This window comes from Martes martes (assembly GCF_963455335.1).
Source record: "Martes martes genome assembly, chromosome: 1".
Classification (NCBI taxonomy): domain Eukaryota; kingdom Metazoa; phylum Chordata; class Mammalia; order Carnivora; family Mustelidae; genus Martes; species Martes martes.
The window spans coordinates 160,700,021-160,842,915 of NC_137888.1; the positions used below are offsets into that span (position 1 = coordinate 160,700,021).

At 45.7% G+C, this 142,895-nt stretch overlaps 3 protein-coding genes and 1 pseudogene across 14 annotated transcripts in view; 3 read left to right on the top strand and 1 right to left on the bottom strand.

The window, feature by feature from the left end:
• Positions 1–20,472: 20,472 nt before the first annotated feature.
• RAB7A (RAB7A, member RAS oncogene family) lies at positions 20,473–92,975 on the top strand. 4 transcript variants are annotated; one of them, XM_080811439.1, is made up of 8 exons: positions 20,485–20,701; positions 60,940–61,042; positions 67,334–67,419; positions 72,848–72,908; positions 74,580–74,706; positions 85,723–85,941; positions 87,491–87,619; positions 91,506–92,975. In XM_080811439.1, exons 4-8 carry the CDS (start codon positions 72,856–72,858, stop codon positions 91,599–91,601), a joined length of 624 nt encoding a protein of 207 aa, XP_080667565.1. In that variant the 5' UTR covers positions 20,485–20,701; positions 60,940–61,042; positions 67,334–67,419; positions 72,848–72,855; the 3' UTR covers positions 91,602–92,975. The 4 variants fall into 4 exon arrangements, with proteins under 4 accessions (XP_080667564.1, XP_080667565.1, XP_080667567.1 ...); XM_080811441.1 differs by lacking the exon at positions 67,334–67,419 and having other exon boundaries at positions 20,487–20,701; XM_080811440.1 differs by lacking the exon at positions 60,940–61,042 and having other exon boundaries at positions 20,499–20,701.
• LOC308347566 (ribosomal protein uL24-like) lies at positions 44,312–44,780 on the top strand (annotated as a pseudogene). Its single transcript has one exon. The product of its transcript is annotated as a ribosomal protein uL24-like (transcript).
• Positions 92,976–113,015: 20,040 nt separating the features above from the next.
• H1-10 (H1.10 linker histone) lies at positions 113,016–114,500 on the top strand. Its single transcript, XM_080817267.1, has one exon. It carries the CDS (start codon positions 113,362–113,364, stop codon positions 114,001–114,003), a length of 642 nt encoding a protein of 213 aa, XP_080673393.1. The 5' UTR covers positions 113,016–113,361; the 3' UTR covers positions 114,004–114,500.
• A 9,928-nt stretch (positions 114,501–124,428) lies between these two features.
• HMCES (5-hydroxymethylcytosine binding, ES cell specific) overlaps positions 124,429–142,895 on the bottom strand; it is a 21,960-nt gene continuing 3,493 nt past the window's right edge. For 7 of the 8 annotated variants that reach the window (XM_080825521.1, XM_080825519.1, XM_080825524.1 and 4 more), the window contains exons 3-7: positions 134,070–134,213; positions 133,470–133,595; positions 129,889–130,070; positions 126,577–126,769; positions 124,429–125,104 (exon numbers count right to left, since the gene is read on the bottom strand). In XM_080825521.1, the coding sequence (XP_080681647.1) occupies positions 124,868–125,104; positions 126,577–126,769; positions 129,889–130,070; positions 133,470–133,595; positions 134,070–134,213 (882 nt within the window). In that variant the 3' untranslated portion in view covers positions 124,429–124,867. The remainder of the gene's footprint in view (positions 125,105–126,576; positions 126,770–129,888; positions 130,071–133,469; positions 133,596–134,069; positions 134,214–142,895) is intronic. The other variant, XM_080825526.1, reaches the window with a different exon arrangement.

Below are 142,895 nucleotides of genomic sequence, written 5' to 3' on the forward strand. Positions count from 1 at the left end.
GACAGTATTAAATTCCCTCCTTTGATGTAAAAGGGGCCCCCGAAGAGGGTGCAAAGGATATCTCCTTCCCAAGAGCCAGAGTCACTCCCACAGGTAACCAGAAGAAGGACAACCCAGGGAGGCAGAAAGCCAAACCAAGTTCTTAGGACACAAAACTAGGCAAGCAAGAAGGTTATAATTATCCCTGGGGTGAAGGATCAAAAATGAACAGGTCTGGATTTGCAAAGGAAGGGATAACATGAAATTTTATTTTCTGCCACCTTCGGAACATGAATTCTTTGGATGCGATTCTAGAATATGCCTGCAAAGAACATTGGTAGGAAAGTCTGATGCTGTCAGAGCCTGACTGTACAGCCCACCAAACCAAGCCCTATTCCCTGTCCCAGGTGCTTCTGCTAAATTCACTTCCTGATTTTCAGCAGTTACATGAGTAACCAATATATCATGGGCCTGGAGATCAGACCAGAGTGGTCTCTATAAATCTTGTGGGAAAAAGAAAGTTAAAATAGACAGGGCCAGATATATTTTTTTAAGATGTTATTTACTTATTTCACAGACAGATCGATCACAAGTGGGCAGAGAGGCAGGCAGAGAGAGAGGGGGAAGCAGGCTCCCTCCTGAGCAGAGAGCCCGATGCGGGGCTCGATCCTAGGACCCTGAGATCATGACCTGAGCTGAAGGCAGAGGCTTAACCCACTGAGCCACCTAGGCTCAGATTTTAAAAAAAGAAATTCACATTGTGTTTAATTTTTGTTTTAAGTCTAGTTTGTGTTCTTTTATCTTAAGAGAGTTCCTAAGGCTATCCATTATAATTTTTTGTGCCTTCTTTTTGAGAGACATTGCACACAAGCAGGGGCGAGGAGCAGAGAGAGAAGCAGGCTCCCAGCTGAACAGGGAACTTATATGAGGCTCCATCCCAGGACCCTGGGATCATGACCCGAGCTGAATGCCCATTCTCAACCACCTGAGCCATCCAGGCCCCCCCCCCAGTAAGCCTTTTTATGACCTAACCATGAACTCAGGAGGTGTTTCCAAAGAAGAGTACAAAAAAATGCTGCTCTAACAACGTCCAAAAAGTTCACTCCCAAAGTTAGCCTGAAAAATATCTAGCTGCGAATGGGGTACGCTCACATTTCTGTCCAGCCAAATTAGTGACAACAGACATCGAGACAACAAAGGCCTCTTATGGACCAGGACCCCTTATGACAAATTCCCTTGAAAGCTGGTACACAGGACAAAGAGAATTCTGCTTATCAGATCCACAGTGCATGGCTATCCACCAGTATATGCACCCTCCACAAAGAGAATATCCTCACTTTCCATAAAACCAAGCCCTCAAGACACAGAACAAGGCAAAAGGGAAACCTCATTTGGTTTTTCTTAAATGCACATTAACAGCTTTGACTAAGCCTTGGGTCTCAGAGCCAGACTAGGAGGGATGTGCCCCAGGGTTAGGAATTGTGTGGTGGTTTACAGGTTGCCTCATTACGCAGAATTTTTTTTGAGCTTGACAGGTAACCTGTGGTCTGTCTAACCTGTTCTGTGACCAACTTATCCTAACACAGGAGTTTCTGAGTTAGGTGGCAATCACTCTTAATAACTTTAAAGTGCTAGAGCCATGTCCCCCAATTTTGTGGCTTTGGCTGCCAAGATGTCCCTTAGCAACAGCCCGTCCTTTACCTCATGTGCACATTAACCCACAGCAAAGTTTGTCTAAGTGAACGGTGGTCTGGTGACCATGGACTCACTGTGCTGTGAGGCCAGGTCAAACAGCAGGCTTACAAGCCTACGCCTGCTTTCTTCCCTATGGCTTTCTTCCTCGTGACAAATGACACAACCGAGACAGAGGAAATCAGTGACCATCTCTGGGAGAAAAAGGATCAACAAAAATCAAGAGTATTCCTAACAATTCTTTAGCAGAGCCAATAAAGCCAAGGAACCAGTTGCACAAATATTTTATTCCACTTACCTAAATTTAAAAAAGGAAAAAAGAGGGGAGAAAAAGAGTCACCACTCTCACGTCCACCAGTCCCTTCAGGCAGAGATCTGGGAGACTGAAGTGGTAAGAATTCTTACCTTCTGCTGATGCTTATCAGAGATCCCAGGCTCTCTCTACTGCACCAGCCTCCAAGCAAGCAGAGTCCAGCTAGAGGTTCCTCCTGCCAACTGTGCCAACTGTTGGGGAGGAAAAATCTTTCCTCTACCCTTTGCTGGTGAATTAATGTAAGACGGATTAACAAGAGATAAATATTTAATAACATACATATGGAGGCCCCACAAAGACCATTAGATTCCAAAGACAAGTCAGTCAGTTGAGGCTTATGTGCATTCTTAAGCTAAGGAATGGGGTGGGGGCGGGGGGAACCTGGGGCTTCAAAGGGGAGGAAGGTGATTCACAGGACAATGAGAAGAACGTATGTTAGGTAATTAGGTGTTTGCCCTGCTATACAGGTAAATCTTTCAGTAAAAAGTTACCTTTGGTAATAGCTCTCTTTCTAGGCCAGGACCACTATCTAAATTCCTTTAAATAGTTAAGGGAGAGGTAGAAGTTTTTCTTGAATCTGCTGGGTCTCCATTGCGTTCAGCTCAAAATAATCCACATGCCAAAGTGACACATTTTGTGATCATGTATTTTGCTCCCTCTCCTATGATTCCATTTATGTGAGGTTCCTAAAATAGTCAAATTCATAGAGTGAGTGGAACAGTAGTTAGCAAGCTCTGGGAAGGCCGAATGGGAAGTTATTTGTTAATAGGTAAAAAGTTTTAGTACAGAATGATGGAAAAGTTCTGTGGGAGGATGGTGATGGTTGCAGAACGGTATGAATGTACTTAATGCCACTGAATTAAACACTTAGACATGGTCAGGATGGCAAATGTTATGTTACATGTACTTTGCCTCAATAAAAATTTTAAGTTAATTTAAAAAATTCAAATCCACAGACTCAAATTACCATATGGTTATTAAAAAAATGGAAGACCTTTCAGACACTGTTAAGTAGAAATAGTTGATTTTTATTTCCTTTTATCTTTATTTTTTTTCTAAGATTTTATTTATTTACTTATTTGAGACAGAGAGTGCAAGCCAGGGTAGGGTTGGAGGGAGAGAGAGAATCTCAAGTAGACTCCACACTGAGTGCGGAGCCCAGTGTAGGGACTCAATCCCATGACCCTAAGATCATGACCTGAGCTGAAATCAAGTTGGATGCTTAATCAACTGAGCCACACAGGAGCCCCCCTTTATTTTATTTTTTAAGTGAACTCTATACACAAATCTATACATGAGGGGCTTGAACTCATGACCCTGAGATCAAGAGTTGCACGCTCCACTGACTGAGCCAGCCAGGCACCCCTAAAAGTAGTTGAATACAAGCAAAGTCAAAGGCCACCCAAGAAAAGAAATGTAACCATAGTATACCACTTGGTTGTGCAGGTAAAAATGCTTATATAGTCCTAATCATAGCAGTATTTATGGGCTTTTCAACTTTGAAAGCCAACCTACAGAATCAGCAAGGAAGACCATTGTGGTAACAGAACAAAACATAATACTATCCAGTTTAACACTGTGTAATTAAAATCACAGATCACAGAAGTAGGAAGGGAGGAGAATGAGGCAAAGGGAAGAGTAGTGCCAAAATAGCCATATCTGACAAACCTGGAACTTAGATACAGTTTAAGTTTTGACAGTCTACAGTTTTGACAGAACAAAACATGAAAACTAAAGTTACAAGGACGGAAAATAGTGATAAAAACTCTATTGGAAAGAGTGGGGAATGGCAGGGTACAGGTGACTTAAGTCCTCACAGAGAGCAGGATGTTGATAACATCATTCCTATATCCATAAATAGATTATTTAGAACTATAGAGGTAACTGCCAGAAAAGCAGATAGTCAAAAGTGATTGCTCTGTGGAGCATAATCGAGATCAGGAAGTGGTGGGGCATTGGATTTTATTAAAGCCCTTTGAGTACTACTATTTCTTAACCATATATGTGTATTGCTTTAATACATAATATTTAAAACTACTTTAAGATCAAAGACAGTGCTTGTGTCTGGGAGGCCATAAGACTGGGGGAAATTCTTACCTTTCCTTTACTCTCTGTTGTTTGACTTGAGTATGTATTTTTTTTTTTTTTAGTTTTACTTATAAAATAAATAAATAAAGCTTTATTTATGTCTACACCCCATGTGGGGCTTGAACTCACGACCTTGAGATCAAGAGTTGCATGCTCTTCTGACTAGGCCAGCTAGGCACCCCAAGTATCTATTACTTCTATAAGTTTTTTTTTTCCCTTATCATTCCCTCTCTCTCAACTTAAGAGTACATTGAAAACAGCTTTATACTTACCCCTACCTTCAGGGTTTATTTCCTAAGAACAAAAGCATTCTTTTACAAAACCAGAGTACAGTTACCAAAAATCAGAAATTTCACATTGATGTAATACTATAATCTACTTCACAGCCCATATTCATGTTCTTCCATTGTCCTATTTATGTCCTTTATGGCTCTTCCCCGCCCCCCCCAGCCCAAGATCCAGTTCAGAACCAGGCATTGCATTTTGTTTTCATGTCCCTTTAGTTTCTTTTAATCTGGAATAATTTCTTAGCCCTTCTTTGTCTTTTCTGACCTTTTTTAAGAGCATAGGCCAGTTAGTCTGTAGACTGTCCCTTAGTTGGGACCTGCCTGATGCTTCCTTCTTGTTAGATAGATCTAAGCTTTACATTTTTGGCAGAAATGCTGTATGTGAACTGTCTCAATTCATCTTGTCAGGTGGTCCCTAATGTTACTTTATCTCAACATTGCTGATATTAAGTATGATCATTTGGTTAAGGTAGATGTCCACCAGGTTTTTCCACTGGAAAGTCAGTGTTTGTAATTGGTAAATTATCGTGGGGAGGGGCGCCTGGGTGGCTCAGTTGGTTAGGTGACTGCCTGCAGCTCAGGTCATGATCCCAGAATCCTGGGATTGAGCCCCATATCAGACTTTTCCTGCTCTGTGGGGAGCCTGCTTCTCCCTCTCCCTCAGCCTGCTACTCCCCCTGCTTGTGTACTCGCACGCTCTCTCTCTCTCTCTCTCTGTGTCAAATAAATAAATGAAATCTTAAAAAATATGTATATATATATACACATATATAACTTCATATGTATATGTGTGTGTGTGTGTGTGTGTGTGTATACACATACATACATACATATGAAGTTGTCATGGGGGTATACTTTAAGATGAATGTGGGTTTTTTTTTCCTAAGCTAGTTAGGGAAATGACAGGAGGTACTTAAGAAGGTTTGCTGTGGGGCACCTGGGTGGCTCAGTCAGTTGGGTTTCTGCCTTCGGCTCAGTCTTGACCACGTGGTCCTTGGACTGAGCCCTGCATCAGGCTCCCTGCTTGGCTGGGAGTCTGCTTCTCCCTCTCTCTGTCTCTGCCCTTCCCCCTGCTCATGCTCTCTCTCTCAAAAACTAAAATCTTAAAAAGAAGAGAAAGGGGGTTTGGTAAAAGCTGGCTTCTGAGACCCAGTATCCTTTCTGCCCATCTGGTTCTCCAGGCTCCTCTGTCCCCACCTGCCATTGCTCCCTTCCTCTAACTCATCGATTTCTGCCTTGTATGGCTTAGGAATCAGTGGCTGCAAGCATTTCTTTAAACCTGAGGCCTAGAAGATGCTAGGGCAATGGTTCTCAAACTGCTTTTAGAATCTAAGACATAAAACAGAAGTTGTTTGGGTTGGAGCAAGAGCAGTGGGCTTCAGTCATGCCCCAAAAGACCTTCTCCTTCCCTGTTGGTTGGGTCTGAGGGCCTCCCAGCCTGCAACCTAGGACAATGTCGAAACTTCTAGCCCAGGAGGCACACTGATGGCCACTGGATCTTTGGGAAGGCTGGCTTGGATCTTACCCCTCTTCCATTTGATGCCTCAAACAGCTCTGAACTTGAGTCCTGGGGCCACATGAGTCACTGACTTTGGAGAAGGAACTCTCAGCCTGTGCTCAGACAGCATCCCAACCCCCTATGCCATCCCCACTGTCCTTTCTCTTTTATTTTCCTAAAATATAGACTGTAGTCCAGAGACAAGGGCAAGGAGAAGGAGCAGAGGCCCAGACAGCCCGTCCCACCTCCCTGGCCTTGAACCTTCCAGCCTGGCATGTTGGAGGAGGCAGCCAAGTTAGATGGCCTGGCCCCAAACCTGGCAGATCTCCTGAGCATTCTCTGCAACAGACCACCCCCATCAGAGGGGAACTGGGATCTGGTGGATGACCACAGCCACCAGGAGGAAGTGGGCTGGGAGAATTCTCACTTCTCCAAAGTTATCTAGTTATTACTGGTGGCTTTCAGAGTCTGTATATGACAAATAAAGCGGGGGTGGGAGAAGGGTGAAGAGATCATCGGCCAGGAATGAATCTCAACGTTGTCACTGACCGCTGCAGCCGTGTGACCCTGACAGGTCATTTCTGTTTCCCGACCCTCACTCCCCATTCTAAAGTGGGGCCACAAAATAAGCAACTCCTACAGTTGTCAGGAGGATTCACTGTGATCCTGCGTTGGGCTTTCCGAATCGTAGGAAATGCCATGCCACTTGCGTAGTCTGGACCATGTCTTCATGCCAGCTCTACTGTTACTTACCTAATAATTCCCCCTAATTTGTTTGCCTTTTAAACATGTCCTGAAGAGGATGCCTGGGTGGCTCAGTCAGTTAAGCCACTGCCTTCGGCTCAGGTCATGATCCCAGGGTCCTGGGATCGAGTCCTGCATCGGGCTCCTTACTTGGCAGGGAGCCTGCATCTCTCTCTGCCTCTGCCTGCCACTCTGCCTGCTTGTATGCATGCTCTCTCTCTCTGATAAATAAATAAATAAAATCTTTAAAACAAAAACAAAAATAAAATAAATAAACACGTCCTGAAGAAATACTACTCATGAAATTGGCTTTATCTCACGTATTAAATTTTTCTACTCTACCTTAAAAGAAATGAACAATGATTAAACTTGAAAGTATTCATATGAGAATTAAAATAAAAACTTGAAACAGACAGAAAAATCAAAATTACAAAATCAAGTGTTAATGTGTGTACCACAGTGGGGTGGTGGATGCAAGAGCGATCCCTCCCTCCTCTCTGTGTATCCACCACCACCAATACCTCTCCCCTCCCCTCCCCCACAGTCTCTGATATAGTGTCCATGGCTTTGTTTGTAGGGAAATGAAAGAGGCCCCAAATCTCTGTAATAATAAGTGTTTTAACCCATTCAGTATGATTTTGCAGAGACTCAAGTGGCCTGAGTCATGACCAGGATTGTACAACCCCTACTTTTGGGTGTGGAAGGGAGGAACATGAGAACATGCTCTCTTTGGCATATTGATTATTTTGAGCTGAAGGCAATCAAGACCCAGCAGACTCCAAAAAACTTTTACCTCTCCCTTAATTACCTAAAATAATGGGCGGGGAGCCTGGCTAAGAAAGACGGCTCTTACCAGAGATAACTTTTTAGCCGAAAGGCCTATCTGTATAGCAGGGCAAACAGCTAATTACCAGATATCTGCTCTTCTTATTATCCTTTGAATTACCCTCCTCCCCTTTGAAGCCCCAGACCCCCATCCCATTCCTTAGCTCAGGATGGCACATGAGCCTCAATTGCCTGACTTACCTTTGAGTATCCTATGTAGGTATAAAAGTAAATTTGTTTTTCTGCCTGTTAATCTGTCTTATGTCAGTTTGATTATTAGATCAAAGAACCTAGAAGGGAAGAAGGGAAAATTTTCCCACCCCTATAATTGATATTGTCAGAAGCAGGATCTCTGCCAAGAAGGCTGTGTTTATGCTTACCCTAACTCGCCCTCAGAAGTGACCTATTCTCCACTTACAGCAGGCCAGGCCATGGGGGCTTTCTGGTCGGGGGTGATTACATTGCCTCCTGGGCATAACAGCAACAGGCTCTCCAGAACATAAGCCAGAGGCTGAGCTGGGGCCACGTTTTAGGTGGAACGCAGCTGGATAGTCTGTCCCAATTGCATATCCTCTGCATTAATCACAGTTCAGTTATGAGAAGCAGAACCCATTCTAGCAATTTTAATCAGAAGGGGATTTCATGCAAAGTATTAGACACTTATAAAATCACTGGTGAGCCTGGAGGAATGGCTTTGCTGGGCCTCTAAGCCAGCTCCCAGAATGACACAGCAGAACTGGCCAACCACTGGAGCTGCAACCTCTCCCACAGGAAGCAGAGAAGTCAGGAGACTGTTACCTGAACTGTGATCCACCGGATATAAGGAAGCTTTTGCCACTGCTGCAACTTTCAATCTCTTAGCTCCCACAAAGCTGAACTGCTGCTGAAATCCGGTATCTCCCAGGCCATGCCAGCCAGCAATTACAACCAGAGAAGCAAAATGATGGCCTCCACCTCACTCCTAGCTGCATCCATGTGTTTAACTGGTGGAGCCAATCTTACCCAGAATTCTACCTGCAAGGAAGGCAGTGAAACTTTTGGTTTTCTAGCCTATGGAGCGTATGAAGGCACATTAGGAGACTGGAATGGATAATGGAAGTCAGTTTATCATATATACCACAGTCAGACAAACGAAACATCTCCGATACCTGGGCCCAGCAGATCTTCCCAGCCTCATCTCCAGCCCCCATCCAGCCCACCAATCCTGTGTTCAACTGAATTGCTGGGGTACTTCTAACACTCAATGTCTTTGCTCAAGATGAGTCCTTTGTCTGTAACATTCTTACTTTTCCTACCAGATGAATTTAAATTGCCTCTTCTTTTTTTTTTTTTTTTTAAGTAGGTTCTGGGGCGCCTGGGTGGCTCAGTGGGTTAAAGCCTCTGCCTTCAGCTCAGGTCATGATGTCAGGGTCCTAGGATCGAGCCCCGCATCAGGCTCTCTGCTTAGCAGAGAGCCTGCTTCCCCCCCCCCGCCCCCCACCTGCCTCTCTGCCTACTTATGATCTCTGTCTGTCAAATTTAAAAAAAAAAAAGTAGGCTCTATGTCCAATGTGGGGCTTGAACTCACAACTTTGAGATCAAGAGTCACATGCTCTAATGACTGAGCCAGCCAGGAGCCCCTGGATTGCCTCTTCTTAGAAGCTTTCTCTTACCTCCCCGGGAAAAGTCTTGTTCTAGGCTTCTATATGTATACCTTCTCTAATTATTTATTTCCATATCTGTCTACCATTCTAGACCAAGAGGGCAGAGATTAAGTCTCCCCTGTCTGTTTACACAGCTGAGCAAGGTTGGGTCCAATTCTTTTTATCTCCTGGCATATAAGAAACTGGAAGAAGACTGAAACAGGGTAGCAAAATTGCTGGTACAATTTAAAGGTTTAAGTTTACCAACTTAATGCTTTTAACATAAAAATGATGATGCAGTATAACTGGAATATTTTCAAAATGAATATAGAAAAGTTTTAATTTATAAATTTGTAGAACATAAAAAGTATTAATTCATTTCAAAAGGTATTAGAAACTATAGGAGAAAATGTTAATTTTATTCCAAATCAGTTCTCTACTTTTTATGTTATCATGATCCTCGATTTTTAGCTGTATTTTTAAAAAGATTTTATTTATTTATTTGACAGACAGAGATCACAAGTAGGCAGATAGGCAGAGAGAGGCGGGGGTTGGGGGGAAGCAGGCTCTCTGCCGAGCAGAGAGCCCGATGCGGGGCTTGATCCCAGGCCTCTGGGATCATGACCCGAGCCGAAGGCAGAGGCTTTAACCCACTGAGCTATCCAGGCACCCTTTTTAGCTGTATTTATGGTCAACCAGGTCAAATACAACATTTCCCAGACTCCCTTGCAGCTACATGTGGCTATATAATGAAGTCTGGTCTATAGAATGTGGGAGTACGTGATATACACAACTTCAGGGGCTCCAAAAAGAGAAAAGGTATTTTCTTACTTCCAATAGGCAGTAAACCACATTGGACTTAGCAGACTGGGGCATGCCTAGGGATAGTTGACCAATGATATATTTGAAGGCTGGCTCCCTGATACTGCAAAGCAGGACTATTAATAGATGAAGAAACTTCTATCTTTCTAATGTGCAAGTATTTAGGTCCTCTATTAGGACAACTTGAAAGTATACCCTGATTATTCCTGGTTCAGAACCAGAGTCTGGTTCGGAATAGAATTATATCATGAGTACCACTGTTTTGCAGTTAAAATTTCCTTTGGAGACATTGGTAAAATTCTAAATGTAGGACCTGTTTGTAAATGTGAGACTCAGGCCAGTGTTATTCCTGAGTCCTTGTAACAGGTGCTAGACTTTGGCCTAGAAAAGACACTCAGTATATAAAAGAATTAATGATCTAGGAGGTCATTTATGTTTTTTACTCTATCTTAGGTGTTTTTATTTTAAAGATCTTATTTATTTAAGAGACAGCATGAGTGGTGGGAGAAGCAGAGGGAGAAAGACAAGCAGACTCCATGCTGAGTGTGGAGCCTGACATGGGCTCAAAAACATGACCCTGAGATCAGGACCTGAGCCAAAGTCAAGAGTTGGACACTTAGTCAACTGAGCCACCTAGGCACCCTTCAGGTGTTTGTTTGTTTTTTTAATAAGATAACCTGTTCCCAGATTTAAAGGAGTTGTAACAAGATATAAAATGGTCATTACACAAAGATGTCCATCACTGTGAAACATCAGAAATAACCTAATAATAAATCAACATTGGAGGACTTGAAGAAATCATGATTCATTCATTCAAAGGAAAATTGCATTAAAAATAAAAAATTGCATTAAAATAAGGACAATTATGTTTCAATGTGTAATAAGCTTTGAAGTTTTGCTGAATCAAGAAAGATTATACAATAGTACTCAAATTGGAAATCTGACTCTGTTAAGAAGCATGTACACAAAAAGAACAAAAAATCATGAGCACTCACGATGTGCTTGGTCCTCTACTGAGTCTTAAGGATGCACAAATGAATAAAACGTGGTCCTAGTATGGCTTTCTGTTATGGTATCAGTCCCCAGTGATGTGCAATTGAATGTTTAACAGCCACCTGTCAGTTGGGGTGGAGAGAAACATTTTGCCAATTTCTGTGGTGTAAGCATTTCCACCATGGCTGGTTTCAAGCTACCAATGGACACTGTTAAGTGAGAATTGGGAAGAGATGTATGCAAGTGGGTCTTGAGGGACAGTTCACGCTGGCTCCAGCATGTCCCTGGAGATTTCCACCTCCGACATGTCTGACAGTTGGGAGGTGGTTCTTAAAGAAACAATCATTTATTCATGGAGTAGAATGCAATTCAGTCATGAGAACATCATACTTTAGAATAATCAGTCTTATTTGAAAAAGTTCAGGGTTCATTTTCAAGTTTAAAAAACAAGTACGTGTGAGTGAGGTCAGTGAAAATGGCAATAAATTGTCTCCTCCATAAAATCAACCAGAAAAACTGGCAAAAATTATCAGAACCCACTTTTTGAGGAGTGCAGAGATTAGCCAAAGGCTTGGAACAACCTGAAGAACATTTATTCAAGAATAAAGGTGAGTGTCAGTAAGAACAATGAGTTTTATGACATTTTAACTTGCCCTAGACCCATCTCTTGTTCTCCAGGTCAAGAGCCTTCAAAAATAACAACCTGTAGTGTGCCTGGGTGGCTCAGTCTGTTGAGTGTCCAACTCTTGATTTTGGTTCAGGTTGTCATCTCAGGGTTGTCAGATCAAGCCCTGCTTTGGGCTGTGCATTCAGCATGGAGTCTGCTTGAGATCCTGTATCCCTCTCCTTCTGCTCTTCCCCACTGTACTCTCTCTCTCAGAAATCAATAAATTAATCTTTTAAAAAAATAACAATCGGGACACCTGGGTGGCTCAGTGGGTTAAGCCTCTGCCTTCGGCTCGGGTCATGATCTCAGGGTCCTGGGATCGGGTCCCACATCGGGCTCTCTGCTCAGTGGGGAGCCTGCTTCCTTCTCTCTCTCTCTCTCTCTCTCTCTCTGCCTGTCTCTCCGCCTACTTGTGATCTCTCTCTGTCAAATAAATAAATAAAATCTTTTTAAAAAAGATGCATTTCCAAATGATTTTCATTATCTGACTTGGCTATGGTTCCCTAAAAGATTTAAGTGGCAAGACTGTATTTGGCTTCACTTGGAGCTCACCCACTGTGGAAAGTTTTCCTCTTTAGGGGGTTTTATATATTTATTTATTTATTTTAAAGACTTATTTGTTTTAGAGAGAGAGAGAGCAAGGGGGAGAGGGAGAGAGAGAATCTCAGGCATACTCCCCACTGAGCTCAGACCTCACTTTCCACCCCCCCACCCCACCCACGGCTCCATCTCATGACCCTGAGGTCATGAACTTGAGACCATGACCTGAGCCAAAATCAAGAGTGGGACGCTGAACCAACTGAGCTACCCAGGTGTCCCTAGGGGATGTTAAAAAAAAAAAATGTACAGGCCAAGTGTTTTAACTTTGTGACTGGTAGAGGCAATAGATAAGGGCTGGGTCACACAGTAGATGAAAAAAAAGAGGCTGAAAAAGGAAGAGTTAGGGAATAGATGTCCACAGGGGCTTTGAAATCTTTGACATATTCTAGGAAATCTAAAAGTTCATACACACGTATAGGTTTGTGTGCCCAGGGATGCAGGTGCTCAGGAAAGAATAAAAACAAAGCAAAACAAAAAACAAAACAACAAAAACAAAACAAAACAAAAAACCCCGAGCTCTCACTTTTTGGTTGCTTGAATGCTAAGTGGAGTAGTAACTGCTTGCCTGCACATGGAAAGTGTGTCCTAATACACACTCAGAGCCCCCTGGCCAGCTGGGAGATTTGTTGATTCCAGGCATGTCCAATCATTAGCTGATCAGTAAGCTAACTGAATAGATGTCAGTGGCCTAGTAAGACAAAGAATACAGAAATTATAGTTCAGGATAGACACTTAACAGACAACTACCGGAAGAAGCAGTAATGACAAAAGACCTTGAGGAGGGGGAGAATATGATATCTAGAGTTGCACATTCAATTATTTAAAATGTCCAATTTTCAACAAGAAAGTACAGAATACTTCCCAACTCATTCTATGAGGTTCTTGTCCTTATGTCCCTCTACTTTCCCTGTCCAGGGACACAGAGGGGAGGATTAGTACATCTGCTGCCTAATGAGGGGTTCCACTGGGAAATGAGATGCTCATCAATCTTGCTTGTAGCCCCCCACCCCAGCTTGAAGAGATAGTCTCATAGAACCCCTCACCTTGGCAATTGTGGGGGAGGGGAAAACCCCAATACTCCCCAGTGGACCCTGGGCCTACAAGGATTCCCTGTCTCAGCTCTTCCCACACTTTTGCTCATTGTGTGTAGAGGAGGGTGAGTGACTGTGGTCAGGCCAGTCCTGCCACTTCTCCGTATACTCCTGGGGCAGTGCCTGTTCTTGCCCCAGTCTTAGCAGACATCCTTAATCATCCTGAAATTTGAGATCCTCAACTCTGTCCTCAATCTTGTATCTCAATCGTCAACACCAGGAAAAGAGGAAAAGGCCCCCACAACATCTAGATCAAAGGCATTCACAACCTATCATGACCTGCTCTTTCTTCTTTGGTTTCCTTCCTGCTCCTGCTTCCTTCCCTCTAACTCTGTTCTCTAGGAACACTGAACAGTCAGCAGTTTCTGGAATGAGTTATGACATGCTCTCTCTTTTCTCCAAACCTTTGCACAGAGCCGTCCCTCTGTTGGCAGTAACCACCTTCCACCTTTGCCCAGCGGATTCTTTCTTACCCTTCATGAGTCACCTCGGCACCGCCTCCTCTGGGAAGCCCTCCATGACCACTCTGTCTCCCAGGCTACATCAGGTGGCTCTCCGTGGCCACCCTCACTCCTTTGTTTCCTTTTTTTTTAAAATTTTATTTATTTATTTGACAGAGTGAGAGAGATCACAAGTAGGCAGAGCAGCAAGCAGACAGAGAGGGGGAAGCAGGCTCCCTGCCAAGCAGGGAGCCCAATGCGGGGCTCCATTCCAGGACCCTGACATCATGACCTGAGCCGAAGGCAGAGGCTTAACCCACTGAGCGACCCAGGCGCCCCTCCTTTGTTTCCTCCTTTGTTTCCTTTATGTAGTATTTGTCATGCTGTATTTGTAGCAGGGGCAGAAAACTGTTTATTCTCCCACTTCCATAGCAAACAGCTGTTGCTGGAAGACAGCTCCCACTCCTCTTGCATCTAGAGAGATATGGAGGAAATGTTACAATGTCACAAGGTTGGAGGACAAAGAATAACTGGGAAATAACACTAGACAGGGTGATCCAGGAGGGCCTGAGTTGAGACTGAAATGGCAGGAAGGACACAGCCATATCAAGATCTTCAGAATGGGGGAGAGGGGGACCTGTCGAGACAGAAGAACTAAGAAGGACAATGGTGGAACAAGTCTGATGTGTTTGAGAAGTAAGACGGCCAGTGTGGCAGGAGTAGGTTGACTGATCAGGGAGAAAGGAAGACCAGCTGGAGCAGGGTCCTTCGCCTCCCCGCTTCCCTGTTTTGTTTTTCTCCATCACACTTACACCATCTAATAATACACAATATATTTTACTTATTTATATTGTTTATTTTCTGGGGCTGCCACTAGAACCTAAGTTCCACGAGGGCAGGGGTTTTGTCTAATTTGTGCACTGCTCTCTCTCCAGGGCTCAGAACGGTGCCTGCCACACAGTAAGTGCTCAAACCTAGGCTTCTTGCATGAATAAATCCATGAAAAATAGACAAAAATCAAATGATGTAGGGCCTCGAAGACCATGGTAGTAGGGCCATTCCAGGCAAAGAGGACCAGAGACCACCCAGGGATGGGCATGTGTTGGTTAATTTTTTATTCTAATTGCTCTGATTAAATCTTTATTGATACACCAGTTAACCACATTTTTTATTTGCTGAAGTATATTCTTTTTCTACCTTCACTCTTACCCCCTCCAGAAAAGAAACATATGATATATGCAATTCTATATCTTGCTTTGTCACTTAATAATATCTTAGATATATTTCCATATCAATATATAGAGAATTTTCTCATTCTTTTTTATAGTTGCATAGTATTCCATTGACTGGCTGTATTGTGGCTTATTTAACCAGTTCCCCTTTGATGGAAATTTAAATGAAATTTTGTCTGGGGGTGGGGTATTTACTTATGTGTCATTTACTACACAAAGTAGAAAGGATCTTGAGAAGCCTTACTTTTCTCATGTTCTTAGCATGGAACAATGCTTAACACATGAGAGATTCTCAGTAAATAATTTATTGAAAGAATGAAACACTCCTGGACTTCTTTTATGGGCTATCTTATTCACACCCATCACCACTCTCCAATCTCTATTGTCAGACCAGGCAACGCTGAGGGACTCAGATTGCTAACTGCCCCCTCTCTGCCTCAGGCTCACCCACATCTCCACTTACATGTTCCAGAGAGGTCCTCTGAGTCAGTATTTCTGGAACTGAACTCCTCACTCCTAACCTCACTTTAACCTCATTTGAACCTACCAGGCTCCAATCTTCTCTTTCTCTGACCTTGAGAGCTCAATCAAATAGTACCAGTTCCCATCCATGTCCCACTGGTGTGACAAACTTCCTCAAGTGAGTTTTCTGCACAAATCAGTAAGTCACAATCCCTGACATTCCCTGTCCACGCAGCCTCACGTGCAGTCCCAGCTTGGGCTTCCTCCTCTCTTGCTGCCAGCAGGACACCAGTTTAGTGGAACACTCTTAAAATAGCTGTCATCATGTCATTCCCTTAACTAACAACTCTGAGGTCTGTCTCCCCCAACCCAAACCTGTCCTACCAAAGGTCTTTTATATAACTCTTCCCTTCCCCTTCATTTTCTATAGGCCCTATTTTGGTTTCTTATCACTGTGTAACAAAGCAGCCCAAAACATAGCAGCTTAAGATAAGAATTTATTAGCCTCTCTTGGTTCTGTAGGTTGGCTGGGCTCAAATGAGTAGGTCTCACTTGGAGTCTCTTGTACGATGACAGTCAACTTTTCGTTGGGGCTACCGTCATTTGAAGTTTAACATGGCTAGACCTCCCAGATGGTACAGTTACATGGCTGGCAATTAATGTTGACTGCCTGCTGGGGGCCCAGGTGGGGCTGGGGTTTGGGCTTCGCAAAGCATTGAGACTGCTTCCTGAGGAGCAGCTTCTACTGCCTGAGCATTTCAAGACTGCTGGGTGAAAACTGTAAAGCTTCTTATGATCACTTCTGCTATATCCTTTTGGCCAAATAAGTCAGGAAGTTCAGCCCAAATTCGAAAGGAAGGGAAGTAGATGCCACGTCTCAAAGGAGGAGCAAAGAATTTACCACCATCTTTAATCTACCATTGTCCACCTTCTGGACACAAATTATTTACATTCTTTCCACCTGCAAAATATATTCACCTCCTCCCAAGGACCCTTGACGTCTCATCCCAAAACATCACTGGCTCATAATGGATCTTATCTTACAAATCAGGTCCAGGTACAGATTAGGCATGATTCTTCAAGAACAGCCTGTTGAGTACTATTCTTTTTGATCTGAAGACCTGTAAGCTACGGACAGGTTTTCGGCTCTCCAGAAACCTAACAGAGTTAACAGGCTTAAGATAACCAAAGCAGACAATTTTATTTTCCTTTTTAAATTTACTTATTTATTTGAAGTGGGGGAGGGGCAGAGGGAGATGGAGAGAGAGTCCCTAGCTGACTTCGGGCTGAGCACAGAGCCTGACACGGGACTCAGTCTCACAATCCTGAGATCACAATCTGAGCTGAAAACAAGAGTCGGACGCTTAAACAACTGAACCCCCCAGGTGTCCCCAGAGCAGACACTTCTATTCCAAAAACGGGGAAAACAGGAGTCACATACCTACCACTGAGCCATAGCAATTCTGAAATCCAGTTAGACACACATTGCCAGCTCTTTGATTAGGGTACAATTCTGCTCCCTGGGAATATTCTCTGCAGCTCTTGATTCTATCCTCTTGGCTCATGGGTTTCTTCTGAGTCATCCTTCCTTTTCCATAAGAAACAGCCCATTTGGGGAGCCACCCGGGAGGCTCAGTTGTTTAAGCATCTGCCTTTAGGTCAGGTCATGATCCCAAGATCCTGGGATCAAGCCCTGAGTCAAGCTCCCTGCTCAGTGGGGAGTCAGCTTCTCCTTCTGCCCCTCCCCCTGCTTGGTCGGTCTCTCTCTCTCTCAAATAAATAAATAAAATCTTTTTTAAAAATGGCCCACATTTACATCTGAATAGCCTTCTCAGTCAGCGTCTTAGAAGACAGAGGCTTTGCCTTTTCCTGTGTTCTCTAATTGCTTATCTTCAAACCTATCATTTTGTATGGCTGCAGAATGGGGTGGAATTTCCATAATTCTTGGCCTTTGAGATGATTTTCAAGTTTCATTCCCCTGAAGACTTTGCAAATGGTACTCATTGAGCACCTATTGTGCCCCATCACTGTTCTAGGGATCAGGGATATAGCAATGAGTGAAACAAGACAAAAGTGCCTGCCCTTATGGAACTGCCATTCTAGTGGGAGAGATGAGCAATAAGCAAGTAAACAATATAAAGAAACAAAGAAAGTACCTGGGTGGCTCAGTCAGGTAAGTGTCTGACTCTTGGTTTCAGCTCAGGTCATGATCTCATGGTCATGGGATGGATCCCTGCATCCCGCTCCAGGCTCAGCGGGGAGTCTGCTTGAAGATTCGCTCCCTCTGCCCTTCCTCTCACTCTCTTTCTCTCTCTCTCAAATAAATAAATCTTAAAAAAAAAAAAAGCAAGCAGGAAAATAGCAAGTGGTGTTTTGTGTCTAAGTGTTGATAGGAAAAGGAACTTTCATTTTCAATAGGAAAGGCCATTCTCACTGAGAAGATGACATTTAAGTCAAGATCTGAGAAAAGTGAGGGAGTGGCCATACAGGTATTTAGGGGAAGAGCTTTCTAGACAGAAAGAAATGCAACTGTAAAGGCCTGAGTTAAATGTGCGCCTTCTCTCTTCATAAACTAGTATAGTTTGAGCAGGCTGATCTGAGGGGATATTAGAAGGAGAATACCAGAGAGGTATTTGGGGGTCAAAGCTTTTAGTTTTAGTCTGATTTATGGGAAGAGTTTGACCATGAGAATGACGGTTTGACATTTTTATAGAATTACTCTGGCTGCTGTGTTAAGAAATGGTAAGAAGTGATGTGGGAGCTGGGAACCAAGATTTTTTGCAGTACTCTAGGGGAGAAATGATGGAGGTTGAGACCAGGTGTTAGTGGCAGAGATAGTAAGAAGTATCCATGTTCTGAATATCTTTTGAAGGCTGTAGATGAGGGGCACAAGACAGAAGGGAGTTAAATTCATTTTCCAGGACTGCTGTAACACATCACCACAAGCTTGGTGGCTTAAAACAACAGAAATGTATTCTCTCTTAGACCTCAAATAGAAAACTCAAAATCAACCGCCCGCCCCCTTTTTTGGTCCTTTTCAGCTTCTGGGGTCTGTCAGCATTCTTTGGTTTGTGGCTATTCACTCAAATCTCTGACTCCATCTTCACAGGGACTTCTTTTCTCTCTGTGTGTGTACTCTGTGTGTATCTTTTAAGGACACTTGTCGTTGGATGTAGGACCCACCTGAATAATCCAGGATGTTCTCATCTCAAGATCCTTAATCACATTTGCAAATACCCTTTTTCCGAATCAGGTCACATCCACAAGTTCCAGGATTTAGGCTTGTCTTTTTACAGGTCACTATTCAATCTGCTACCGGAGACAAGAATGGTTCCAAAGTTTTCTGGAGTGAGCAACTGAAAGAATAAAGTTTTCATGAACCAGGACAGGAAAAGACTACGAGAAGAGCATGTTGTTGAAGACGGAGATAAAGGTCTGAGTTGATCTTAATGTGTTTGGATGGGGCAGGTCTTTGATAGGGTGTCCCACCCTTTTAAGAGCTCTACAGTGTACAGTTTTTATTGCCTCATCTTTGATTCTAAGCTCAGGGAGTCTTGAGCTCTTGTCACCAGCTGGACTCCAAAGCCTGATCTTTACTGCCTACCTGCTTGTTGTACTCATTGTCCCACATTTTCCCTTAGGCTCTTCTTTCCAGCTTATCTTTTTCTTTTTTTTTTTTCCCCCCAGATTATCTTTTAACTCAGGCAAAAGACCTGAGGGGCATAACATTCCCTGATGGAAACCCAAATACCCCTCAATTGGGGCATCTGGGTGGCTCAGTTAAGCGTTTGCCTTCAGCTCAGGGTCCTGGGATCAAGCCACATCTGGCTCTCCACTCAGCGGGGAGCCTGCTTCTCCCTCTCCCTCTGCCTGCCACTCTGCCTACTTGTGTGTACTCTCTCTCCCTTTGTCAAATAAACACAATCTTTAAAAAACAAACAAACGGTACTCCTCAAGCAGTAATAACTGCCCAGATCACCCAGACCAGTTTGAACTTATCCCCCTACTCACACGTATGCAGATGGACCATGGAGTGGTAAAATGAGGTAAGACTTACCCTTACCTCATTTTAATAGTAAAGTCTCCACCCAAGGAGGAGCACAAGGCTTCATATACATAACATACCATGTATGTATAGGCATGTTTCCTTAAGGCACATGCACCTTCTTTTGCCCGCCTCTACATAAGATGACAAGGCTCCCCTATCTAGTCATCTTAACCATAAATAAAAGGAATCCATTCCCCTTTGCTCTAGGAGCCACGGATTTGTAAGTTATTCCCCAGCGATCTCCTTATTTGCTGCAAATAAGTTTACTTTGTGAGACAACTCCACCTGGTGCATCTGTGACTCGCTAAGGAGGAACCTCATGTTAGTTGGATTACGCTGGTTTTCCATTTACTTAGACCAGACGAAATGTTCTGGTAACGTCTAATTCACCTCCACGTCTCCGTCAGTCTGTTACACAATCGGTACAGTCATTTTTCAGTCGACTAGATCATGCACATTGACATCCAACCTCCTTCACATCTCACCCTACCACTTACTGTGTGAGCGAAGTCAAACCCATTTGTAGCGGGTCTCCGTTCCGTATTTGCAAAATGGTGAAAATAATCTTTCCTTAAGTGATTAAGGACAAACGGGGACCTGGTAGGGGCTCAGCAAATGTAAGTTTGTCAAATAACCACTCTTTTATCTCCCACTGCTTAGAGACCTCCCCCTGAGAAAGTCTGCCTAGAGCATGCGAGCTTCGTTGATTCTGAAGAGCTCAAGGCACACAGTAGGACTACTTAGTTGACTGATCGGTGCCTTCTGCAGAGGGACAGTACTGTAAGAGCCAGTTTGCTCTCGTCCTCTCTTCCCTGGCGCTCATTATTCTGGGGGAACGCAGGAGTGGGAGGGAAAGAGGAGACAGCTGAGACGGCTGAGACAGCCCTGTGCGGATTCAACATGGCGCCGTTCTTCTCATTGTACGAGCCTCAAAGATGGCAACAACCAATTGGGGGCAGACATGTTTGTGCCACGTGATCCAGGCTCAGCCCAGAAGCGGCCGGAACGTGACGCAAGATTGAGGCGGGGCTCCTCCCCCGCACTCTTGGCGTCGAGAGTCTCGTGACAAGTACTTCCGCTCGGGGCGGCGGCGGTGGCGGAAGTGGGAGCGGAGCCGGAGTCTTGGCCATAAAGCCCAAGGCGGCGGCAGCGGCGGCGTTGAAGGCTTGGGGAGTGCTGAGGAGTCCGCTGGAACCGGAACTTGGACTTCTCTTCAGCCCCTGTCCTCTGTTGTACTTCCTCCTCGGCGGGAGCCCTAGCGACGCGCCCGGCCCGGAGCCCCAAGCGGAGCGGCCGCGGTAAGCAGCGGGCCCAGCCTGGCCGGTGGCCTGGCCCCATCCCCCTCCTCAGCTTCTCGGTCGCCCGGGCCTCGCGTCGTCCCTATCTTGGGCAGTTTCTGGGCCCAGCGAGGCCTCGCGGGGAAACCCTGCGTCGCTCAAGGCCCAAGAGCAGGCCCGGACCGCACCCGGCCGTGGGGGAGGTCAGAGGTCGTCGGGTGTGACCTCTGGCCGGGTTGCCGACAGCAGGCTGGCGGTCCCGGACGCCTCGTTTGCTGGTAGCGTCAAGAACCAAGCCCGAGGGTCTTCTGATTTGGGTGGCCTCTGGACACTGGGGGCCTGCGCCGCTGCGGGACGCGCTATTGAGCTGGGTCACTTGGAGCAGCGAGCCGGAGTTTGTCGGAGTCGACCCCGCCCGCTGCCTTGCCTGGGGACGCTAGCCCGGGCGCCCCGGATCGCGCGGGCCTTGCTAACAGGCGCCCAGGGCTGAGCCACGTTCCTATCTGTATCTTCAGTGAACAGCCTGACTCTGTTAGTGAGAGAGGTTCTCTGAAGGCAACTGAGTCAAGGCAGTGAGTCAGGTCACGTGTATTGGGCTCGCCCCGAGCCTCTGGCTCCGGGAGACAGGGAGCTTTTTGTCGTGTGTGTGTTGTGGTAGATCCCGAAGGAAGTTTTCAAACTTACTGGGGGAAAGATGGTGTTTGGTCTCCACCGCGTTGAGGGACCTCTTACTGCCTTAAATCAAAGCTTGATGCCAAGTGTTTCTTTCGTTAAAGTGGAAAATTGAGAATAATAATAGCAAACATTTGAGCGCTGGTTGTGGTCTCGGCAGCGTGGCAAGACCCTTGCAAGGATTTTTACGTTTAAGGCTCAGAACAGCCCTTCGAAGTACTATTATTGTCAAAGAACGGAGAGATTAAGTTGTTTGGCCAAGGTCACACAGATAAATAAGGAGTGAAGGTTCAAGCTGAGGCAGTTAGATTCCGAAGTACTGTACTCGACTAGTCTCTGGGTTGTATTGCTTTCCGATGCTCCTGAAGTTTGTGAGCTATCTTTTGCCACCCGGTGTCTTCCTCTCTGTGCCTCCTTTGTTTCTAGTGATCCCATTTGAAATGCTCTGCTTTTACCTTACAGACACCTTAGTTCTATCTTAAAATCATGAGGTATTCCATTTGCGGTTGTGACTTTTAACACAGGTTTTTTTGTAGTGTAGTGCTAATATTAGATGCTCTACAGTTTAGCGAAGTCTGAATGAGGTCTGAAAAATGTTGTTACGTAAATGTTTTGTCAAACGAATTAAGCCTGGCAATCGTGCCATGTGAACCTTTCTTAAAACCTTACTACATGAGTATCTGGCCAGTTAGTTCTTTCCTGTTGAAAATACTCTGTCTTCTTTTGGATTCCAAAAGAACAGGCTCTTGTCTCTTCCTTGTGACTTAAGCAGCTGATTAGCCGCATGACTTCTCATCTGTGGATTAATAGAGTCTCCTATTAGTGTGTTTCTCTTCAGACTTGGGAGAGTTTGCTCAGATTTGAGTCTAAGAACTGGAAGGTGAGTTGTGAGTACTTCGAAGATACTATCCAAGCTTGAGCTTAGTCCTCCCAACCCTGTTGTATTCTAATTTCTTTTTTTTTTTTAACTGTTATACCTAAACTGATACATTTAAGTGAGTAAGTAGTATGGTAGTCTTAAATGATGTTTGAATTTAGAGAGGAGAGTAATGATGAGTACCTTTTCATTCATTGAGATGTTTTGAGCATCTACCATTTCTTAGGCATTACCACTTATTGAGTCAGGGACATAGGTGTGGTTATTGTCCTAAAGGAATTTAAAAATGGTGTGTGATCACAGCCAGGAATTCTGTTGTGGAATGGCTTGGTGGTAGAACCTGAGGCTTTTGGAAAGAGGAGTTGTTTCTCATCTCAGCAAGTGAATCCATAGTAGACAGTCTGGTAGAACACCAGACTCTTGAAGCCAACTTGAAGGCTTTGTTAACTGTAACAGCATTTGTATGGTTTGCTCTTGAGAGTATGGAAGATAATGTTACAGTTTCAAATTGTTCCTGTCTTTGGAAGAGAAACCTTCCACACTAGTTTTCCCTTTCGCTGTAGTGGCATTTTGTTGTTCACTTGAGGGAATTCATGTCATTGCCATTTGACAATGCAAATGTTTGCTGCTTTTGGGGTGTTGTTTGAGCAAAGGCACATTTGGCATGCTGGATTTTTTTTTTTCCTTCAGCTGATGAAGAAAGTTTAATGTAGTGCCCACCAGCTGTAATGCCAGTATTTTACTAAATAAAGCCCTGTGCCACAGCAACTCATGCAACTGCCCTGGCTCCCCTTTAAAAGGAGATGAGTTTCATGTTCGTGGTAGAAGTGCACGAGTAAACAAATGGAAGGGTGGAATGTAGGAGAAAGCACTCTAAAAATAGTTTTGTAGTCTATCTCTCCAGGTAATTGTTAACAATCAGTTGGGCATTTGCTTGTTTTTTATGTTTTATTTATGCCAACCAGGCCTAAGCCCCCAAATCCCATAATCAAAGAACATTGCTTTATAGTAAAGTATGGCTTTGAATCTGATTCCAGACCCCACCACCAAGTGAAGCAGAAGGTTTTGGTTATTTGATTAGCTTCTAATAAATCTCCAAAGAGAATTGTACTAACATCATTTCTGCCCTTATATTTGGTATTAGTTTTCCTGTGCAAAGGGGTAGCAAACCGAGACCACAATCTTATGATAGTCTTCTTATGCATTGTTCCTTTCTGAAATTTGACGTGTTTGCTGTTGTTACTCTTGTGGTCAAATTGTGTGACTGTGCATCTGTTCAGTTCAACAAATAATGCTGGGTATTTGACTAGATACTGGACTAAGAATTATAGGCAGGGTTTTCTGGGGAAGTAAGGAGGAGGAATCCTCCTGAGTAAGGCTAACCGGTGGTTCCCCTTGGTACTGATGTCATCCTCTGAAGGAGACTGAAGCTCTAGAAATGAGCACCCCACACACACACCGCCTTGCGGCTGCTGGCTTTCTTGCTGACTCTTACCTCCCATGTAAGGTTGCCATTGTATTCTCAGCCATCCATTCCTGGGTTACCAAACATCGATCCGTTAGTGCCATCTAGTAGATCTCTGTGCTTCTGTGTCTGCAGTTTGCTGCAGACACATTTTGCAACGTGTTGATCCCTTCAGTTATTTGTTCTCACATCTTCTTTCTGTTTTCTGCCTTTTCCTAAAAAAAAAAAACACAGAGAAATAGTTTGCATTAATGTTTTAAAACTTCTTAATGGTGATTGTGGTCAGTGTGATTTGTGAATCAAAGGTAAAAATGATGTGTGGTGGGTGAAATCAGAACAGGCTTTTCAGCAGTGCCTCTGACTAGTTTCAATTTTAGTACTCAGGCTGTGATTTCAAAAACAAATTTAAGAATAGCTACTTGCAAAATGTCTCTGTGGGGGAGGAAGAAAGCTTGGGAGTTGGTTCCAGTGGTGACATACCGTGTTGGCCTTGCTCATTTGCCTGAGGATGCAGTACTTAATGCAGGGGACCTCAAGCCTCTCCTGGGCTGTTTTGGTGATGTCATCACTACTGTGGAGATCAGTCTGACTGATTTTGTTGTCCATTTCCTGGTTGACTTGGACTGCTTGCTGTCAGGGCAGAGCAAATCCAAAGAAGCATATTAAGGGAAGCCTGGGGACCTGGGCAGTGTTAGGAATTCTGTAACCTCACTTGGCTCTCAAAATGAACTTGCTTGTGTGACTGCTGCCAGACATGGTGAAGGAGCGTCTCTGTTCTCCCTGACCGTGCAAGTAAAGATGGTTTGTGCTTGCTGCTCTCTTTCTTGGAGTTACCCAGCTCAGTTCAGTAATCCTTCAAAAATTACATTGTGAGCTAAATAGTTATCGTTGGTTTCTAATTTTTGTATGCAGTTTTGATCTAAAGTTTATTTCCATTTGGTGAGCTTTTAATTGGAGTAATTCGAGAATGTATGATAAAGCCAGTACGAATTAAGTTTTTAAAAACTCAGTTGTAGGGGCACCTGGGTGGCTTAGTCATTAAGCATCTGCCTTCGGCTCAGGTCATGATGCCAGGGTTCTGGGATCAAGCCCCACGAGCCCCACATTAGGCTCACTGCTTGGCTGGAAGCCTGCTTTTCCCTCTCCCACTCTCATTGCTTGTCTTCTTTCTCTTGTTGTGTCTCTTTGTCAAGTAAATAAAATCTTAAAAGATAAAAAAAATTAAAACCCAGTTGTAATTGCACAGACTTTTTATAAAGTAGTGCCTCTAACTTATGGTATTTAGTCAGTCTACCAACAGTGCTCTGTGTACTTGCAGATCTGAAATAACTCTGGGTCATCTGGACAGCCCACAAGTTCATAGCCACTCTCAAATCCTGTGACCTCTGCCATTCAGTTGACGGTTATTAAAGACTATTAACATTTTGTAGAAAACCTTCTTACATGATATTTGTCTTTAAATGCTTTTTAGTGTTTGTGTAGTGCTTACCATTCACATAGGATTTCATTTGGTCCACACGGCATCTCTGTATGCTGAGAGGGTAGCCTTTTCTGTTTTTCTGTATGAGATAGTTCTGGGTCCTCAGGTGGTCCAGCTGCTAGAACGTTAATCTATGTCTGCTGAAACACATAGCTATTTCTTTTTTTTTTTTTTTAAGATTTTATTTATTTATTTGACACAGAGAGATGACAAGTAGGCAGAGCAGCAGGCAGAGAGAGAGGGAAGCAGGCTCTCCACTGAGCAGAGAGCCTGACATGGGTCTCAATCCCAGGACCCTGAGACCATGACCCAGGCTGAAGGCAGAGGCTTAACCCACTGAGCCACCCAGGCTCCCCAGCACATAGCTATTTCTGATGCACCATTCTGCCTTTTTGATTATACATGATGCCTTTAAAGATCTCAGCATTTGACTCCTTGTAAAAAAATGTATTTTTCTTCCACTGCCCTTTTTTTTTTTTTAAGATTTTATTTATTTATTTGACAGAGATCACAAGTAGGCAGAAAGGTAGGGAGAGAGAGAGGAGGGAAGCAGGCTCCCTGCTGAGCAGAGAGCCCGATGCGGGGCTTTCGATCCCAGGACCCTGAGATCAGGACCTAAGCTGAAGGCAGAGACTTATTAACCCACTGAGTCACCCAGGCGTCCCTCTTCCACTGCCATTTATTTATTTGTTTTAAAGTTTTATGTTTTTGTTATCTCTGTACTGACCGTGGGGCTCAGACTCACAACCCCAAGATCAAAAGAGTCTCATGCTCTTCCAACTGAGCCAGCCAGACACTGCCTACTACCTTTTATTTCACATTTCTCGGGTGCCTGGATTGCTCAGTAGGTTAAGCAGCCAGCTTGATTTCTGGCTCAGGTCATGATTTTGGGGTTCTGGGATAGAGCCCTGTGTCAGGCTCTGCGCTTAGCAGGGAGTCTGTTCTAGGATTTTCTCCCTCTCCCTTCCTCCTGCTTGGGCCCACATGCACGTGCTCGCTCCCCGTCTCTCAAATAAATAAATCTTTAATAAAATAAATAATAAAATAAAATGACTTTTCTCTTTTGCTGATGATTAAACAAGTCTTTTTTTTTTTTAACAAGTCCGTTTGTTGTTGTTTTTTTTTTTTAAACACTAAGGAAACACAGAAGTAAAAAGAAAAAAAAATTGATTCACTATCCACAGGAGACACTGTGTTAACTGATTGTTTTCTTCCTGTGAATGTATACTTTAATATCTTTGTTTTGTGAAGTTGAGTAAAATATGGTGTGGGAATTTAAGGGTGGTGGGGGAAGCTGAACAGTCTTGTGTCTTTGACCTGTGGGATCTCTCCTAAAGGGATAGGAAGCTGGGGATCATGAGACTAGTTGTGTTTTTTTCAGATGTTTAATGACAACAGGTAAAGAACGTGGTGCATTCAGTTCAAGAATAAAGTTACTTGGGGTGCCTGCGTGTCTCAGTGGGTTAAGCCTCTGCCTTCATCTCAGGTCATGATCTCAGGGTCCTGGGATGGAGCCCAGCATCAGGCTCCCTGAGGGAGCCTGCCTCTCTGCCTACTTGTGATCTCTGTCAAATAGAAAAAAAAGAAAAAAAATTGTTTGGCATGGTTACACTAGATAAGTATAGTGGTGCCCTTATTTTTAAGTAATTTTTCATTTCTGTATTTGAGTAAACTTTGAATTTGAAGTAGAACATGCTTAAGAAAAGCACACAAATAAGTGAACTTGGAGAATTTTTATAAACTTAGAAGCCTCCTTGTGCCTCCTTCAAGTTGTTATCCTCCCCTCCTCCCAGGGTAATGAGTCTGATTTTTTTTTAACACTGTAGTGTGATTTGCTGGATTTGGACTTCGTGTAAGTGGCATTACACACTGTGTACCCTTCTGTGTCTGGTTTCTTTGATCTGTTTTTGTTTGTGAGATTTTGTATTGAGTGCAGTTGTAAACTCCATTTTCATTGCCCAGAAGGATTCCATTAGGTGGTATACCATAGTGTATTTATTAACTTATTGATGCTTATGTGGGTAGCTTGTAATTTGTGGCTGTTAAAATTATGCTGTATGAATGTTCTTGTGTTTGTCTGACTGATACATGTACACATTTCTATTATGTGAATCCTGAGGAGTGGAAAGGCTGAGTTTTAGGGTTTGTATCTGTATTCTTTTGCTGGGGCTGCTGTAACAAATACCACAGACTGAGTGGCTTAATCAAAATAAATTTATTTTCCCATATTTCTGGAAGCTGGAAGCTCAAGTTCAGTGTTGGTCAGGTTGATTTGTTTTGAGACTTCTTTTCTTAGCTTGTAGATGGGTGTCTTTTTATGTCCTCCTTTCCTCTGTATCCGTCTGTGTCCTAGTCTCTTCTTAGAAGGACATCAGTCATACTGATTAGGGCTCACCTTCATGACCCCATTTAACCTCAGTCCCGTCTTTCAAGGCCCTGTCTCCAAAGGTGGTCACATGTTGAAGTGATGGGGCTTAGACTTAAGTGTACGAGTTTGGTAGGGATTCACTTCATCCCATCCCGGTGTCTGTTACACCCTGGAAGATACTGTTGGTTATGCTGTTGTTGCAGCCGCTTACGCTCCCACTAGCAGCATTTGAGAGTTCCACATACTCCACGTCTTTGCTAACACTTGTCCTCTTTTTCATTTTTTTGCCCCTCTGGTAAGGAACCCATTTTTTTTTAATGGCCCCATTCAGTTACCAATGTAGGCAGTCCTTGAGGGAGTGGAGAAGTTGTTTCTACAGCGAGTATGTTACAGTTTGAGACAGCCTCTTGTAAATGTCTTATAAACCCCACAGGGTTAGAAAAGCAGAATGGTTTCAGTCCAGTGAGTAGTTAGTCCTCCATAGTTGCCCTTGTGGATTAGTTTTTGCATTTATAATCTGGATCCATTCCTGGTGGTGGAATTGGCCCAAAAGTATCATTTGTGGGATATAAATCTAGCCATAATAAACGTTACCTTCATTCAGACTCTTCTTTGATCTGACACTTGAGTTCTTAAAATACTGGATTCCTTCATACACATGTTAGAAATAGACCTGTTTGCATGTTCTGACTGTCCATTTAGATATTGGTGTTTGACCAACAGCTTTCTGGCTGAGGGATCTTGAGCTTTTTTATATATATGCTATAGACCTGTGTTTGGTGAGAATAATATTACATGATTTTACCCTTCCCCCTCTCTAAACTTCTGGGGGGGCAGGGATGAATCATTCTAAGATGGATCTTGAAATATTACTCAGTAAACTTAATTTTTTTCCCACCAGTTCTAACTTTGCACAGTAAGTTACTATTTGTAGCATGTAAGTTATGCTGCTGGGCCAGTGATTAATATGTAGAGCTTTCCTGAATGCTAAACTGTGTTCTGTATTCATTTGACAGATTTTTATTGTCTAGTATAAGAAAACACTGCTGGCAGCTGTGGGGAGCATAAAATAAAGATCACTGGAGGTTTAGGAATAATTGTAAAAACAAGGCGAATGAGAGCTGTAAAAATAGCTTAAAGAAAATGCTAGAGGTGTTCAAAGGGCTGGGGTTAGGCCAGTTGGGAGTGGAGTTTTGGTATGGAGAGGAGACTTGGGAAACCCATTATAGTTGGAGGGAATCGCATAAGCAAATGAATGGAGGTAGGGAAATGCTAAGGCAGATGGGGAAGCTGCAGTATCTCCAAATTGGGAATGACTATATGTGTGGGGGCCAGATGGAATTGGGGGGGGCACTCCAGTGCCTTCTTGAAGAGTTTATGTTTAACGACGTGATCCTTCACCCCATAATGCTAGGATAGGACATTATCCTTTCACTTGAACCTCATGACCCCTATTGAGTAAGGCAGGTGGTATCCCAGTTAAGAATAAGGAATGGGGGCAGCTGGGTGGCTCAGTGGGTTAAGCCTCTGCCTTCGGCTCAGGTCATGATCTCAGGGTCCTGGGATTGAGTCCCACATCGGGCTCTCTGCTTGGCAGGGAGCCTGCTTCCTTCTCCTCTCTCTCTCTCTGCTTGCCTCTCTGCCTACTTGTGATCTCTCTCTGTCAAATAAATAAGTAAAATCTTAAAAAAAAAAAAAAAGAATAAGGAATGACTTTGATGTTATAATTTATCTAGAGAAATACATTTTCAGAGATTAGTGGGGCTAGGTAGGACTCAAATACAAATGTGTTTAAGCCTTCAAAGAGGTGCTTCCTCAGAAGTGTCTTTAACACAAATTAATAGTTGGCTTGGGAGGGATGGGATGGAGAAAGAACAGTTTGGTTTTCCTCTTGAGCCAGCCAACCCATTGTGGGTTCCTCTTACTTTATGGACAATTTATATTACTAGGTAAATCCTGGAGATAAGTTAGGGTTGCTAGCAAAAACTTTGAGCTGTTGATGGGGCCCCTGGGTGGCTCAGTGGGTTAAAGCCTCCGCCTTCAGCTCGGGTCATGATCCCAGGGTCCTGGGATCCAGCCCTGCATCGGGTTCTCTGCTCAGCGGGGAGCCTGCTTCCTCCCCACCCCTGCCTGCCTCTCTGCCTGCTTGTGATTTCTGTCTGTCAAATAAATAAATCTTTAAAAAAAGAAACAAACTTTGAGCTGTTGAGAATAGTTCTGTGTAACTGTTATAATAGCTATCTGCTTTGCAGTCTGTTTTACCAAAAAGAAAGAAAGAAAGAATGAAACAAACCATCATCCAGGTCCCTGGCTAAAGACTCCGCTCTTGCTTTGGTACCTGCCTTTAGAAAGCTTGAGAGCATTGGGGCACGTCACAGTCATGCATCTATTGGGCTGGACTACAAAGTTCTCAACAGGAATTGCTTTCCCAGGAACTTGCTTCTTTGTAAAAGTTGCCTTAGTTTTTTTTGTTTGTTTGTTTTTTCCCTTCCACCCCACATGACTGATACATGGAACAGAGCCTATATATAATCAGTCTCTTAGGGAGATCAGCTATTACCTTGTTTAAGCTTCACTTCAGAGTTCAATCGAAGCAGCATATGAGTTGTAACTCTCTCTTTCCAGATGAGGAAATGACCCAAAAGAAAGTGCTCAGTATCGTGGAGGCCAGTAGTGGGATTGGAACTGGTGCTCCATATTCCAAGTTGTCAGATGTTTCTTTAACCCTAAAAGTGGTGAGAAAAGTAACATCACATCTGGAAGATCAGCCTATGTAAATTTTATTGTTCAGTTTTATTTAAGAGTTTGTTGTTGTTGTTGTTTTCTGGAACAAGGATGGTTTGGGGCGCCTGGGTGGCTCAGTTGGTTAAGCGTCTGCCTTCACCTCAGGTGTCTTGGGATCAAGCCCCACAGTGGGCTCCCTGCTCAGTGGGGAGCCTGCTTCCCTCTCTTAGCCCCGCCCCTTGCTTGTACTCTCTCTTGCTATCTCTCTCTCAAATAAAATCTTTTTAAAAATAAAAGAAAGGTGCTTTGATTATTCTGTTTCTTTGAAATACAAGTTTTCAGGCAGTTTTCCAGCAGTATGAGACTGAATAGGCAAGGTTACTCTGCAGCAGCAAATAACCTCAGAATGGTTGAAAGCAGCATAGCTTTATTTTCTGCACACACCCAGTGTGTGCAGCGTGAGTGTTCCAGGGGCTCTGCATCATTCCTTCTTCAGCTGAAGGAGCAGCCACAATATGGACTATTGCTGGGTGTCTCGGCGAAGTGAAAACTACTGGGGGGTCTTGCTCCTGCAGTTAAATGTTCCAGCCCAGGATGACTCGTCACGTCGGCTTACAGCTCACTGGCTAGAATGAGTCACACCATACAAGAAACTAAGGAGTGTGATTCTGTTGTGGACCTGGAAAGCACACAGTTGGAAATATTTGGGAACTAGGATGAGTTTTACAGTGACTTGCTGTAGTAATAGCTCTTGGAGAACCGAGTGGCTCATTTGCAGATTGTCGTTCCCATTAGCTGGCAGTTTAAATGCAGAAAAGGATACAAAAGTTGCCTTACTCACAGATCACCTTTCCATCCTAGGACATGTTTCTTTTAAATGATGTGTGATAACCTCAGTTTAAGTGCCTCCAAAATACCCTTTGTAGAAGTAGGTGTGAAAGAAACAATTGAGTCTGAGAGGTCCTTTGCCTTCCCCATTTTCAGTGTTGGAAACCTACAAACCTATAGATTTACTGATTTCTCATCCCAACACCCACTCCAACCCCCACCCCTGCAGTCCTCCTTGTAAGGTGCTATCAGACAGTCTTAAAATACTCCTTAGGTCCTTTACCTTCCCTGCTTGCAGAACCCTTGGTTTTCCATTGCCCTTGGTTATGTCCCTCCACATTCCGCCTCTGGCGTGTCTTCCTGGTTTTGTCCTTTCTCTGACGCACACCCTGTATTGTTTTACTTACCTGTTCCATACCACACTTTGTTCCCCCATTTCCTTCAGCTTGGTTCCTGCCATTTCCCTTCATTTCTGTGTTGTCTTTTGGCATCCTGCATGGCTCAGGTACCGCCAGCTCCATTTTTAAAGCTTTTTGTTGGCCACTTCAGCCCATACTTTCCTCAGCTTTCACTGAATGCCTGTGACTTGGATTTCATATATGTGTCCTATATACATTTTACATATGTTGTCTTCCCTACCCTAGGAGAGGGGCTTCAGGGTCGATACTAAACTAATTTATCTGTTTTCCTTAATCGTTTGAAAGAATGAAAATATATTCTCCAAGTGGCTTTTGGGGTGTGTGTGTGTGTGTGTGTGTGCGCGCACGCATCTGTTGTGTTCTCTGGCTGAAAAAAAGAAATACCTGTAAATTCTTCACATTATTTGTTTGAAATCAGTAGGCCAGAAGCTGTAGGATTTTGGGGACTTCCTTAAGCAGGGCCACAGTATGGCTCTTTAGGTAAGTTACTAAGCTTCCATTTGCACTTCTGAAAGATGAGAGTAGTGCATTGGCTATCCTCAAGATCCTTTCATATTTTGGCTTTCTTTGGCTCTCAGCTGCAATATCCCAGCTGGCAAGATGACACCAAACTTTGAGGACCCTTTAAGCCATTTCAAAAACTATCACCCACATGGAACCCTGCTCATTCACTTTTTTCATGAGGGGCAAAAGTAACCTCACTGTAGGTGGTTAGATTTTTCTTTTATATATTTTAAAAATGTATTTGTCAGAGAGAGAGAGAGAGAGAGAGACTGTGAGCACAGGCACAAGCAGGGGGAGTGACAGGTGGGAAACCCGATGTGGGGCTCAATCCCAGGACCCTGGGATCATGACCTGAGCTGAAGGCAGATGCTTAACTGACTGAGCCACCCAGAAATCCCTAGGTGGTTAGATTTTTCCTAAAATGAACTTGTTTCTAGATTACAGAAGCAAGTGAATAGTTCTCTATCACCCTTCTGGATAATTTGGTGGCTGTACTTCCAGACTTATATGTTCATACTTAAATGGGATGACACAGTACACACTCTTCTGTAACTTGCTTTTTAAAAACTTTTCTGTATGTACTGCACACTTTTCTTTGTCAGTACATACTGTTGTTGTTGTTGTTTTTTTAAGATTTATTTATTGGAGTACGTGTGTGTATGTGCGCGTGCGCACAGGTGTGTGGGGAGGTGGGCAGAGGAAGGAGGAGAGAGAATCTCAAGCAGACTTTGCACTGAGAACAGCCCACACAGGGCTCAATGTAAATGACCCTAAGATCACGACCTGAGCCAAACCCAGGAGTCAGATGCTTAACCAGCGGCACCACCCAGGCAACCCCTGTACATACTCTTTTTAATGGCTGTGTAATATCGCATTTACCGAGTTTAACCATCTTCTAAATGAATGTTTCAGTTACTTTTCAACTTTCCTGTTTTAGATAAGGTGTTCCTGGCTGGCTCAGTCAGTGGAGCTTGTGACTCTTGATCTCAGGGTTGTGAGTTAGAGCCCCACATTGTGTCTAGAGATTCCTTAAAAATAAATTTTTTTAAGAAGACAGTTAGTTAGAGGCGCCTGGGTGGCTCAGTGGGTTAAAGCCTCTGCCTTCGGCTCAGGTCATGATCCCAGCGTCCTGGGATTGAGCCCCACATTGGGCTCCCTGCTCCGTGGAGAGCCTGCTTCCTCCTCTCTCTCCCTGCCTGCCTCTCTTGCCTACTTGTAATCTGTCAAACAAATAAATAAAATCTTAAAAAAAAAAAAAAGATGACAGTTAGTTAATATTTATCTTCATCCACTTGTTTGATCATTTCCTTGTAGTTGTTATTCATACTTAAAATTTGGCATTCATTACCATACTGCCTCCAAGAAGGTTGTCTACTTAACATTTGTAGCTTGAGAATTCAATTTATGTAGTTGCCAACTGTCAATTTTCTTTCTTTTTTTTTTTTTTTAAAGATTTTATCTATTTATTTATTTGACAGAGATCACAAGTAGGCAGACAGGCAGGCAGGGGGTGGGGAGCAGGCTCCCCACCAAGCAGAGACCCCCAACACGGGGCTCGATCCCAGGACCCTGAGATCATGACCCAAGCTGAAGGCAGAGGCTCAACCCACTGAGCCACCCAGGTTCTCCCCCAATTGTCAATTTTCTTAATAGCTGCCAGTTTAACTAGTGGGAAAAATTTAAATGATACCTCATTTCCATTTTATTGATGAATAGATTAAGCTTTTGAAAAAATATTAGCCATTTTTTTTCTTCTGTGAATTGACTGTTTTCTCTAAAGCCTAAGTGTGGCAGGTTTTTGTTTTAACCTAAACTTTGTATATAGCAAGCATATTGACCCTTTTTCATGTTGTAAACATTCCAGGCTTGTTTCTCATGGCTTGGTTTGGTTAATGGTGTGTTTTGTAGTAAAGAAACTTTCCTGTAGTCAGCGTGGTTGATTTGTTTTGATTTGGGGGTTTCATGTTACTGTACTAGGCCTTCCCTTTCCTAAGGACAATAAAAATGGTGTTTTTCCCCTGAGTACTTAGCACATTGGAATTCTTATGTATGATGCAATATGACATCAGAATCTTTCCAGGTATGTGGCAGTATTTCGTTACAATGTCATCCTTTTCTCACTGACTAAAATCTTTGTATCACACACTTGATTACCTTTTTTTAACTCTTCTGATCCACTCTTTGTCTCTGGGACAGTAGTACCACTGTCTTACTTGCTTCTGCTTCATAATACATTTTGACAAGCTCAGCGGTTTTCCATCTGTCATAAAACTCTGTCAGCATTAGGCTCAGAATATGTTTACTTCTCATTAAATTGGTTTTCTTTCTACCCCTTGTCCTGGGCCCTTAATCAGTTTGTCTGGCAGCTTCTTCCATCAAGAAATTTAGAAGAAACTTTTTCTAAGGTGCTCTGGCAGAGGGAGGCAGCTCAGTTCTCTCCCCTTTGTGTCTGGGACAAATAACGTATAATTGTTCATCCAGTCGGTTTTCTTGAGCACCACCATATCCCAAGCCTTGGGCAAGGTGGTAGCTCTACAAATAGTAGAAAACCTGGTTTCTGACCCCTAAGGAGCCTTGGGTTTGGTGGGGCAGTGGTACATATCTTTCAGTCCTTGTAACCCAACTGGTTGCCTTAGGTGATAGATTGAAAAAAGACTTTGGAAACCAAGTATTAGGTTTTATGTTCATGAAGTTTTTATGCATTTCATGTTTTGCTATCTCTGGTCATTTCTTGCAGTATCTGAACATACACAATTCATAATCTGCACTCTGGATGGTTATTTTAACCAACTTTTCTTGTTTAACTTTGACATATTAGATTTCTTTGTCACTTCTGGTGGAGGGTTTTAATAGCAGATTCCATACCAGTGTCCCAGACTTGGCGTGAGTTTTTTAAAAAGTTTTTCTTTTTATTAATTAATTATAACAAATAAGAAGAGAGTTAATTGGGCGCCTGGGTGGCTCAGTGGGTCAAAGCCTCTGCCTTCGGCTCAGGTCATGGTCTCAGGGTCCTGGGATCGAGCCCTGTATCAGGCTCTCTGCTCAGCAGGGAGCCTGCTTCCCCCTCTCCCTCTGCCTGCCTCTCTGCCTACTTGTGATTTCTCTCTGTCAACTTGTGATTTCTCTCTGTCAAATAAATAAATAAAATATTTTTTAAAAAATAAAAGAAGGGAGTTAATGTTTTTACAGATAAAAAGTAGACCATTGGGCCAGTCTTTATTTTCAGGGCTGTTGATGTTGAAAAAATGTCAGCAGTTTGAATTGGGAGAAACGATTGTTTCAGATAGGAAAAAAGCGCACTTGGTCAGCCAGTTCTTCCCTTTTTTCCCTTGCTTTTTATCTTCTAAAGTTGTAGCTAATCATTTCTGTATGACAACAACATGAAATCCTGTCTGCATGTGACTGGACACCTGCCCCTGCCAAGTGGCTGTCTTCTGTGGCTTGCAGTTCTGTGTGCCCATAAAGTCATCTGGAGGTACAGAGCATCCATGATATACTTGGGGGAGGGAAAGGCATGCTGTTTCTGTGAAGACTTGTGGCCAGACTTCTGTTAGCCCACTGGAGAAGTGCGGCAATAGCAAGATTTCCCTTGTGAGTTTGGGAAGTGGATGTGGGAGGGGAGTGAGGAGCTCATGTTGGTCAGCCTCGTAATGTACACTCACCCTAGACAAATGGTATATACAGTTAATGAATAACTTTATTTGTGGTTGTTCACAGGCGAAAATCAAACCGTGCATGTCAGAATCTGAGAAGTGAGTTGTTCTTTCTGCTTCCCGCTGCTGTGGTAGAGAACTGGTTCTACCCCAGTGACAAGGGAGGTGGAAATGTAGACATTCAGACGTGCAAGCATCCAAAGGATGCTTTGTAGCAGGTGCTGTGCTAGGGAAATGCCAGAGGAGTAAGATAGTTCCTGTGCTGAAGGAATTTTTCTTTTTGACTGTGTGACACATGAGGAGCCACCCACAAAAGGGGATGATGTAGTGTGAAAAAGATGTGATAGCAGGCTTCAGGACAGGTGTTCAGTTTTTGGATGTGAAGAGGTAATGATAAACTTCATACATCCAGTTGTACAGAATGAGACATTGAAAACAAATATTTTCCTGCCTTAATCCCTCCTACCGTAGAGACATTGAACCCTATAAAGTTGCTTGGTTTTGACCTACAAAAATGACATTTTCATAGGATTCAACCTAATAAACACAAATGGGAGCATATCTTGTTCTTTACCCTACTTTAAAAAAAATCTAGCTACATTTTAGAATATTCTCTCATCATACATGTAAGTCTGCCTCTGTGTGTTTATGTTTTGAATATGTATTGTGAAGTAGGGGCAGAGTTCTTTCACCACTTGGGTTTTCTTGGCTGAGAGAGATACATCAAGGAAAGGAGAGAAGTGGGCCCATGACCTTTCCAGTATGTTAATTTGGCAGAACCCGGAAGTAGGGCGTCTAGATTCTTGGCAGTGATTGATTGGAGGTGATAGATTTGAGAGGATGGTAGGCCTCAAAAAGGAGGAGGAAAGATTGGGGCTGAATACAGTAAGAAAGCTGGCATGGTATACACTGCTACTCGGTGTGGCAGGCTTTGTTTTTTTGGGTATGTTACTATTCAAAAGACGAGGTAGGAAGTACTATGATGTGAACAAAGGCAGACAGATTTGTGGCACTCTCATTTTCATATTAACCATATTTCATCGTGATAATCTGTCCATATTTACATATTTGTGGGGTTTTTTTATGATTTTTTTTTTATTTGATAGAGATCACAAGTAGGCAGAGAGGCAGGCAGAGAAAAGGAAGGGAAGCAGGCCCCCCGCTGAGCAGAGAGCCCAATGCAGGGCTCAATCCCAGGACCCTGGGAACATGACCTGAGCTGAAGGCAGAGGCTTTAACCCACTGAGCCACCCAGGCGCCCCCATATTTACATATTTGAAAGGAAATAACAAAATATGAGGGACATTATTCTAGTTCAAAGGATTTACAACTAAAATAGCATTGGTAGGATATATGCAAGCCTCGTCTAAGATGGTGACCGTGGCTCTAAAAGCAGGGACATCTATTTGACAGGTTTTGTGCAGATGGAGGCAGGCATGTTGTGCTTGCAAGCGCAGCAGCAACGGTGAAAGAGGAAACAGAGCTAACTGCTCCAAAAAAAATAAGATTGCTTGCTAACCAAAGATGCATGGGCAGTGCTGGCATGGTGTGGTACCCTGATTTGTATCCATTTCTGGTGATAACTGAACTGAAGTTCCAAACTTCCCTTGTTGCTCCTAACCAATGATAATGTCATAGTGAAAACTCGTTCATATTCACAGCCATTGACAGATTAATTGTTGAGGTATTTTGGCTGTTTTTGGAGGAAGACTGTGTTTGGGGGAAATTGCTGACCGTTAGAACCTTAATTTCCCAAACATTGTAACTCCCAGCATATCCTGCTGATACAAATTTATTGCTTCAAAAAAGGCTTGTTTTAAAGATTTTATTTGAGAGAGAGAGAGGGCAGGGAGAGAAGCAGCGGGAGAGAGACAAACAGACTCTGTGGTGAGTGTGGAGCCCCACACATGGCCCAAGATCATGACCTGAGCGGAAATCAAGAGTCAGATGCCCGGGGCGCCTGGGTGGCTCATTTTGTTAAGGGTCTGCTTTCAGTTCCGGTCATGATTGTAGGGTCTTGGGATTGAGCCCCGCATTGGGCTCCCTGATGAGTGGGGGGCCTGCTTCTTCTTTCCGTCTCTCAGTCAAGTAAATAAATAAATAAATCTTTAAAAAAAAAACACACACACAACTGATTGAGCTACCCAGGTGCCCCCCAAAAAGCCATGTCTTAGAGAGAGAAGGTTTCTGGAGTGAGAACTAAGTACCTGTATGGAGCATTCTTTGTATCCTTTCTTATGTATGCTTCCAGAAAGATGCCTCTATTAAGACAAAGGAAGCTAAATATTTTAGCAAATATTCAAGTCCCTAATGTGTTCTGAGCACAGAGTTAGAAGTATTAACTCCAGCTCTACCTTCAGAGCACTGGACGGTTGTACCCAGAATAAAAAGACTCCTAAAGTAAATTCTATGCCATGCTCCCAGTCAACCACCTCTCTCTTAATACTACATACCACTTTTAGTATTTTGAACAGTACTTAAACCCAGGAGCCACCAGTTTGGTATTTTCACTCTGTGCTATTAGATGATCTTTGTCTTCTGCCGCATATCATTTCCTTTCCTGTGATGGTCTTCTGTGGTTGCAAGAGATTTAAGAAAGATGGTACATTTTTTAAAAAAAGATTTCATTTATTTATATGTCAGAGAGCACAAGCAGGGGAAGCGGCAGGCAGAGGGAAAGCAGGCTCCCCAGTGAGCAGGGAACCCAATGATCCCAGGACCCTGGGACCACGACCTGAGCCTAAGGCAGATGCCTAACCGACTGAGCCACCCAGGCACCTCAAGAAAGATGGTAACATTTAAGGAAAGAAAGACTCATCCTGATCCTTTACTAAAACTAGAAAACAAATATACTTATGTCCAAAAAATATGCATGCATTTTCTGCTGAGAGGATTAGCAGTAATTCAGAGGCTTGAATAAGTTTGGTCAGGGTGTGAAAATTGGACCAGTTCACTGATACTTAAATTAAAAGACTATAGACTACAGTGATGTCACACAAGATGACTGAGTGGGAAGCTTTAGAGGTCAGTCCCTGTACAAAGTCAGCTATTGACCTGGAAAGAGTATTTTGGAATCATCTATCTTGGAACTGTGGAACCTGATTGGATGGAGATGTGCTTCATGAAGGGATAGACTGCTGATCTTTCCTAAGTGGCTCTGTGCTAACAAATGGACAATTCCAGCTCTTGGCAAACAACAATCAGCAATCCCTGAGGAACAGGGGAGTGAGATTTCTGGGATACCACATTATAATACTCAGAATGTTCATTTCTCAACAAGAAAAAAAAGTGAAGCATATGAAGAAACAGGAAAATGTTACCCATTCATAGGAAAAAAAGGAACTGGACAGAAACCATCTCAGAGGAAGCTTAGACATTGGAATTAAAAATTAAAGGATTAAATTGGGGTACCTGCGTAGCTGACCGTCCCAACTCTTGATTTTGGCTCAGGTCATTATCCTGGGGTCGTGGGATTGAGCCCCATTTTGGGCTCCATTCTCAGCAAGGAGTCTGTGTCTCTCCCTCTCCCCCTCCTCTGCTTGACCTTGTGCGCGCTCTCTTGTCTCTCTAAAATAAATAAGTAAATAACTCTTGTTTTAAAAAAAAAAAAAAGACTTTAAATCCACTGTGTTAAATTACTTGGCCAGAGGAAATCAGCGACAAAGAACTAAAGGCAATTGAGAATATACAATGTCTGCACAAAATGAGACCATCAAGAAAGAAATTATAAAAAGGGAACAGGGGCGCCTGGGTGGCTCAGTGGGTTAAGCCTCTGCCTTCGGTCATGATCCCGGGGTCCTGGGATGGAGTCCCACATCGGGTTCCGCTCCTCAGGGAGCCTGCTTCCTCCTCTCTCTCTCTGCCTGCCTCTCTGCCTACTTGTGACCTCTGTCTGTCAGATAAATAAATAAAATCTTTAAAAAAAAATTAAAAAATAAAAAAGGAACAAATTCTGGAGTAGAAAAAAAAGTACAGTAACTGAAATGAAAATTTTTTTAAAGATTTATTCATTTATTTTAGACAGGGAGAGAGAATCTCAGGCAGACTCCCTGCTGGGCAGGGAGCCCAGTGCAGGGCTCAATCTTACAAACCTGAGATCATGACCTGAGCCCAAACCAAGAGTCAGACACTCAGCCAGCTGAGCCACCCAAGCGCCCCAAAATGAAATTTATTAGAAGGGTTTGGCAGCAGATGCAAGTAGACAGAAGAAAAGATGAGCAAGCTGAAGACCATCAAAATTATTCAGCCTGAGGAACAGAAAGAAAGAAGAATTATGAAAGATGAACACAGCCTGAGAGATCTGCAGGACATCATCATCCATGCCAAATACACTTCATGGGTGCTCCAGAGGTAGAATATTTAGAGAGGAACAAAACATTTGTGAAAATCAAATGGCCCAAAACTTCCAGAATTTAATGAATTTACACATCTAAGAAGCTTAATGAATTCCGAGGAGGATAAACCCAAGAAATCTACGCCAAGACACATTACAGTCAAGTTGTAACTTGAATTTGCAAAGCAACAAGAACTTGAAAGCAAGAGAATCAACTTGTCATATATAAGGAATTCTAAAGATTTTCACACTTGATTGCTCATCAGAAATCATGGATGCCAGGGACACCTGGGTGGCTCAGTCATGTAGTGCCTGCCTTCAGTTCAGGTCATGATCCTGGGGTCCTGGGATCGAGACCTGTGTTGGGCTCCCTGCTCATCAGGGAGTCTGCTTTTCCCTCTTCCTGTATCCCTCTACCCACTTGAGTGCACGCACGATCTCTCTCTCTCTCAAATAAATAATATCTTAAAAATTACATTTATTATTACTATAGCAAGCCACTGTAAAACTCATTCTAGTTCCCAAGTATTTCTAACTGTGTGCTTTCCAGGTCCACAAAAGAATCACACTCCTTAGTTTCTTGTATGGTGTGACTCATTCTAGCCAGTGACAAGTCATCCTGGGCTGGAACATTTAACTGCAGGAGCAAGACCCCCCAGTAGTTTTCACTTTGCCGAGACACGCAGCAACAGTCCATATCGCGGCTGCTCCGTCAGTTGAAGAAGGAATGATGCAGAGCCCCTGGAAAAAATTACATTAAAAATTCAACTAAATACAAAAAATTTCAGTAAATGAAGAATTGAACAATGGGAAAATAGACATACAGAAAACAAATGGTAAGTGGCAAAAGTAAATCTTTCCTTATCAGTAATAACCAACTCCTCTTCCCCAAGTATCTCGCACATACAGCCTGTACTTCTTACATTGCTCCCGTCTGCAGCTGTTTGGAGCCTAGTCTCTGGCTGATCTGTACTGTATTGTCAGGCTCGCTGGAGCTCAGCATCTTCTTTCTTTTCATCTAAAATTCAGGGAGTGAAGTCAACCTCCCCATGGTCTTTGATTTGATTTCTGCCTTGGCCATCCACCATGAGAGATTCAGTTGTCTTCACTGTATTTTGTTTGCTTTTCTGATTCTTGCTGGACAGCCTAAAACAGAAGTGTCTTAGAATAAAGAGGAGCCTGTCAGCCGTCTCCATTGGCCCTGGCTGTGACAAGAGGGAGAGGTTTGGGTCTTGCCATCAGGCTGCCTGGTTTGCAAAGGATTTCTTCTTACGGACACACATTGAGGACAGTTGGTTCCCTCTGGTGCTGTGCTCCTGCTGCTGGAGGTGGAGGAGGTCCAATGGCCACTGGTAGGATGGTCCTTGACTCCAGCCTAGGTGCGGGACTGGCAGGCACCATGGTCTTCTGCTCTGAGCTCTGGTACTCCTACACCGCTGATTTTCTGCCTTGCAGAGCCAGATGGGAATAGCAGGCTTGCCGCACGTGTTGTTTACTGCATTGTCAGACACCTGCTGAACCTGCCAGGTTGGGGGAAGAATGCAGTTATTAGGGTCAGCAGAAGGGGAGGAGGGACTTCCTATCATGGGGGTGGCCCTCCACCTTGGGTTTCTTGGTGTCGCTGAGGTGGCCATCATACTCTGGTACTTCCAGTACTGGTACTGGTACTTCCAGTGCTGTTCATGAGTCCTGGATCCCACCCATAGCCCATGTTCATCATGACCTTGGTCACCCCAGGGGTCCTTGTTGTCATGAGGCACTTTATGTAAGATCTGAGTTTCTCCTTCTGGCCGTATTTATCCATGGATCCCTCATAGTATTTTCTAACGTTCCTCTATTGCTGGGGTTGAGGGTCATAGTTTTCTTGAGGTTTTCACATTCAAGAGGTAAGGTTATCAGAATGTGGTATTGCCCCTTCAGGATCTGCTTTCATAGCTTTCATAAGTCCTCTCCCACAAAAGGCAGGGACACCAGTGACCATGGTGACAGAATAATTAGCGTGTTTCACACATTCACCAGAGTGGATGAGGGGGGGGGGTGTGGGGCAGAGGGTGACTTTGGATCATTGTACTTTTGGCACAGGAAGGGTTCTGGGGTAGTATAAGGGAGGCTCTTAGAACAGGTTTTCTGCTTATGGCCAGTGGTGAACTCATTGCTGAGGCCAAAGTCTGCAGTTTTTACTTTCAGTCAAGTGTCACAAAGCAGGTTCTCTGCTTCAGGACCCTGTGGATTATGCCCTACTGCACAGTGGCTGCTAGCTGCTGGAATTTGCCTCTGGCTTCTTTGTCTGTCATGTGGCCATGGTCCACTGTAAACAACCAAACAGGTCTCCTCCACTAACGTACTTACTCCCAGGCAAGGAATAGGACTTCCTCAGAGTCAGTCACCTCCACTTTACAATATTGGTGTGATTCAGGGTCTTTGTGCTGTGTGCTTCATAGAAAAGTGCTTCATGGAAAAGTGCCTGGAAACTGGAGGAGCTCTGCTGACTCTCCTTAATGACCTTCACAGTCTCTGTCCCAGTCAAGATGTGCTGGGCCAACTTCACCATTGCAAAGTTACCCTGCCTAGTGGTCTCATAATTGGAGTTCATAATTGTAGATATGGGTAGTTAGTTACCCGAGATGTCTGCAAGGCCCTACTGCATGGTGATCTGCTAACCATTCTAACTGGCAGTGCCAACTGTGCTAACAACACTAATACTAATGATATAAAATAAAATTGTGCTTACTAATTATGCTAATAACATAAAAAAGTGAGAAAAGACAATGAAGAAAAATAAGAAAATAGAACCAAAAAGAAAAAGGAAAACAGAAAAAAAAAAGGGGGGGGAAACAAAAGAATGGAGAATGAAGAAAAAAGAAAACAAGATGGAAAGAAAAAAAGGAGAAAACAACCTGTCAGGTACCCAAGTCCATCAGGTCACCAAAAACCAGCTTTCAGGGCTTTTAAGGACCAAAAACCTAGGCCCAGCCAGGGGCCCAGATGGGGTTTGTAATTCCATTGCAGTGGTGGAGGCAAGAAATGGACTAGTAATGCTGGGGATAATCTACAAGGGTTTTCTCACTTTTTGGTTGTAAGACTTCTTGCTCTTTTTTAAAGATTTGTTTATTTCTTAGAGAAAGTGGGAAGCGGGGAGGGGGATTGGCGGGGGAGAGAATCAGAAGCAGCAGGGAGCCCTGTGCAGGGCTCAGTCTTAGAACTCTGAGATCATGAAAGAGTCAGACACTTAACTGACTGAGCCACCCAGGCACCATGCCTCTCCCCCCCCCCCCCCACCAAGGGACTCCCAAGAGCTTTCTGTTTAGGTGGATTATTAGAGAGTAATATTTACTTTATTGAAAATTAAAATCTGTTGTGCTTCACTGGGCTTTTCCTTTCTAGTTTGGAAATCTGTAATAATTTCTGGCTTTAAATACTTCAGCGTTTACACTTAAAATGTTCATTTCCTTTTGCTTAAACTCTGGTCTCAAAATGATGATATGTCTGTTGGCATCACAGTATTGTAGGAAAGGGTTTTGTCGCATACAACACAATAAGGTACATTATTAACATCCGTAAAGCTGATGGATAATGACAAGTGAAATAGCTGCAGAGTACACACAAAAAGAAATGAGAAGGGACTTAAAATGTTTTACTACCAAAAAAAAAAAAAAATCAGCTGAACACAAAAGAAGATATTGGTGCAGAATAACAAAAAAGCTGTAAGGCTTACAGAACACAGACACCAAAATGACAGAATTAAGTCCTTCCTTAACAGTAATTTCTATAAATATAAATGCATTAAACTCCAAAAAGACAGATTGGCATATTGGCTAGAAAAACCTGATCCAATTATTTATTTACAAGAGACTCAGTTTAGATCCAAAGACACAAAAAATTTGAATATGAAAGAGTGGGAAAAGAGAATTCACATAAATAGTAACCAAAAGAGAGCTGGGGTGGCTGTACTGAGATGAGTCAAGATAGATTTTAAATTGGAAAAATTTGCAAGGGACAAAGAAGGACTTAAAAGGTTCAGTACAGGGGCGCCTGGGTGGCTCAGTGGGTTAAAGCCTCTGCCTTCGGCTTGGGTCATGATCCTAGGGTCCTGGGATCGAGCCCCGCATCGGGCTCTCTGCTCAGCAGGGAGCCTGCTTCCTCCTTTCTCTCTCTGCCTGCTTCTCTGCCTACTTGTGATCTCTGTGAAATAAATAAATAAAAATCTTTGAAAAAAAAAAAGATTCAGTACAGCAAGAAGATAAAATAATGGTAAACATTTACACATGTAATGACAGGTCAGCAAATTATATGAAGCAGCCCTTCCCTTTTGTGGCCGTTGCTGAAGTGCCCTTGGCCAACATGAAGTTTAATCCCTTTGTGACTTCTGACCAGAACAAAAACTAAACGGCATTTCAGTGCACCATCCCACATTTGCAGGAAGATCATGTCTTTCCCTCTTTCCAAAGAGCTAAGATGGAAGTAAAAGGTTTGATCCGTGCCCATCCGAAAGGATGATGAAGTGCAGTTGTGCGAGGACACTTCAAAGGTCAGCAAATTGGCAAATTATCCCAGGTTTGCAGGAAGAGGCATGTCCTCTACATTGAACGAGTACAGCGAGAGAAGGTGGATGGCCCAACTGTCTGTGTGGGCGTTCACTCTAAGCAAGGTGGTTATCACTAGACTAAAACTGGACGAAGACCGCCAAAAAGTCCTTGAACACAAAGCCAGATTTTGCCAAGTAGGAAAGGAAAAGGGCGTATATAAGGAAGAAATAATTGAGAAGATGCTGCAGTAGAATAATCTTATATGCAACTTTAAATAAAAACTGTTAAGGGCCACCTGGGTAGCTGAGTCTGTTAAGCGCCTACCTCTGGCTGGGGTCATGATCCCAGGGTCCTGGGATTGAGCCCCACATTGGGCTGCTTCTCCTGCTCCCTCTGCAGCTCCCCTTGCTTATGCTCTCTCTCTGTCAAATAAATAACAGTTAAAATGAAAAAAATTGTATGAAGCAAAAATTGACAGAACTGATGGAAGAAGTAGATAATTTTACAATGATATTCAAGAGTGGGTAGAACCAGGGAACAGAAGTGAGGAAATAGAGAACTTGAATAACAATAACCCAACCAGATCTAAGAGACACAGGACCCCACCCAGAAACAGCACATACGTTCTTCTCAAGTGCACATGGGACCTTCTGTAGGACACACCTGCTGTTAGGCCACAGTGTAAGTCTTGGTAGCAAGATAGATATCATACAAATTTCTTTTCTGACCGTAGTGAAATGAAGTTAGAAATCAGTAACAGGAGGAAAACTGGAAAATTCACAAATTTGCGGATGTTAAACAACACGCTGTTAAAGAACCAGTGGAGTGGGCCAAAGATGAAATCACAAGGGAAATTTTTAAATACTTAGAGATGAATAAAATGAAAACACGATACACTAAAACTTATGGGACACAGTAAAGCAGTGCTAAGGGAGGAATTCATAGCAATAAATGCTAACATTGCGGGGAAAAAAGAAACCTCTCTTTTAAGATTTTATTTATGTATTTGAGAGGGAGCAGACACAAGTAGGGGATGGGAGGGGCAGAAGTGGAGGGGAGGGAGGGAATCTCAAGCAGACCCCAGGCTAGCACAGTCCCAGCTGGATTGACTTAAAAAAAAAAACCCTCCCATTTCTAAAATCGGAAATGAACTTTATTGGGAATTTACTACCTATTCTACAGGGGGTAAAAAAGGATCATAAGAGTCCTGTGAACACTTGTACAACAACAGATTTTTATAACCTGGATAAAATTTAATAAGTTCCTGGAAACACAAACTACCAAAACCAACTCAGTAAAAATCGTATTTGTCAAGTGAGGAGATCAAATCGGATACCTGAAATCTACTGGCAAAGAAAAACCCTGGACCTGATGTCTTCACTAGTGAGTGCTAACTAACATTTAAAGAACTAACTGGTCCTCTCATTTTTCCCAGAAATCAAAGAGGGGAGGAACACTTACTAAATCATTTTATGAGCCAGCATTGTTCTGATAACCAAGGCCAAGCAAATGCTACAAAAATTAAACTACAGGTCAGTAGCCCTTATAAATACGATGATTTGAGAATCTTGAATAAAATACCAGGAAATCAAATTAAGCAGTCTATTAAAAGGATTATACACCACGAGCAAGTGGGATTTGTTCCTGGAATGCTAGGATGATTGCACATCGAAAAAGTGATCAGTATAGTACACATTTATAGAATGAAAGGAACAAAAAAAAATACATGATCATGTCAACTGATCCAGAAAAAGCCTTTGACGAAATTCAGCAGCCTTTGGTGACTCAAAACACTAGGAATAGAAGACTGTTACTTCAGCATGATAAAAGCCATATATGAAAAGCACCCAGTGAACATCATAGTGGTAAAAGACTGATACAATAGTGCTTCCTCTGATTTAGTTCAGGGACAAGGCAAGAATGCCCACTGCCGCTACTTCTATTCATAACCGTACTGGAAGTTTTAACCAGAGCAGTTTGGCAAGGAAAAAAGAGAAAAGGCATCCAGATGGGAAAGGAAAGAGTAGATGCAGATGACGTGATCTTATATATGTAGAATATCTAAAGATTTCATACTAAAAAATGAGAATAAAAACCTGTGACAGCACTAATAAACTAATTCAGCAAAGTTGCAGGAGAGAAAGTGAATACGCAAAAACCAGTTTCATTTTTGTATACTAACGATGAACCTAGCTGAAGAGGAAACCAGGAAAACAGTTCCACTTACGATAGCATCAAAAAAAGTAAAATTAGCTTGGTAGGAAAGACAAATACTATCTGATTTCACTCATATATGGGATCTAGGAAATAAAACAAATGAGCAAAGGCAAAAAAAAAAAAAAAAAAAGACACAAACCAAGAAACAGACTGTTAACTCTAGAGAACACACTCCACCACCAGAGGGGAGGCAGGTGGGGTGATGGGTGAAATTGGTGATGGGGATTGAGGGGTGCACTTAGGATGAGGTGATGTATGGAAGTGTTGAGTCACAATATTGTACATCTGAAGCTAATATAACACTGCATGTTAACTCTACTGGAATTTTTTTTTTTAACTGAGTTTAAAAAATTAACTCAGTGTATGAAAGACCTGTAAACTGGGAACTATAAAACTGCTGGGAAAAATTAAAGAAGATATAAAAAGAGAGACATGTCACGTTTTTGGCTTAGAAAACTTAATTTTGTTAGGATGACAATACTACCCAAATCCATCTACGTATTCAATGCAATAAAATTTCAGTGACTGGTTTTTTTGCAGAAATAGAAAAATCCATCCTAAAATTCAGCTAGAAAATCATGGGACTCTGAATAGTGAAAACACTGTTGAAAGCTCAAAACAAAGTTGAAGTCTCCCACTTCATGATTTCAAAACAGTAATCAAAATGTTGTGGTACTGGCATAAGGGAACATGTGTAGATCAGTGGAATATAGAGCCCAGAAATTGACCTTCACGTACAGGATCAGTTGAACTTGCACAGAGGTGCTGAGTCCATTTAGTGGTAAAAGGACAGTGTCTTCAACAAATGGTAATGGTCCTGGGAAACTCTACCTGCAAAAGAGTAAGCTTGACCCTTATCTATTAACCATGTACAAAAATTAGATCAAACCAAAGGCTTCAAGAGTTAAAACTATAAAATTCTTGAAAGAAAATATAGGGGAAAAATTATGACATTGGATTTGACAGTGATTTTGTGGCTATGACCCTGAAAGCACAGGCAATGACAGGAAAAACAGGTAAATTGGACTTCATCAAAATTAAAAACTGTAAGGACACTATCAAGAGAGTAAAAAGACAATCAGAATAAGAAAAAATACCTGTATGGGGCACCTGGGTGGCTCAGTGGGTTAAAGCCTCTGCCTTCGGCTCGGGTCGTGATCTCAGGGTCCTGGGATCGAGCCCTGCGTCAGACTCTCTGCTTGGCGGGGAGAGCCTGCCTCCCCCCTCTCTCTGCCTGTCTCTCTGCCTACTTGTGATCTCTGCCTGTCAAATAAGTACATAAAATCTTAAAAAAAAAAAAAGAAAGAAAGAAAAAATACCTGTAAATCATATATCTGATAAGGAATTAGTATTCAGAATATGTAAGAACTCCTACAACTCAGGAACATAAAACTCTATTCAAAATGGCACAAGACCTGGATGGACATTTCTTCAAAGAAGACATGCAAATGGCTAATTCACACATACAAAAATGCATGTCACTAGTCATTAGGGAAATACAAATCAAACCAACAATGAAATACCACTTCACACTGATTGTTATTTAAAAGATGGTGGGGTGGGGTGGGGGGGGGACACCTGGGTGGCTCAGTCAGTTAAGCCTTAGCATCTTTGTCTCCCTCTGGCTCAAATCATGATCCCAGGGTTCTGGGGTTGAGCCCCGGGGAGTCTACTCCCTCTGCCGCTCCCCCTGCTTGTGCTTTTTCCTGCTCTTTCTTTTTGTCAGATAAATTAATTTAAAAAGCATGTGTTGGGGAGGACCTGGAAAATTGGAACCCTTGTGTATTGCTGTTAAGAAGTTGAAACAGTGCTGGTGCTATGGAAAGCAGTTTTGTTGTTCCTTAAAAATGTAAACAGAGTTACTGTATGTCTTGGCAAACTCACTTTTAGGTATATACCCCAAAGATTTGAAAACAGGATCTCAGAACAGATACTGATACACTGTTGGTCATAACAGAATGAGAGTCAAAAAGTAGAAGCAACCCACATCAGCAGATAAAAAAATAAGCAAAATACAGTATATGTTAACTAACTCGAATTTAAATAAAATTAATAAAAAAGGATAAGCAAGATGTGGTATTTACATGCAATGGCATGGTAGTCACTGTAGGAAGGAATGAAGTTCTGATGCATGCCATGTGTTGATCCTAGGAAACACCATGCTGAAGTACACCGTAGATGAGGACAGATACTTTGTAATCCCACTTCCATGGGCTGTTTAAAAAAGGACAATTCATAGAAAGTAGAGTAGAGATTATTAAGGGCTAGAAGAGCAGGACCTAGGTTGTTATTGCTTAATCTGCATGGAGTTTGTGTTTGCTGTGATGAAAAAGTTCTGGAAATAAATGGTGATGTTGCATCACCACAACACCGCAGTGTGGTGTTCTTACAGATGAGGAAATTAATATCAGTACCTTTTTGTAAGGACCTATTTTATATTTTCATATTTTAGCAAGAGGCTTTCATTGAGGTTAAACAAAAACCTTATTGTTTAACCCTGCTCCCCTTCCCCCAGGGGATTCACTTAAAAACAAGTCCCGGAAACCAGCTCCAGGTAACAAAGCCCAGATACAAAGGTGGGTCAGGCCAGGTGGAGACATCTGATCAGTAGGGGGTTGCATACTGTCTCCCTAGCTACCAAGGAGTATGGGCCCCCGCCCTTTGGGAACCCTTTTGGCGCCAATCCTAATCAAGGTATAATAGGCTGATTCAAATGTCTACTAGGGTAAATTATAATTCAGTTGGTCACCTAGCATCACTGTGGAGTTTCCTGTCTGTTACAATCTCATTGGTCACCTGCGCGTGGCCAGGCCCGACCACATGGCCTTTGCCCTTAAAAGCTAGACTGTGAAACAGAGAAGGGTCGCCCTCTCTTGTAAGAGGTGCGGCCCCGAACGTTCGGTCTGATTCTTGATGCTTGGCGCGAAATAAAGCTTTGCTTGACCTTCACTTTGTATCAGTCTCGCTCCTTTAATCACGGACCCATTATTGGGGCATAACACTTTTCTTCATCCAGACTCTTCCTCTCAAATCCAGACTGCATCTTAATGGACAGATCTCTCACCTTGAAATGTGATTTCATAAATCATGTATTTATTAACACTTCATAGTGTGTTCAGCCGTGCAGTGTCATGTGGTGGGGAAGCATGTGGAGTTACGGAATATGAAATGTTCATCCCTTTTCCTTGTTTTCATGATAGTGTTGTGTTTCCACCTTGAATTAGTACTTCGTAATGACGTCTCTAAAATGTTGTCCCAGCAGGCTGTGCATTGGTGATCCAGTTGGGCAGGTGGATCTTTATTTTGCCAAAATCTTAACTAGCACAGTTTCAGTCCCATTAAACCTTCCTTTCAGTAACTTTTGAAAGAGAAAGTGTTGTGAAACTTCGGACATTTCTGTTCTTTAGCATTTCCTTTTCAGCCTGAAGAGCTGGGTCTTGTGCTTAAGCATTACAGTTCCGCATTTTTTTACCTGAAACCTCAAGTGACTGAGCTCCTGTTAGCTTTTCATATCTAGTCCTGGCCGGCTGCTTACTTTTACGTGGCAGCTTGACGGGGGCAGGGATGCCCAGTTACTTGGTTAAAACATTCTTCTGGATGTATCTGTGAGGGTCTTTCTAGACTATGCGAAGCAGATTGCCCTTGTCCAGTTGTGAAGAGTCCTGAGTAAAGCAAAAAGCTTGAACAAGAGAGAATTCACCTCTCTTTGAAGGTTTTCTCCTGCTGTGAAACTCAGACTGGATCTTAGACCATTGGCTATCCTGGTTGTCAGGCCCTCAGACTGCAGATCTTGGGACTTCTTGGTCTCCGTAATTGTGTGAGCTATTCACTTGTAATAAATGTCACATATATAAACTTTATATATGTGTGTGTGTATGTATATATATATACACACACACATGTATACATAAAATTCTGTATGTATTTATGTGATCTTATACATTGTCACATAGGTAAATCTTATATATATGAAGTTTCTATTTAAGAACATTTTAAATCTCCCTTGAAGGTAATTGGCAAACTGTGAGCTTATATATGGTCCCATCAGAGCCATTAGGTTCTCTTCCTCCATCTTGGTGGTTCTGTTGGTTCTGTTTTCTTTGGAAACCCTGACTAATAAACTTGGCATTAATAATAGAGTCACTCTTTCCTAAAGACAGGTCCCAGAGCATCTTTATACTGATCCTTCATATACCTCTGTTTCTCAGATCCTTTTTTTTTTTTAAGATTTTATTTATTTATTTAACAAAGAAAGAGCAAGCACAAGCAGGGGGAGCAGCAGAGGGCAAAGGAGAAGCAGGCTCCCCACTGAGCAGGGAGCCCTAGGTGGGGCTCCATCCCAGGACCCTGGGATCACAACCTGAGCAGAAGGCAGGCATTTAACTGACTGAACCCCCCAGGCATTGCATGTTTCTCAGACACAGCTTACAATTCAAAGAACTAGTGTCTGGTTTGTGAACAGCTGGGTGACTCTGAAAGTCAGTTCAGTCACCTAACCAACCGGCTTTTTGATGGTTAAGCCTTTGAGTAAAAGTGAGGAAGTTCATCCAGCAACTGTAACAGAAGTGAGATGTAGAAATGAAAGGATGGGTCGCTTTTGGGTGAGTGAGAGCTGCAGGAGAACACTTAGTCTCGAGGTTAATGAACTCAAAAATATTTTGGACTAGTGGCAACTGAAATCTTTTTAAATCTAATCTTTTTGGAGGGGGTGGCAAGGCAAAATCATGTCATTTCCTACAGTCAGTCCCATATTGACTTCAGGTAAATTGTGTATCTCTGTAAAGTGTTTCATTATTTGCTAAGCTGCTTTACCGATTTGCACATGGAATCCTCCCTACAACCCGAAGAGGTGGCCAGGAAGTCTTTCGTACATGCAAGGAAGAAAGTTGAATTGTAGGTTTGAGAATTTGTTTATAAAGCTAAAGGAGGTTAAAACGGTAAATTTTATGTTATTTATATTTTGCCACAGTAAATCATAATATAAATTATAATACAGTAAGAATGCTTTCTATAACTTTGTTAGTAAATTTGAAAACCTCTTTGGGTGAGGATACTAATGGCAATATTGAACTAAAAAGGACAGGTCATTTTGTTCTAGGCTACAGGTAGGTTTTGTTGTATGAAGATTAAAGATGAAAAAGGGTAAGGAGGAAGGGCAAGGGAAGGGCAAAAATGGAAACTTCAAGGTTTCTGCTCACCCTTCCCCAGTAATTAGAATGTTTACCAGTATTCATATTTTTTCAGGCCCTTCTGTCCCAACACAATAAACTAAGCAAACGATGTTATGTATTCTTTATTACAGACTTTTCCCACACTTCTTAACTTTCTAAAGTCTTACCACCCTGCAGCTCTCTAAAACAAAAAAAACAGGAGGGACTTATATAATGACGTGGAGGATTACTTAAATCTGAATTAGTAGTCAGGGCCTTCTTGCCTGGGAAGGGGGCTGGCAACTGGTTAAGCACACCTTGAAGTACTTCAGAAGGTTTGATTTGAAGCATTTCTGCATATTGAGGTTCCCTGGCAGGTCTTCCAGCTTCTGGTAAAGTTGGGGAATCCTGGGGATTCAGTATCAGAAACTCTTTAACCAGATTGTGATCTGACCAGAGAGCATGTCCTAACAGCACTGCTTCAGGAAGCTTCCCTTCCTCTAATGTGGAGTAGCTGTCTCTTTTTAAAATGTTCTGTTATGAAAAAATTCAAGTAAATAGAATCATAAAATACACGCACACACACAAACTCCTGCCTAATTTCAGCAGTTGACCCTTGAACAGTGTGGGGCTTAAGGGTACTAACCCCCCTTGTGGTCGAATTCTAGTATGACTTCTGACTCTCCAAAAACTTAAGTACTGATAGACTATTACTGACCAGAAGCCTCACCGATAAACAGTCAATTAACATTTGTATGTTAAATATATATTGTATACAGTGTTTCTACAATAACGTAAGCTAGGGAAAAGAACACGTTAAGAGAATAATGAGAGAAAATACATACAAGTACCGTACTGTAAAAAGTCCACATACTAGTGGACCCACACAGTTCAGACCTGTGTTGTTCAAGGGTTGACTGTATTTGCTCCCTATCTGTTCTTTTGGTTGAACTAATACAAAGTAAATTAGAGGGGCACCTGGGTGGTTCAGTCAGTTAAGCATCTGCCTTCTGCCCACATGGGGCTCCCTGCTCAGCAGGGATTCTCCTTCTCCCTGTGCCCCTGCTCATGCCCTCTCTCTCTCTCTCTCTCTCTCTCTCAAATAAAACCTTTTTAAAAAAGAAACAAAGTATATTAGATATTATCATGACACTTCACCCCTAAATGCTCAAGTCTTTTCATCTAGATGTGGTCCCTTCCCCCCCTTCCTTTTATGTCATTACCTTTAACTTTGAGATCAAGCCAGTTGTTTTTTTCTTTTTAAATATTTTATTTAATTGACAGAGACAGCTAGAGAGGAAACACAAGCAGGGGGAGTGGGAGAGGAAGAAGCAGGCTCTCCAATAAGCGGGGAGCCCAATGCAGGGCTTGATCCCAGGACCCTGGGATCATGACCTGAGCCGAAGGCAGATGTCCAACAGACTGAGCCACCCAGGTGCCCCCAAACCAGTTGTCTTAACAGAATGTCCCACACTCTGGGTTTGGCTGGTTGCATCCTTTGATACTTAATGTGCGCCACTAGCCCTGCTATTTCTTGTGCACTGTAAGTTAGATCTAAAAGCTTGGGTAAATTTAGGTTATATGTTTTTGATGAGACTATTTCATAATGTCTGATTGTCCCACTATTAGTGAAGATGGTCACAGCTGTGTATGTGTCCTTTGCAGCCTCTTGTGATTAGGAAGTGATCTCTTGAGGTTCTGTATAGATCTTTAGTTTCCCATCCACCTTTAACCTGGGGCATTAGCATCATTGATGATCTTGACCTGAACCTTTCATTTTCATTAAGGAATGCAAAATTATTTTTTTTCCTGCATTCCTCTTTTTTCTTCTCTCTCTCTTTATTGTAAGTAGACTCTACGCCCAATGCAGGGCTTGAACTCAATGACCCTGAGATCATGACCTGAGCTGAAATCAGGAGTCAGACATGCAACTGACTGAGCCACCCAGGGACCCCTCAGAACGTAGCTGTTAAACAGCTGTATAAACATTTCTTATATACCGAGGCTGCTGTTTTCGAGTGTCTGTATTCAGTGGAGCACATCAGTATTGATGTTAATTTTTTGCTTGTTTAGGTAGAGAGACCAACCGATGACAGATTTGTTCAATTTAGGAGGTATTTTTTTTTAAAGATTCCATTTATTTATTTGACAGAGAGGTCACAAGTAGGCAGAGAGGCAGGCAGAGGGTGGGGGAAGCAGGCTCCCCACCGAGCAGAGAGCCCGATGCGGGGCTCGATCCCAGGACCCTGAGATCATGACCGGAACCGAAGGCAGAGGCCCAACCCACTGAGCCACCCAGGTGCCCCAGGAGGCATTACTTAAATGTGGTTTTCGAGGTGGGTTAGGGAGGGTGGGTGGGAGAAGGGGGCAGGAAGGCCATTCCGGTTGGAAGCAGTGTCCCTGGCAGAGTCAGAAGTGGAAGAGTCTAGAGCACTGGAAGGGGACTGAGTTTGGCAAAATGAGAAAGTTGTGGCTAAGAGAGCTGTTTCTTTCCGGGGATGGGAACAGTGTGTGCAGTCCAGACTGTCTCAGCACTACTCATCACTCACGTGGACTGGCTGGGAATTACCAGAAGGACACTGGAGAGAATCTTAGGGAATTCATTTCCAGCCCGGCTTAATGGGAGGGAAGGTTGTCATCTCTGTGGAACGCCTCATGGGTTCTCATCTCTCCCTTTTTGATTTCTTCAGGTTCCCCAAGGGTCCAGTGATTATACTTACTCAGAGCTTGTCTCTGTTCATCGCCAAATGCTCTACACAGTTAGGTGGTTTCCTCTTTTTTGGCTGCTGTGAATAAGGACACTGTGAACATTTGTGTGCAGGTTTTTGTGGGGATGTACATTTCGTTTCATTTCTCTTGGGTTCGTCTCCAGGAATGGAATTGCTGGGTCATAGGGTGACTCTGTGTTTAACTTTCTGAGGGACTACCAGCCTTGTGCAGGGTGGCCGCACCGGTTCACCTTCGCCCAGCAGTATGTGGGGTCCGGTGTCTCTGCATTGCCCATCAGCACTTGTTACTGCCTGTCCTTTTGATTGTCGTCATCCTAGTGGGTATTCTCTTCCATCAGTTGTTTACCTCTAGTCTTCTCAGGAGTTGCTGGGTTTGGGTCATGGTGCAGCAGAGATGCTCCTTGTAGGAGCTGGGGCGGGGGAAGTATGGAGAGGCGGGTTACGGTAGAAGGAGAAGTCAGATGTGGTAAGCAAATAGACCAAAAGGGAGCTGGGGCCAAGCCTGGCAGGGCTGGAAGAGTTCGCCCAAGGAGCTCTGACTGGTAGCGAACACTGTGTATTTATAGCAAAGCAGGCTAACTAGAGCAGAGCAGCTCTGAGGCTGAGGAAATAAAGAGTCAGGAAGTAATGAGGATTCACACTGGGGTTGTGCAAATGAAAAGAGGTTTGGGGAAGATTAGTTATGGGTAGGACTAGATCAGATGTAATGGTTAGGGTAGAGGAACATTGGAAATTGTTTTGAGTCTGAGAACAGGAGAGAATGTTCCCCTTGGACAGATTTGGGTGGGTGGAAGGTTTCTGTATGTAATGTGACTCTAACTGCTAAAAGAACACATGACAAATGTGTGTGCAGCAGAAAATTAAGGAAAGCCTTTACCGGAGCCCAGATTTGACATCCTGAATGAAGTGGGAAGTGTCTCAAGATCACTGCTTCTTCCATGTCATCCCCTCAAATATATCTGCAGATAGCCTCTGATCACCTTCTCTTTTTTATAGAACAGCTTAATTGAGATATAATTGCCATATAGTAAACTGTACATGTTTACACTGTACATGTTGAGTTTTGATGTATGTATGTCTCTGAAACTGTCACCCCAATCAAGATGATAAATCTATTACCCCAAAAGTCTCCTAAGCCCCTTTATAAATCCTCCCTCCTGCCTACTGCCCCTTCCTTACCCATTCCTAGACAACCACTGACTTGCTTTCTAGTTTGCGTTTTCTGGTATTTCATTTAAGTAGAATCAGTGTGTGTACATTATGTATATGCACGTATAGTAGATGTACTTTTGGGGGAGAGGTGTCTGGCTTCTTTTACTCAACATCATTTTGAGATCCGTCCATGTTAAATGTCAACAGTTCATTCCTTTTTGTAGCTGAATCTTATTCCTTTATAAAGATGGGTCACAGTTCATTCTTCAGGTGATGAACATTTGCTTCCAGTTTTTGACTGTTACGTATAACCCTGCTGTGAACATTTGTGTACAAGCCTTTGTCTGGACATAATGCCTTAATTTCTCTTGGGTAGATACTTAGGAGGGGGATCGTTAAGTCATTCCTGCAAGGTTCATTTTAGCACTTTTTTAAAAAAGATTTTATTTATTTTTATTTTATTTTATTATAAGCAGGGGGAGTGGCTGGCAGAGGGAGAAGCAGGCTCCCTGCTGAGCAGAGAGAGCCCAATGTGGGACTCAGTCCCAAGACCCTGGGATCATGACCTGAGCCAAAGCAGATGCTTAACTGACTGAGCCACCCAGGCGTCCCATATTTTAGTGCTTTTTAGTATATTCACAGGATTGTGCAACCAACACAACTCTTTCATTCCAGAACATATCTTCATCACCCCAAAATGTATCTTTAATTTTTAAAATGTTTTTTCTGTCTTAACATTCCCACCATCAATATTGTTCCACATCTTCCAGTTCCATATCTTCACCAATACTTGGTGTGGTTATAAGAAATTTTTTTAACCAGCGCGCCTGGGTGGCTCAGTGGGTTAAGCCTCTGCCTTCAACTCAGGTCATGATCTCAGGGTCCTGGGATCAGCCCCACATCGGGCTCTCTGTTCAGCGGGGAGCCTGCTTCCCTGCTCTCTCTCTCGCTCTCTCTTTTTCTGCCTCTCTGGCTACTTGTGATTTCTGTCAAATAAATAAACAAAATCTTTTTTTTTTTTAAGATTTTATTTATTTATTTGACAGGCAGAGATCACAAGTAGGCAGAGAGGCAGGCAGAGAGAGAGGAGGAAGCAGGCTCCCTGCGGGGCTCGATCCCAGGACCCTGAGATCATGACCTGAGCCCAAGGCAGAGGCTTTAACCCACTGAGCCACCCAGGCGCCCCATAAACAAAATCTTTTAAAAAAAATATTTTTTTAGCCATTCAGGCAGGTTGATAGTTTTATCTCATGGTTTTTGCATTTCCTTAAGGAGTAATATTGTGGCTTATCTTTTCACATGCTTATTCATCTTTGGTGAACTCTCTGGTTACTCTTTCACTTATTTATTGAGTTGCTTGTTTTCTTACTGAGTTTTAGAGTTCTAAGTCTGTTGTCAGATACGTGGTTTGCACATATTTTCTCCATCTTTGTCTTCTCACTGTATTAACAGCGTCTTTTGAAGAGCAGAAGTTCTTTTTTTTTTTTTAAGATTTTATTTATTTATTTGACACAGAGAGAGAGATCACAAGTAGGCAGCGAGACAGGCAGAGAGAGGTGGAGGAAGCAGGCTCTCTGCTGAGCAGAGAGCCTGATGTGGGGCGCGATCCCAGGACCCTGAGATCATGACCTGAGCTGAAAGCAGAGGCTTAACTCTGAGCCACCCAGGCGCCCCAAGAGCAGAAGTTCTTAATCCTGATGAAGTTCAGTCTGTCAGTCCTTCTACATGTTGTATTTTTGGTGTGATACCTAGGAAATCTGCTTAGCCCACATTTCTGATGATCTTGAAATAGGACTAAATTTTGAACTAAGCTCAGGGTCTCTGTTAGGTACCCAGGGGGCATTTACATTTATCATCTGTGTCCTTCACCAGATACACTGGAGAGTCAGAAATTGTAGGGGTCATAAATAAGCCAGTTATCAGTCAGTTGTCCAGTCATCTGTCCGTTATGTGAGCATGCCTGTACTTAGCTCTAAAATGATGTGGGGTTCCTCACCCCCATCTGTCTCCCATGTTTCTTGACCTGGCTCTTTCTGCTGTCAAATGAACGCATTATGAAAGAATCAGTGTTACCTTAAGAAAAATAAAATTTGGAAGACAAATCCTCTGTCCTTCTCTTCCTAAAAAATCCAAGTACACATGACTTTTTTTTTTTTTTTAAACATAAGGCAAATAATTACATGACTTCTCTTTTCCATGAAAAATTTGAGAACTTTGTGATTTTAAGGAGTTTCCTGAGCCTGGGCTTTCCTCCTTCTGGAGTCTCTCATCTCTGGGTGTGGCTGGACTCCCTTTGTAAAAGGTAGTTACAGAGCTCATTAGAAAGGATATGTTTTAATTCTAAGTTCTGTATTTGGAAAATTTCCTCAGTTGGGCTCATCTCAACACAAAGTGTGAAGACTAAAGTATGTTCTGTAATTGCACTGGTTGAAGGATTGAATTGAAGACTGTTGTACTGGGTGAATAAGGGACTTACTCCATTTTACCAGGAACCAGTAATAGCTCCAGAAATTGAAGAGGTGGGGAGATACTGGGCCTAATAGTAATGAGCTGTCAGTAATTGGTGTCTCTGGTTCCTTTACATCTTCATTCTCATTCTTCACAGAACCACGGAAAGATAAAACTATCCACTTTTTACAGATTTAGGAATTCACTATAAAAGGCCCAAGGAGGACAGATTATTTACCTCAACTTGCCCAACTAGTAAGTTTCAAAGCCCTGATTTGAACTAGAGCTTCTCGGGTCTTCTTGGATCCCAAAGCCCTTGGTTTGTCTGTTGTCCCAGAGTTTGTCTTGCATCTGAATATGGAGCAGATCTGAGCTGCTTTGGGGGAATAGTATTGAGAACACTCCTGTAGTCATAGCATTCCGACCGACCTTTGTATGACCAGCTTTGGAGTATTAGGAATCTCAACACTCTTCCCATTCTGTTCTTACGAGTATTGCTTTTTGCCTCTGAAGATAAACCAAACACACTTAAAACTTCGTCAGAAATGTTCGCTGTTAAGTTTATGATAGTTCTCAAGAAAAGGTAAGATCATACTGTCATTTAAATATGAAATGAATACATGGCAAAGATTTTGTCTTATTAATTGAGAAAATGGGGAAAATGTTATAACCAAAGGATACAAAGAACAGACATTAAGTGTAGGTCAGTAGAGTTGAAAGGAATAGGCACATGAGCACAAAACTGGCTCTTGCCGGGGAGAAATAGAATTCTCCAGCTAGAATTCATTTGCGTATCCATAGACAGGGGTTCTCTACGACTTGTAGTTGGGTCACCAGCAGGGGAGGGCTGGAGTCAGCACAAAAGAAAGTGCTGTAGATTTAGAGTCTAAATAATGCATAGTTTCCCAATAGAGACATCCCATGCTGCTTTTAATTTCAGATTTGCTTACAGAATATGAGAATCTGTAATACTGTTTTACTTCTTTTCTTCCACATTCAGGTTTTTAAATACTTGTTTAAAAATGGTTTGGGTTTAAAAAAAAAATGGTTTGGGTAGTAAGGCTTTTCTGAATTTAAGTCCCAGTGATTGCATATTAGGCTTAATCTGTTCATGTATTTGGAGACATCATATGAAGTATGGTTTTCTTTTTTTTAAGATTTTATGTATTTGAGAGAGAGAGCCAGAGAGAGCGCACAAGGGGAGGGGCAGAAACAGAAGCAGACTCCCCACTTAGCAGAGAGGCCAGTGCAGGGTGAGATCCCAGGATGTGGAGTCATGACCTGAGCCGAAGGCGGACGCTTAACGGACTGAGCCATCCAGGCACCCCTTAAAGCTAATGTACTTAAAAGCATTTTCTAGTTTGAGTATCTTTTCTGAGGATGATAGCCACTGACAAGCTGTCAGACTTGTAGTACTCCTGCATTCCTAGTATCTGACTTGAAGAAAGAATCAAGGGTTTAAAAGTCTGTAGAACCATACACATTGGGTAAGAGTTTGCTGCTCTAACTTATATTTCCCCTAGGGGTAACTTCCCCACCCTCTTTCTAATATCAGAGAGAGAGAGAAATGCTATATAGCCACAGTCTTTGATTCCTTTGATCTGTTAAAAAGAAAATTCAGCTGAGTAAGTTTTAAAGATCTTTCTGGCTTTATTCAAGAAGTCATGAATAAGGCAGCGTCCCATCTAGCAAAGAAGGGAATTCCAAGGAGCTGTACAAAATAAAAAGACTTCTTTAGGCAGTAGAGAGTGGGACAGGGAAGTTATACTAGTAATAAGTGGATTGGTTGTGAGAAGATCTCCTGTGGGGTACAGCTGGGGTCTGTCAGGCAGGTTACCTCACCAGTGTTGACCAGGTAATTCCTGACTGACTGGTTTAAGATTCCATTTCTGGGAGCGGCCAGAACTATAATTAAGTCTCAGTTTGGTGATGCTGGGTTTAGCATAAGTGACTTCATTTTGTGCCTGTTGTCTTTCCAACACCCCCCAAAGATTTGTATTTATTTGACAGAGATCACAAGTAGGCAGAGAGGCAGGCGGGGGAGGGGGGAAGCAGGCTCCCCACCAAGCAGAAAGCCCAACGCGGGGCTCAATTCCAGGACCCTGAGATCATGACCCAAGCTGAAGGCAGAGGCTCAACCCACTGAGCCACCCAGACACCACCACCCCCCCTTTTTCTTTAACAGTTCTTATTCTTTGGAGAGGTGGGCTTGGTGTGGTGTGGTGGTGAAAGAATTGAAATTGAAGTTTACCTTTTCAGCGCAACGGGAATACCTTTGGAACTGAAAGGGTTCTTGGATATCCCGAAGACCCAGCAGCCATTGAGAGTCCTCGTACCCTTCATTTAAATGTGTGAGGAGTGGGCTGCCATGCAGGGAGAGCCCTGATTGGGGTGTGTTCATGGGAGAATAGCAGGAATGCTAGAGAGGAGAGAGGGTGCTACTGCAGCCTTGACATGTGTAGTGTGCCATGATTTCTGGCTGCTGCTTGTGTTAAGATGGGGACCTGTAGGCTGCCTGGCTTTTGTGAGGCTCTTCACCTCACCTGCTTTTGAAGTGTTTGTCTTGGTTTGTCTTGTCTGAGTTCTGGTTGAATCTGGTTGAATCTGTCTGCCGTTAGTCTCCATCCTTCCTCTACTGGGAGGGAAAAGGACACATTTGTTTTCCATCTGATGTAACTCACCCTGTCTCTTTGACTTCTTTGCTTCTTTCTTAGTGGCAGTTCCATACAGCGTTGCCTAGGTTTCCCTATTTGGGACCTCTGGGTCGTGTGTCCATTGAGTGGTGGAAGTTAACTTTTTGACATCTAACCTGAACAGGTATGATACTACATTTACGTTATTTGTTATACTTCTTTTAGAGCTTTAAAAAATTCCCGTGTGGGGGCATCTCTGGGTGGCACAGTTAGTTGGGTTAAGCATCTGACTCTTGGTTTCAGCTCAGGTCGTGATCTCAGGGTTGTGAGGTCAAGCCCTGACTTGGACTCTGCCCTGAACACAGAGTCTGCTTGGGATTCTCTCTCTCTCTCCCTCTACCCCTCCTGCTTGTGTTCATTCATTCATTCTCTCTCTCTGTCTCTCTCTCTGAAACAATAAATTAATTTTTTAAAAGTTCCAGTGTGGAGCTAGTTTATCATTTGCCAGACTGGGTTTCTTTTACTTTGACATCTTGTTTCGAGAAGGAGTTAGGAAGGAATTGTTCTGGAATATAAATCTAACTATATGAAATACCTCAGTTCACCATGGTTCCTGTGAAAGTACTGGGGAGTAAAATACGTGTGCCTGCCGCACAGAATTGCATGCAGTTCCTAATAGGACCTTCTCTGGTCTGATGAAACTAAGCTGTCACTGGTAGAGTTTCCCTCCTTCTCAGAGAAGGATTTTAAGATTTGGTTGATGTTTCATCATTTCATCTTACTTGGGCAAGAAATCTGTAAGGCCTGTTCCAGTTGATCAGTGCCATCAGTTTCGGGTCCTCAGTGTTCCTTACGTTATCGACAGTATCGCATTCTCCGATTTGAGCGTTCCTTTGTTCCCGTACTCACTTCCTTTCCTATAAGCTGGTGTGTGAAACCATTAACTGAACTTTCCCCTTGACGGGTTGCAGAGAACCTCATTATAGGGTTTGTGCACCCCTGGTCTGCCAGGACAAATGGCCACAGATACTATGAAGTGGTTACGATGCAGCATTATCCTGCTGTGGTGTTCTAATGAAAAATTCAGACATTAAGTAGTATCTATAGTTTGCTGTTGAAGAACAACTATTTTTTATTTGTTGTTAAGAATGAAAGACAGGCTGCCTGGGTGGCTCAGTCAGTTAAGCATCTGCCTTCAGCTCAGGTCATGATCCCAGGGTCCTGGGATTGAGCCCCACGTCAGGCTTCCTGTTCCATGGGGAGCCTGCGTCTCCCTCTCCGTCTCCCCAACTCATGTGTGCATGCGCGCACTCACTCACTCTTTGCTCTCACATTCTATCTCAAATAAATAAATACAATCTTTAAAAAAAAATGAAAGCAGACAGAAGATAAGGTGGTAATGAAACAAGGAATGGCCATAAATTGAGATTTAAGATGTTTGAGGACTGTGTATTAATCCTAGGAAAAGGTTCCAGGAGTGTTTAGACTGGTACTATGCAATAGAACTGTGCTGATGGAAATGTGCTATATCTGCACTGTCCAGTATGGTAGGTGCCAGCCACAGATGGCTGTCACATACTTAAAATGTGGCTAGTGTGGCTGGGGAACTGTATTTGGCCTCATTTAGCTTCATTTGAATAGCCACCTGTGCTCAGTAACTACCGTGCTGGATACAGTAGTAGTTTACCAGGCCCTTCTGTGGGACACGCACTATTGGAATTGGGGATTCGGGGGTGGAGGAGAGACTGCCTTGGAGAACTTTTCTCTTCCTCTGTCCGCATTTGGGTGGCAGGCAGATGCGCTGGAAGTTATGGTTCAGTATGATGAAAGGGGGCCCTGGGACCCAGATGCTCTGGCGTTTGGGGAGTAGTGCCCAGGAAGACAGACTGTCCAGACTGCCTAGACGTTGCTGTCCCCTCCCAGATGAGCAGGCTCCTGGTACACAAAATGGGTACGTGCAAGGGGTGCGACCCCGGGGGTGGGGTGGCACGCACACTAGAGATACAGGGCATATGGGGTAGAAATGATGCATGTTCTAGAGAAATTCAAGGCTAGGCTAGGTACCTGTCTTGCATGGTTGTCGAGAGTGCCCGTGGCAGGCTGGGCTCTAGCTTTTGTGTGCCAGCTCCAGCCTTGGTGGCTTCATGCTCTCAGGCCCTGTGGGCATCCCAGACAGCCCCTTTTGATCCCTCTGATGATCCACCTGTGCCTCAGACGTGACGCTTCAGAGCCTTGCTCCTTCTCACTTCAGTCCTGTAACATTTCCCACTGGGCTTCCTGAGAACTTCCCTGAAGCTTGTAAGAGATGGCAAACAGGTTAAACATCCTGACTGATTAGTTTTGACAACAGTGGACGCTCCTTCTCAGGCATTGCATGTACAGCTGTTCAGTCTTGCTTTTGAAAATGTTCCAGTATTTCTGCTGCTAAGTGTTCTCTCCCTTAAAGTACTGTTACTTATACTGCCCTGTGAAATGATTGTCTTCTTGCCTACCAGACAGCAAACCTCTAGAAGACAAGCCCAGCCATCTGTTATTACCCTTTATACCACCCTATGTGTCCGGTGAATGCTGACATTCCCATTTTAGCACAGGCATCTAGACCAAAGTCATAAAATCCTAGCACAAACAAGCATTTCTCAGTTAGCTGTGAAATTTGAGATACGGCTAAATACAGCGTCTCTTTAAAAAATAAGGGCACCTGGCTGGCTCGAGACTCTTGATCTTGGGGTCATGAAGTCAAGCCCCACATTGGGGTAGATTTTACTAAAAATTTTTATTTTACTTTTTATAAAGATTTTATTTATTTGTGAGAGAGCGCACAAGCAGAGGCAGCAGCAGGCAGAGGGCGAAGCAGGCTCCCCGCTGAGCAAGGATCCTGATGTGTAGAACTCAATCCCAGGGGGGTGCCTGGGTGGCTCAGTGGGTTAAAGCCTCTGCCTTCAGCTCGGGTCATGATCCCAGAGTCCTGGGATCGAGCCCTGCGTCGGGCTCTCTGCTCAGCGGGGAGCCTGTATCCTCATATCTCTCTCTCTCTGTCTGCTTCTCTACCTACTTGTGATCTCTGTCTGTCAAATATAAATAAAATCTTAAAAAAAAAAAAATTGAACTCAGTCCCAGAACCCTGGGATCATTTAGCCAAGCCAGAAGCAGAGGCAACCGACTGAGCCACCCAGGTGCACCCCTTCACTTAAAAATTTAAAAAAAAAAAAGAATTTGACTGCAAGATTATTCCAGGCTCTCTATTTAGGAGGAAAGGGGAATATGATAAAATTCAACTGAGCTTGTATTATTCCTAGACTTGGAAATACATTTTCCAGTCCAGATCCTGGACTCTTGTTAAACTCTTAAACTTTCCAGAGTACAAACTGCTTCAGCACGGCAAGAAATTCCACAGGGCCTGCCCACTTCCCCTAGCCATCCATGTCCCAGGTGTGGGCTTCTTCTTTGGGCAGATTCCACTTTGGGTTAGTCACAGCTTAGCCCTACCCACAGTATCTCTTCATTTATTCGGTCGATGTGGTGGAAACTGGTGGAAGGAAGGCTGGAATCTGTCTTGGTCCCTGGGGAAGCTAGAGTAGGCTTCCTGCTGAAGACAGTGTTCAACCTGAAAGGGAAAGAAAAAACTCACTTCAAACTCTGGGAGTAGAGAAACTAGGTTTAAGACTTTAGGATTATTCTGATAATACACTTGTGTTGAATGAAGGGTATTAGAACTTAGCCAAATGAAGGGGAGGGAAGGTGCTCCACACCAGGCAAGTGACTTTATTCAATAAAAACAAGACAAAGGCTAGTTCAAAGTAAAAAGGTGGCTTGCTTGCCTAAATGTCTGTTGTGCATCCGGAGGTAGTGATCATCCATACCACCCAGTTGCTAAGTTCTGCTTTCCAACCTAAGCCTGTTGTCTGAGTTTCTAGAACACCAGCATTATCCCGAGCTTCCCCCAAAGTGACTTCCTGATTCCACAGAAAGGGTTTTGGTCAAAGGCCCCCCACTCATCCTCTTCCCTCCTGCTTCCAGCCTGGCAGTCTTTCCATTCCTGCCCCCTGCCCACATGAGCATCCTCCTCTCTGGAACCTTGCATCCCCTCCTGGAAGTATGTGGCAGTGGCCTGCATTCTTCTCCCATTCACGTTCCTGGACCTGGACCTAGTTCTGGTCCATCTGGACCATTTGATCATGGGGTTTCCAAACAACTCCAGCTTCCATTTTTTTCATTTCTTTATTGAAGGAACATTTTTGCTACTGTTTGAAATTAGGCTTCAGGGGCACCTGGGTGACTCAGATGTTAAACATCTGCCTTCGGCTCAAGTCATGGTCCCGGGGTCCGGGAATCAAGCCCCGCATTGGGCTCCCTGCTTAGCGGGAAGCCTGCTTCTCCCTCTTCCGCTTCCCCTGCTTGTGTTCCCTGTCTGTCTCTCTGTCAAATAAATAAACAAAATCTTTTTAAAAAAATTATGGCTTCAGTTTTAATTTGGGAGCTTTCAGAACATCATTTGAGGTGTTATTTTCTTGCCTTTCTTCTGGGCCTAGAATTTTGAAGCCATTTTTAACTCAGGCAATCTGTTACGCCCCTGTCCCCCCCCCCACTTTTTTTAGTAGAGTATTTCCTGGATTTGCTAACCCTTGGATTGTTAAAGTAGTCACGTTCCCAACTCCCATCCCCAAAGGACACAATGAACACCCTTAAATTGTCCATAAGTAACACTAAGTTATCTTAATCTTCATGCTTACCCAGATGAGATGATACAGGTAAGATGCTTAGCCTGAAGACTGAGTTTTCAAGAGACACACTTAGTAATTTTTTATCTTAGGCCTTTGTGTAGCTAGTTTTCCTTCTCTTGTTACCTGTGGTTCCTGTGCCCATGAAGCAAACCTACCTTCTGTAGCCAGCATAACTTCCTTCCTTCCACCTCCTGGCTTAGAGGTGCTGTTGAGAATTGTTTTTATTTACCTTTATGACCTTTTATGGCTGTCTCCTGCTACTCTAGAACCCTTGTGTAGTGCCTTTTAGCCATTGGGATTGGAGTTGGCTGGGTGATACTGTTTGTTAAAAATTCTGCTCTTGGGGCGCCTGAGTGGCTCAGTGGATTAAGCCTCTGCCTTCGACTCAGGTCATGATCTCAGGGTCCTGGGATGGAGCCCCGCATCGGGCTCTCTGCTCAGCGGGGAGCCTGCTTCCTCCTCTCTCTCTCTGCCTGCCTCTTTGCCTACTTGTGATCTCTGTCAAATAAATAAATAAAATCTTAAAAAAAAAAAAAATCTGCTCTTGGGGCACCGGCTGGCTCACATAGCAGAACATGGGACTCTTGATCTTGGAATAGTGAGTTCGAGGGTAGAGTTTACTAAATAAAAAAAAGAAAAGAAAAATCCTCTTGTTCAAGCTTTTCTCTTTCCATCTTAAGCTGCTCTGTTGGAGGAATCCAAATTCATATTATCCCTCTCCCTTTCTCTCTCAAACTGATCTTAAAACAAGTTACTTCTGGGGGGCCTGCCTGGCTCAGTTGGTAGAACATGACCCCATGTTGGGCATAGAGACTCTTTACCAAAAACAAGCAGACAAACAAAAAACTTCTTGGTCTCCTGACTGGCTCAGTCATTTAAGTGACTGCCTTCAGCTCAGGTCATGATCTCAGGCTCCTGGATCAGGCCCCTGGACAGGCTCTCTGCTCAACAGGGAGTCTACTGCTTCTCGCTCTGTCCTTCCCCCCCGCTCATTCTTTCTCCCCTCCACCAAATACATAAATAAAATCTTTTTTCAAAAAAAGGTTATCACCAAAGTCATAACATAGTTTTTTATTTAGGCTTCCTTTTTAGAAGGTATGTGCCAGATGTTTCTAACCTAAGATTTCTGTTGTGGCAAAACTAACAGTATGCTTGCCCTCAAACCAAAGGCTAATTATCACGGATAACCAAAGAGATTATCAAGCCTGAATCTGGGACACATTTGCCATAAAAGTTTGTCACTGTATTTTTAATAATGAAAATAAATTTATACATTCTTTATTTTTCCTCCAGATTTTCCTAATTTGTTAGAAGTATGAATTGCATTTACGGTTTTTTATTATGGAAAATCTCAAATACGTGCAAAAGTAGTGTGAACAGTGCTGGGCAGCCCCTGCACCCATCGCTCAGCCAGTTACCAGCCCGTAGTGTTTTGGCTGTGCACTCCGTCTCACCCTGTGGATTATTTTGAAGCATGACACGCCTTTTTGATCTTGGTGATCAACCCCGTGTAGCGACTGAGATGAAGAACTTTGTAATCGATCCTGGGCTCCCATCTCGTATCTGAGTGTTTTTACAGATCCAGGGACCACCTGCAAACTCCTGTTTCCTTGTCTGTTAAATGAGAATTCGACCTTACGGCCTCGTTGTGAGGATTAAATGCATGACCTGTAGTGTAGTGCCCAGCACAGAGCGCTCAGGAAAGTGGTCTTTATTTCTTGATCTTTCATAGGCTCTGCTCTTTCACTCTGTAGGCCCTAAGAAGATTGCTCCATTTGGAAAGTTGAAAGAATCTACCTCCAGCAGACGTTACTGTTCAGCTTGGCGGCCAGCACAGTTGGTAGTATATGGCTTCCCACTCCCTCCCCTGTGACCTTCTCCAAAACCTTAGCACATACTGCTTGCCTACCTTGCTCTGAGCCTTGAATTCATTGGTTTTGAGGGCAAGGTGACTGCGGGGTCGGCGTTGTCTTTTTTTTTAAGGTTTCATTTGAGAGTGTGTGTATGCGTGCAAGCTAGGGAAGGGCCAGAGGGAGAAGCTGGCCTTCCTGCTGAGCAGAGATCCGGATATGGGGGACACAGGGGCTCTATCCCAGGAAACTGGGATCTTGACCTGGGTCGAAGGTGGGTGTTTCACCAACTGAGACACCCCAGGCACCCCTTCTGGGTCTTCTTTAATGGTCAGGTATAGCTATAGCATGGAGTCTTGGAAGAAAATGGGATGGAGAGGTTTCATGCTGTCTATAGTTTAGAATGGTACTTTTGAATCTGCTCAGAAGCCTATAACTTCTGAAATCTGTGTCCCCATGATGCTTCCTTCTCAGTGCTATATTTAGACTATGTATGCAATAAATCACATTATACTAGGTAAAATAGGCAAAAACCAGCAGACAACTGAGAGGTTTCTGGTTGAAATGTTTGACCTCTGCCGATCTAAGAGATGCAGATGGAACCAGCTGACCCTCTTTTCTATCTATATGATTAACAGTGATTTGTGCTAATGATAGCTGAGGTATGGCGAAATGGAAATTCTAGTTCACTGATGGTGTGGGTGTTAATAAAGCTGTTCTGGAAAATAACTGTCAGTAAATTTCAAGGGCCTTTAAGATAGTCTTACTATTTTGCTGAGTGATAACACATTTGTGTGATCAGATTGTATACATAATTTAAAATAATTGCATGCTTAATAATAGTGGGATTATCCATATGCTGCAGTATCATGTAACCTTAATGCCAGGAGCATGGGATGATATTTAATATAGAAAGACAGGATGCAACAGTATAATCTCAACTATTTGAAGGAAAATTAGACCTAAACCCTGGTGCTAATAGGATTGTTTCTAAGAGTTGGAATTGTGGGTGCCTTTTTGTCTTTGGCTCATTCTTTTGTGTACCTTTCTGAATTTTCTATAATTCAGTACTTTAATTGGGAGTGGGGGAGAGAGAGAGAGAGTAGCAGAAGAGTCAGTTTTTTGATTAGGATCTAGCTGATCCACCTAGAGAGTAGGCAACTTGGCAACACCATGCAAATAAAAATGTTAACGGGCTCACTAGTTGGTTTAACTGCCGCAGCCTTGCTCTGACGTCAGTGCCGTCACTGTATCAGACACATACGTAAATCAGGGCAGCAGTTCTGGACCCCAAGTCCGGAATTTCCAAATCTGGTGTGTGCGCCTCAATTGCCAGAGGGAACTTTTCAGAATCCCTAACCTTAAGGACTGATCCCCAGCCCTGATGAACCAGAATCCTCTTGGCAATGAGAGCTGATACTACAGAGTGGCATGGTGGTTGAGTATTGGGGGCCTGGGCTGACACATTTGACAATTCCAGCTCTGCCACCCAATTGTTGTGTAATCTTGGACATGATACGACACCTGGTTCACCTTCATTTCCTGTGTTTTACACTGTTGTGGTGGTGGCTTTGCACATGCTTTGCTTTCAACTCCTTGATACTGGAACTCCCTAGTCTCACCTCCACGGGAGCATAGTCACCTTGAGTTTGTGATCACCACACAAAGCTGCACTGGCCGCACTTTGCAGTGGCCTGCTGACCGCCAACTTCTACTCCTCCCCTGCTCCTCCACTTTTTCCCACACCAATTCTTTGTTCTCACTGTCCTCCCCCTGACCTTTCTTTGGGGCCCTTTCTGACCTCATTGGCCCTGCCCAGCCCAGACGGTTGGATATTTTCCTGACCTTTTTACCTACATGGGGGTTTCTTTGTTGTGTCTGCCTTTATGGCCAGTTGGTTTCTCTGCTTCAGAGATAAGAGAGTGATAGCTCCAGGCTAACAGGAAAATTCTAGCTTTTGATTTATTATTCGAGAAAAAATTATACTTGAGGGGAAAGAATGGATTCGGCCTATGAAATAGTTAGTATTGCTTGTTCTTCCAAGGAAATCGCTCCAAAACACACTGATGAGGCTTGGTTTGAAAGCAGAAAGAAGGAAATGTGTTCTGAATACACCTTTTTCTGAAAATTAGAAGATATATGTAAATGGATTAATGGGTATTATCAGAAATGTTCATTTCCAAGGAACACAGTGGCTAGGGACCTTGTACAACTCTTATTTCCTCTTTGCCTGTTTCAGTTTCTCCTGTAAAAGGAGTGGTCTCTGTGTTAGAAACTGTTTTCCAGTTACAAGTTTCTAGTTTGTGGGATTTTTTTTTTTTTTTTTAAAGTAAACTCTGCACCCAGCCTAGGGCTAGAACTCACAACCCTGAGATCGAGTTGCATGCTGTACCACCTGTGCCAGCCAGGTGTCCCCTAAATTTGTAGGATTTCAAGAAGTAATTTCAGAAATCCATGAAGGTGATGATGGAAATCAGTAGCGAAGAAACTGCGAGTGGAGATTTTAAAGCTGTTGCAGCTTGGGCAGCTTCTTGTAGCAAAAGTTGTGCTCAGGTTTGGTTTGGTTTGGTTTTTTCTTAATTTTTTTCTAAAAACCAATGTCCCGTTCTTGATCCTGGAGAACAGTAAGTGCAAAAACCTAGCTCTAAACTTTGCCAATTTAAAGCCATTAACATCCTGTTGATTAAACCACGTGTTGGGTTTCTTCAGATCCACTGTTGAGTGCAGGCCCTAAGTGAAAATGAAATCCTCATTCATGTAATCTTTCATGATGAATAAGGACTAATTTTGTAATGACAAAACTTATTTGAAAAATCAGCAGATTAACATTTTTCTCCGAAGTGGAAATAGCTTTTTCAGTTTCAGGGTAATGTGTTCCTCCAAAGGTCACAATAAGGTAGTATAAAGAAAACAAAGCTATTTTAATTCTACCATCCAGGAAAAACTTGCTAATAATTGTATTGTAATAATTGTAATAATTTCAACTTCATTTTTATATTTATTTTTATATTTAAATATTTACTCCTTAGGGCATTTTATTTTGGAGGATGAAGTGTAAGGATCTTAATTCTCAGGATTTTTCTGGCTGCCTTCACTTTGTGAATTTTTTTTCATCCTTTTGCTACTGAATTTTATAATGCCATATTTGTCCAAATTATTCATTTCTGGGTTATTTTTCTGTTTAGTCCTGTTCCAGCCCCATACTTTAGTACTGTATTTTTATAACATACTTTCCAAGACTGTTAAGGCAAGTCTTCTCTCCTCTTGTCATTATTCTTTTAGGAGAGGAATGGGAGGGATTCCTGTGAATTTATTTTGATGAATAAAATAAGAATTATTTCAAGTTCCAAAAAAACCCTTAGGATTGTTTCAGTAGGGGAGAATTTACATCTCTGCATTAAGTCTTCCTGTTGGAGATAGCTCTTCATTTATTCACATTTCCTTTGTTTCAGTAAGATTGTCATTTTCTTTTTTTTTTTTTTTAATATTTTTATTTATTTATTTGACACAGAGAGAGAGATCACAAGTAGGCAGAGAGGCAGGCAGAGACAGAGAGAGGGAGAAGCAGGCTCCCTGCTGAGCAGAGAGCCCGATGTGGGGCTCGATCCCAGGACCCTGGGATCATGACCTGAGCCGAAAACAGAGGCTTTAACCCACTGAGCCACCCAGGCACCCCAAGATTGTCATTTTCTTATTTAAGTCTTGTACTGTTGTTAACCACTGCAACAGTGGTTGTAGTATAAATTTGGAAAATCCTTCAAGAAAGTGAATTAGTGGAAGTCATGAAAATGTTTATACTTTTGATTCAGTAACCCCATTCCTAAACAATATCTGTAAGTTAAGTTTAACAAAACCCGTTTGCCTGTGTGAAAATTTGACCTTTGGTTAACTTTGTTTCTGGGGAACCCAATAAAGGTGGACTGCCAACTTCTCTTGCTGGGCGCTGTGGCTTACATGGTAAAATGTCTCCCGGTTGGTGATTGCATCTGGACAGGGAGAGGCTGTGAGCGCCCGATGGAGCCCCATGCTTGGGCTTTGCAGAGCACATTGGCTTTTGGGCTGTGTGTGTTCCTCAGAAGGGGCCAGTACAGCTATTAAAAGAGATGATTGGATCCCCTCAGCAGTGAAGGTTTAAGTCAGGACTTGAACCCACACTCTCTCCCTATACCTGAGCCATCTGCTGTGTGGACTGTTGAAAGAACAGCCAACAAGCTGTGTTCCTGTCCCAATCCTTCTCAGTAGATGCGTGCCAGGTATGGCCTGTATAAGTGAATGTATGGCCCGTCATAGTCTTGTGAATTTGACTCTTAAGATTGTGCCCCCCGCCTGCACCCCACCCCATGGCTGTTGCTGGGTCCTAAGGAAATGATCCCACAAACTGAAGTTCAGAGATGTTCTTTACAGCATTACTTTTCCCAGATCTTTGGTATATTAAGTAAAAGGCAGGAATGGCTGTTTAAACATTTAATTCACTCAAAGGAGTATTAGGTGTCAGGACTATTACAGAAGCAAATACTAGCAACAAGATAAAGTCACAATCATTGTAGCCAGCCTCTCAGCCTTCTAGAAGCTAGGTGGTTAAAAAAGAAACTAAGAGACACCTGAGTGGCTCCATTAAACATCTGCTCTTGGCTCAGGTCATGATCCCAGGGTTCTGGGATTGATTCCCACCCACATCAGGCTTCTTGCCCAGCAGGGAGCCTGCTGCTCCCCGTGTGAGCTCGGATGTGTGCGCACGCATACCCACGTGCGCACATGCCCACGCTCACTATCTCGCGCGCTCTCTCTCTCTCTCTCACACACACACAAATCTTTTAAAAATAAATAAAAATGAGGGGCTCCTGGGTGGCTCAGAGGGTTGAGCCTCTGCCTTCAGCTCAGGTCGTTATCTCAGAATCCTGGGATCGAGCCTCTCTGCTCAGTGGGGAGCCTACTTCTCCCTCTCTCCCTGCCTGCCTCTCTGCCTACTTGTGATCTCTCTCTGTTAGATAAATAAATAAAATCTTTAAAAATAAATAAATAAAAATGAAACTAAAAAGTAGCTTTTCTAAGACCTAGTTTTGACTACCGTGTTCTCCCAAACTGTAGAAGAATAACAACAGTCTTTACTGAACCCACTTCCTTACCTACCTTTTTTATATGTAAATAGTTATTGCCCCAACGTCCAAGAGGAGAATATGTTCTTTTAGACTGCTCTGAGAGGCAGGATGAGCCTGTCTTACTATTTTGCCCAGCTTGGGGCCAGAGTTCTAATGACTGATACTGCTCTCCATCCAGTCCCCCCAGATGGCAGGGAAATAGCCAACGGGAAGGTTCAGGGCTCAATGGTTCTTGGTTGTTTTGATGCTTACGCTGGGGGGCGTGGTTTGCCTTGGTATTTCTGTCACTCTCACAGTGCTTTCTCCTTTCTCCTTTCAGTTTGAAGGATGACCTCTAGGAAGAAAGTGTTGCTGAAGGTTATCATCCTAGGAGATTCTGGGTAAGTGTTTCTCACTGTTTGAACTAACGTGTTGGCTAGGATTAAATGTGACCTCCTTGAAGCTCGTACCCTCCGTGCTGACATTTGGCGGTTTCTTCTCTAATAGCAGGGCAGTAGGGCCCTAGGTCTCCTGCTGTTTCAGGCACAGCAGCAATTTGAATGATCTCTGGTTCTGTAACCCTTCCTTCCTTGTTCTTTGGCATGATTTGGGGGAAAGGGTAGCTGTTTAAATTCAAGAATAGTCTCATGGAATTCCTTTTTTTCCGAGCTGGTTAGACAAGGGAGTTCTGTTTATGTACATTTGTTGCCACTGACCTCATGCCTACCAGTTGTGGGTTTGGGGTGTGCTGTGCAGTATCCTCCCACTGCTATGCCAGATTTGGGCCTATATTCCAAAGAACCTGGGTCTGGAGAACTGGATTCTGATCCTAGATCTGCCACTAAGTAAGTAACCAGCTCTTCAGTAGCTGTTACGGCTCTGTGAGAGACTTTTCAGATTCAGCATCTGAAGTGACCTTTGAAACCTTAGACCAACTAGAAGCTGTGTATTTTTTTTTTTAATAATAATAATAATAAATGCAGGTGTGACTCCTTATCCCAAAGCTCCCTGCCCTTTTAAAAGGCAATGGTTTTTCTACACTGGCGGCTTTTTTAATTGCCTGAGGAGCCTTTTGGAAGTTAGCATTTTTCCAGACCAGTGGGTTGGGCCTAGTTAGCAGTACTTAAATACACACATCTCTCTGTCTCTGTCCCTCCCATCCCCTCCCTTACTCCTGACGACTCTGGTGTGCTGTCAGGATTGAAAGGTACTGTTTTAGCCCCAGACTTGCCTGGAAAGAATCACCAGGCCTTTATTTGGTTACAGATCTCCTGGCTTTTCCCCTGAAAATTCAGATCCAGATGGCCTGGGTTGGAGAACACTGCCCTAAGCCATAAATGTACTTCCCCATCCTCTGCATATGAAAATGAATGTTCCTTAGTGGGAGAGGGAGGCGTTCCCGTTGACTCTGAAGGCTTTTGTATTGTCTTCAGCCTGCCCTAACTAATCTCATCACCAAAACACCCCCCCCCCCCATGTCGTCTCTTCCTGAGTTTTCTTACTGAAAAACATCTCTGGAGGAGCTTACTCTGAGGAAATTCTGATTTGTCGTGGAATATTGATGCTTTCTCCACTTAAGATTTTAAACTTCATAGCAGCAGGTGGCTGACTGGTGTGTATATCTGCTAGCAGCGGGTGACTTCCTCCTGTGCTATTACTTTCTTGGACTGAGTAGCAACCCCTAAATGGAGAGACACCCAAGACAGCAGAGATATTTTTGGAATGGTGGAATGATCTTACTGCTGTAGCTCCTTTTAGAAGAAGAGTATTTGCTGACATCTTTCTGGAAGGAAAAAAAGTAATACTAGGTTCTACCATCTGAGTTGCTTGTACCAAAACTTATAAGCAGCTTTTCAACATCTGGCTCACATCTGTGCCCCATGTTTTTATACCAGGAGAAAATAACAGTCTCGAATGACTAATGCTGGGCAATTGGCTGGGGCAGCTCTCTATTGTGATCACAGTTCTTGTTCTCCTTTAAGATAGGCCCGTATCTTCAGAGCTTCAAGTATCAGAATCTGTTTTCTTTCCCTTCCAGTTGACCTATATTTGTGGTTTTCCTCCAATTTCAGAGTTGGTAAGACATCACTCATGAACCAGTATGTGAACAAGAAGTTCAGTAATCAGTACAAAGCTACAATAGGAGCAGACTTTCTGACAAAGGAGGTGATGGTGGATGACAGACTAGTTACAATGCAGGTAAGCACACGTCTTTGCCGCTTTGCCAGCCAAGCCTTGTTCATTTGGTCTGAAACTTTTGTTCATGCCTAGGCATTTTCCCTTCCTTTTCTTCATTTCCCATTACCATATTCATGGATAATTGGCTGCAAGTAGGATTGCCAGATAAAATACAGGACTTCAAGTATGACCCAGATATTGCATGAGACATACTAGAAAGTTTTCATTGTTTTTCCAAAGTTCAAATTTAATTGGAGTTCCTTTTTGTTGTTGTTTGGTTTTTTTGTGTTTTGCTGAATTTGACAGCCTGCAGGCTCTGTCTTGCTGTGTCTCCAAAATGTCTAACTCATTCCTTTCTTAATATCCCTGCATAGTATTTTAGAAACTAGGAGAGACCCAAAACCCAAAGATGTTTTGGGTCTCTCCTAGTTTCTTACAGTAGCTGTTCATGTAGTTTCCCTATTTTTCTGGCTTCTCTTGTCTTATCTACAGCCACCAAAGTTGTGTTTCTGTTAAGCCAGCTAGCTTTTTTGTGTATCACCTTAATCGTTTAAGGTTTTTCCCTGCAACAATTAGGCTAAAATACACATTTCTTCATGTGACCTTTTGAAAGGCTTTTCAATCTGGCTACAACTGTTCTTCACTTTTTTTTGTCTTTTGCCAGTCCTTCCAAACCAAACCATGTGCTGCTCTTAACAAACCTGTCCTTGCACCTGTCTGCTTCCATCCCAGCTCCTTTGTCCCATCTTTGTCTTCATCCCCAAGTCTCCAGCTTTTGTCCCAGGTTGTCTTCTGAAACTCCTATCTCCACAGCACTTGTTTCTTCCTGTGTTAAATGAGTTCCCTGGCAGATTAGGCCTCCAGAGACAGATGTGATTTTTATGCCACTGTAGTCCTAGCAAACACCAGTCTTGCCGCAAAATGTTTGAATGATCCAGGTGTTACAGGTAGAGGTTTTTACAGACATGAACCTCAAGCTGTGACATGCTCCCAGAGGATAAGGATTCTGGACGTTCCTTGACTCACACATCCAGGATGGAGCTGATACAGATTTCATTTCTCACCTCCCCCACACATACACACAGAAATGTTCAAAATATGACTACAGTTTTGGTTTTTTTTTTTTAAGATTTTATTTATTTATTTGATAGAGATCACAAGTAGGCAGAGAGGCAGGCAGAGGGAGAGGGAGAAGCAGGCTCCCCGCTGAGCAGAGAGCCTGATGTGGGGCTCGATCCCAGGACCCTTTAACCCACTGAGCCACCCAGGCGCCCCTGACTACAGTTTTAATAAGCCAAGCTTGAGAGAGAAAGAAATTTCCAGGTTACAGGAAAGAAGAGGGAACTGAAAGCTAGTGCTAAGCTTGGGGGCTTCTGCCATGATGCTTGTCAAGTTTATAACCAGACTAGAGTTTAATTACTCGCCAGGGGCAGGAGATGTGACTACAAAAGGTGGGGGACCTAGAACTCCCACTAGCACACTCCCTTGGGGAGACACACACACATTCTCTCCTTCTCTCTCTCTCTTTCTCTCACTCTCACTCTGTCTCATTCACTCTCACACTCACCCAGGACTGTGGAAAGTTGTGAAAACGGGATCAAATACCCTCAACCCGAAGAAGTGGCAAAGCTCCTGTATGAAGTATGTTTGAGGCTTTGCCTCTGCTTTCTTGTTGGAGACTCTCAGTTCCACTGTGCTCATGCCTGGGTTCTGAGCTTATACTCTACATTCGACAGAAATGTTAAAGACTTTGACACAAACCCATAAATGCCTGTCATTCCTGACAAAAGCAGAGATAAGACCATTCTATAGGAAGACTTGCCACCTCAGGACAGAAGATGAAATCATAGCCACATGAGGAAATAATGTACCACAAAAAATGTTCACAATGACTAGAGATTTTTTTTAAAGAGGAATCGAAACCATAATGAAAAAGGATACTATTGTAAAAATGAGGATATAAAGAACTTAGAACTTGAAGAAGTGAAACATGGTCATTGCAATAAACCAAATGAACAGTTAACCTGCAGATTAAACAACTGAAGAAAACAGTAAGCTGTGAAAACTGAGCAGATTACCAGAAGACTCAAAATTGCAGAACACCAAAAGCAAAATTGTAAGAGCAACTAGAGAGAGAAGAAAAATTACTTAAAAAGGAACATCAGAGGAGTTCTTGGGGACACCAGGAGGGAGAAGGAAATGGAATGTCTTCAGGATACTGGCATAAAGTACTAACTGCAGATTTGACATATGCACCAGCCAGACTGAAAGCTGGTTCCTATACCAGCAGGAACAGCTGTCGAGCCAGGCTGTGGCTTCGACAGCAGTGTGGGCTGATTCCGAAGTCAGAGCCCAGCTCCTCCTCGGTGCAGGGCCCCACATGCCCTACTGAGCTGGAACCCTGCAGCGCCGCACTGCTGGAGTGAACACCATCTGGAGAACCACAGTCACTGAACTCTGGAAACAGTAGGGGAGAGAACATGTTTCTGAAAGGTTGAAACAAAAGGCTGGCCCTTGTACTATTGCAGCCAGCCTGAAAGACTTAGAAGGAAATGAAAACCATGATCTCTGGATAGAGGCATCGTCTTCCTAGATCTTGAGGAATCCTCACATATTTTTTACAGGCTTTTAGCAGTGTGCAGTAAGATAATCCAAATAAGAAAACAAGGCAGGGGACGCCTGGGTGGATCAGTCGTTAAGCGTCTGCCTTCGGCTCAGGTCTTGATCTGCGGGTCCTGGGATCAAGCCGCGCATCAGGCTCCCTCCTCGGTGGGAAGCGTGCTTCTCCTTCTCTCGTTCCCTCTGCTTATGTTCCCTCTCTCAGTCAAATGAATAAAATCTTTAAAAAAAAAAAAAAGAAAGAAAACAAGGCAAGAACCAGTGGAAAGCTCCCTGATCATTCAGAGTGGTTTTTGTATTTAAAGGAATAAGGCAGTCTTACATATTTGTGGAGAGAGGAAACTAAACAGGTGGTGTAGGTTAATAGAATTTCTAAAAATGAAATACAATAATCAAAAGGTGGAAATCCAAGAATGTTTTTAGCAGCAGAGAGGACACCCCAGAAGAGGGCTGAAAGGAAGAATGGTAGGAAAGAGAGGTACAGACAGGATTCAGTAGATAGGTCAGACTTCCTTTTAATCTCAAAGAGAATGAATCAGAGATGGTATTTGCTGAGAATTTTCCAGAATTGATGTGGGACCAGTCTGCAGATTCAGGAAGCCCAAATTCCAAGATGCGTAAATAACTTGACATACCGTAATGAAATTACAGTAACAAAAGACAAACTCGAAAGCATCCAGAGGAAGAAGATGACCTTAAAAAGGAACAGGAATGAGGCTGACAGTTGACTCTCAACAGTAACAGAGGAAATCAACAGGCGGTGGAATATATTCTGAAAGAAACCTTCAGCACAGTGTTCTGTCCCTGCTCAAAATATCCTCGAAGAATGAAAGCATACTTCCTTAGGTTCTATGGCGAAAATACTAAATGATATACTTCAGGCAGAAGGAAAATTATTCCATTTAGAAAGGTCTGAGGTAAGATAAACTGAAATAAACTTTACTTGTATGCAAATACTTGTTAGAATTATGATCCTAATAGTAAGAGTATGTAACTTCCAAACTATCACACAAAACCAGGATTAGACCTATGTAGTTTAATGTGTTGGAGAAGCGTAGTGGTTGCTGTGGGGTGTTTTTTTTTTTTTTTTTTTTTTCTCTCCAGTTCCTTATATTGTTCAGGAAGAAGCTAGGAACCAGTCAGTATTAAACATTAGATGGAATCAAGTATGCAAGAAAAATGTAAAGGTAACTTACTATGAAGCCATGGTAGTTTAAACAGCGTGATAATGTCAGAGACATGCAGATCAAGGGAACAGGGGGCACACAGACAGGGCACACCTAGCTGGACACTGAGTAAAGAGGCAGCTTCCTTCCAGAAGAGTAGGGAAAAGGGGGAGTTACACAGTAAATGGAGTGGGCCAGTGGTTTTTTGTTTTGGATGGGGAGTAACCAGAGGGTTCAAGACCTGAATGGAAGAAGTACAAAATGAAAACTTCAGAAATGAAAACAATTTTTTTTACCTTAGATGTTTAAAATAGAGAAAGCACAAATCATAAAAGATTAAAGATCGATAGTAGACCCCATTAAATTAAACATTTGAATAACAAGATTCCCAAATAAAACCACAGACCAGAAAAAATGTTGATAATGCATAGTAATATCCAGTCAACAAACAGCCCTGTGGATAACTGGACAAAAGACATCACCAGGCAGCTGTCAGAAGAAACCGTTAACGTCCAGGAGTTTGATTTCAGGGAATTACAAATTTAAAAAGGTGACGGGGCAGGGTGGCACTGCTATAGACACAAGGAATACTCCCTGCCTCCCTCCCCAATGCGATCAAAAGATGCTCTTTGGAAAAATATCCCAGCAATTGGGTGGCTTAAAGAAATTCCCCGTGGTCCTGTGACTCCAGATACTTCTGGGGTTGGTTGAATAAAGTGGATGTCAGCCCTGATGGGCGGCATCCAAGTGACTGTGCTGTAGGGCTGTGGTGTGCCACCAGGGCCAGGAGAGCTGGTAGAAGGACTACAGCAACCTCATCAGGCCCTCTGGACAGACAGAATTCAGGCAGGTGGTGCCACTGCTCTGAAATCATGAACGTTGGATTTGATCACATGGCGGGATAACAGCATGCTGGAAAAACAGGGTTGTGCAAGTGTCATTATATTGAGTCTGACTGTTCAGAGAGACTTCATAAACTTGAAAATTTACATAAAAGCTTGTTGGAAATGGAAATAATTTCATGTGGGTGTTTCATAGACAGGCACTGTTGCTCTGCACCACTTAAGAAACCTCAAGTGTTTGCTGTTAAGTGATCTTCCTGAAATAAGAGAAAAATAAAACCTTGTCCAGGCCTTTGAGATAGCACCACCTTCTCTAGAACTAAAATTAGACTTTAAGTAAAATAATAATATTCGGTAAGTATCTTTTTTCATATGGAAGCAGCCCAACTGTCCGTCTGCAGGTGAATGGGTAAAGAAGATGTATTCATCATAAAAAAGAATGAGATCTTGCTGTTTGTATCGACATGGGTGGGCCTAGAGAGTATCATCCCCAGTGAAATAGGTCAGACAGAGACAAATACTATATGGTTTCTCTTATATTTGGAATCTAGAAAAACAAAGAACAGACAACAACACAAAATAGACTCATCAGTACAGAGAACAAACTGGTGGTGGCCAGAGGGGTAGGGATGGGAAATGGGAGAAACAGGTGAAAGGGATTAAACTTCTGCTCATAAAGTAAGTAAATCATGGATATGGGGTAAAAGTATCCTATTTCAATATAAAGTATCATTTAAAATTACTGATCATAAATAGTAACAGATATATTTATCATCAGTAGAACTAAAAGGTGGTCATACCACAGCATTTTAAAAGCAAAGAGTCCCTCATGTAGAAAGTAAATATTCAGGGGCGCCTGGGTGGCTTAGTGGGTTAAAGCCTCTGCCTGCGGCTCAGGTCATGATCCCAGGGATCTGGGCTCGAGCCCCACATCGGGCTCTCTGGTCAGCAGGGAGCCTGCTTCCCATCTCTCTCTCTTTCTCTTTGCCTGTCTCTCTGCCTACTTGTGATCTCTGTCTGTCAAATAAATAAATAAAACCCTCAAAAAAAAAAAAAAAGAAAAGTAAATATTCAGACATGACATACTAAAGTTACTGAGTTGGAAGTGAGAATTTATGTACATTTTAAGAAAAATGCAAACCCAGGTAGCCTTTAATATATTCCTCATTTTATACAAGTATCTGTTGATGTAGATAGTTATTTAAACTAATTTAAATGTGCAACACAGATTTTTATTTTTTGAAAGATTTTATTTATTTGAGGGATGCCTGGGTGGTTCAGTCGTTAAGCATCTGCCTTCGGCTCAGGTCATGATCCCAGGGTCCAGGGATCGAGCCCCACATCGGGCTCCCTGCTCAAACGGGAAGCCTGCTTCTCCCTCTCCCATTCCCCCTGCTTGTGTTCCCTCTATCGCTGTGTCTTTTTTTTTTTTTTTTAAGATTTTATTTATTCATTTGACAGACAAAGATCATAAGTAGGCAGAGAGGCAGGCAGAGAGAGAGAGGGGGAAGCAGGCCCCCTGCAGAGCAGAGAGCCCGATATGGGGCTCGATCCCAGGACCCTGGGACCATGACCTGAGCCGAAGGCAGAGGCTTTAACCCACTGAGCCACCCAGGCGCCCCATGTCTTTTTCTTTCAAATTAATAAAATCTTTTTTTCTTTATTTTTTATTAAATTTTTTTATTTTTTTATATAAACATATAATGAATTTTTATCCCCAGGGGTACAGGTCTGTGAATCGCCAGGTTTACACACTTCACAGTACTGACCATAGCACATACCCTCCCCAGTGTCCATAACCCCACCCCCCTCTCACTCCCCCCTCCCTCCAGCAACCCTCAGTTTGTTTTGTGAGATTAAGAGTCACTTATTTGTCTAATAAAATCTTTTTTAAGAAAGATTTTATTTGAGAGAGCGTGCACAGGTTGGGGTGGGGGTGGGGTGGCGGAGAGGAGCAAAGGGAGGAGGAGAAGCAGACTGCACAGGTAACCTGACTCGGGGCTCAGTCCCAGGACCCCAGGGTCATGACCTGAGCTGAAGACAGACACTTAAACAACTGAGCCACCCAGGTGCCCCACATTTTACTTTAAAGTTAATAAAGCATATTGCTATAAATGTACAGACATGGGGGGCGGGGAAAGGCTGACAAAAATCAAGCTTTGACTAGAGTATAGGGAGTAGAATATTCTCAAGCTGATGGTGGGAGTGTATCCGGGCAGACCTTATCAGTAGAGACTGCCGTTTTGCTCTACCTTGTTGAGCATGTGCAGTGCTCTGTCAAGGAGGAGAGCCCAGGGAATCTAAGCTCTGGCCATAGGAAGAGAACTCATTGCTGCTGAGATGCCCAGGGAATAGAGTGTGTGTATTAAGCCAGTGGGATGCTATATGGCCCTTCACTTTGGGAAAAAGGCAAGCTGCAAAAAGACGTACAAGATCGTTACTATTTATGTAGGCATTTAACTCCTCAGGAGCCATTTATGTCTGGGAGGGAAAGGGAATTCTGTGAGGAAGGGTTAACTCTGTTTCTGTTAAAAAAAGAAAAGAAGGGGTGCCTGGGTGGCTCAGTGGGTTAAAGCCTCTGCCTTCGACTCAGGTCATGATCCCAGGGTGCTGGGATCGAGCCCCACATCTGGCTGTCTGCTCAGATGAGCCTGCTTCCCTTCCTCTCTCTGCCTGCCTCTCTGCTTACTTGTGATCTCTATCAAATAAATAAATAAAATCTAAAAAAAGAAAAGAAAAGAAACAAACTGACATTATGGTGGCAGTGTTAGTATTTGTCACACTGGAGTATGGGTAAATAGATACATGGGTATGCTTTGTAGAAAATAAGATACTTTTTTTTTTAATTTATTTATGACAGAGAGAGATAGGGAGAGGGGGAACACAAGCACAGGAGAGGGGGAGAGGGAGAAGCAGGCTTCCCGCTGAGCAGGGAGCCTGATGTGGGGCTCGATCCCAGGACCCTGGTATTGTGACCTGAGCTGAAAGCAGACACTTAACGACTGAGCCACCCAGGCATCCCAGAAAATAAGATATTTCAATGAAAATTCGTATTAAATTTTTTAAAAGATTTCGGTCATAGGACTGTACTTTTTCTAGGTGTGAAGATAAATTAATTTTTGAAAGTTGCTTAGAGGCCACCTGGGTTGCTCAGTCAGTTGAGCATCTGCCTTTGGCTCATGATCTCAGGGTCCCACTTTGGGCTCCCTGCTCGGCAGGAAGCCTGTTTCTCCCTCTATCTCTAACCCTCCACCCCCACCCCACTGCTTCTGCACACGTTTTCTCTCTCTCTCATATAAATAAATAGAATCTTTAAAAAAAAAAAAAGTTGTTAAGAATAACCACAGTTTTTCAACTTGATTTCTTAGTGCCTTACTCTGTCTTCTCTGTGTATGAGCGTTCCAAGTACCCATTTGGTTCTCTCAAGAGTCCTAGAGTTCTTACGTAATTCTCCTCTTGGGATTCTGTCCTAAACAAGCGATCAGAAATACAGAAGAGGCTCTGTAAGTTAACAGTCATTACTGAGGTCCTTACAGTTGTGGAAATTTGGCAGCAGTATATTTTTAAAGAACAAGAATAAAATTGCTCCCTGAGTTTTTGGGCAGCAGTAGAGGTGTGAGCTGCTGTCAGAGAGCACTGTGATGTTTCACGTGGGCTGAGAGATGGATGGGGCAGAGTGCAGTGGTGCGTGGTGTAGGATTTCAGCTACATAAAACCCGGCAGTGTGGATACCTAGAATGACACATGATCTAATGAAGATGGTCTCTGTGTGGGAGGGTGCCGAATGTTTCAGGGGGTTTCTGGCTTTGGCTTTACTTACCCAAATGTTTACATAGTAACAGTGTTACTCCTCTCATGGGGGGCAAAATTTTTTTTTTAATTTGTCAAAGTCTAGATTTAAGTTCTGGTTTTTTCCTCCTTTCTCTTCGTAGAAGTGGTTGTCTGTTTCTACTTTTCTTATTGTATGACCAGGCTCTTGAGTTCCCCACTCCATCGATCAGCCTCCCTGTTAACGACGAAGGGTTCCTTTTTTTCCACTCGGAGACATATATTCACTGTAAGACGTTGGGAAAGCAGAAAAGCTCAAAAGCAGACATCACCAGCAGTCCCTGTACTGGTTATCCACTGGCAACAGAGATCGAATTTTGTCTACACATACATGCTTTGTCTGTTGTATTGGGAATTGCATGCAGTTCCCCATCGTGATGAGAGGCAGGTAGAATAATTGCCTTTGAGTTTGTTCGTATGGCTCTTCACACGTACATGGAAGTCGTCCTCACTTCCCTCTGGTTCTCTTTGAGTGGCTGCTGCCTTTACCAGTGGCCTGAGCACTCCTTTGCCCCACACGGACATTCATGACAGCCTCCTACCTCTACTCCACAGTCAGGCTGACCTCCCATGGCTGTCACGGCAAGTCCTAGTTTAGAAAGGTTCTTCCCAGAGTGAAGTGCATGTAGATAGTGTATATAGTGGTTGGGGTTTCCTGGGAACGAAGTGGACTGCCAGGGTCAGGCTCCCTGCTCTCAGAGTTGTGGCCAAGAGTCCTGTCAGCCACGTTTTCATGTACTGGTTATGGAGGGTCATGCACATTGGGAGAAAAGGCTGAGGCAGGCTTCTCAGAACTGTCCTCTTAAGAGTAACGCTTGGGCTCTTGACTGTTTGACAAAAAGCTGAAATGTGCACTTTCGCTCAGCCTTGACATTGGTAACCACAGTAGTCCCCTTTCAGGCTGTTCTTGGCCAGTCTGTGGGCCAGAGTTTAGCGTGTGTAGTCATATTGCTTCATTGGACCTTTGTTAGGGGTTCTGAGTGCTGTTCCCAGCCCTCCCGTCAGTATTTAAGTTCTGGCTCTGCCCCTGCTTGTGGCAGTGTCATTTGAGCCAGTCAACTGTCTGGATTGGTTTTTAGGACACATTAGTTTTAGGACTCCTTTTAGAGAATATTTTGGGAGGTGTTAGGGGATTTAGCAGAAGATCATGAGCTTTGATTACATTCGTAGTTCTGTTTTTTTTTTATTTTAAAGATTTTTGTTTATTTATTTGACAGACAGAGATCACAAGTAGGCAGAGAGGCAGGCAGAGAGAGAGGAAGGGAAGCAGGCTCCCCGCTGAGAAGAGAGCCGGATGTGGGGCTCGATTCCAGGACCCTGGGATCATGACTTGAGCTGAAGGCAGAGGCTTTAACCTACTGAGCCACCCAGGTGCACCTACATTGGTAGTTTTAAAGGCAAATTCCATATTACTGCCCTGTCCTATGTTATTTCTCTTGTGCATATTTACTTATTCTAATCAAGCATCATAACCTTGTCTATGGTGCTCTTCCTACCTGAACTGGGAGCACAGTCTGTGTATGGCCTAGTGACACTGGGCGGGTTCCCCACGTGTTCTGGATCACCTGGAGGGAGGCACCACTGCTTCACAGGGGAGCTCAACCATCCTGCAAAATTTGGTTCTGGGAATAAAACTATAGTGGCCCAGTCCACACTCCCATTTTGGTTTAAACCCTGGGCCTTTTAGGGTAGTTGGCTGATGATTTAGACGTAAAGTTGGCATTTATTTGGGTTTTAAAGGATGGTCCAAGTTCTTACGTTATTCTGAAGCTCAGTGGGTTCCCTGCAAACAGTGAATGCGCCAGTTAAAGACCCATGTCAGCTAGAAGTAATGGTTTGCTGCTTCTGACCCAAGCACTTTCTTAAACCAGGTGACTTGCTGGGGGGTGTGGAAACTATTCCTCAGAACACTCATCATCTCTCAGGCTGACCAGGGTGGCCTTGTTAGGGATCTAGGGCAGTAAGGAAATCCATCCTTGCTCCTGAACTTAGCATGGCAGTGAACGACAGGAAGCTCTTTGAGCTGGTCAGTAGTACCTGGTGTTCTTTTGATTAAAAGCTGGCTTTTGCCTCTATTCTAAAGTATGTTTTTGTTGTCTTTCCCCTCATCTTTCTCTGTCAAGTGTTTTTGTTTGCTTTATTATTATTATCGAGTCATAATATAAATAAAACAATGATTTTTAGCTAAATTTTATATACAGTAAAATATGTAGATTTAAATGTAAAGTTCATGTGTAATCACCTCCCTATGTATCCATCACCTGCAGAAAGTTCCCAGAGTACCTAGATCTTAAGTTTACTTTGTGAACTTTACATAAATATCTCTTCATTGGACCACCACTCAGATCAAGAAAAACATTCTCTAGCAGGGTTCAGATTGGGTGCCCGCGCCCCACAGAACATGCGCTCACACACGCCCTCTGTCTGGGCAGGGTGGGTACCCAGTGCTGCGCTCTGCTTGCTGAGTGCTGCAGTCTGCGGTCACTTGGCTCTCAGTGGCTCCATGATGCAGCGCATTTCCTCTGGTGTCCCCCCACTCCTAGTGCTGGACCCCCCAAGGAATAATATTCTGTCTTCCACAGATCTGGGACACAGCAGGCCAGGAGCGGTTCCAGTCCCTCGGTGTGGCCTTCTACAGAGGCGCAGACTGCTGCGTTCTGGTGTTTGACGTTACTGCCCCCAACACATTCAAAACTCTCGATAGCTGGAGAGATGAGTTTCTCATCCAGGCCAGTCCCCGGGATCCTGAAAACTTCCCCTTCGTTGTGTTGGGAAACAAGATTGACCTCGAAAACAGACAAGTAAGTGCTGAAGATAATGGGAGTCTTTCGTGTGGAGGCTTATGAATCTGCCCTCATTTAGGTGGTGGCTCCTGGGCCTTCTTTTGAAAGTAGCAGCTAAGTTTTAGATGACAGGTACTGTTTCAGCTTTGATTGGTAAAAAGCCATGCTGCCTAAGGACCAGTCCCCAGTATAGCTCTGTGTGTGTGTGGCCCCAGAGTGGGGTAGAGGAGAGGGATAACTAGCTAGTTACCTGCCCAGCCCTTGGGCCTTGCTTCCTAATCTGCTCTAGGCCTACCATTTTGCTTTCCCCTGTGGCAAAACGGGGACAGTGAAAGTCTGTGGCGGTATTCCCTTTGAAATTATGCCAACAGAGTACCAAGTGCATTTTGTGGAGTTGCCTGTGCTGGCCATCATTTCAGTTGCCATGAAATAATTTGACTTCAGGCTGGTTGCAGTGTGCATTTTGGTCTTTTGGATTTAAAGGCAGAGTTCCATTTAAAGCCTGGCTCATGCACTTTTTACTTGGGAATATTTCTTGGAGTCTGAATCTTGGCTTATGTAACAAGAATACTCTGGGATCAAATGACAGTGTACCCAAAAGCCCTGGCACCTAGAGGAGCTTGGGGAATGGTGTCTTTCTGGTTGGCCTGTTGCTGTTTTCTTCTCCTGTGAAAGGCACTGGCTTCTAAGGTGACGTGTGGTTTGGTGGGCTCTGTGCAAAGCCCAGATGGCTCCAGAAAAGTACCTGTGGGAACGTGAACTGTCTTCCGGTCAGCTGCCTTTTGAGGACCAGGACCCAGGAGACTCGGTTTAAGTGCCCGTGCAGTCTCAGGCCGGCTGTGACTTTGGGCCATTGTCTCTGCCCTGTGAGCCTGCGTTCTCCTTCTGCACTCGAAAGGAGGGAATTAGATTTTGTCCTTCTCAAGTGCTCCTGCACTTCAGGGGCCTGCCTGGATCTCCGTGTGTGTAGAAGATTGCTTTGAGGATTACTTTGGGCTTTGAGTAAAATTGCTCTGGTTTACTTTGAAATAGCATTTCTCTTGGGATTGGGAGCATGGACTTTTAATTATAGCTCGGTTTATTTCTGGCCATTGATCTCTTTTTCTCCCATTCCTAGGTGACAATCCCCTCGTTCCTGAAAGTGGGCTGGGGTGGGGAAGGAACTCGGGTAGGAGAGGCAGGGGTGTCAGTGAGAGCTGCGAATTCTGTGGCACAGGTGGATGGAACCCTAGCAGTAATGGGCAAGGGACTGCAAACCTTAAGACCAAGCTGCCAGGCATTTCCTGGGCTGGGACCTCTGAGGCCCCAAGAGGAACAGTTCTGTACTTCCAGGCCAGCTAGCTCCTTTCATCATCTGCCTAGAAGTGCAGCTAAGGGTCAGAAACTATGGATTATAGAATGGGCTTAGGTGTGAGGCCTAGCTGTGCTACACAAAGCCTGCAGTGTGACCTTGGACAGGTCTGCCGCCCCCTTCCTCAAACCCCTGCCACCCTCATCCAGTCTGCTCCTTTCACCTGTGCTAGCGGCTTCTGTCAGGAGCACACGTACACCCTGTTTCCTCTTCCAGGTGGCCACAAAGCGGGCACAGGCCTGGTGCTACAGCAAAAACAACATTCCCTACTTCGAGACCAGTGCCAAGGAGGCCATCAATGTGGAGCAGGCGTTCCAGACAATTGCACGGAATGCACTTAAACAGGTGGGTCTCTCGCAGCTGTCTGGCTCCCTCTGGTGACTGACCATCAGCCTAGCCCCTGCCTGGCTTTCTTGTCCTTAATCTTTCTTAGCTCTTTCTTATGTGTAGCCGGAAAAGCCCCATGTGTTTATCTGGGAAGGTCATGAGGCATTCCACTAAAGCTTCCAGAAATTCCACTTGCTTGTGACTAACCTGTACAGTGCGAGGGCAGCGAAGAGGCGCTGAGGCCGCCCTTATTTGGGGACGTTCTTGTTCCCCTTGCATGCTGTCGGATGAGACCCCAGGAACCGTCGGCCAGACGGCTCCCTCCACCGAAGGAGGGGCCAAAGCCATCATCAGATCCAGTTCGGTTTTTGTTTTATTTTCCTCATCTCTGAGCTTGCATAGCCTCTTCTGTCAGATGCTACTTGCCGCAGGGTGGTTGTGAGGACAGAATGAGATGGGCTCACTCCTGGCGTTCTCCTGAGTGCTTGTGTTTGACCACCAGAAGTTCTAGGACTTGTATTCCTTGAGTGAGGTTTTCTTTCTCATTTACGTTGTTTACTCACCTGTTCTTGTTGGCATGAGGGAGTGAAATGCTGTTGATTCAGTTCTTCGGGGCCGGTGAGTTAAGACAGATCATGAGGCACCGTCAGTGCTCTGTGATGTCAGACTCGGGAGTGGGTGAGTGTCAGAGGCGAGGCGCGCGCCAGAAGATGCGGAGAGCGTCTTGATGAGGCACGTGGTGGCTGTAAAGGGCAAGGCGGGTTCTGCGAGCTTCAGGAAACTGGGTTTATAGAAAGCACCGGTTCTCAGCAGGCCAGGGCAGCTGGATCTCTGGGCAGGGAACTAACTTGGTTGTTCCAAGGGCTGGACTGAGTGTTCTGTGATGAAAGGGATCGATGCACCCAAAATGCTCGGAGCCCCCGCTCAGTGCCCTTGATGCTAACAGGATGCGGGCCTGAGGTGTTTGCCACCTGCTCTCCCCCTTCCTTTAACCCACCTTCACACCTAGGTCGGGAACCGAATATGCTTCTCCTCATGTTTCTACACTTGCTTGCAAATCAAAACAGGTCTGAGGAGTTGTTTCCACCAACTCCCCGTTGACTGGCATCACCGTCAATTTTTCTCTCTGAATATTGCTGTCCCGGTACCCTTACTAGAATGCTTTTTTGTTCCTACACACTAGCCTCTCAGGAGTAAGATTGTTAGGTTGAAGGTATATGTGCTTTCAAAAGATGGTGCCAGATTGCTTTCCTCGAGGACGGTAGTACTTCAGTCCTTTCTCTTCCCTGCTCAGCAGCAAGTGGCCGGCGCCATCTGGAACTCTGCTGCCGCGCTGCCTGTCACTGGGCCCCTGCTGCACGCCGCCAGCTCCTGGCACTGGCCCGGGTGCCCATCGCTCCTGTGAGCGGGAATTAATTTGACCGGTATTGCAAGTGACTTTTCCAACTCTGTTGTCTCCCTGGGGCATAGAAAAAAGTAATTTTTGGTAGATATGTCATTTTAAATGTCTGGATTTCCTGCGTCTGGATTATTTATTATCTAATTCAATTGAACTTACTTTGGCTTATGGCAGGAAATAGGGACTCACGTTTTTCTTTTAGAGGGATAGTCAGTCGTTTCAAATATTAGTAGCAGATTGTTAGATAAACCACTTAAATGCTTGTGTATATTGGGATCTTTTTCTGGTCTGCCCAGTTTGTTCGGCAGCGTGCATGTTCCTTGCCTGGACCGTTGTGATTTGACTGCCTTTACGGTGTAGTATCCCCTCTGCTAGGCAAGTCTCCCTCCACTGACAGGTGACTAGTGACTGACAAAAAAACATTTTTGTGGGTTTTTTTTTTCCTTGGCTATTTTGGTGCATTTTCCGTTTAGACTGAGAATTTTATTGCAGTTCCACCTTCTTTCCTAACCCTTCCCAAATACAAAACCTTATTGAGATTCTGTTTGTGATTCCGCATTAGAGCTGTCTTAACTAGTGTGCTCTGGGTACTGTTGCAAAGTATTGCAGACTGGGTAGCAGAACAGCAGGCTTTATCTGCCCTCAGTTCTGGAGGCCAGAAGCTTAAAATCAAGGTGCCAGCAAATTCACTTTCTGCTAAGGGCGCTCTCACCAGTTTTTGCAGACTGCCATCTTTTTCCTTGTGTCCTCTGGTGCGTGGCTTTTCCTCTGTGCTGACAGAGAGCGAGAGCAAGCGCGAGCAAGTGGGGAAACACACACACGCACACACTCCCCGTGTCTCTTCTTAGAAGGACACACTCATCCTGTCAAATCAGGACCCCACCCTTAATGACCTCATTTCACCTTCATTACTTTCTTAATCCTAATATTAGCACCCTGGGGATTAGAATTTCAACATAGAAATTTTGGAGAGACACAAACATTCAGTCCATAACAGCTGTTATTTTAGGTCTTGTGTGCTGTCCTTCAATAAAACTGTATCATTTTTCACATCCTTTGCCTTTCATATTAAATATACTCCTAGGTGCTGGTGGGAATGTGAAATGATGCACCCACTTTGGAAAGCAGTCTGACAGTTCAAGAAGTTAGACGTGTCACCTTATGACCCAGCAGTTCCACTCCTAGGTGCATACCCAGGAGAAACAAAAACCTGCCCACACAAAGTCACGTACATGAGTATTCGTAATAGCAGTACTCATAATAGCCAAAAGGCAGAAGCAAACAAGTGTCCATCAAATGAAATAGCCAAGATAGGCCAGTCTATTAAGACAGAAGATGTCAGTGGTTGCCAAGGCTTGAGAGGGTCTGGGGAGTGACTGCTAATAGGGGCAGGGTTTCCGTGGGGTGAAGAAAATCTGTGAAATTAGTGGTGATGGTTGCTCAACTTTGTGAATGCACTAAAAACCACTGAATTGTACACTCCGTGGTCTGTCTCAGTAGACCTTCTTCCCATGTGTATTCCTTGGAGGTTTTACTTTATAGAACAGTTCCTGTCACTTAGGTTCTCAGTGTTTAAGTGACAAACTGTTTTCTTATACCAGGAAGTAGACAGCTGCTGTGCACTGGACCCATGTTATTTCAGCAAAAAGTCACACTAAACTGACCACGGTCCATCTCCTGTGACCTCTCATGGTTGCTGATACAATTCATCCATAGCTGGTTTCTGAGTATGCAGCATTTAGAGGCAAAATTCTCCTAAGCCTTTGGAAGAAGAAGAAAATGGAGGGGTGCCTGGGTGGCTCAGTCATTAATCGTCTGCCTTCAGCTCACGTCATGATCTCAGGGTCCTGGGATCGACCCCCACAGCGGGCTCTCTGCTCAGTGGGAAGCCTGCTTCTCCCTCTCCCCCCACTTGTGTTCCCTCTTGCTCACTGTCTCTCTCTGTCAAATAAATAAAGAGAAGAAGAAAAAAAAAATGGACCGTTAGTCCAGAAAAATGAATGGCAAACAGGGGACTAGAGGAATGTTTTGGGACTGAGAGGGCAGGTGGCATTCATGTTCCAGCCCACACTTGCCTTGTGGAAGTGCTGAGAGCTGCCACAATCCAGCCCGTGTTGAAGTCTGACTTCGGAGTGTTGGCAGTGGTACGCTACGGAGCGCTCAGAAGGCGTCTGTGAGCTGGCTGTGGTCCCCAAGCCACAGATTTCCATTGTGACGGTGGAGAGCCTGAGTCAGCTGTGTCCTGACGGCTCAGCGCCGATCGCTGCTCTTCCCGCTCGGTTTCTCTCTTCACGTTGTCGCAGGTTATCACAAAGCCTGCCTTGCCCTTGCTCAGCCCTGGAGAGTTGAGCACCTTCTGCCAGAGCCCTCTCTCCACCGCTACATCTGTCCCCCAGCCCCCTGCCCTCTGAGAGCCGTGGGAGAGCACCACTGAGGCTGCCGCGGCGCTCGGAGCTTCCCCGTACTCGGAATAACAGACCTCTCTCCCTCTCTCTCCCTGCGCAGGAAACAGAGGTGGAGCTGTACAATGAATTCCCCGAGCCCATCAAACTGGACAAGAACGACCGGGCCAAGGCCTCGGCGGAGAGCTGCAGTTGCTGAAGGGGCAGTGAGAGCAGAGCGCAAAGTCCTTCACAAACAAAGAACACACTTAGGCCTTCCAACACAAGCCCCCTCTCCTCTTCCAAACAAAACATAAAGTCATCTCTCGAATCCAGCTGCCAAAAGAAACCCCATTAAACACACCCTTACACACAAACACACACACACACACACACACACACAGAGCCCTGACACAAGCAGACAGACTCCAGCCCAGGCCTGTGATGACTCCATCGGGGTCTGCCCACCCACCACATCAGCTCGTATGGCAGCGGAACAGGCAAGCCGTAGAAATCGTTCTGGTGTGGAGTCGGCATCGGAAGCTTATTCTTTTCGTCCACTGGGGAGAGAGAACTGTTTACAATTAATCTGTGTCTAATTAGTTATCTGATTTTTTTAACGGTCTTGTGGTCTTTTTACCCCCCACCCCAACCCCCCCCTCCAGTGAAGGCTACCACTTGGGAAGGCTGGTGCCCCATGCTTCATTACAGGCTCACACCCAGTCTGATCAGACTGAGTTTTGTATGTATCTGTTAATGCTTGTTACTTTTAACTAATCAGATCTTTTTACAGTATCCATTTATTATGTAATGCTTCTTAGAAAAGAATCTTATAGTACATGTTAATATATGCAACCAATTAAAAATGTATAAATTAGTGTAAGAAATTCTTGGATTATGTGTTTAAGTCCTGTAATGCAGGCGTGTAGGATGGAGGGTTGAACCCTGTCTGGATTGCAGAGTGTTAGCTACTCAGAATTCAGAAATCCAGCTAGAGGCAGTATTCTGTACAGTAGACACAAGAATTATGTACGCCTTTTATCAAAGACTTAAGAGCCAAAAAGCTTTTCATCTCTCCAGGGGGAAAACTGTCTAGTTCCCTTCTGTGTCTAAATTTTCCAAAAGGTTGATTTACATAATACAGTGGTGTGTGCAATGGATAAATGGCCGTTGTTTCAGAAATTAAAATTCTCATTTTTCCTCCCCCTACGCCCCCCCACTGCTCCATACTTGGAAACTCCCCTATTAGGTCAGCATCCTACTGATAAGAGGAAAAGGAAAATCCTAACAGATCTGTCCTAGTGATTTTACCTTTGTTCTAGAAGGCACTCCTTTCAGGGTTGTGGTATCCTTAGGTTAGCAAACCTTTTTCTCCTTTTCCCCACCAACTCCCAGTATTGCCCACTATTCATTAACCTGTTTCTTTGGTATGGAACCCTGGCAGTTCTGCCCCCTCCCTAGGATCTGCCCCTGCATTGTAGCTTGCTTAACGGAGCACTTCCCCTTTTTCCAAAGGTCTGCATTCTAGGGTGTGGGCCAAGTTCTTCTGTAAAGAGATGAACGTGATGCCAATAAAATGTAACAAGAACAAAGATCATCTGCCTTTGCCCTGTCTTTTTTCCTTCTTCTGGACCCTTGGCTCAGTAGAGACCATGTTAGCTAATCCCGGCCCAGTGCTTTATCAAGCCAAAGAGCCCTCCGTAACTGGGCACATGGGGTGCCTTTGAGGCAGAAAGGCCGTGTCATGTCCAACCCTACAGTACCTGTCCCTAGTTTTTGGTTTTGGTTTTTTGATCACAGTGATGGGATGTGGGGACTCTGAATGGAGAAAACACTGTCCCTATAGAGGACCAACTATGAACTGCATATGAGCGCTAACCTAGCCTTCGTGCTCTTCTATTTTATAGTTGCTGACACTTAGATACCATAGTTCTGGATTTCTGATTTCTCACAAAAGAGGAGGTGGCGGCAGTAGGGCGCCCTACATCCCAGTGTTATAGCTGGGACTGAATGTATGCCACCTAGAACCAAATTTCTAGAATAGCAGTGCTTCAGTCAGAGGTGTGGTGTAGGTATTGCTTCTAGAAATGCCCCCATGAGTAAGCTCTTGGATTCTACTTCGCTCCACTTTTCTACATTTCTACTTCTCTGGTTCCTCAGTGGGTTCCTTTCCTTGTGCCTGCTCTTGGCTCCCATTTTTGTGTTACCAGTAGCATTTTTAGAAGCTCCCAACTGGGGTGCCTGGGTGGCTCAGTCGGTAAAGCGCCCTACTTGATTTCAGCTCACATCATGATCTCATGGTTTGTGAGATCAAGCCCTACATCAGGCTGTGCACTCGGGAGAAGTCAGCTTGGATATTCTCTTCCTGGGTCCCTTCCTCTCTCTCTCTCCCTCCCTCTCTCTAGCTCCCTCGCTCGTTGTTGCTCTCAAATAAATAAATCTTTAAACAAAAACAGAAGCTCACAATTACAATTCCACCATGGCTAGTACCTCATGGCCTAGATCTCTGGTTTATGGACATGAGTGACCCTCACTTCTACAAACCAAACTCCTTTTCCACGAACATATTCTCTGGTCCTAACCTTAAATCTGACATGGAAATGGACCTTGACCTCTGATCACAACCATCCGTCTAAAACTGATAACCATCCTGATGCTGAGATAACCACTTACAGTAAGAGCTGATGGCTAAGGGGTGCCTGGGTGGCTCAGCTGACTGCTGAGTGCCCAGCTCTTCGTTTCGCCTTAGATCGGGATCCCGAGGTCCTGGGATCAAGTCCTGCCTCAAGCTTCCCACTCGTTGGGGGCCTGCTTCTCTCTCTGCCTGTTCTGCCTGCTGCTCCCCCTGCTTGTGTTCTTTCTCTCTGATGAAATCCTAGAATTTGATCACTTGATCACATTTGAATCAATTGATGTGGAAAAAGCATTTGAGAAATATTCAAGAATTGAAGAAATAATGGAGGAAATATTTATACATTATACATCTGACAATGGATTAATATCCTATATATATATATAGAGAGAGAGAGAACTCGTATATAACTCAATAGCAAAAAAATTTTTAAAATGGGCAGAGGAGCTGAATAGACTTTTTCCAAAGATAGATGGCTAATAGCTATGTGAAAAGGTGCTCACCATCACTCATCATCAGGGAAATGCAAATCAAAACCACAGTGAGATACCACCAGTCAGAATGGCTAAAACCAAAAAGCTGAGAAATAACAAGTGTTGGTGAGGATGTGGAGAAAAAGGAACCCTGGGTAGCCACTAGGGAGAACAGTGTGGAGGTTCCTCAAAAAATTAAAAACAGAATTGCCACACGATCTAGCAGTCCCACTTCTGGGTATTTATCCAAAGGAAATGAAAATACGACGTCAAAAGACATGCGCCCCGATGTTCACTGCAGCAGCATTTTTTTTTTAATTTTTTTATTTTAATAAACATATAATGTATTTTTATCCCCAGGGGTACAGGTCTGTGAATCGTCAGGTTTACACATTTCACAGCACTCATCATAGCCCATACCCTCCCCAATGTCCATTTCCCCACCACCCTCTCCCGTCCCCCCTCCCCCCCACAACCCTCAGTCTGTTTCTTGAGATTGAGTCTTTTATGGTTTGTCTCCCTCCCAATCCCATCTTTTCATTTTTTCTTTTCCTACCTCCCCCCAACCCCCCCCGCCTTGCATCTCCACTTCCTCATATCAAAGAGATCATATGATAGTTGTCTTTCTCCGATTGACTTATTTCGCTAAGCATGATACCCTCTAGTTCCATCCACGTCGTTGCAAATGGCAAGATTTCGTGTCTTTTGATGGCTGCATAGTATTCCATTGTGTATATATACCACATCTTCTTTATCCATTCATCTGTTGATGGACATCTAGGCTCTTTCCACAGTTTGGCTATTGTGGACATTGTGCAGCAGCATTTATGATCGTCCAGACATGGAAGCAACCTAAGTGTCCATCGATGGATAAATGGATAGGATGTGGTCCGTGTGTGTGTGTGTGTGTACACAGCTGCAGAAAGGGAAATTTTGCCATACATGACAGCGTAGGTAGACGTTGAAGGCATTGTGCTAAGTATAAGTCAGAAGAAGACAATATCATATGATCTCACTTACGTGTGGCATCTAAAAAAAAAAAAACCAAATTCCTAAAACAGATTGGTGGTTGGCAGAGGCAGGCAGTGGGTGAAATGAGTGAAGGTGGTCAAAAGGTACAGTCTTCCAGTTAGAAGCCTGTGATGTAACTGATGGACAGCGTGGTGACTGTAGCTAATACACTATTACACATTTGAAGGTTGCAAAAGAGTAAATCTTAAAAGTTTTCATCACAGGGCACCTGGGTGGCTCAGTTGGTTGAACGTCTGCCTTCGACTCAGGTCATGATCCCAGGGTCCTGGGATCGAGCCCAACATGGGGCTCCCTGCTCAGCAGGGAGTCTGCTTGTCCCTCTTCCTCTGCCCTTCCCCCCCCACACACATCACAAGAAAAAAATTTATAATTGTGTCAATGGATGTTAACTAGATTTACTGTGATCATTTTGCAGTATATACAAATACCAAACCATTATGTTGTACACCTGAAACTGATAAAACATGTCAATCATGGCTCAAAAAAAAGTTCAACACCACACCATTTCATGATAAGAACACTGAATAAACTAGCATTGATGGAAACTTTTTTTTACATGACAAGGGCCATATGCGAAAACCCAACAGCAAACATCATACTCAGTGGTGAAAGCCTTAAAGCTTTTTCTCTAAAATTAGGAACAAAACAAGGATGCTCACTTTATTCAACATAGTACTGGAGGTTCTATGTAGAATAATTAGGCAAAAAAAAGAAGTAAAAGACTTCCTCAAAAAAAGGATTTTACTATTTATTTGACACACAGAGTGATCACAAGCAGGGGGATATGGGAAAGGGAGAAGCAGGCTCCCGGCTGAGCATGGAGCCCGAAGTGGGGCTCAGACCCAGGACCCTAGGATCATGACCTGAGCCAGAGGCAGATGCTGAACAACTGAGCCACCCAGGCGCCCCAGAAGTAAAAGACTTCCAAATTGGAAAGGAAGAAATGTAGTATCTCTGACAGGTGACACAATCTTACACATAGAAAACCTTGAAATATATACAGTGTTAGAAGTAACAGACTTAATGACACTGCAAAACAAAATCAATACACAAAAATTAGTTGCATTTCTTTTTTTTTTTTTCTTTAAGATTTCATTTATTTGACAGAGATACTGAGCAAAGACACAAGTAGGCATAGCAGCAGGCAGAGGGAGAAGCAGGCTTCCCACAAGTAAGGAGCCTGATTCCCTGGCTCGATCCCAGGACCCTGAGATCTCGACCTGAGCCAAAGGCAGATGCTTACCAACTGAGCCACCCAGGCATCCCCAGTTGCATTTCTATACACTAATAATGAACAATTCAAAAAGCGAATTTAAGAAAATAATTCCATTTGCAATAGTATCAGTAAGAAATATTAAAGATTTTATTTATTTATTTGTCAGAGAGCAAGAGAGAGTGCCCGAGCGCAGAAGCAGGCAGAGCAGCAGGCAGAGATGGAGAGAGAAGCAGGCACCCTGCGGGGCAAGGAGCCCGGTGCAGGACTTGATCCCAGGACCCTGGGATCATGACCTGAGCGGAAGGCAGTGGCTTAACTGACTGAGCCACCCAGGTGCCCCAGTAAGAAATATTAAAAATAAACTTAACCAGGTAGGTGAAAGACTTATACGCTGAAAAGTATAGAACATTGCTGATAGAAATTAAAGGCCTAAATAAATGGGAAGACATCCCATCTTCATGGATTGGAAGCCTTACTATTAATGTGACAGTACTTTACCCAAAACCATACAGATTCAATGTGGTCTTTATCAAAATCTTAGGATGCTGGATGTCTCAATAACAAAACAATGCAATTCAAAAATGTCTGAATGACATTTCTCCAAAGATAAACAGATGGCCAATAAGCACATGAGAAAGAAGTTCAATGTCATTAGTCACTTGGGGAATGCAAATCCAAAGCACCACACATCCACAAGTATAGCTTTTACACAAAATAAAAAATAAGGGCCAACAGTGATGTGAAGAAGCTGGAATGCTCATGCATGCTGGAAGGAATGTAAAATGGTGCAGCTACTGTGGAAAATACTTAGCCATTGTTCAAAGACTTAACGTGGTGGAAAGATAAACAGAGAATTACCATATGACCCAGCAATTCCACTACTAGATACAGACCCCAAATAATTGAAAGCTGGGACTCGGAGAGAGACACTCCTACATCATACTCCCAGCAGCATTATTCACAAGAGCCAAAGGCTGGTAACAATCCAAGTGCCCTCAGCGGATGAATGGATAAACAAAATGAGATACTTTTACTCTTTTTCATGGCTGAGTAATATTCTGTGGAATATATAATGGACTACTATTCAGCCATAAAAAGGAATAAAGTTCTGAATCACGCTATGACATGGGTGCACCTTGAAACTTGAAAACATTATGCTAAATAAAAGAAGCTGAAAGTAGAATAGAAGTTGGGGGCGGGGGAGTTCAGGGCAGGTGAGCTTGGGCTGTCATACAGTTCTGCCCAGAGCCCAACATCCTCGTGTTTATTTCAGACCACAATTCTTGTTTAATGAGTAGAAAACCCCAGCCCGAGATTCTTTCCCAAGATCCACATGGGAACGGTTAGTGACAGTGTATAGTTCTTCATTCAGGTGGAGCCCGCAGTCTGAAGTCCCCATCTGTTGAGGTCTGCTGATTCAGACTGAATTCAGTCTGCTGATTCCTTTCTCCAGTGTGAGTTTCCATGGTGGAAGCTGGTGGTGATATACACAAGGGCCTTCTCTTGGCCAGGAAGCCATGACATCCCTTGGTTACTGTTGAAATACTAACTTGCATGTTTGTCTTTTTTTTTTTTTTTTTTTGCAGATAAAGACTATGGCTAAGGGGAACCTCAGAAGCAGCCACAAAATAGGTGGGCAGAGGTTGAACATTTAAAAGTTGTTAGAGGGGCACCTGGGTGGCTCAGTGGGTTAAAGCCTCTGCCTTCAGCTCAGGTCATGGTCTCGGGGTCCTGGGATCGAGCCCCACATCGGGCTCTCTGCTCAGTGGGGAGCCTGCTTCCGCCTCTCTCTCTGCCTGCCTCTCTGCCTCCTTGTGATCTCTCTGTCAAATACATAAATTAAATCTTAAAAAATAAAAATAAAAATAAAAATAGAAGTCGTTAAAAAGCTCAGCACCTAACCCAAGGCTTCCCATGTTAGGATATGTTATTGGTCATGGAACAGAACAGATGGACACTGGGTCTCCTGCCAACCTCAAGAAAATTTCTGCACAACAAGGTACACTATAAAACCCCACACAATGCCCAACTCCATGACACATCCCTCAGGCTCTAAGGACCCCAAAAGGCTTAGCTAAAAGAAATGGAATCTTTTAAATTTAAATAGGTAAGTGTGACAGAATCTATGGATATTTCCAAACATGATGAAATCTAGCAACCTAGAATTACAATGGTCTCTTTGAGAAACATTCCTATTAGTCAAGATCATTTAAAAGCAAGGGCTCCTCGGGCACCTGGGTGGCCCAGTCTGTTAAGTATCTGACCCTTGATTTCAGCTGGAGTCGCAATCACGGGGTCATGAGAGAGAGCCCCACATCAGGCTCCACACTGGGTGTGGAGCTTTCCCCCTTCCCCCAATCCCCATCCCCACTTGCACGCTCAAGCTGTCAAGAGAAAGAAAAGAAAGGAAAGAAGGAAGGAAGGGAAGGGAGGAAGGAAGGAAGGAAGAGGGAGGGAGGAAGGAAAGGAGGAGATGGGAGGAAGGGGGGAGAGGGGAGGGAAGGAGGAGGGAGGGAGGGAGGAAGGAAAGAGGAAAGAAAGAAAGAAAAGTTGGGAGCAGGGAATAGAGAGTTAATATTTGGTTGGTTGGTACAGTTGGTACAGTTTCTATTTAGGGCGATGGAAACACTCTGGAAATAGTGATGATGGTTACACAATATTGTGAATATACTTGATGAACTGAACTGTACACTAAGAATGATTAAAATGGTAAATTTTATGTTATGTGTATTTTATTTAAAAAAGGACACCGGTTAATGTGAAAAGGTCAAAGGCAATTAGTACCTAAAGTCCACAAACCTGAAAATAGGGCTTAGCCTCACAGAAACCCCACGTCTCCCCACAAAGGCCACCTCTTTGGTATCAGCCCTCCCTCCCAGCTGCAACAGAGGCTGGCTGTGAGCGCTGGGAAGTCACAGGGCATGCAAGACAAAGGGATGCAAACCCAGCTCTCAGACCCGGTTGACAGCTTCTGAGTTAGCTCTTGTAGCCTTCTGCTTGCAACTCCCTTGTATGAAGAGAGGGTGAGCATTTTGCCGTGTTGGGGAGGAGTGAGGAGGGATGATTTCTTTGGCCATGATGCTTTAAGAGAGCCTGTGAGCCACACCTGCCAGGTTTGCTCCTGGAAGGAGGTATAAGAAGAAGGGAAAAGAGAAGCCCTTTGGGGGCGCCTGGCTGGCTCAGTCATTAAGCGTCTGCCTTAAGCTCAGGTCATGATCGAGCCCCACATGGGGCTCCCTGCTCCGTGGGGAGCCTGCTTCTCCCTCTCCCACTCCCCCTGCTTGTGTTCCCTGTCTCGCTGTGTCTCTGTCAAATGAAAATAAAAATAAAAAAACCTAAAGAAAAAGAGAGAGAGAGAGAAGGCCTTTGGGACACTCTTCTCTCCCCTGTGAAGTGTTCCAGGGAAGTGAGATCCCCCCCCACCCCACGTGTCCCTTTTATCCCAGCTTCAGATTGCTCTCTCCTCTTGGGAGCAGCTCCCACAGCCATTCCAGAAGCTGGGCTGCCCAGAAACCTGCTCCTTCGACCACTGGCTGCCCCTGGAGTTCATCTCCTTCCGTTGGACTCCAGACCTTGAGCTGCCAAGACGATATTTACACATGTCCCCAAATAGTCATCCTCTCCCTTGGTGATGCTTAGACTTGTCCCAAGAGCTAGAACTTTAAAACATCGTCATGCCAGGGCCCTACCTTCAGCACTTCGGATTCAATTGGTCTGAGAGAAAGCACTGGTATTTTTTTAAAGGGTACCAGGTGATCTGAGTGTGTAGTTGAGAACCATACTTCTGGGTGGAACCTTGAGCCAAAAGCCTCTGAACTAGGAAAGGAGCCGGGAGTCACTGTAGTTCAGCATCGCTGGCCCTGTAAGATGACAGGTTGGCAAGAGACTGGTATTAGTGGGCACGGAGGTTTATTTCTATTCCTGCTTTGTGCATTTCTATGTAGGAAAAGAAAAACCCCTTTTCCTTTCTTAATCAAGGCCTGAAGCCCACAGAGCTGCTCTTCACATGCCCTTATTGTATGCACATGAATATGGTCACGGAGGAAATTGTGACTATCCCAGCCTTTCAGGAAGCCTCGCCTGGGTAGGAAGGAGGCACAGACTCCCCAGAACAATGTGGTCCCTGATCACTGGTGTGCCCAAATAGGATGCTGGGTTACTGACAAAGGCAAGTTGTTATAAGTAGCACATAAGCCAGCCAGAAAGGGGCTTGGGCCCTTTTGTGAATTAGTTGCAGCTTTTTTGAGCTTAGTCTGGGCATCTCACAGCTGGGTGTGAGCCAGGTACTGAGACCCGCGGAGTGTGGTTTTTTACGTGTGATTATGTCTCCGGTGGTTTTATGATCAGGCAAGTCTGGGAAGCACTGGTCCCCAGCGCTCATTATAACCACTGGGGCTGCCCGCACGGATTCTAAAGGTGAAGACACCAGCAGGTGCTTGTTGCACAGGCCTTGAAGACAGCATCAGGAATGGTGCCTTCAGCCTGTGGTCAGTGGGAATCAGCTAAAAGGTCATTCTGGAGGCCAGCTTTGCTAGCTGGCACTGCATTAAGTCAGGTGTACACCAGCTTTCATTTCACCAGGTCACCCTAGCAGTCAGCTTTCAGGTCAGCCTGCCCCACCCAGTATGTATATTTTTAACCCATGGGTTCCTCTGCTGGGACTCTAGACAGCTAAAAATCGATTCTGGGGGTGTTCCCAGACCAGCCGTTTGTCTGGGCAGGTTTAGATGTGGCCTAACCTGAAGTGGGAGAGACCAGTGGGTGCTTGAATATTCTTCCAGCCTCCCAGTTCAAGATCAAAGACAGTGTCAGCTTTGCAGAGCTTCTGTGATAGCCTAGCTAAGATTCGTTGCGCATTGGCAGTCCCCAAAGCAGTGTCTTTGCCGGGGCTTTCCTGGGGGCGCAGAGAGGAGATAGGCCCTTTACACAACACCCTCTCAGAACCTCCACTGCAGCCCCATGGGGGAGGGGCGGGGCAAGTTATCTGGGTGATCTGTGCGCAGCAGGGCTGCAAACCCCTGGAGTCTGGCTTCGGCTGCACCCCAGGGAAACATCAGCAACGCGCTGCAGCGAAGTTCTAATGCAGGCCCTGGATTGCTAGTAACAATACCCAAGGGTCTAAACTCCCTAGGCTTCGGTTAATTCCATTCCCAAGGCAGACGATCCTCACCGAGCAAAAGAATCACCCTGATAAAGGAGAGATTCCCATGACCCTCCCTGAGCCTACTGCCTGACTCTTCAGAGAAGGCCGTCTGCGAGTCTGCATGTTAATAAGGGTCTGGGAGACCCTGGCTCACGGCGTCCACAGCAGCGCGAGGCGCAGACGGGAGCAGCCGCGCGACGGCTCTCTGCAGGAGGGCGCCGGGAAGCGTGCTGGTCTCCATGGAGACGAGGGCGGGCCGGACCGCCGCGGCGGTGACGTCAGAGGCGGGGCGCGTGCCCAACGCCTAACGGCAGCCCAGAGCACAGCGCGGGGGCTGCATCTTCGCCGCTGCCGCCGCGCGGGTCTGATCTCTGGCGGCGGTGGTGGCGGCGGGGACGGCGAGGGCGGCGAGGGCGGCGAGGGCGGCGGGGCGGACCGGGGAGGGGAGGAAGGGCGGCCGCCAGCAAACGGAGGGCCCCGCAGCAGCGCGTGGGCAGAGAGGCTGGGAACGGAGGCGCGCCCCGAGTGCCCGGGACCCCCCGTGTAACGGAGGGGCTGGTGGGGGGAGTTGCCAGGCAACTCCCGCTCTGGAGAGGCCCTGACTGAGGCCGCTCAACACGGCAAAGGGCCGGGCACTCGCCGCTCCTTCCCCTGTAGAGTAGGGCCGGGTGCGCGGGAGCCAGCCCTGAGCAGCTTTCCAGCGCGTCCCGGGAACCCTCTTCGTTCTGCCCCCAGAGATCCCCACCGTGGACCGTGGCCTCGGTCGTCGCCACATCCCCACGGGTGGTTTTTAACCCTGGCGTTGGGGTCCTTCCCACGCCTCAGACCTCAAGCCGTCCCTCGGGCCCCGGCTGGCGTGCCCGTCCCGCCCCCACGCCCCGGCCCGGGCGCGGGGAGCCGGGATGCACCGCACACACCACTGCCAGCGGCCTTTGCAGATGCTCGCTCCGGGAACCAACTCCTCTCTCAATCCTGCCAGTCAAGATGGCTGGGGTTGGGCGGGAAGAGGCCGTCTTAGCCTTCAACGCCACCTCCAGGCTCTCCAGACACCTAGTTTAACACTTGGGGCATTTTTCTGCCCCAAGAGATTTGACCGGGCCAAATCTCTGTACCCCAGGAGGGCCCTTTTTATTTCACTTATTCAAACAAATGTTTATTGAGCATCTCGTGTGTGCCAGGTACAGAGGATTTGAAGACACGCTAGACCGGCTGACCTTAGGGTGGGGCAGGGAAACTAGGTCGATCAATTCAAAAATTCTCAAGTAATGATAAGTGCTATGAAGGAAAACATGGAAAAGTGATTTGTGAAGGATGCAAGAGTGGGGGGGTAACCCTACTTCAGACGGGGTGTTTGGGGAGGGCTTCCCTGAGGACATTAATTTGATTGGCACAAAGGGACAAAGGCTGTGAAAGTCTACAAGAGAGGTAACAGCAGCACAAAGGCACTGCCCTGGCCTCTAGCTGGGCTGGCTGAGGCGTGGACAGAGAGGCCAGCAGCTAAGGGGAGCTGGGGTAGGAACAGGAGTGAGACCAGCAGGGCGCAGACCACACACCGGCCATGGGGAGACATTTGGATTTTATTCTAAGTGTGATGGGAAGCTGCCCTGTTTCAGCAGGGGTGGGCAGGATCTGATGGGGGCTTGGGGAAAACCTGGCCTCTGTGAAGATCTGGCAACAGGGAGACCCACTTTGAGGCTTTCTCAACTGGACAGACAAGGGGGTCAGGTGGGGCAAGAGCACTGAACTGGGAATCAGACTTGGAGTATAATCCAAATGGCCGAGTGGGTCCTGCATCTTCTCTGGACCTCAGCTTCTTCATGTAAAATGGGGGGGGGGCGGGTACTGCAGGGCAGATGGGACTACAAGACCGGTCTAAGAATCCTCCCATTCAATCCCTTGATGGTCCCAAAGCATTCCTCAAAGGCCACATCTTTCAAGAAAGATTATCTGATGAGAGGGGAGTAAAGGAAGGGAACACATTTTCTGAGAGCTATTTATGTCAGGCTCTAGATTAGGCATTGGTTTGGTTGGGCTTTTTTTTCTCTTCCCAGATACATTTTGGAACCTGACTAGGCCCAGGAGTTGGATTCATTTCTAGATTCTCATCATTTGATGCTACATAAGATAGACAAGGTCTTGGAGGCAAGGGGACAGATAGGAAGCAAGCAAGTAAAAGCTCACAGAACTAGAGGAAACTTATGAGAAAAGGAATCAGGATGACAGGATTGAGGGAGCTAGTGCAGATGGGGGGCTGTCAGGAAAGGGGGCCAGGCAGCAGGATGCCTGGCACCACAGCCGTGCCCAGCAGAGAGGGCAGGAGCGCTGGGGGATAAAGTCGAAGAGGTCAGTAGGGCCTGAGGGCTGCAGGGCCTGGCAGGGGGCTGCTGGAGGGTCCAAGCAGGACAACAACAAGCTCTAGTTGGCCTTTTTAAAGCTCCTGTGGCTGCCTCTAAGTGGAAAAAGGACTGGATTGAGCTTGGGGGAGGAGGAGGCCATGACCGAGCTAGGTGGCAGGTGGCTGTCCAAAGTGGCCCGTCTTTGCTACCTGCTACCCAGTGCAGCCATAATGTCCCCACTCTTTGCCGCCCCCCCCCTCAGATAATGGCAGTTAGGGAGCAGAGTCTAGGTTGAGGCTGCATCTCATCTCATGAGGGAACTTCCAGGGCATTTGTTAACTCGTTCCTGACCAGTTTCAGGATCCCCAAATGGGACAAGCAAATAAGCATGAAATAAAATTCTGTGAGCCTTGCAAAGATCACAGTGGGTGATCAAAGATTCCACTAGGGTTTTCAAAGGTGTCACAACGCTGTGGGGTCCCTGCCCGCTCTGCCAGGTGGCTTAGCAGGCTTGGTGCACAACTTTTGAGTTGTGACCCGTGTAGTTCACAACTCTGCGTGACGGGAAGCACAAGCCTCCCAGCCAGATCTGGGTTTGAATCCCATCTCATTCATTCAACAAATATTTATTGAGGGCCTACTCTGTGCCAGGCCCTATGCAGCAGTGAGTTAGACAGGGTCCCTGCTCTAGCGGGGACAACAGGCACGAGACAGGATAATCTCAGAAAGTGATCAGTGGTATAAAGCCAAGTATGAGAAAGTGTCTGGGGGTGGGGGGTGGGCAATGGGGTAAACAGCAAATGCTTTGCCATCTTTTCCTGGCCCGATATCATTAGGGACATTACCGAACACTCTCTGAAGCCTCAGTTTCCTCATCTGGACAGTGGAGGTAGAAATACACCACCCCCCACCCCCAACTGCCCGGAATGTTCGATTCCTGGCAAGCGTGGCGCCCGGGCTTCATCTGTTGAGTGGGGGGCCACAGGCTGCTCTGCCACCCGTTAGGGCTTTCGGTTCTTCCTCAGGAAGAAAGTTGGTCCACAGACTGAGACTGCTTCTAAGAAAGGGAGATAAAGCCAAGATTCCCTCGCCTGCACCTCAGCCAACAGGGATCGCACCGCAGCGGCGGCTGAAGCAGGCCTCCAAGGCTAACGGCGTAGGAAGCCTAGGAAGGGGGTTTGTGGGTCAGGTTTTGTCCTGGCTGTCCGGGGTCCCCTCCCAGAATGGTTTTTCGATCCCATCCCAGCTCCTTGGGCCTTGGACAGAGGCTTCAGGGGAAGAGAGGTCAAGCTCTACCACAGGTCTGAGGCTGGGAGGCGGTTCCGGCATCTCCCGCCTAGGAAACCAAGCCCTGCCACGCAGGCCCCCTTCAGAGCCAGCACTTCCCTGGTGGGGGGGTGGGTAGAGGCGAGGCTCCGGGGTCCCCAAGCCCCAGCCAGGCCAGCTTCCCGCCTCGGACCCTGTAAGCTGGCCCTGGGGCCGTGGGGGTGGGGTCCAGCACTGCCCCCAAGGAAAGGAATTCCCCTGAAGGCTTCCGGTAGGGAGCTACCCTCCTCTCACCCTGGCCTTGCCTCCCTAACGCTAGGGGTCCAGCTCCTCTGAGCGTCTCTCCTCGGTCCCCACCCAAGGGTGAGCCTGGGTGGGGACAGCTCTGCAGGGGTGGGGCCTGGAGAAGCCTTTTTCCCGCTTTTCCAGGGCTCCTTCCCTCCTTCGAGCCCACAAACCCTCATCCAAGTTCTGAGCGCCTCTGCCAGGCCCTGTCTGTGCCGCACATGGGCTGGAGGGCTGGCCAGAGACCCCGCTTCTAAGCCCCAAGAGCCACAGGACGCAGAGCCCGGGGCAGCCAGGCAGATGAGCAGGCGGCTGAGGCCTCTGACAGGAATGAAGAATGGGATAGGAAGGTAGAAAAGCTGGCAGAAGGCAGACCGCTGGACCACAGCCCACCGGAGGGGACAGGGGGTTGGCGGGGTGTTGGGGGGAAGGCCCCAAGAAGTCCTGGCAGCCCCTGAGATGGGGGGCCCGGGGAGAGCACAAACACACAAGCCGGGGGGTTACAGAACATGAAAAGGAAGAAAAACGATCCCTGAGGTCCGAGTGCTCCCCCTGGGGTGGCACTGGCTCGCAGCAACAGGCCCCAGGTGGGGGCACAGGGCAGGGGTGGAGGAAATGGGCAGCGCAGGGGCAGGTTCTGAGGACAACCTGGCCACAGGTCACCAAAAGTGAACAATTCTCTGACAGAGAAACCCCAGTTACGGGATGAATGCCGTAGGCATTTCCGGGCTAGAGAAGAAAGCCGGGCCCAGCTGGGGGCTGCAGGGAGCGGGGCTCCGTCCACACCGCGGGGCTGCCGGGCAGGGCTCGCACTTTCCATCGTTGGATTTTAGACCACGAATAACTAATAGGCTTTTAAATGGCGGAAAAGAAGGCCTGGGAAAGGCAGCGTGACTTAATAGCAGGGTCTGGCTGGGCCCCCAGCTCCCTTTACTCTGGCTCCCACCCCCTCCCTGCTCAGCCCAGCAGCCTTCATGGCTCTTGGAGAACAGACAGGGAGAGCTGCCTCAATTCTGGAGACGGGTGCAAACCTCCGATCATCCTCAGCAATGTCACCTCGGTGGGCCTTATCTCTAGGTGTGTGCACATGGGCCAGCCGTCCCTTCACCCTTAATGCAATTCAGAATGAAAACAGCACTTGAAGCAGCGTGAGGTCCCACAAGTTCTGGCTTTTTCCCTGAGGAGCACTACTTGCTCCATTCTCAAACAATGCGTATCCTATCAGAACACTTTGTGGGGCTCCTGCTTTGCTGGTGCCCTAAGCACAGGCCGTCTGCGCTTAGGAACCAGCCCCGTGGCCTTGTCCCATTCTCCCTGCAGAGCTGGAGCCCAGCTCCTCCTTCGGGATGCCCCGGGGCTAGAGGGGCCAGCAGTTTCCCTCCAGGCGAGGTGTCCGGAGGGGACGCTCGAGCTCTTTCAGTCCCCACGTTTCGCACCCTTTCAGCCTCAGCACCGACCTGTCCACTCCTTTGATCCCTGGCCGCTTCTCTGGGGTTCCTCAGACCCACCAGCCCTTCAGAGCCCACTGCCCAGCCACAGGGGGCGAGGGGCCAGGGCCCCTAACAATGTCCCCATTCAGGGCTTCACAATACACGTTTGCATCTTGAAGGCAACCCTTCCCACAGTCTCGCTGGGTGAATTTCCCTTTGTCTCCCTTTAAATGATGAAAAATACTTAGTGCCTCTCTATATTTTAAATCCCAAACTGGGCCCTGCCACCCTCCCTCCCAGTCCAGGCCTAGGGTGGAGCCGACCTCTCGGTTTAAAACATGTTTTGGGGAGACAGACTCTTTGGCCTTCAACAGGTTAACAGCCGACGGGGCCTTCCCTGGGGAGGGGCCTTCAGGCGGCAGGGCCTCAGAATCCTGTCCCTGACGCTGGTGACTCCCACCCAGGACTTCTGGAAACCCTCCCACGCAGAGATGCCTCTGCTGGAGCTTTAGGGTGGACCCCCCTTTTACACATGATAACACTGAGGCTGACGGAAGCACAGGAGCCCGCCCAGAACCCCAGGGTTCTGCATCCTAGACCCAGACTCTCCACAGTCTGCCCGACACTGGGGTCTTTTGTTTTGTGTTTCATTCTCCAGGAAGGCTGTATTCTTGCGGGTCCTCCCTTCTCTTGAGGACATCTCTATTCAGAAGTCCGGACTTGGGCTGCCAAAGCTGGAGAGCGCTGCACACATCCAGCATCTTTTCACAAACTGGGGAACTGAGGGCAGAGTCTTTGTGGGGGGAGCGGTGGGTCACACGTGAAGTTTGTGGGAGTGCCGGGGTCCAAGCCCCGCCAGGAACTCCTGCCTCCCAGGCCACTTTCCTGGAGCAGCAGCTGTGGGCAAACCTGCACTGTCTTCAGGTGGCAGAGGGCAGTGAGCAGGGCGCCAGCCAGGTGGGGGTGGGGGGTGTGCCCAGGGCTGGGGTGCAGTGGGGAGCAAGGCAGACCCAACTCTGTTCTTACAGAGCACTTGGTACACACATAAACAGACCAGGCGCCTGCGTGGCTCAGTGGGTTAAGCCTCTGCTTTTGGCTCAGGTCATGATCTGAGTCTTGAGATCGAGTCCGAGTCTTGAGATCGAGTCCCGAATCGGGCTCTTTGCTCGGCAGGGAGCCTGCTTCCTCCTCTCTCTCTGCCTTCCTCTCTGCCTACTTGTGATCTCTCTCTATCAAATAAATAAACAAAAATCTTAAAAAAAAAGAAAATTTTAAACAGACCAAATGGGGTCCGGTGATGATAAGTGCTATGAAGAAAATCAAGCAGGGTGAGGTGATACAGGAATTCTCCAGAGGTATTCATTCAGCCAGGCTGGCTAGGCGGCGGCTACCCTGAAGAGGCTCTCAAGGACTGAGATGGGAATAAATGCTGTCAGCCACACAGCAAGTGCAAAGGCCCTGTGGTGGAACAAGCCCCCCCCCCCAACCCCTGCGGTCTGTGTGAGGAACAAAAAGGCCAATGTGGCTGAGTGTAGACGCATCCTAGTGCGATGAGAAGCTGCTTGAGGCCATTGGGCAGAGGGGGGATGCAGGAAGTCATACTTCTGTGTTAGCGGCTCCATCTGCTGCTGCTGCTGTGTGGAGAGGCCTGGAGAGCCCACAGTGGAAGGGTGGAGAACTCCAGGGCTTGGGGAGGAACCTGTTTGGGAATAGAGGAGACAGGAATCTACAGGTTGAATGAGAGGGTAGAGGGAAAAAGAAATCAAGGCCAAGCCTATGCTTTGGGGCTAGAACTGTCTGTGAAACCTTGGGGAAGAGCAGGTTTGCAAGAAAAAACAGAGGCCTGTTTTGGCCACCACCTGGAGACAGCTAGGCTTGGACATCCCAGTAGAGTTGGCGGCTGGCGGCCAGTCTGTTGGGTCAGGAGAGAGACAGGAATGAGGGCTGACATAAATAGGGTGTCATCAGTGTCTAGATGGTGTCTGGAGCCACAGGACTGAAGGAGGAGGAGGAGCTCACTAAGGAGCAAGGACCCACCTACCCACCCTGATTCTGAGCACACACCACACCCCACAACCCCCCCCACCCCCCACCCCCGCCCCACTTAACTCCCAAGACTGGCCCAGCGGGAGGGCTGATGTGGGAGGGGCTCGTCTCTGCTAGGCCCTGGCCACTTCTGATGTTTCTTTCTCCGTCATTTTTCCTTAGTTACTTGAGGCCTTCCCCATCTACATTTCCTTAGAGGGGTCACAGCAGGCTACCTGGGAGTGTGGGCTCTTGAGAAGCATCCCTGAAGGCTGGCAGGACCCCAGGCCTAGAATCCTGGCTAATTGGATGAAGCCACTATCCTCCATCCCCCAAGCCTGTGTCTTCCTCTGTATCACCAGGCCAGTGGGATGAAACCACTTGGTCTCTTCCAGTTCCCAAGGCCCTAAAATTAGTCTCCCAGAGCCTTGCTCCACAGGTGCACAGGCAGCAACTCCCTCCCCACCAGCAAAAGCACCTGCTCCACCAGCAGGTCAGAGAGCCCACCAGGGGTGGTGTGGATGCCGAGCCCTGTCCTCTGCATCCTCCCCATGGCCTGGGTCACACCGCCCTGCCTACACATGTCCATCCCCTCCCCTGATTCCTTCTCCCCTCCAATCACAGCTAGGCCTCCCCGCTCTGCCACCAGGGGCTAGAGAAACTTCTGTCTGCCCCACACTGGCCACACTCCCCATACTGACCGGGTGCTGGGAGTCTGGCCCAGCTAGAGGGGTAATGGTTACTCAGGCCCCGTTCCTTCTGCCCCCACCTAGGGTGAATCTTCAGATTTTTTTTTTTTTTTTTTTTTAAGATTTTATTTATTTATTTGACAGAGAGAGATCACAAGTAGGCAGAGAGGCAGGCAGAGAGAGAGAGAGGGAAGCAGGCTCCCCGCTGAGCAAAGAGCCCGATGCGGGACTCGATCCCAGGACCCTGAGATCATGACCTGAGCCGAAGGCAGCGGCTTAACCCACTGAGCCACCCAGGCGCCCCAGATTTTTTTTTTTTTTTAAAGGAAAGCTGAGATCTGGACACATTTTTATCTGAAATCGGCTGATTTTTCAATCCTGGACCTAATTTAGTTGTTTTGTTTTTGTTTTTAAAACACTGGGCAAGGGGCGCCTGGGTGGCTCAGTTGGTTAAGCGACTGTCTTCCACTCCAGTCATGATCCCGGGGTCCTGAGATGGAGCCCCGCATGAGCTCCCTGCTGAGTGGAGAGCCTTCTTCTCCCTCTCCCTCTGCCTGCTTCTCTGCCTACTTGTGCTCTCTCTCTATCTCTCTGCCAATAAATATATAAAAAATCTTTAAACACACACACACACAAAAAACAAAACACTGGGCAAAACAGGCAGATTCCAGCCAGAGGGGCTCAGAGACTGGAGGCTTGCCAGTCTCTCCAGCTCTGCTGAACCTGTCCATTCTGCTGATTGATAGATTGATCCACTTTCTGAATGGGCTGCACTGTGACAGGGCTAGCCCTTCTTTCTTGAAACTCTCTCCTCCTTAGCTTCCATGACACCAGCCACCACTGGTTCCCTCCTTCTTCTCTGACCATTCTTCCTCTGTCTCCCATGGAGCACCCCTCCCTTTCCTACCACCTCCACATCCTCCTCTTCCCTCCACAAGGACCCCGGGGAAGACATCCCTGACACCCAGGCTGCTGCTGCCACCAACTCTCCAGATTCACATTTCCAGCAACCTTTTCTCCGGGATGGCTGGGCAAACAGCAGTCTGGGGGTGCCCCTGCTGGCCAGACTACGGTACCAACAAGGGCATCACCCTCTACTCGTTCTCTGACCCTTCAGAGACCAAGCTGGAGCCCCTCCAGGCCAGTCACGGGGCTGCCTCCCCCTGCAGCTGGTCCCCTGGGGCCAGCTCTCTTCCTGGTGTCCCTGTTCCAGCCCCAGCTCTGAGCACCCTGGTCCACCATGCTAGGGGGTCGCCATACCCACCTCCGTGCCCTCTGCTCCGTCTTGGGTGGCTTCGGCTCCTGGATGGACACTCCTCGCTGCTTCTCTCTCACTGCATTACAGCCTCTGCATTTCTGGAACCTGTGATTTTCGCTCAGGCCATGCCCTCTCTGCAAGACCTTTTTGCTCCCCAGGTGCCCCCTGGGGCTCAGCCAGCACAACTTTCAGAAACCCACCCAGTCTCTGCTAGGAGACTCCTAATGGTCTTTCCTCACCTTGGCTGAAGTCTTAGGCTGGCCAAGTTTCTCTAGCTTGACAGTTCACTCTGGTATGTGTGTGTGTGGGGGGGGGGGTGTCCTCCTTCCTGGGAGAGGGGCTTGGCCTTCTTTGCAAGGACCTGGGATTATCTTCCTCCTCCTATGGGCTGTATTCACTGCCCTGGGAGATGAGCCCTTCTCTGGGTCAATGCCACTGATCACCCCCTACTGCAAAGAAACCCCATCCCATCTCACCTTTCCCAGCCTCAATTTCCTCGTCTCCTGGGCCTTATTCACTAGTTTGTCTGAGAGGCAAATGGGGTCTGTGCCTGCTCTGGGAAAAGGGTGAGTGTGGACAGGGGCCTCTTGGGATAGAAGGCCCGGATCCCCCACCCCCACGCCCAGCCTCCCCCTTCCTGGACTTCACGGCTTCCAGCTCTCTCTCCCCAGGAACCCCAATTTTCTACCGTCCCTGTCCCATCCACCCCTCCATGCTCGGGCCTAAAAACCACTTACTCCCAAGGGATCCGCTCTCCTCCCGGGGTGTCTCCCCATGGTCTCAGCTTCCGCAAGTAGAGGCTTCTTCGGCTTCGAGAAAGGCTGTTCGGCGCCTCCTCGGCAGCAGTTACGCTGCACCCCGCCCAGCTCAGAGCCGCCAGACTTGCACAAGCCCCTGCGGAGGACTTCGCCGGGCGCCGAGAGGGAGGGGGGTTAGAAGAGGAGTCTCCAGAACCCGCTCTCCATCGCCCTTCCCGCACTACAGGGGGAGGGGTGTGGCCGCAGCACCTCCCCTCCCCCATCCTGTCCGAGAACTCCTTCGGGGGTCGCAGCCTGTCCCCCGCTCCACCAGCTCCACCGTGGAACCGCCATTTGGCTCTGGGGCGAACGGTGGCAGCTACTTGCGCACCACAAAATGGGGCACTTGGAGCATCAGCGCCAGTTTGGCGGTGGCTGGGGGGGGGGGCGGTTTGGAAATGTCCGCAGAGAGACACCTGCGGTCGTCCCCCACTTCCTCCCGGGCGGGGCTCAGACCCCCGAGGCATTACAAGACCCCGGGCGCGCAGCCGGAGGGCGCCTCCAGACGCCGTCCCCTTGGACTAGGGTGGAGACCCCCCTCGAAGATGTCCTAGCACATTTCACATTGCCCCAGCCGACCACGTGAGGGCGTGCCCTGTGTTAGTTCGGACAAATTAAAGCTCGTCCTGCGGGCAGGCCGGGGGCCCCCAGACCGCGCTCAGGGACTGGGTGGCTGTGGCGCACTCTTGGCTGCCGGCCGCAAAGCTCCGGGCCGCGTGGCCTCCCCCGGGGCCCTCGCTATTTGCCCCCAAACCGGGTGCCCCCCTCCTCTCGCGCTCCCGCAGCATAGGGTGCACCCCTCCGTTCCCCTCTGCTGAGCCCTTCCCGGGCGCAGGCCGTCTCTCCGTTGCGCCGCAGGCTCGGGCCCTGTCCGGGGCGCTCGGCCGAGGGTTTGGTGGTGCCCGGAAGGCGCGATGCGGGAAGCCAGCGGCCGAGGAAGGGGCTCCAAGAAGCACAAGTTGGCGCTGGCTCCAGACCAGGCTGTTGTTGTTCTCAACGTGGTCCGCCACGGAGCTATAAAAGGGGAGCGGAGCGCCCTCCTCACCAGAGCGCAGCGCGCACGCCCAGCGAGCTCCGGCGACGGCAGCGGTAGCGGTAGCGGTAGCTGCGGCGCTCCCTTGGCGGATCTCTCCGCTCCGGCCGGGTCCCGGCTCCGGCCCTCTCCGCCCCGACACCCCCCTCCGCTCCGGCCCCGGCTCCGGCCCGGGACCTCCTGCTCCGGCCGGCCCGGCCCCCGCCCCAGCCCTGCCGCCCGGCCCCAGGCCCGGCCGCGGCCGCTCCCGCCTGGAGCCGCCGCGCGCCCCCAGTCCCCCGGCGCCCCCTCGGCCCCTCGCCTTCCTCTTCCCGGCGCGGCCCCCGGGGTTTCGCGCCCCGCCCGCCACCAACCCGCTCGCCACCATGTCTGTGGAGCTGGAGGAGGCCCTGCCGCTGACGACCGCCGAGGGGGCGGCCAAGAAGGCGGCCAAGGCTGGCGGCTCGGCGGCGCTGTCCCCATCGAAGAAGAAAAAGAACAACAAGAAGAAGAACCAGCCGGGCAAGTATAGCCAGCTGGTGGTGGAGACCATCCGCAGGCTGGGCGAGCGCAACGGCTCGTCGCTGGCCAAGATCTACACGGAGGCCAAGAAGGTGGCGTGGTTCGACCAGCAGAACGGGCGCACCTACCTCAAGTACTCCATCAAGGCGCTGGTGCAGAACGACACGCTCCTGCAGGTGAAGGGCACCGGGGCCAACGGCTCGTTCAAGCTCAACCGTAAGAAGCTGGAGGGCGGCGGCGAGCGGCGCGGAGCCACGGCGGCCACCACCGCCCCGGCGCCCGCCGCGCACAAGGCCAAGAAGGCGGCCCCGGGCGCGGCCGGCCCCCGGCGCGCGGACAAGAAACCGGCCAAGGGCCAGAAGCCCGAGAAGCGCTCGCACAAGAAGGGCGCCGCCTCCAAGAAGGACAAAGGCAGCAAGGCTAAGAAGGCGGCGGCCGCCGGGGGCAAGAAGGTGAAGAAAGCGGCCAAGCCCAGCGTCCCCAAGGTGCCCAAGGGCCGCAAGTGAGCGCGCCGGCCTGCTGGGTCCTCCCGGCGTTCGGTTTTTCTACCCCGAGTGTATGTAGGTTTTGTACGGTTGTCCGGCCCGGCCGCCGCCGCCCCTGCTCTGAGCCGCACGGAGGGCCCCGGGCCCGCTCCATCCCCTCCTAGGCCCCCCCTCCCCCGCCGCCGTAGCGTGTATTTTTTTTGTTGTTGTTGCTTTTGCTTTAGATTTTTGAAACGGCCTGGCGACGCCCCTATTGGCTCTCGCCCTTGGCAACGGCCGTCGCCATGGCTACCGGCCCCTAGGCGCCAATGGCCGCGGCCGCGCCTGCCTGCCTGGGCGGGGGCCGCGGGGTGGCCAGGCCCTGGTGAGCAGGGACCCGGCCGCCGCGCCGCCCTTCCCCACTCCCCACCCTCCGCCTTTGGGTGCGCGACAAACAATCGCTCGGGGCGCGGGCCGCGCGGCCTTCCCTTCATCCCACCGGCCTTTTTGGGGCACAATAAATTGTTTAAACCTTTGAACCGCTCTCGTTTTCTTCCGAGTGGAGTAGGGATGGGCGCGGTCGGCGCGCGGCTTGGGTTGGATGGGGTCCCAAGGGTCGTGGGGACCCCGGATGTTAGCGAGGTAGGCCTGGAGCCTGGAGTTCCCCGCGCGGGAGTAGTAACTGCGGGGGAGGGGGCGGTCGGCTGATCCCGGAGGGACCCTCGAGGGACCGACCGATCTCTTCCTCTGTGAGCGGAGGTGGGAAGATGCTGGAGATCGCTGGTGGGGGTAGCGGTGGGGTGGGGGCGCAGCCCTGGCTTTTCGGGGTTTGTTGAGCAGGGCCCCTCAACACGTACAGGCTCACACCAGGCTGGGCCTTTGCAGAGGTTAGTTATTCTGGATTCACTGAGACTTTGTGTTGATGCGACAACGATATTGGAAATGTAGAGGCCTTGGGCTCTGGCTCACTGAGCACAGACCGAGGTGTGGCCTGAGCAAGGCATTGATCCTCTGCTTGTTGGCTGATCTGAAGTGCACACGGGACCAGAGGGTTATTGGACAAGTTGGGAAGAATGATCCTCTGCCCTGAGACACCCTGGTGTCCAGTATGTGTGATAGTTGTACTTAAGACCAAGTGAGCCCTTGATGGATGTTCCTATGAAGACAGCCCTGCAAAAGGAAGGCTCTGGGGCAGTGGGAAGCTAGGGAATGTTCTAGAACAGTGGGTATGTACATGTACCAAGCCAGATAAGCATGGGCTAGGGGTCAGTGACAGATGGGAGATGATCTCTCTTAGAGACTACAGGTGGTAGGGGTAAGGGCAGTAGTGGAGGGGAGGGAGCATCACTGGGGAAGCCCCTTTGGCCTGCCCGTATCCCTGACCCAGACCCAGCAGCCACTATCCTGGCCCAGCACAAAGAGTGGGGTCACAGGGCAAACCCTTCAGCCACCTACCACCCTGCAGACCCTTGGGGCAAGTGGTCACTCCACATGCTCTTTCAGTTTTTTAAAGTCTTGGCTGGGTCTCCCTGCTGCCCCTTGCCTCCTGCCTCTGGGAACTGCAGGGCCCAGTGCCAGCATGAGTCTCCCCTGCCTTGTCCTGGCCTGGGCTGTGAGGGAGGACACGATGGTGGGCATAACCAGCACAGGTGCCTGCCCTGCCCAAGCTTCCCTGCCAGTGGAGAAGAAGGAAGCCAAGTCCCTCTGCCCATCATTGTTCTCTAGGCAGAGGGTTTGAGAACAAGATGAACCACCTCCCCACCTCCCAAGTATGCAGACCCGTGACTGATGGCAGTTAGGCGGCCCTTGTCATTAGGGCCAAGGACGAAATGGGATGCTAGCCTTGGCTACGACTATTCTGGTTCTGGGCAACTGTGGGCATCCAGGGGGCAGGCAGGAGATCTGGGTTGGAGACAGCAGGACCATGGTGAGTCAGGCCTGACCGCTGCACCCACCCTGCCAGCCCAGGTCTGGCCACTTGCTGATCAGTACCAGTTTCAGCTACTGGCAGTGTGCGGGGTTGGGGGGATGCCCCAGTGCCATGTTGCAGGGCCATTGTGCCAGCCCAGCTCCTGTCCGCAGGGCCAGCTAATAGGACTTCAGCAGCTAGAAGTCGGGAAAGGTCGAGGCCTACCCAGGATGAGGGGATGGTGCTCCTGACCAGCTGAATGTGATCCCTCAGATTCCACCCCCCTTCCCTAAATTGGAAACCCAAGCCCAGATGCCACCTAGGCTCACCCCAGTGGTCTAAGTCGCAGTCCTGAGGCCCAGACTCAGACCTTGGCTTTTTGCTCAGCTCCCTGGTGACTCAGGTTCCAACAGGGTTCAAAAGGGCTGCTACGGAGGCCCCGGGCACAAGGACCCTGCACTCTCTGTGCAACGATCACACTGGGCACCCTCCGTTCCTCTGAGCCCCTCCTAACCAGAGGCCCCACCACCGACCATCCGTCCTTTGCGGACATCTCATGAGCCCCACGGCCCCGAAGTGTCCTTCAGGTCCTTCGTATTCCACACTGCCCTTCCCTATTTCCCACCCAAATCCACCCTTTGTTGCTCACATCATCTGGTTCTCCCAGTGGCCTCCCACTTTGATGCTGCTGCCCCCACCACTCTCCTGTCTTCTGTCTCCATCCCTTGCACACTTGGGCCCCTGGCTAGCTGTCCTCTCTATCCTGAGACCTGCCTTTTCCAGGAGCACGGGAGCACCCACGGACCAGCTCCCCGTGGGGCAGGCCTCTCTCTTCTGTTAATGAAGAACATTGTCATATTTTTCTGGGGACCCAAACCACCCTACTCTCAGGCCACCTGGCTCTGGGGATTTGACTGTCTAGTCCCAGGGAGGTTTATGTGACTGAAGACCCAGCCAATGAGTGTTCGGTTGTTCACCGTGCCACAACCTCTGGGTCAGAAATAGGTTCTTGACCCCAGTGAGTTCAATCAGAGTCAATCCTGGGACTCTTCCTGGAGCTTCAGGGAAAGGTGCTCTTTCCCCCAGGTAGGGCCAGAGGGCCAGAGTTGCCAGTAGCCATCTTTGTCAATACACAGGGAAAGCCCACCTGAAAAAGGAGCCAGGACAGAAAGCTGGACCCACGAAATGGAGAGACAGACACCTGAAAACATGAACAGAGCCTCTGGATCTAGCCATGCCTGAAAGTAGTTTAGACTTGACTGCCATGTGAGCTGTACATTGCTTTTTACGTTGGCTCATGTGAATTGGTTTTTGTCACTTGCAGTCTAGTCTCTCACTCCTTTGGCTCACTTTACCCTCCTGTGCTCACATCCTGGACCCTGTCATTCCTTTAAATTGTTCTTCTTCTGAAAGGACTTTCCCAGCGTCCCACTGTTTACCGACCCACCCCTCCCCTCCTCTCTTCTCAGGGTGCTCACTTGACCCTTCAGCAGAGCTGCACCTCTGCACGGGGCTCACGTCACTGACCTGCACCCCAAGTTGAAGAAAGGATGGCCATGTCCTGCCCCACATAAACCCTCGGCGTGTGCCAGGCACTCTGAGGAGGGCTGCGTGGGCCACATCTCAGCCTTGTGACAGCCCCCGTGAGGAGGGGGTTCAAAAGCTGGTCTTACAGGCTTGGTGCTGAGGCTGGGAAGGCTGTTATTTTCTGCCCTGACCCCACACTCAGCTCTGGCACAGGGCCGGGGAGCCCAGGACCTGCTGTCGACCTCCTATATCTCTTAGACCTCACGGAGGAGCCTCAATTCCAGGTGAATGCTGGGGGCACAGGACACCGCGAGGCTCTGGAGGAGGGCTTCCTGGGGCAGCAGACTCTGGTGCCAGGAGGAAGCAAAAAAAACACGTGTATTTGCTTCTCTGTACAATAGGGGCCCAGCAGTGGCCTCAGCCTAGGCTCCTCTCTGCACCCCTTGATCAGGAGAGGAGGGGGTGTTGGATGGGACCAGGTCTCTGGAGGCTGCAAGTCAGCGATCCAGGGGTCTGGTCCACCATGTCTTTTGGTTCGGGCAAGATTATTCTCCCCGTTCCTCCACTTCCGTATCTATAAATGGAGCCAAGAAAGATTTCTTTTACTCATTCATCAGCTAACCAAGGGGGTGGGAACACACTGCCCCCAGTCAGGGTCTCTAGGTCCCCCCCACCCCAGCTCCAGTGTAGCACACTCTCCTCCTGTGCCCTTGCCTCCCTCCTCTCACAGGGCTGGGATCGGCCTCATCTACCTCCTGGGTCCCTAGATCTGACTTCTCCCTGGCCCCAGGACAGCCCTGAAGACACTGGAAAGGCCCCTTTCCAGGCTATGCAAGCCTGCGTGACCCATACGATGGAGTCTCCACCGAGTGGACTCTTGTAGACTAACCCAACTGAACCTGTCCCTCTGCCAGGGCCAGGCTTAGCCCTGAGCACAGAACCTGATGGGGGAGGGGTCTCGAGGGCTCAGCACAAGGGGTGCTGCCATCCCTCTGTCCCAGGACTAGAACCTTGGTTGATATACCCAGAGGGCCCTTTGGCCATTCAGGGAGCTCCATTTGTCAAAGAGGCCCTGGGGCCTCTACTGGGGCCACTCACACCTGCAAATGGGTGCACTGATCCTTGCATGAGATCTCCTGTGTCGCCTAGTCCACAGTCACTCCTTCAGGGCACACTGGCTGAACAGAGGCAGGGACGGGGACCAATCAGACTTGCTTCCTGTTCTTGAGGACAGATAAGCCAGAGGCTGTGGCGTGGGGACCGTCCAGGCTGGAGCACTAGCACAGGTCCCCAGTGTGGCAAAAACTCCCAAGTCTGGGGAATGGTGAATGTGACAAGCAGACTGAGCGGGCAGGAGGCAGTAAGTGTCAGCAGGGCTTCGGGCTCCCCTCTAAGAGTTCAGTGGAGAAGCAGACCCAGAGGGGTTATTAGGAACACATGCACCTACACATTCGATTGATCGCAGGGCTGAGGAACCAGATTCCATAAGGCTAAATTTCTCTGACCGACGCTGGAGCCTGCAGTGAGTGCCCAGATAGGAGGGGAAGATCACAAGCAGGCTGAAACGGCACAAGCTGGAGCCCCAGGACAGACTGAAACTTGTGTTGGTTCTTGTTGCCTCTGACCTTGGTGTTGAGGGTATCCTGCAGAAGCTGAGACCCTTTGTTATAGACTTAACCATGCACACACCTGAGTCAGCAAAACTGAGAGAGAATCCAGGGTAAGTCCCATAATCAGTGCGGCTTCATACTGAGGAGGTAAGTCACCTGATTAGCAACCAAAATGGTGACTTCCTCCCAAATCTGGCAAATGTGGCCCACCCTACAGGGAACATATGTATAAGGGTGTCATGGGAAATGTAGTTCAGCCTAGCCAAGTTGACACACTACAAAACCGTCTCAGTTCCCTGTTATAAAACAGGCATGTGCGGAAGGGTAAGGAGGAATGAGACTGTCTCAAACACAGATGTGCAGAGGCACATGCCAGACGGGGCAGCCTGGCCAACTGGAGGACACAGACCCCACCTGAAGAGGGGCAGTGACAACCGGTTCTGCTGACTGCTTCCTGTTTCTCAGACCATGTCAGAAGGACCTCCTGAAAATGCATCTACTTTTCCCTTCAGAAGCAGGGAGTGGCTTGGACCATCCAGGGGCCATCCAGGGTGCCTCTGCCTGCTGGTGGTCCCACATGGGGCTCAGTCATCAGAAGCACCTCTTGAGAATTTTTTTAAATAGAGAAACCATATGCTTTTTCTGGTGAAACCTCCCACTTGTAAAATGTGGGCTTACAACAAGAAGTACTCCACCTCACAACCATCAGGACAACCACTATTAAAAAAAAGCAACAAGTGGTGGCAAGAATGCAGAGGAATTGGAAGCCTGTATACTGTCAATGGGAATGTGAGATGGTGCAGCCGCTGGAGAAACTGTATGGAGGTGGTGGTGGCTCAGTGGGTTAAAGCCTCTGCCTTCGGCGCAGGTCATGATCCCAGGACCCTGGGATCAAGCCCTGCATCGGGCTCTCTGCTCAGCAGGGGGCCTGCTTCTCTTCCTTTCTCTCTGCCTACTCATGATCTCTGTCAAATAAATAATAAATAAAATCTTTAAAAAATAAATTAAACAGGGACGCCTGGGTGGCTCAGTTGGTTAAGCGGCTGCCTTCGGCTCAGGTCATGATCCCAGCGTCCTGGGATCGAGTCCCACATCAGGCTCCTTGCTCCGCAGGGAGTCTGCCACTCTGTCTGCCTGTGCTCGCTCGCTCTCTCTCTGACAAATAAATAAATAAAATCTTTAAAAAATAAAAATAAAAATAAATAAATTAAACAGAGAATGATATCACCCAGGAATTTTACTTTTGGGCACATGCCTAAAAGAATTAAAAGTACCAACTCAAAGAGATTTGTACACCCAGCATTATTCACAGTAGCCGAGAGGTGGAAGCACCACACATATCCATCGACAGGTGAATGGATAAACAAAATGTGGCATATCCATATGATGGAGGATTATCTAGTCTTAAAAAGGGAAGAAAGTCTGACACATGCTTTAACATGGACAAAGCTTGAGGACGTGTTGCTAAATGCAATAAACTAGCCACAAAAAGATAAATACTGTATGATCCCATTTACAGGGGTTGGAGGTAGACAGAAATGGGACTTGTTTAATGGGGACAGAATTTTATTTTTTTTAAAGATTTTATTTATTTCTTTGACAGAGACAGATCACAAGTAGGCAGAGAGGCAGGAAGAGAGAGGAGGAAGCAGGCTCCCTGCTGAGCAGAGAGCCTGATGTGGGACTCGATCCCAGGACCCTGAGATCATGACCTGAGCTGAAGGCAGAAGCTTTAACCCACTGAGCCACCCAGGCATCCCGGGGACAGAATTTTAGTTTTGCAAGATGAAAACATTCTAAAGATTGGCTACACAACAATTTAAGTATACATAATGCTAGAGAACCGTGTACTTAAAAATGGGTAAGATGGAAAATTTTATGTCATGTGTATTTTATCACAACCAAAAACAAATACTACATCAGCCAAACAAAATCCTGTGTGAGCTCAGTGTGGCCCGCAGCTCCCCACCTTTTGAGATCATTCAACTTCATCTTCTATGAGGGTCCTTCTGGCTGCCTTCCAAGACATGAAGCCCCAAATGGTGGTGTCCTGATGGAAAGAAACGAAGCCAAAGGAAGCTATAAAGTGGTGAAAGCCAAGACCCAGCCTGCCAGTACTGTGGGCCTGCACCAGGGTAACAACCTCTCCACAGAGGATTTTCATTCGGACTCCTGGGCCTTGTGCAGCATAGCCTGCAGATACAGGATTCCAGATGCCCCTTTTCTCGCCCACTTAACCTTGCCACTCCTACCTCCTGTCTTTCTTCTGGCTGCCTCCATTAGGGGCCAGGAGTGTGGCATTGGGGCCCTGCCCCAGCCTGACTGCCCTTGAAACTTTTTGTGTTTTTCAGCTTGATTGTCCAATCCCTTTCACTGATACCCCTAGCTCCTGCAAATAGTTCTCCAGCTTCTGTGGCCCAGGGGAGTGCTGCCTCGGAAGTCTGCAGGATGCCTCTCCTCCCTGGAGTCCTGGACACAAGAGGGAGATCCTCATTTATCTCCACATGAGGGGCACTAGCCTAGAGGTAGGTAGGTTCCAGTCTCCCAACAACGAGCATCTGTTTCTCTGGGCTCCCAGGAGTTCAAGTGTGAGTACCCACTCTCCTGATTCACAGATGGGCAAACCAAGTCTCCGAGGTGCCAAAGGACTTGGTCCTTTGTACTGGGTCCATTGTACTTGGTCTTGTACTGGGGACCCTCTCATACAGCCTGAGCCAAAGCTCCTTTCCCCAAGGAATGATCTTCCACCCTTCCCACCACTTGTTTCTTGCTCTCGCTGAGGAAAGGGAGGGAGGGTGTTCAGACCCAGGTGGGGGATCTGGATCTAGGAGTCCGAGGCCACCCATTACTCTCTGGTTCCCACCACCTATCTACCCTCTGGGTGTACCCAGTAGCAAACAGAAGTTTCTCCAGACTTTAAGCTTAAATACTCCTCCCAGGCTAGGAACGCTTTAGATTTGTCCTCGACTTGATTAATGCCTATGGGTTGTGTCCTTCGCCAAGCCCCTCCCTTGCTTGAGTCTGTTTGGCCTCTGGTACATTGGGCTTTAAGAACACGGGCTTTGTACTAGGAGATGGATCTAGATGGATGCTGGACAGGAGCAGTGCGGGGTGGGATGGGGGGTTGAGGGATTGGGGGGGTAGGGGGGAGCAGGGTGGGCATGGGTGAAGAGACCTATTAGGACCTGGAGTACTGAGGACCGGATCCTCTGCCACTTCTAAGGCTACAGAGGAGGAAAGAATCCCTTAAGGCTTGGACCCAAGCCTGGTAGAGTGGGGCAAGGGGGGGCTGCCATCTGGGAGTCCACCAAAGGGCCAGACAGCCACAGTTTAGGGCTGTCCCACCTGCCACGGGAAACAGCTGGGGCCTTGGCCTGACCTGGCTACATTGAATGGCAGGTGAAGGCTGCCCTGTGTGTCCCTGAGATTTGTTCTTTAAAAGCAAAGGACAGGAAAAAAAAATAAATAAATAAAAACAAAGGACAGGAGATGCTTCACTACTCTAGTAAGCAAGCTAAGTACTGCCAAAAGGTGGGATTCATGCGCGCCTGAAATAAGTGAAAATTTGGAGAGCCATTTGGCAATACCTAGTACAGCTGATGACCTAGTTAAGAAAAAAAAAAAATCGCAGAACAAGACGCCAAAGATGATACAATTTCTGTAAACCTGAGAATCACAAAACATGTTCTCAGGTACAAGAATGTGCTCTTTGCGTCATCTATGTTCAAGTAAAACCTGAATGAAAAGGATGAGGACATCCTGTCCTTTCATGTTAAAATGAAAGTCCCCACCACAGTGATTTACAACCCTGACAAATGGTGGAGAGATAGTAATGAAAAACAAAGGCGATTTCATTTTTGTTGCTTATTAAATTTGAAGCAAATAGGACAAAATAGTCTTAACAGTCAACCTTCTGGTCAGGTATCCGTATTTTTAAATCTCTTGGTGATACTAACAACCAAAACCCCACGCGAATCAGCCCAAACAAAACTGGAGGCCGCAGCAAAAACGCCCCCTCCCTTCAGGGTGCGGGGAGCCGGAGTGCTAACCATCACAGACCAACCCCGCCCCTCAGCCGGAAGGGAGGGCGCTCCAAAGAGGAATTTGGAGAGCAGGGCCGGGCAGGCCACAGCCGTGGTCCACGTCCGCCGTGGTCCCCGTCCAGGAGATCCTGGAGGGCTCCGGGCCCCGCCCCCGCGCGCCTCCCCGCCTCCCGAGGCACTAGCCAGGAGGCGTGCCGTGCCCTCCCGTTAGCAGGAAGAGCGTCAGAGCTCCCTCCTGATTGGTGGAAATTGCGATCCTTGATTTGCATAGGGCTTAGGCTCGAGCCCCCGACTACCGTGGGCTGCAACTGCACAGGCAGCCGGATCGCAGCGGGCGGCCAGCCACCCAAGGAGCATTCGGGGCCTGCTCTGCGCCGGCCCACTTCCGCCCAGAACTTATTGCAGGGTTTGGGGTCCTGGTCTCCTAGACGCCCCAAAGAGGAAGTTGCTTCTGGAGATTCTTCCGTTCCCCACCCTGGGATCCATGGGAAGTCCCCTTCCTATCTCACCAGCGCCCGGTGTGCTCTCCCCACGGCTTGTGCACCCTCTCTTCCCCAAGGCTTGCAGGAACCTTCCTGGAACCCCCATCGAAGGCGCCCCTGGCTCTCTGTATGCCTTCGGGGTGCACACACGCGCACACACTGGCCAGGTGTAATCGTGTTAATGAGGGTCGCTCCTTGCCCCGTACAGGTACAGGGCGGGACATGTAGTAAGTGCTCGCATTCACCTAACAAGTAATTACACATCATTAACATTGGGAGAAAATAACGGGTGAAAAAGCGGCCCCCGCTTTCAGAGAGCTAATGAGCTGGGTGGGGAGGGGACAATAGATAACTGTTCCAAATAACTATAAAGTGGTTCAGTGCCAAGGAGGCGCCTGCAGAGCAAATCACAGGGGCTTTGATGAGGCGGGGGCAGATGATCAGCCCTCTAAGCAGCCCTGCTCTGAGCCCCAAGTCCATATCACCCTTTGTGCCCTGCTCTGAGCAGAGGCTGGGAATCTGGATGGGGTTTGGTGGGCTGTGACTGGGGCTTCTCCTCAACCAGATCCTACGGTCTCCGTGGTCAGTACAGGGTCTTGGCCTCTGTGCCCCATCTCCCCCCCGCCCCACATTCCTAGTCTCATGTTGGAGCAAGCACTCAGCTTGGTTTTAAGCTAAAGGATTGACAAAAATTCTCAATACTGAGTGAACAGAAGCTCAACAAAGAACAACCACTCCCCTCCCCACCCCCACACTGAGCCTTTTTGCTGCTTCCAAAAAAGCAATTTCCTTCACAGAAAGCCCTAGTGCTCCATGTTTGTGACAAAATCCATTCCTTAGGACTGATGCCAGGAGAAAACTGTTAAGATCCAGAGCTTCCTCTGCAGCAGCATTTTCTGAAATGTAAACAGTTTATCAAATATAATTTATTCAGAAACAAATACAATGTTTTAAGAACTTAATTCCAAAAGGGTGACAGAACCCAAAAGCTGAGCAGAAAACAGGCTTCTGTGAGCAGTACCAGTCTGCTGGCAGTACTGAGAACTGCCAGCAAGATCTAGCACTGAGAGAAGGCTCTACCGGTCATACCAGGTATAAAGGACCCTATGAATTACTGATGCTGGTGGTCCCTTACTCTTCCCAGGCTGCCCATTTGCTCTACTCTGGGTTCCTGGTTGCAGCCAGGATGGCCACTCAGTCATGAATCCACAACTGTCAACTAACACCGTGTTATCTCATCCAAAAGCAAATCTATACATGTGTAACACAAGCACCTGTTATCTGCAACAAAATTTAGTGCAGCAAACCGTGGTCTTAGTCTCTGAAAATCTGGTGTTACTGGTTGTGAGGCCGCTTGGCTTCGGGCTCCTCCTCCTTCTCCTGCTTCAGCCATCGCTCCAGGAGTCCTGCACCTCCTCTCTTGGTGGGGAGTGGGCTCTTTTGCAGGAACTGGCTGGACCACTGGGGCACATCTGACTCTGCCTTCGGGGGTGTTTTGGGCTCTTCCTTTTTGGGGGACTTTGTGGCCAGCCATTGCATCATCTTCTGGCTACTACCACTTGCTTTGAGCTCCTAGGAGAAAGAAGAAAATGTTCAAACCACCCAGCTCAAGCTTTTGGGAACAGGCCAATGTCAAGAGAAGAAACAGGGTAAGAGGTATTAGGTACTGACCCAGGCTTGGAAAATGTTACTGAGAGCCAGATGGGGCTCACTAGTCAGGAGTGAGGAGAAGGGATGAGCAACTGAGTGTGCTCCAAGGAGTGCAAGGGTTAGGGAGGAGCTCTTAGAGCAGGCCTCACAGATGAGATGTGTGGGACCAGTCAGTCAGAAAAGAGGGCTGAAAGGCATTCCAAACAGGTGCATTCTCACAGAAGAGGGTAATTCAGTGTGACCAGGCTAAGTGTTGGGAAATGAAACTGGAGAGGTATGGCTTCAGTCACCATGATTAAGGATTCAGCTAAGGCTGAACACGCTGACCTGTTTCCCCACTGTGCAGCCTGTCCTTGACCGACACTGTTCCCTCCTGCTCTCTCACACCTGCACTCTAACCCTGAACCAAAGGTTCTGAATTCCCATAATGCCACTTCTCCAGAATGGGAATTCTTCAGGGGTAAAGACCATGGCAGAAATGGAGCAGTGTCTAGTACACAAAGAATGTGTATCATTACATTTTTACATTTTAGAGACACCTAATGAATAAAAGGATCAGGACTGCAGGAGTTTGCAGAGAACTGAGACAAAAAAAAACCAAAAAAACAAAAAAACACAAAACCCCCACAAAACCCCACGATGACACTTAGTATGGAAAACTTAGAAACTTTCAGAAAAATGGGGAGTTAGCTGTTTTGTAATCATTGTCTTAACACTTCTCAGGCATTCTAAGAAGTCTACTCTTGGAACACTCAGAGCCATGGCCTACTTAAGTCCATCGGTGCCACCTGGAAACAACTGGTATTCCTAAAGCTTTGCTCCATAACTTCTTTTCCCACTGGAGGTCTTTGGCCTGTTCACCTTCCCTTCAAAACACATCTGGATGCTTGCCAATTCTAAAAAGTTAAAGTTCATGTCAGGAATGTTCTCAAATCCTCCTGAAGGAGTAAAAGGATTGGAACTCCTCCAACTTGTAGTTGGGAAAGCAGAGGTACAGAAGAGAGACAAAAAAACTCCACAGTTGCAGACAAAGATACAATTTTGGACAAGGGCTCCTTTGTCTTTCTTACAATCACCCTCTAGATTTGGAGTCCTCAAACGTGGTTTATCAGGCTCACTGAAGCAGCTCTTAATGACACAGAAGCCCAAGCCCATCCCCTCAATAGGTCTAGATAGGGTCCAACATTTTACATTTCGAAAGCACTCTCCTGAGGAGTCTGAGTCACAGCCAGTTTTGAGAATAACGCTCTCCTTGACCTTGCCACATATAAGGAAATGTGAATCTTGGATGGTTTAAATTAAAGCTGGCTGTGAAAGGCCATATCCTAAAAGAAAAAGATATTCTGACAGAACACAAAAGCTCAGAAAGGATCGTCAGAGTCAGAGGCCCCTACCTTTTTGACCAGTAAGTTGAGAGGAGCCAGACATTCAGGAGTGTTGTTTCGGGTGTTGTTCACCACGCAAGAGACTGGATGGAAGGTGATGTTCTCTGTGGGGTGGATTAACTTCAGAGCTTCCCGAGTCGAGACCTCACCAAAGTCAAGCCATTTAGAGACTTCCTCCTCTCCATCTAATATGGCAGGCATCCTAGCCAGTGAGAGGTAGAGACATTAGATGGGAGGTAGAGGGAGCATATGGACAGAAGGGAGACCTGAGTCAGCACAAATCATCCTAAGGAGAAACCTGTCCTCTCTCTGCACCTCATGTGCTGATTTGCTGCCATGTGCTCCCTGACCACAACTTGACAGGGCACAAAATTTGACCCCACAAGAGCCAGCTTACAGTTTTATGGCAAAGACAGTGCATAGTGTTATGACTGGATCCACTGCACTCCAATGTACATTCTCATTGGTGAACTTTCTATGATGACTCAGCCTAGAATTAAAGGGAAATTAAAAGGAAAATCTGTCTATCAGTAATAATCTCTAGATTTACAGTAAGAAAGAGCTGTTCACCTAATTGTGAACTCTAGGAAACTATGCCTCAGAAAGCAAGAATGCTGCTGCCTATGATGACTCCTGGTACCCACGGAGATGTTAGGAAAAGATCCTATGTTTAGCTTTCAGTTTTATGTCCTAGGCCAATGCAAAGCATGCTACACATTCACTGGTGGGTGGTACAGTTCATTTTAGGAAATAAATGCAGAAACATCTATTTTAATAATTAAAAGTGATAACTTCAACAAATCAAATGTGTACTTTAAAAAATACTTTACAAAATTGGGGCACCTGGGTGGCTCAGTGGGTTAAGCATCTCACTCTTGATATCAGCTCAGATCATCTCAGGGTCATAAGATGGAGCCCCATGCCAGGCTCCACGGTCTCACTGGGGAGTCTGCTTGAGGTTCTTTCCCTCTGCCTCTCCCACCTGCTTGCTAGCTCTCTCTCAAATAAATAAATAAATCTTTAAAAAAATTTAATCTCTGAAATCCAGAAGCGTTTTCTGATGAATGGCATCTCTGCATTGTGTTACAGTTCAGTTGGAAGTAACTGGAACATTTTACTTTTTTTTAAAATTAGTTATTAGAGTGTGAGCACATAAGCAGGGGAAGTGGCCTGCAGAGGGAGAAGCAGGCTCCCAGCTGAGCAGTGAGCCCAACACAGGACTTGATCCCACAACCCTGAGATCATGACCTGAGCCAAAGGCAGACACTTACCTGACTGAGCCACCCAGGTGTCCCATGCTTTACTTTTCTTGGCAGTGTATAAAATAATGTTTTATTTAAAAAATCACTGGTGTCTTAGATTAGATGAAACAGGAATTTATCTTAAATTAGCAAAAAACACACGACTATATCATATCAAAGTATAATTTCACACAGAATGCTTAGGACAAGGCTAGAATAGATAATCCTATTATGTGCAACACTACATTCTTTTCAGCAAAACATCAAGTATCACTTCTGAGGGCACTCAGATCTGGCAAAACCTGTTAAAGTGTTACACACATATAGTCTATTATGCCAATGCTTGCTTGTTTTTTGTTTTTTTTTTCCCCAAGATTTAGCTCAAAACATGTGAAGCAGTGCATGTAGGTGGAAAATTTTTAAGTACTGACAAGAAGCCTGAATTATTAGAGCATCTTCAAAGTAAAAAGAGAACATGTGATATCTCCTTAGCAACAGACATAAAGGAATGAACCAGTGACAACATCGTGAAAATAAAAGGAATGTCTATGGCTGCAACAACTTCAAGAAGTATCATGAAGTCAGTATCAATCAGGTCTAAAGGAACAGAAACAATGAAGATATTCTTTAGCATATAGACTGAATGCCAAACAGTGAAAAAACTGCTTTCTCAAAAAAAAGAATGCGTTATTTACACATGAAGACCTGAAAGACCACAGAAGTGGCTTCTCCGAGTGCTCGTAATAGATGGCTTGGTGGTTTTCAAACAGTCATGGAATTTCCAAAGCTTTCAGTGTCAGAAGACATGAGCATGGATGAAAATGCTGAAGAATTTTCAGCAGTTAGTAGAGAAGGAGGCTATACACTGGATCAAAATGTTCAATTTTGATTAAATTAGTATCTATTATAAATGCATGCCTTGAAGCAACATATCTTTCTTTCCTTTTTTTTTTTTTTTTTTTAATATTTTACTTATTGGGGCACCTGGGTCGTTCAGTCAGTTAAGTGCCTGCCTTCAGCTCCAGGTCATGATCTCGGGATCCTGGGATGAGCCTAATGTCGGGCTCCCTGCTCAGCGGGGAGCCTGCTCTCACTCTCTCTTTCAAATAAATAAAATCTTGGGGTGCCTGGGTGGCTCAGTGGGTTAAAGCCTCTGCCTTCGGCTCAGGTCATGATCTCGGGATCCTGGGACTGAGCCCCATATCGGGCTTTCTGCTCAGCAGGGAGCTTGCTTCCTCCTCTCTCTCTCTCTCTCTCTGCCTGCCTCTCTACTTGTGATCTCTGTCTGTCAAATAAATAAATAAAATCTTTAAAAATAAATAAATAAATAAAATAAAATCTTAAAAAATATTTGAGAGAGACAGCAAGAGCACAGAGGGGAGTGAGAGGAAGCAGACTCCCCGCTGAGCAGAGAGCCCTACATGGGGCTCAATCCCACAACCCTGAGACCATGACCAGAGCGGAAGGCAGATACCTAACCAACTGAGCTACCAGGCACCCAACATTTGTTTTACCCCTGAGATTATGATGGGAGACAGAGGCAGACACAACCAAATGAGCCATCCAGGTACCCCTTGAAGGAAAATTTCAAAGGCAGAAAAACATGCTCCAGGATTTAAAGTCACAAAACATCACAAATTTTGCACAATATTCTCCCCATTTCATGATAGCTTATAAGCTACAATTTCTCTGACACTCATTTTCCACAAGCAAATTCTGGAACTTTCTAAGGTAAAGTGCCATATTTAATGTAGTACCTATGTAGACAAATGTGGTACTATTTTTAATAGATCCCTATTACTTTTTAACACGTTCCTGATATATTTTTAGGTGCTGTCCCCCTAACTCTGCTTTTCCCATAAGTTATTGGGTTTTCACTGTACAGTTTGGCATAATGTAATGACTTTTAGGAATGCATGTCATATTATAGCCAAACTGACCATAACTGTATTTTGCAAAGCAACTGCTGCTCTAAATTTGTGCATACTGAAACACTGGATCCAAAAGTTACTTATCTAAAAGCAGAGTACAAACTCTCCTCTGACCCCTTTTGGACCCAGGGATACAAACTGTGACTTGCCTAGGGTGAATGTCATTCAAGCTTTTGCAGGAATCTACTGTGATGATGGTGTAGGAATACAGGAGGTCTCCTCCTTCTGGGGACTCCCAGCAGTCAAAGATCCCCGCCATTGTCAGCAGCCTCCAGTTGTCCCAGACTTTCTCCCAGTGCTCAGGACCATCCACAGCACCAACACTACCTGACTGGAAGCAAAGTACATGGGCAGATTAGATACTCAGCAGCCCCCTCATACACATAGGTTGGCTACTACTAAAGACTTAACAAGGCAATCATTTTGCAAGTACTTCACCCCATGTATTATTGTTATTATTATTTTTTAATTTATTTGACAGACAGAGATCACAAGTAGTCAGAGACACAAGCAGAGATAAAGATGAGGAAGCAGGTTCCCCGCTGAGCAGAGAGCCCGATATGCGGCTTGATCCCAGGACCCTGGGATCATGACCTGAGCTAAAGGCAGAGGCTTTTAACCCACTGAGCCACCCAGGCGCCCCATCACCCCATGTATTATTAACTCCTCTTGATCCACTGTTGCCAAAAGAAGTTTGATGGCAAGTACCCACTGAAGCTATGGATTTATGGCTCAACAATTTCAGAATACAATCCCACATCACCAATGGGCATTCAGGCCTTCCACAATTCAGCCCATCATTTTAGCTTTTACTAATAATTTTAATTTGAACCAAACCCAGCTATCTGTAAATGAAGCTCTTGTGCAATTTTGGGCCTTTTTATCTTGCTAGAGCAAATTCCTCTGCCCAAAATATCCTACCATTTCTCATAATGCCAGTTCCTACTTGCCATTTAAGATTCAGTTCAAGACCTAGAATATAGAAAGCTAGAGTATCCCCTCCACCCTAACAGTAAGAAAAAAGCTAGATAATTTACAAAAATCATTAACTTTTCATTTTTATTATTCTATCTTTATTTTTTATTTTCAAGCCCCACGGGGAGCCCAACGCAGGGCTTGAACTCATGAATCTGAGATCCAGACCCGAGTTGGATGCTTAACCATCTGAACCACCCAGGCACCTCCAAAATCACAGCTTTTCTTAAACTCATCAGAAAACTGAGTTCACTGGGCAACAAACTGGCATGAACTTTATGGGAAGACGGGGGTCTCCAAGGGATGAGAGAGACATGAGCATTGGCTTACTGGTGGCAACAGGAGGAAGACAAGGCCTTCATTCAGATAAAATTATTACCAAATTGCTAAAAGCAGTGTGTGGGCTAGCCTGAGATCCCAGAACCCCTGAGAGCTGTAGACATCCAGAGAGTTTGCATTAGCTTGCAGATTCTTCTCCATGAACTTCCCCAGCTGCTCACAAGAAAGATGGGGGCAGAGCAGGAGACTAGAGAAAGCCTTCCTTGCTGGTACATGCCTACAGGAGGGGAGCTCTCTTACATGAGGAAAGGCACGAAGCCTCACCCAATCACTTCTCATCTAAGAAACAAAAGCCTTGAGGGGCCAGGATATGGGTAATAAAGCCTACTGCCCCTAAGATACAGGTAAAGAATCCACTGAGTCTGGGGAAGGGTTAAAGAAAAATCCTTCTACTCCCCTAGGAAAGGAGTAGGATCCCTGAGAAAGCCTGGGCCTGACAGCCAGGGCCACAGATCTGCCTGAGACAGAGGCTGTATGAAGACATTAAAGAACACTCTCCCACCCTTTAAATGAGCAAGCACCACATGGACAGCAACAGCAGCCTAATTCTAGGGAAGGAGCTAGAGCATAGAGAGATCCTTTCCAAAGCACAGGCCTAAAGGGAGGTACTACAGCTGAAGGAAGCAGGGCTAGAGAAAAACCCTCTGGAAAATCACCCTTACCCTGAACACAAGATGGCACAGAGAAATTTAAAGCCTGTAGTGAATAAAGGTAATTGTAACAACAAAACCAGTTCAACTCCTGATAAGATCCACTCAACCTCATACATTAATGGCCTATTAGAAGAGTAAGTGTATCCATTTCCAAACATAAATATTATTTATCTCAGTCTCAGTATACCAGTCAATCAAAAATTACAAGACAAATAAAAAAGCCAGAAAACCTAATGAACTGCCAAGAGATACAGAAATCAACAGAAGCAGACTCCAGATATTTCTTTTCCCAAATACTGAAACTATCAGAAAGGGAATTTTAAAGAAGTTTAATTAGTAAGTTAAAGGCTCTTCTACAAAACATAGACAACATACATTAACAGAGAATAAATCTTGGCAAAATAAGAAAGAAGACTTGACAATAAAAACTACCCAAACTAAAGTACAGAGAAAAATAAAAAACACAGAAGAAAAAATTCAAGAACTATGAGACAGGGTCGCCTGGGTGGCTCAGTGGGTTGATCCTCTGCCTTCGGCTGAGGTCACGATCTCGGGGTGCTGGGATCGAGCCCCGAGTTGGGCTCTCTGCTCAGCGGGGAGCCTGTTTCCCCTCCCTCTCTGCCTGCGTCTCTGCCTACTGATGATCTCTCTCTCTCTGTCAAAGAAAGAACGAATGAACGAACGAACCATGGGACAATATCAAGTTGTCTAAAGTGTAATTAGAATCCCAGAAAGTGAAAAGCAATGGGTAAGAAGAAATACCTGAATATATGATGGCTGAAAATTTACCAAAAATTATGAAAGACACAAAGCACAGATCCGAGGGAGCTCAGAGAACATGTCAAACACACAAACATACACATGCATAAAAAACTACACACTCACACTCAGACCGCTGAAAACCAAAGAGAAAATCTTGAAGGCATTAGGCAAAGAGAAGTAGTAGAAGCACACATTACAAACAGAAGAAAAAAGACAAGAAATTACAGTAGACTTCTCAAAAGAAACTAGAAGAGCCAGAGGCAATGGGGTATTTTTTTTTTTTAAGTGCTGGAAAAAAACCCCCAAAAAACTGCCAACCCAGAATTCTATACAAAAGTGAAAACACCACTCAAAAATGCACATAGTGATGTCAGGAGCTGGGGGCAGAAAATGACTAAAAATGGGCATGGGGGAGAAAAACCATGAGAGACTCTTAACTATAGGAAACAAACTTGAGGGTTGCTGGAGGGGAGGTGGGCAAGGGGAATGGGGTAATTGGGTGATGAACGTTAAGGAGGGCATGTGATGTGATGAGCACTGGGTGTTATATGTAACTGATGAATTACTGAACACTATCTGAATGCTACATCTGAAACTGATGATGTACTATATGTTGGCTAATTGAATTAAAAAATGGGCATGGGGTTTCTCTTTGGGGTGATAATAATGTTGTGAAATTAAATAGGATGGTTACCCAACATTTTGAATGCTAAAACCACTACATACTTTAAAAGGGTGAATTTTATTAAATGTAAGTTGTATCTCATGAAGAGAATCATGATGATTAAAAAAAGAACTAAAAAAAATGAACACTTCGAATATACTAAAAAAAAAAATCACTGACTTGCATACTCTAAAAAGGTGAATTTCATGGTGAATTATACCTCAATACAGCAGTTATTTTTTTAAAAAGTTCTGTGAAGAAAGAAACAAAATGTCCTTCTTTGGATTAGCTTCTCTATCCCTTTCCAAATACCAACTGTGAACACTGTTGACAATACCTCTTCTGTTTTTGCTTGGGGGAAGTAGATGAAGTATGGCTGCCTTTGGCTATTAACCTGACATCGCTGCCACTCATAGAATCCATCTGCTAAAACGACACAGCGTCTTCCCTTTCCGAGAGGTACCTGAGGGAAAATGTGAGCAAGATAAGGTTTTAGTGACACAATGTGTCATGGACTTCAGTTAAAATCTCAGGTCCACCAATGTATGCAGACTTTAGAGCAGTTATTTAATTTCTCTGTACCTCCCTTTTCTTATGTATAAAGTTACCACTCACACAGCTATTGAAAAGATTAAATAATGTACTCCAGCCCGAGCTGCATTAATTATAAGTGCATGAGAACCTCCAAGTGAAGACTGTCTAGTTGAACTCAGTCAACCTACAGAATATGAGAAATAATAATAGTTTTGTTTTAAACCACTAAGTTTTGGGATGACTCATTATGCAGTAATATATATTAATAGCATTCAACATTATCAGCAACTGGGAACACACTTTCCAGGAGAACCTTATTTTTCCCCTCAGGTATATAAGGCACTAATAGCTCTGCTGGAAAAAAGACCAGAGTATGTGCCTTTTCCCTAGACTCACTACCTACCTTGAAGGAACGTTTCTCCATTATGGTATCACTACGACAGTTGGAAGTGTTGAACTTCAGCTTAGAAGGATCACTCTCCTTGAACCAAGATGGGACCAATCCCCATCGCATGGGAGCAATGATACGTTCAGATGAGTCTGCACCCTGTGATGGGAAAAGGTTAATATCCAGTGGAGATAATGAAATTTAGAAAACCAAATGTGGCACATGCATTACATTACACTGAAATACAATATTATACAGAGATTATTAAAAGGGAAAGATTCCACTTGAGAACAATTTATTTCTTTTAGCAGTTTTTTTTAAAATAAATATTTTATTTATTTATTTGTCAGAGAGAGAGTGAGCACGAGCAGGGGGAGCAGCAGGTGGAGGGAGAAGCAGGCTCCCCGTTGAGCAAGGAACCCAATTCAGGACTTGGTCCAGGACCCTGGGATCATGACCTGAGACGAAGGCAGACATTCAACCGACTGAGCCTCCCAGGCATCCCTTGAAAACAATTTTAATGATTTTTTTTTTAAGATTTTATTATTTCTTTGACACAGAGAGAGAGATCACAAGTAGGCAGAGCAGCACAGAGAGAGCGAGGGGAAGCAGGCTCCCTGCTGAGCAGAGAGCCTGATGCAGGGCTTGATCCCAGGACCCTGGGATCATGACCTGAGCTGAAGGCAAAGGCTTAACCCACTGAGCCACCTAGGCGCCCCCAATTTTAACGATTTATCACGATGTGAGTAACTTGAGTTCTTTAGCATTTATCAGAATATAAGACATACTCTTTGGGTAAGGTGGGGGATACAAAGAAGTTTAGTCTCTGCAAACGTTTACTTACTGTCTTGTATGAGAGACATAGTGCTAGGCCTAGCAGTTCATGCAGGCCCAGGTCTCAAGAAGCACATGTCACAGATAATAATACAATGAGCTACATGTTATGATCAAGGCAAGGATGCACAGGGTGCTGTGGGCACATGCAAAAGTGCTTAACCTCAAAGGGCTTGCACCATAACATATAAGGCCACAAAGACATAAAAATATTAATAATTTGAGATACAATAGGCTAACGGCCATATAAGTGGTACATATAAGGAGCAGCAAAGGAGTTCAGTTCCATCTCTCACTGTGAGAGATGGAACAGAGAAGTATCAAATTCTTTTTTTTTTTTTTTTTAAAGATTTTATTTATTTATTTGACAGAGAGAGATCACAAGTAGGCAGAGAGGCAGGCAGAGAGAGAGAGGAGGAAGCAGGCTCCCTGCCAAGGAGAGAGCCCGATGCGGGGCTCAATCCCAGGACCCTGGGATCATGGCCCAAGTCAAAGGCAGAGAGGCTTTAACCCTCTGAGCCACCCAGGCGCCCCGAGAAGTATCAACTTCTTAGAAGGGACAGAAAGGACAGGGGTGGGGTGGGGGTGGTTAAATTAGATCCCACAAGAGGTACAGAATTCAGACAAAGAAGAGATGGGAGGGAAGACTAGATATGAAATTAAATGAATAGGGGCGCCTGGCTGGCTCAGGTGGAGGAGCATGTGACTCCAGATCTTAGGGTTCTAAGTTTGAGCCCCTCACTGGGTATAGAGATTATTAAAAGCAAATAAACTTAAAAAAAAAAAAAAGAAATTAAATGAACAAAGAGGCAATGTCAAGAATGTGTAGGAAGTCGTTTTGTGCAGAAAAGTAATAGCAAGCCTGAGGATGCTATTTTTAGAAGGGCCTGCTTACAAGGTTGGCCCTCAGCATCTGGGAACTTGGATTTTTTAAAGTTTTCCCCCTTTCCCCACTGACAAGGATGGTTTGGTTTACTCTGCCTACCTAGTCTGTGCAAAAATGAGGTTTAGGTGATTATCTGCTTTCCTTCTGAGAGTCTGGAATTTTGGTGCTTATTAGGTGGAGTACCCAATAAAAACCTTAGGCTTTTGGGGGGCTGGCTCTGTCGGTAGAACTTGTGACTCTTGATCACAGGGTCATGAGTTTGATCCCCACATTGGGTGTGGAGCCTATTAAAAAAATAAAACAGGCACCTCATTGGCTCAGTGGGTTAAGTGTCTGCCTTCGGCTCAGGTCATGATCCCAGGATCTTGGGATGGAGCCCTGCATCAGGCTCCCTGCTCGGCTGGGAGCCTGCTCCTTCCTCTGCTTGTGCTCCTCTCTCTCTCAAATAAATAAAATCTTTAAATATATATATATATTTTTAAGGATTTATTTATTTTAGAAAGAGAGAGGAAAGTGCATGTGTGACTGGGGGGAAAAGCAGAGGGAAAGAGAGAATCCTCAAACAGACTCTGCTGAGCATAGAGCCCAACGCAAGGCTAAACTCCAGGACTGAGATCATGATCTGAGCCAAAATCAAGAGTTGCCCACTTAATGGACTGAGATACCCAGGTACCCCTAAAATAAAAATCTTTAAAAACAAAATGGAACAAAACAAAGCAAAACAAAACAAAAAACCTTGAACTTTCAGTTTCTAATGGGTTACCCGAGACAGAAACACTGCACATTACTACATTTTTCACTGCTGGAGAAGGAACGTGCCTAGTGTATCCCTCCTCACAGGAAGGAGGGAAGATAAGGAAGCTTGTGCATGGATTTTTTCCAGATTCCTACTGGTGTCTTTTTCCTTTTTTTTTTTTTTTTAAAGATTTTATTCATTTATTTGACAGGCAGAGATCACAAGCATGCAGAGAGGCAGGCAGAGAGAGAGGTGGAAGCAGGCTCCTCGCTGAGCAAAGAGCCCGACGCGTGGCTCGGTCCGAGGACCCCTTAACCCACTGAGCCACACAGGTGCCCCTGGTGTCTTTTTCCCTTACTGATTCTATTATGTATCCTTGCACTGTAACAAACCTTAGCCATAATATGTCTTTTATGTTGAGTTCTTCCTAATGAACCTCCAAATGTGGGGGTACCTTTGGGGGACTCTTAACACATGGTTATTAAAAATTTTTGGTGGGTAATTGGCCCCTTGAGAACTTGATGAAATCTACAGATTAAAATGCCTACATGTGCATGCACACACACACACACAATTACATATGTTGGAAGACACCATGAGCAGACAGTGCATTCTAGGTGCTACCATAGTGGTTTGGGGGTAAGGATATGGTGGGTCTCATGATGGTAGTAGTAAGAATAAAAGACAACAAAAGACAGACTAAAAATAAAACTGTGCTGGTAAATGGAAAAAGAAAACAGGACTGATTAATTTTTAAGCCTAGAAGAATGAGCATAAGAGAAAATTCTGAAGAAGGACTTGATTTGGGAAAAGATCATGTGTTGAATTTCAGGTAATAGTGGGGAAGTCTATTGCAGTTCTTTGTTTTGTTTTCCAGTTTGTAGCTGTAGGAGTTTAAAGAAATGGTTGCAAAATCTTTGATACTCCTCTCATAGAGAACTGAAGTGTATGTTCCCTTCCCTTAAATCTGGATGGGCCTGTGATTCACTTGTAACCAACATAATGTGGCACAAGTGACTCTATATGATTTCTAAGACAAGGTCATAAAATGTGTGTCAGCTTCTTCTTGCTTGCAGAGGCAATGCTTCCGAAGCACTGAGCTGCCAAGTAAGAAATCCAGCCACCCTAAGACTGTCACACTGCAAAGAAGCCCAGGCTACATGGAGAGGCAACATGTAAGTGTTCTGGTCAACAGCCTAAGTTGAAAACCAATGCCAATTGCCAGATAAGTGAGTGAAAATATCTCTAGATAAGAGGTTGGCAAATTTTCCTTCCTTCCTTCCTCCCTCCCTTCCTTTCTTTTAAAGATTTTATTTATTCATTTGAGAGGGAGAGACAGAGAAAGTATGAGCAGGAGGAGCAGCAGAGGCAGAGGGAGAGGCAGACTGCCCACTAAGCAGGCAGCCAGACATGGGGCTTGATCCCAGGACCCTGAGATCATGACCTGAGCCCAAGAGAGACGCTTAACCGACTGAGCCACCCAGGTGCCCCAGCAAATTTTTCTGAAATGGCCTGATATTAAGTATTGTAGATTTTGCAGGTCATATAGTCTCTATTACAATTATAATATAACTATTGTTACAGGGACAAAGCAGCCATAGATAACATAAATGAATGGATGTTTGTGTTCCGTAACATTTACGAGATGGTCAGAGGGCCCTAGTTTTCTGATTCCTGCTCTTAATGATCCTAGCCCCAAATATCAGGTCTTCTCAGGTGAGGCTCAGACTTCAGGAAGAGACAAACCATACCTGTAACGCCCTGTCCTCATCCCTCATTGGTGAACGAAACAAAAAGGCTGTTTAAAGTCACTAGAATAAAATCCAAGTACAGCTATTTATTATGTCCAACAAACACTGAGAGATATGGAATTAAAGCTTAAGAGAGAGGCAGCATGGTACAAAGAATGGGTCCACAAACTTTTTCTGTGAAAGGCAGAGAGTAAGTATTTTTGGCTTTGTGAATTCATACAGTCTTTGTTGCAATGACTCAAGCAACTCAACTCTACTGCCTTTAGTTATTATGAAAGCAGACAAAGAATGAAGATGTATGGCTGTATTCTAACAAAACTTTACAAAAATCGGCAGTGGGCTAGATTTGATCTGAGGACCAGTTTGCCAGCCCCTGGAAAGAATAAAGCCTTTGCAAGAAGACCCTGGTTCAAAAATCCTGTCTCTGCTACTTATGAGGTTGGACTAGTCTCAACTTCCTGGACCCTCAACTTTCTATATCCGTAAAAATAGAGTGAACCAATACCTACCTTGCAGGATCATTTAAATGCATGACATGAAATAAGCGCACAAATTATAGTTTATGATCTTTCTAAGGTTAGGATTAAAAACAAATAGTAAAATTTTCTATGTGAAGGTGATTGTTAAAGCCGTGAGGATAAAGTTTCTTAGAAAGTAAATTGGGGCTCCTGAGTAGATCAATCGGTTAAGTGTCCCAATTCTTGATTTTGGCTCAGTTCATGATCTCAGGCTCTTGAGACTGAGCCCTGCATAAGGCTCTGTGCTCAGCAGGGAGTCTGCTTGAGCTTCTCTCTCTCAAATAAATAAACAAACTTAAAAAAAAAACCAAACACGATTTAATTAATTAATTTATTTGTCAGAAAGGGAGAGAGAGCATAAGCAGGGGGATAGGTAGGCAAGAGGCAGACTCCCTGCTGAGGAAGGAGCCTGATGCGGGATTCAATCCCAGGACCCTGGGATCATGACCTGAACCAAAGCCAGATGCTTAACTGACTGAACCACCTAGGCATCCCCCAAATAAATAAATCTTTAAAAAGAAAAAAATAAAAAGGTAAATCAAGCACAGGATTTAACCTGGGGGGGGGCGTACAAAAAGAAAACTCAGTAATGAAGGAAAATAGAATCTAAGATAAAAGTACCTAGAGAAATGAAAGCAGAATGAGAAAGAATGAGTAGAAAGAGAAAAGTCAAGAGGATGCAATTCCAAGAAAAGAATCATCAGCGGTGGTTCTGTCTCCAAAGGGCTTCCCTTTTGTATAAAGCTAATCGATTACCTCCACTGTGCTCCTTGTAAAATCCTGTCCTGTTTCTTCCCAAACTTGCCTGTAACAGATAATCCCCTTCTCTCTTTCTCTCTCTCTCTCACACACACACACACACTCCATTCTCATTCAGGCAGTTAGGTTCTACAAAAGTCACTGCAAACACTGAATTTGTGAATACTGGAATACTGAACTGCTGCTCTTAAGGGAAATACAGGGTTAGGTTCCCACCTGCCTACGGAGACATTTTTATCAACTGAGCAGTATACAACCTTGTTCTGTATCTCTGTTTGGATTCATGACCAACAGCACTATAACTCATGCCTGAATGATGTTTATCTAATACGTTTTTCCCTGTAAGTCATATTACAACCTTTTTGCACTTAAGAATACAAGCCAGCACTTTAGCGTTATGGTTGGGGGCAATTTTATTTCTTATTATTTTAAAAATATGTACGTATGTATATAGCATGTATGTAGTTTTGACAGAGAGAGACACAGTGAAAGAGGGAACACAAGCAGGCAGAGTGGGAGAGGGAGAGCTTCCCGTGGAGCAGGGAGCCCGACATGGGGCTTGATCCCAGGACCTTGGGATCATGACCTGAGCTAAAGGCAAATGCTTAATTACTGAACCACCTAGCGCCCCACTTGGGGACAATTTTAAACAGTGAAATCATCAACAAAATACACAGGAATACAAAAAAACAGCACTAAATCAACTCCAAGAAGGGTAGCTGTTTACAATGTAAGAGCTAAAACAAGAAGGTAGAGCTTTGCTGGGAATGTGTACATTGGGTCACTCAAAATTTCCTCTACTCCATGCGTCCATGAATGACTTCAAAAACAACATGAGTATTATTTTGGGGAATATAAATAATTTTAGAAAGCAGGCAAATCTGCAAACTTGAAATCTATGAATAATGAGGATCAACTGTGTGTGTGTGTATGTGTATGTATATATATGTATACATGTGTGTATTCTTCCCCTTAAAGACAGAGGAAGCCTGGGTATACTGTATGCCAAGAGACGGGAAAAACAAAAGAAATTAATGAGCATGCAGTGTAAGGAAAAGACTACCCTAGAAGAAAGAAATGGTAGCATAACTGAACTTTTTCTTTTTTTCTAAAGATTTTATTTGATAGAGACACAGAGAGGGAACACAAGCAGGGGGAGTGGGAGAGGGAGAAGCAGACTTCTCTCTGAGCAGGGAGCCAAATACGGGGCTTGATCCCAGGACCCCAGGATCATGACCTGAGCGGGAGGCAGAGGCTTAACAACTGAGCCACCCAGGCGGTCACGTAACTGAGCTTAGAAGAACTTGCTCTCACCAGGAAGAGTTGTCACACAAAGGAAACTTTATTTGCAGCAAATAAGAAGGGGGTAAGTGGAGATGGGGGTGGTGATGAGCTCGTTTCTTTTATTTAGAATTAGGATGAATATTTAGAAAGGGGAGCTTTATCATCTCATGTAAATGTAGACATAAGGGCAAGTAAAAGTGACCTTAAGGTTCCACAGACTTACTTTGAAAACTTGCCTCTAACACTACTTATGTTATGTTAATGAAGCCTGTGGTCCAACTAGGGCAGAGACTTTAACACCGTAAGGAAGCAGAGGTAACTGTAGGATAAGGGTAAAGAGTCTGGGCGTAGGCTCTGAAAGCAGGTACAAACTGGATGGGGCTTGGGGTCATTATCTCAGGTAAGGAATGCAGGACTTTGCTTATTTCTGAAACAGCACTGGGGAGTTTTACCAATGATCGCCTTTGATAAAGCTAGAGGCTATTTCCAGACCTGGTAGATTCCCTTTGTTCCTTTAAAATCCTTAGCTATGGAGTTTTGTTTGTTTGTTTGTTTTGGTGGTAATTCTGACACCTCCCAGGAAGTTTTCCAAGAAGTGAGCTTTGGCAGGTTGCCTGGGTCGTTAAGAGTCCAACTCTTGGCTGGGTTCATGGTCTCAGGGTCATGAGCTCAGACTGCACTTAGCCAGGAGCGCCTCTCTCTGCACACCCTCCCTCAAATAGATAATTTTTATTTCTTATTTTATTTATTTTTTAAAAAAGATTTATTTATTTGACAGAGATCACAAATAGGCAGAGAGGCAGGCAGAGAGAGAGAGGGAAACAGGCTCCCTGCTGAGCAGAGAGCCTGATGCTGGGCTCAATCCCAGGACCCTAGGATCATGACCTGAGCCGAAGGCAGAGGCTTTAACCCACTGAGCCACCTAGGCACCCCTATTTTCATTTTTTTAAAGATTCCATTTATCTATTTGAAAGAGAGAGATAAAGAGAAGGCACACGCCAGGTAGGAGCAGGAGTGGGGGGAGGGGTAGAGGGCGAGGGAGAAGCAGACTTTCCAGAGCAGGGAGCCTGACTTGGGGCTGGACCCCAGGACCCCGAGATCCTGACCCCAGCTAAAGGCAGATGCCCAAACAACTAAACCCAATAAATAAAATCTTTAAAAAAACAAGAAAACTTGTGCTTAGGTAAGCAAAGCCTATAGTACATAGATCACAGAAAATAGCTGGGGGCCTAAAATGACTAGTCTCTTATGTCATGATAACTATGTCTCATCTAATTTTTCTGGGGACCAAACTATTTCTTTTTATAGCAGGGTAGAAAATGTAAATCCAAGTGTTAATCTCATCTGAGATAGGAGGAAGAGAAAGAAGGTTCAGGGCTTCTGGGGCACCTGGGTGGCTCAGGCAGTTAAGAGTCTACCTCTTGATTTTGGCTCAGGTTGAAAATTCTGGGTTGTGAGATCAAATGCTTTGGGTTCTATGATCAGTGGGGAGTTTGCTTGAGATTCTCTCCCTCTGCCCCTCCCCATACTAGTGCGTAGGTGTGTGTGCTCTGTCTCTGAAATAAATCTTTTAAAAAAAAGGAAAGAAACAGCTTTTGTGAATCCTCTGTTCAAGAATCAAGCAGAAGAGCCCCCTATCCAAAGCATAAATGAGATAACATTATACAATGGTCATCTAAATGATCTTTGATCGGGAATTTGCACGACAACCATACCCTAAATTTGATATTCTCAACGTGCAACTTTGACAACCTTTCCCCACCACCAAGATCTAGCAGGGAGAAAAAGGGGTATGCTGCTGGCATCTGGTGGGTAGAGGCCAGTAATGCTGCTAAATATTCTGCAATGTACAGGACAGCATCCCACCCAAAATGTCAATAGTGCCAAGGTTGAGAAATCCTACCTTCCAAATCCCTCTGATCATCACCTTTAATGTTAGTAAGTTCGCTGGACAATTCTAAGCCAAACCCAAACATGAGGCTGCCCCCTTCTGGGAACAATAAATAGAAAGTGGCTGAGAGGCCAAAATACTGAAAATATTGCTCAGTATTAGTCATCTTTTCCTTCTTCCCT

Excerpts from the sequence above, each read along its gene's own strand:
- RAB7A (XM_080811438.1), top strand. The coding sequence starts at position 72,856 with ATGACCTCTAGGAAGAAAGTGTTGCTGAAGGTTATCATCCTAGGAGAT. Across the intron at positions 72,909-74,579 it reads ATCATCCTAGGAGATTCTGG|AGTTGGTAAGACATCACTCA; the intron begins GTAAGTGTTTCT and ends CTCCAATTTCAG. Across the intron at positions 87,620-91,505 it reads CACGGAATGCACTTAAACAG|GAAACAGAGGTGGAGCTGTA; the intron begins GTGGGTCTCTCG and ends CTCCCTGCGCAG.
- H1-10 (XM_080817267.1), top strand. The coding sequence starts at position 113,362 with ATGTCTGTGGAGCTGGAGGAGGCCCTGCCGCTGACGACCGCCGAGGGG.